The 113083-nt window shown below is 48.4% G+C and overlaps 4 protein-coding genes across 6 annotated transcripts in view; 2 read left to right on the forward strand and 2 right to left on the reverse strand.

Moving 5' to 3' along the window:
- The window catches only part of SLC13A2 (solute carrier family 13 member 2), a 44194-nt gene extending 26904 nt beyond the window's left edge, over window positions 1–17290 (forward strand). The window contains exons 6-12 of the mRNA XM_031967678.1: window positions 158–280; window positions 6835–7053; window positions 9630–9718; window positions 10108–10229; window positions 12283–12444; window positions 13307–13444; window positions 16388–17290. Of these exons, the coding sequence (XP_031823538.1) occupies window positions 158–280; window positions 6835–7053; window positions 9630–9718; window positions 10108–10229; window positions 12283–12444; window positions 13307–13444; window positions 16388–16558 (1024 nt within the window). The 3' untranslated portion in view covers window positions 16559–17290. The remainder of the gene's footprint in view (window positions 1–157; window positions 281–6834; window positions 7054–9629; window positions 9719–10107; window positions 10230–12282; window positions 12445–13306; window positions 13445–16387) is intronic.
- Window positions 17291–29962: 12672 nt separating this feature from the next.
- On the forward strand, window positions 29963–78504 carry FOXN1 (forkhead box N1). Of its 2 annotated transcripts, none has more exons than XM_031967679.1 (9): window positions 29963–30219; window positions 55557–55708; window positions 56285–56755; window positions 59469–59573; window positions 62513–62643; window positions 64784–64880; window positions 71373–71580; window positions 72121–72627; window positions 76924–78504. In XM_031967679.1, exons 2-9 carry the CDS (start codon window positions 55586–55588, stop codon window positions 77190–77192), a joined length of 1911 nt encoding a protein of 636 aa, XP_031823539.1. In that variant the 5' UTR covers window positions 29963–30219; window positions 55557–55585; the 3' UTR covers window positions 77193–78504. The 2 variants fall into 2 exon arrangements, with proteins under 2 accessions (XP_031823539.1, XP_031823541.1); XM_031967681.1 differs by having other exon boundaries at window positions 72124–72627.
- A 1916-nt stretch (window positions 78505–80420) lies between these two features.
- Window positions 80421–92440, reverse strand: UNC119 (unc-119 lipid binding chaperone). The gene is made up of 5 exons (XM_031967682.1): window positions 92144–92440; window positions 86497–86610; window positions 85324–85426; window positions 84947–85119; window positions 80421–84624 (listed from the first exon to the last, which is right to left on the reverse strand). Exons 1-5 carry the CDS (start codon window positions 92325–92327, stop codon window positions 84512–84514), a joined length of 687 nt encoding a protein of 228 aa, XP_031823542.1. The 5' UTR covers window positions 92328–92440; the 3' UTR covers window positions 80421–84511.
- Window positions 92441–93589: 1149 nt separating this feature from the next.
- On the reverse strand, window positions 93590–103058 carry PIGS (phosphatidylinositol glycan anchor biosynthesis class S). 2 transcript variants are annotated; one of them, XM_003770045.4, is made up of 12 exons: window positions 102897–103058; window positions 102254–102393; window positions 102065–102176; window positions 99198–99287; window positions 98968–99059; window positions 98616–98823; window positions 98314–98456; window positions 98093–98207; window positions 97421–97566; window positions 96954–97054; window positions 96157–96367; window positions 93590–94205 (listed from the first exon to the last, which is right to left on the reverse strand). In XM_003770045.4, the coding sequence occupies exons 1-12, from the start codon at window positions 103000–103002 to the stop codon at window positions 93930–93932; spliced, it is 1740 nt and encodes a 579-aa protein (XP_003770093.2). In that variant the 5' UTR covers window positions 103003–103058; the 3' UTR covers window positions 93590–93929. The 2 variants fall into 2 exon arrangements, with proteins under 2 accessions (XP_003770093.2, XP_031823543.1); XM_031967683.1 differs by lacking the exon at window positions 102897–103058 and adding an exon at window positions 102495–102646.
- Window positions 103059–113083: the final 10025 nt, after the last annotated feature.

Consider the following 113083-nt stretch of genomic DNA (forward strand, 5'->3'; position numbering starts at 1 on the left):
AAGTGCCTCCTAGGTCTGATAGTTGACATTCTGTAGCCCCTGCTACACTTCCTGTGCCCTTCATGCCCTCTAGGGTCAAAATCTCACTTAAGTGGGCAGGGAAAACAAGAACCTTCTTGCCATAGAAATAATCACGGTCACGTCTCCAACACTACAGGCTCTTCCCAGATAACCCCAACGTGGTGAACTTCGCTTCCTGGTTCGGTTTTGCCTTCCCAACCGTGATCATTCTACTGCTGCTATCCTGGGTATGGCTCCAGATCCTGTTCTTGGGATTTAAGTAAGTTTGGGAACTAGTGCAAAGCTTCCAGAGATACCGTCAAAAGGGCTAAACTTCATGAAACAAGCAGGTCAGGGATCAATCAATCAATAAGCATTTATTTGTGTCAAGCCACTGTGATTGATGACCGGGATACAAAGACCTCCATGAAACTCTTCCAACCCTCAAGGAGCTTCCACCCTCCTGGAAGAGACGAGCAATAACCGTCCCTGACATTTGTAGATAGCATCATTGGATTACTCAAATAGATACAGAGAATTCTGGATCTTCTTATCTCGTGTGGTCTTCACAATTGTTCAGTGAGGTAGGAAGCGCAAGGATCATCCTACCCATTTTACAAGTGAGGAGACTAGCCCAGAGAGCTGATAGTTTGCTAAAGTGTAAACAGATCATTTTTATGGTCAAGCCAGGATTTCAGATGCCCGTGTGGTAATCAGTTTTGGAGTGTGACAGAACCACGGGATTTAGAGCCCAGGAGGGACCATATAGAATTCAGGGGTCCTCAAACTACAGCCCACGGGCCAGATGTGGCAGCTGAGGACGTTTATCCTCCTCCCCGAGGGCTATGAAGTTTCTTTATTTAAAAGCTCACAAAACAAAGTTTTTGTTTTTACTATAGTTCGGCTTCCAACGGTCTGAGGGGCAATGAACTGGTCCCCTATTTAAAAAGTTTAAGGACCCCTGAATTATAGATCACTTGGTCTAATTCCTTTCCCCCTTTAAAAGTGAGAAAATAAGCCCAGGATGGGTTAAAAATGACTTGGTAAATGGCCACGCTGAAATTCAAAACCGAGTTCCTTCATTCTAAATTCCCACTTCTGCCACGCTGCTAAACAATGACCATATCTTACACTAAGTTGGATTAGTCAGTCGGTCAATATGTACTTATTAAGCACCCGCTATGTGCCAGGCAACGCACAAAAAGAGGCAAAGGACAGTCCTTGCTCTAACGCTCATAACTGAATAGGATTCAATAAATTCTATTTATTGACACAGACATACCTCATACCACACGTGCACACGTGCATGTGCATATTTGTGCTACTTTTCTGCCTTCTGCTAGATCCCCATCTTGGTTTAATCCAGGGGAAAAAGGTTCCACATGTAAGTGGTCCCACAAGATTGGATCTTGGTAAAGGATAATTTTTTGCTGTAATCATAGACAAGCTTATATACATAAATGGCCGTCAGAACTTAGGGACTGTGGGGTTTTATACAGTTAAACAAAGAGAGATGGGACCCTTACAGCTAGATCAATCTTGAGTGTAAGTTTAATCATTGGAATCTGGGATCAGGGGCTGTACTTGTGGACACTCTGACCCTCTTAACCGACATATCCTCCATTTCCCACTGGATATCGGGGTCTGATTGAAACAGGTCTCCTGGATTTCTTTTCTTTTCTTTTTTCATTTCATTTAAAAGTGTTCCTTCTATTATGAGAAGTCTATTCCTTGGGGTATACAAAGAGGTAGATCCCATGATCCCTCAAGGGACTTATAATCTAACCAGGGAAATGAGGCACAAATATACAAAAATTAAACATTAATAGAAAAGTGAAAAGAAAAAAGGCCTTATAAGAGATTCCCCAGGCAGCACATGGTTAATTGCCATGAAAACGATGATAAAGCAGTGAGCCTTGGGGCACCCAACACAAGGTTGATGGGTAAGGTCCCACATGAGGGACAGGGAGAACAATCCTCTGCAGAAGGAAGTCTCTTAGTGCCAACATTCTGTGATTCATGGGGTCATGAAGTTAGAGCTGGAAAGGACCTCAGAGATCCCCTAGTCCAACCCTTTCATTTTACAAAGGAGAAACAGACCCAGAGAATTTGTGATTTTTTTTTTTTTACTTCACACAGATAGGATTTGAATCCAGATCCACTGACTCCAGTCATTGTCCTTTCCACTGATGACTGAAAGCGGGTCATTTTCCCTCTCTGGACTTTAGTTTCTTTATCTGTGAAATGAGATATTTTGCCTTAGTGAGTCCTATGGTTCCTTGTAACCCTAATCTCAGATTTGGGGATTCTAGCTGATCTTAAGAATCCTTTCCAGCTCTAAGGCAGAGGGTCCTTCTGTACAAAGGGAATAGTGGAATTCAAGTCTTACAACATTAGGGTTGGGTACAGGCTGAAAAACAAGGCTAGGTCATTCCTTCCTATTTCCATCCCATTATTCCCTGACCTGTAAGGGGGTCTCAGGGAGTGAGAGATTAGCTCATCCAGCCTTTCCCTTTTGGGGGAACCACTGGAAAAGGTCAGATCCAAGGGGATGCAGCTCCCTTTCCACAAGGGGCACAGATGAAGTCTGGGAAGAGTTTCCATATCCGCCGCCTTTCCCAAGCCAAATTGCAATCTGGCTTTGAAAGCTGTGGCTGGGCCTCTGGCCTAGGATGGTGGCCTTTCTTGGAGTCATACAGAAGACTTTTGTCTTTGATGCCTAAAGTTTTCTCACTTAACTCCCCTGCTCATTGAACTCCCAGACACATTTTTATTACCTGAATTTGAAAACCTGCTTTGCTTGATTATAATTACCCATCATTTTCTTCTTCCAATCCTCCCCCACTTTTTTGAGACTGGGTCTTCTGTCTCACCTAGGCCACTTATGAGCCTAGGCCCCAATGCTGATCAGCAGGGAAGCTTTAGCCCATTTTTTCTCTGTTCTGGACCAACCCATATCTCTTCAGGCAATCCGGAGGCTCCAGAACTCCCTGGGACTCACCATATTAGTGCCAAATTACATGTGGTCAGAACCCCTAAACTCAAAAAGTCCATCAGCTTCCACCTTCCTCCATACCAGGGACTTCACAAGCCCGCTCCACATCGACAGGATTTCCCCTATTTCTGGGCAGCCGTCTGCCCCTTGGGTCTTAAGCACTCCTGCATCTTCTTCCCTCTGCCCCCCATACACTACAGACAAAAGTACATCTTCTGTCTTTTCTTTATAAGAGCAAGTAGGAACATATGAAGCCAGAAGGAACACTGGTCTTGGAATTAGAGGGTCTGAGTTCAAATAGTGTCTTTATTACAGTTATCTGTATAATCTTAGGTAAGATACTTAACTACTCTGTGTCTCAGTTCCCTTCTCTAAAAGTTGGGATGAACTAGATGATTTTTAAGGTCATTCCCATTTCTAAATCTAAATAAGGTCTTATTAAAAAAAAAAAAAAAAAAAAAAAACAGCAGCCCATCTTTTGTTATGTTACTATTAATCATAATAGGAATAGTTTTCTGGCAAAGCATTTTGCAATTATTATCCATTTCTCTCCTCACAACAAACCTGGGAGGGAAGTGCTTATTATCCTTATTTTATATATGAGGAAACCAAGGCAAGCAGGTTAAGTGACTTGTTCAGAGTCACATAGCTAATAAGTGTCTGAGACTTCCTAGCTCCATACGTAGCCCTCTCTCCACTATGCCATCCAGCTAACTATAAATACTCTAAGGTAAGATGAATAGAAGAAAATTAAAAATAAAATAATTTGTTTTATGTAAATATGGAATAAATATACAGTAAAAACAATAGTTTCATATAAATAGTTAATATATAACAATCATTTATAAATATATAATATAAAATAAGAATTTTATATAAATATATGATAATAATTTCATATAAATACATACTATAAGATGTTCTTGGAATAGATAATATGACATAAAATAATGCATTTATATGACTATATAATACAAAATAAGAATTTTTTTATAAATGTGCATATGATAATTTTATATAAATGTGACGACCTCACTAGCACCCAGGACACCCCAGAATCAGCCGGAGTCAGGATAAGCAAAAGTCCTTAGTCTTTATTCTTGGTCCTTAGACGCAGGATTGAACAGGATGGAAGCAGAATCTCTGCGACCACCTTCTCCCTCGTCTATGGCCAAAGTATGACTCTGGCTAGTCTTACTCCACCCCCTAGTCCCTCCTACAATCTTCTGTATACATCAGTCATTGAGCCAGCACAGGACAGTGGGAAAGACCATTGTCCAAGCATACGCCCATAGAGTATTGTCCAATCAGAAGTTAGCCTCAAGTGCTCCGCAATCTTGACCTCAGTGCATCGACTCAATAGTTTCAGCCCTCTACATATAAATATGTAATATAATGGGTTTGAATACATATATACTAATTATGTGATATAAAATAATTTTACATGACATACAACATAAAATAAAAATTATATATATATATATATATAAGAGAGTCAGGATAAAAAAGTCTTAATTTCGGTCCTTGAAGGGATTAACAGGATGGGCAGAACTTCCGACCACCTTCTCCCTCGTCTATGGCCAAAGTATGACTCTGGCTAGTCTTACTCCACCCCCTAGTCCCTCCTACAATCTTCTGTATACATCAGTCATTGAGCCAGCACAGGACAGTGGGAAAGACCATTGTCCAAGCATATGCTCATAGAGTATTGTCCAATCAGAAGTTAGCCTCAAGTGCTCCGCAATCTTGACCTCAGTGCATCGACTCAATAGTTTCAGCCCTCTACATATAAATATGTAATATAATGGGTTTGAATACATATATACTAATTATGTGATATAAAATAATTTTACATGACATACAACATAAAATAAAAATTATATATATATATATAAGATTGTCTGAATAAAGATATACTGAATATATGCTATAAAATCATGATTTTATATGAATATACAGCATAAAATAATTTTATATAAAGGTATACTATAAGATATTGTCTGAATAAAGATATACTGAATATGTGATATATATGAATTTATAGCATAAAATAAGAATTTTATATAAAGATATAATGTGAAACAATAGGTTTGAAAAATACATAACAAATATACAATATGAAATAAATGATAAAATAGACTTATTATATTAGATAGTATTGGATTAAATATCATCCTAGAAGAAACTTACCCAATCCCAGGACAGACCATTTGTAACTTCTAAATTTTTTTGTAGCTATGGTTTCCCTTCCCTAGCTTGACCCATTGTAATCCTCCCAGAGCTATAAATTCCAGCTGTCTTATGATTTCAAGTGAAAACAGGCTCTTCCATCCTTAAAAATCGCCAAGTCAGTAGTAGGATGCACCCAACTGGACTATCCATTCTACTTTATGAGTGTAGTAGATCTTCCCATCATATAATAAATATCATTATAATAAAAATATAATAAATAATAAAAATAGGTCTGCATTTGCCCGAAGCAGTATTTGAAACCAGGCTCTTGGAAATGAAGGGGATGGTGTTCAGTCATTTCCAATTCTTCGTGACCCTATTGGGAAGTTTTTTAGCAGAGACATTGGGCTGGTTCGCTATTTTCTTCTCCAGCTCATGTAACAGGTGAAGAAATTGGGGCAAACAGAGTAAAGTGACTTGCCCAGGGTCACACAGCCAGCATCTGAGGCCATATTTGAAATTAGGGCTTCACACCAGGTCCCACACACTGTACTATCATGCCACCTAGTGGCCATTGAGGAGGTTGATGGATGATCTCTGACTATAGTCCTAAAATCTTATGAATTTAAGGAGGGAATAGAAAGAATGATCCTATACAAAGAGTAGGAAGAAAGGAAGAAAAGGGAAGGGAATGAAAAGGGAAAGAAAGTGAAGAAAAGGGAAGGGAAGAGAAAGGAAGGGAAGGGAAGGGAATGAAAGGGAAGCAAAGGGAAGGGAGGAAACAACAGCCAATATTTTATTATATTGAGAAAGGAGGATTGGAAAAAAGAGAGAAAAAAGAAACAAAAACAAACAACAGCCAATATTTTATTATGTGGCATGGGTCTCTCAGAAAGGAGAAAAGAAAAGAAGGAAGGAAAAGGGAGGAAGAGAAGGAGGGAGGCAGGAAAGAAAGAGGGACTTTGAAAATCCCCAAATGTGAGTCCATTCATCAAAAAGCCTTCTTTCTTTCTCCTCCCCTTGCAACCTCCCCAGGAGATTTCAACCTGCCTTGCACTTAGGGACAAGCTCACTTTGGGCAGCGGTACTGGTGAAAAGAGTATTCAATTTGGAGTAAGAGGTCTTGAATTCAAATGCTGACTATACTACTTGCTAGCTGAGTGATGGTGAACAAATCATTTCCCTTGTTCTAGAACTATCCACCTTTGAATCCTATGACATTTCTATTAGATAATAATCTTTCACTAATTTTTTTTTAAAGATAGATCTGTTAATGATTTCCTTTGTGATTCTATTTACTTGTATTATAATTCTAGTAAAACGATGCAATTTGATAACCAATATAATTATCTTCCTTTGTAATCCTATATATTTTATTTCATTCAGTTAAAAACATGGTTTTGAGAAGAAGGCCATGGGCTTCACCAGTCTATCCTAGATGTCCAGGGCACCAAAAAATAATAATAACAATAATTTGACCTCCTTTAAGAAAGATAAAATACTGAGAGACAAGCCAGTGACTTGCTGTGTGATCTTAAGAGAGTCATTTCCCTTCTTCAGCTTCACCAGTCTATAAAATGGGAACATTAACAAGATCAACCCATTCTTGCTCTTGGAGCAGTTCTGGGTAAGGAGGTGTAAGTATGAACATGTCCTTTTGCTTGTAGCTTCCGGAAGAACTTCAACTGTGGAGGGAAGGGTCGGGAACAGGAGCGAGCAGCCTACCTCATCATCCAGAATGAGCACAAGAGCTTGGGCCCCATGAGTTTTGCCGAGGGTGCCGTCACCCTCCTGTTCTTCCTCCTAGTGGCGCTGTGGTTCACCCGAGAGCCGGGCTTCTTCAAAGGCTGGGGCAATGTGGCTTTTCCTAACAAGAGGGGAGAAAGGTGAGACATGGGTGGGTCAGGAAAGGGGGTGACAACAGAGCGCTTCCTGAGGGGCAGTGGGTAGATCCTGCCAGGCTTGAGGAGCATCTAGTGCAGGAAAGGAAGGAGGGACGTCAGACATGGGGAAGAACTGCCCAGAAGTGATCATTATGGAGGCTGAAGAAGGCTTGAAAGAGACGGAACAGGATGAGAAGATTATGGCTTTGTATATCATCCAGTTCCAGGGTTCTTATTCTGGGATTAACTTGGTTTTTGTCTTAATATTTTATTTTTAATACTTTAATATTACTACTGACTGATGTTTTTCTTGATATTTTGATAACTATATTTAAATATAGCAGTCTGTCTTCCTTCCTTTCTTCCTTCCTTCGTTTCTTCCTTCCTTCCTTCCCTTTTCTTTTCATTTCTTTCTTTCTTTCTTTCTTTTTCTTTCTTTCTTTTGTCTTTCCTTCCTTCCTTCCTTCCTTCCTTCCTTCCTTCCTTCCTTCCTTCCTTCCTTCCTTCCTTTCTTTCTTTCTTTCTTTCTTTCTCTTCTTTCTTCTTTCCCTTCCCTTCCTTCTGTCTACATAGGACACCCTTCCTTACAGGTGTTCTCCCCAAAGGAATATAAACTCTGATCTCTGAAATCTCCTAAGATATCTAAGGGTTTACAAGGCCTAGATTTCTTTCTTGAGGACCATGTAGGTTTAGCGATTAAACCTAAATCACTCTGGTCTTCATTGATTGGTCAACAGTAGGTCCCAGAGCAAGCCCTACTTGGTCATATTTGGTTGGTTAGTTGTTCTTCATTCTCAAAGATGAGCAAAATGACATCACTATGTTAAGAGTTGAGTTGTCATGTATCCAACTGATCAGACCAACAGGAGCTCAGAATGCTCTTCCACAGGTTGAACACAAATAGTCCCTATGAACATTAGGGCAGACTCTCTAGCTTTGTGCATCTTGTATTTCTTTATTTCAATTCTTCTTTGCACATAGAGAATAACGCCTTCTCTGATAAGGGCACTCCGTGCTGGGTGGATCTGTGTCAGTGTTTCCAGTGTCATATAATCCATTCTAAAATTCTTAAGAGAGACCTTGAGAATGTTCTTGTATAGCAATTATTTTGGTTTTAGCCAAAAACCCTGAGAGTCTTCCTCTCCCAGATTTGGACTACTTACCCAATCACTGAATGGGTGTTGCCTCAATCTCAGGTCTGTTAAAGATCTTAGCTTAAAAAGAGCCAGCATCTCCTACTGCATCCAGAACCATTTGCAGGCATCAGGCTCTATATCTCGCCATTGGACCAAGATGGTTCTGAAGGAGAAAATGAAGCAAGTGATTTCGTACAGCCCTTTCCTTAAATCCAATTCACTTGTATGTCATCTCTCTGATGTCATGTCTACACCTAATAGATGCTTAATAAATGTTGACTGACACTCAAGATACCAAGGAGTTGCTATAAACTAGTTCAATATACTAAGAAGGGATAATAAAGGAGGAGACAGATCCAGTATCCGTCCATCCCAGGGGGATGATAATATTCAGACCTTGTGGTGGGGCTCAAACTTCCCTGGAGGAAGTGAGGCTGGGACTAAATCCATCAACTTATTGAGTCAATCAGTTAATCAACCTCCCATCCCTATAGAGAACTGGAATCTCACATGTCTGAAGGGATTTAAATTTTACAAGAACTTGTAAAGTGAGCATTTTTTTAAAATAGCTATTTATTTACAAGTTATGTGCATGGGTAATTTTACAGCATTGACAATTGCCAAACCTTTTGTTCCAATTTTTCTCCTCCTTCCCCCCACCCTTCCCCCAGATGGCAGGATGACCAATACATGTTAAATATATTAAAGTATAAATTAAATACAATATATGTATACATGTCCAAACCATTATTTTGCTGTACAAAAAGAATCGGACTCTGAAATCTTGTACAATTCTCCTGTGAAGGAAATCAAAAATGCAGGCGGACAAAAATAGAGAGATTGGGGATTCTGTGTAGTGGTCCTAGTCATCTCCCAGAGTTCTTTCGCTGGGTGTAGCTGGTTCAGTTCATTACTTTTCCATTGGAACTAATTTGGTTCATCTCATTGCTGGAGATGGCCCCCTCCATCAGAATTGATCATCATATAGTATTGTTGTTGAAGTATACAATGATAAAAAGCGAGTAAAGCGAGTGTTGTTGTCCCCTTTTACAGATGAAGAAAACTGAGATAGAGGTTGGCCACACAGCTGGTAAATGTTCAAATTCAAATGTTCCGGCTCGAGATCTAACCTTTGCTACATTACGCTATATCACACCTTCCTCCTAGGCAATAAAAAGGTTGCCCAGGTCCCAGGTGTGCTTCCTGCCTTCCATAAGTTTACAGTCTAGCTGTGGAGATGAGGAGGTACATGGTTACTGTACACAATAAGCACTGGGGAAATCTCATGTAGAGGAAGGCCAGGGAAGGGTTGAAAATAGCATGTTTTCAGGAAGGATGGGTTGGAAGGAGAGAAAAAGGGGGAAAGGCTAGAGCTGGGAAAGAAGCCCCTCTGCCATGTCTTTGCCCTCATTGTCTACCCCTTTCTCCCACCGCCTTTTGCAGCATGGTCTCAGACGGTACCGTGGCCTTCTTCATCGGCATCATCCTGTTTATTGTACCCTCAGAGTATCCTAGCCTCTTCCTGCAAACAAGTAAGCATTGATGGTGGAGGATTGAGGAAGAAAGGAGGATGGTGGGGAAGGGGAGGTGGGGCCGAAATCAGCAAACTCTAGAGAAGAGAGAAACCTCAGCTATCTGATCTTCATCCTCTATCCTTCCTCCCAGTTTTAGGTACCATTTTATAGAAGTGGTAAGAAAAGGCCTAAGTGTCACATAGTTGATTTTAGGTGGGAGGGCCCAGAACTCAGGTTCTAGGTCTTCTAGGTCCCCATTCTATGTTCCTTTTCCTTACAATGGAGAGAATTAAGCTCTGCTGCTCTTCCCAAGCCCTGAACAGACTGAGCAGTACAGGGTCGAGGGAGAAGGGAACATGTCATCCAGGGTTCTCTCAATGACCCAGCTTCTCTCCTTGGCGTTCCAGATGCCCAGGGGAAGCTCAAGGCCCCACCCGCCCTCCTCGACTGGAATACCGTGAATAAGAAAATGCCCTGGAATATTGTCTTCCTGCTGGGCGGAGGCTTTGCCCTGGCCAAGGGCAGTGAGGTACGTACCCCTCACCTCTGCCCCTCATCGGCTCTGTCCCGTTTCCAGGCAGAACCTGGGGGAATGAGAAATTACCTGGGTGGGGAAGCCCACCTGGTACAGGGGAAGAACTAACTTCCATTCAGAGGTTAGAATCTGCCGGAGAAGATGACAAGAAGATAATGTCCAACCTTGTGATTTCATCAGTGAGGGAACTTCTAGTTAGGAAATCCCCTTTATGTTACGGCAGCTAGGGGGTGAAGTGGAGTTAGAAAGACTCATCATCATCAAATCTGATACTTATTAGCTGTGTGTCGCTGGGCATGTCATTTAACCTGCTTGCCTCAGTTTCCTCATCTGTACAATGAGCTGGAGAAAGAAATGGTAAAACCATTCCAGTATCTTTGCCAAGAAAACCCCAAATGGGGTCGTGACCAATCAGATATGACTAAATAACAACAGTAACAATGACCTTATACCTCAAATACATTCCTTTTTTCATCTGTTCTTCATAAAATCCAGCCTCAGACATTTGCTAGCTATGTTTCCCTGGATAAATCACTTCACTCTTTTTGCCTCAGTTTCCTGATCCATAAAATGAGCTAGAAAGGAAAATCACAGACCCCTCCAAGTATCTTGGCCAAGAAAAGCCCACAGCGGGTCACAAAGAGTTGAACAACAAGCATTTACATAGTTCTCAGAGGTTTCCAAAGCACTTTTATACTGCTCATTTGGTCCTCAGGAAGTAGGTGCTATTTTTATTCCCATTTTACAGATGAGGAAACTGAGGCACATAAAGATAAAGAAAGTCACTTGCCCAGAATCACCTGAATAGGGTCTGAGACAGAATTTGAATTCAGTTCTTCCTGACTCCGCATTTTGGGCTCTATCCATTGCACCACCCGGTTGCCTCCAGGAAAAGAAAGCATGAGCTTGTTAGTTGGTCAGAAGGTCAGGTTCAGGTACCTCTTGCTCAGCTTAATCCACCCCAAAAAGACTGCTATCTGGTCCAGTTGGAGCTTCCCCGTTGCCTGTTATAGTCACGAGAGGGCGACAAAATCACACTCAGCCCAGCTTCTGGGGCGTCCCAGCTGCACCAGTCCTATATGGCCCCGGGGATCACCCGTCCCCTACATTTCTTTAAGGGACCGCCGGAACTGGCTCCCCCTAAACCCAGAGCTCCTTGTCGTTCCCACCATGCACTGGGGCAAAGGAGACACATGCCTAGGAATTTCGTGCTGGAAGAACCTTAGACAGCTCCCCCCACTTAAATATATTTGGGGAACCTGTGTGTTTGATGGGAGAAGGGAGATATTTCCTAGTCACCGACCTCAAGGAGTGGACCTAATTTTCAGTGGTCCCAACCATTCCTTTTTCTCCGAGTTCTAGGTGGCAGGGAGATGGCTGGGATGGGTTATAGGGCTGGGGAGCTGAGAAAATGGCAAGAATAGATCGAGAAGAGCTCCTTAACCTGAAGGATGGGGTCCTACCCCTTCCTGCTTAAGGGACCAATTTATTCTTCCCTTCTCCTCCAGCTCAGCCCCTCAGGCTCCATGGGCAATGCTCTGTGTGTCCAAAGACAAAGGGGAGCTGGGAAGAAAAGTCACTACTGGCTCAGGGATAAAAGCAGGGAGTAGGGGCAGAGACAAACTCACGATCCCCCTTTTAAAGAATTCTCTTTTCCCCATCTCTTCCGCCCTCACCACCACATCTTGTTCTGCACTAGAATGTTTCCCATTGGCTCAAGAAGTCTTTCCAGCACCAGAAAATAGGGAGCCAATCTGCCCTCCAATAATGTTTTGATCTCCCCGTCCCAATTTCTCCTCAAGATCAAGGAAGGGGCAATGAGGAAGGGGGACCTGGAATCCAGATGTGTTCTCTCTTCTTACTCAAGTCACTGGGCCTTGCACTCACCTGCCAAAATCCAATCAAGTTCCCATTGTCCATTTTCCTTGGGGAGAAACAGAAAAGGGAAATGAGGCTTTATTATGCCAAAGTTTAGAGGGTTCCCCAGAGCTTCAGGATGAATTAATGATGTTCCCATTTCTCTTTTCCCATTCCTCGCTCCCCATAGAAATCAGGTCTATCCAAATGGTTGGGAGATAAGTTGACACCTCTAAGCAGCATCCCTTCTCCGGCCGTCGCCTTCATCCTCAGTCTCCTTGTGGCCACCTTCACCGAATGCACCAGCAATGTGGCCACCACCACCCTTTTTCTGCCCATCCTTGCTTCCATGGTAAGACCCCGTCCTCCCCATGTCTTCCTTTCCTGCCTTTTAGAAGCCCCACTTCCCTCACATCCCCTCACCCCAAGCTGGCCTGGATCTCTGAGTGTTTGAACTGAGGGGTAGGACCCTCCCACATCTGCAATTTGGGGAAGAGAGCGGGGAATTCCCAGGCTCCTTGAGCTGCCAGCCCTCGGTGACCTCTGTCCGCCCGGCTCTTTGGCCCCTGACTCACCTCCACCCCCTACCCTCCCACCCCATTCCCTGTTCTGGCTGACATCACCAGATGAGAATCCAGTTGGTCGTTCTGTCATTTCCCCCCAACCCCTCCCAATATGGTCACCCCCAAAGTGACCAGGCGAGATTTCTCATCAGGGGCGTCCCTGGGCCCCAGCCCTTTCAGGGAGCGTTCCCACAACCCTTTGATGGAATCCCTGTGGTCCCTTTGAGTTCAGTTTTATGGGCCCCTCCCCTCTCCACACCTGAAGGGCAGGTCAGCATAGTCATCCTCTTGAGGAGATCTAAGGCCCAGAGAGGTGAAGGGCCCCTCTTGGGCCACAAAGCACCTTCTTAAGTGGGGAACAATCCCTAGAACCCTCTTGAGAGCTTCACTCCTGACTAGAGGGGCTCTGCTCCCCACAGGCAGAGAACATGGGGTCCACCCCCATCTTGCTGTCACTTTCTAGGATTCCCCATCAGTCTCCTGTTCCCTGTGAAATAATGGGATGGCAACAGGTGGGTCTCGATGGCCCCCTTTCCCCTTTCTTCCTCCTCCCCACCTTTTCTTCATGATTCCAAGGCTGGGACTCTTTTATTTCCCTCTTACCATTCCCTGGATGTTCTGACCTCTCCTTCCCTTTGTTTTCCTTGCCAGGCCCAGGCCATCTGCCTCAACCCACTCTATGTTATGCTCCCCTGTACCATGGCAGCCTCTCTGGCCTTTATGCTTCCTGTGGCTACACCGCCTAATGCCATTGTCTTCTCCTTCGGGAAACTCAAAGTGTGTGATATGGTGAGTAGGGAAGGAAAAACCAAAGTGGAGAAAGTGCCCCTCCACCTCCTCCCCATCCCACAAACATACACCCACACTACCTCTTCTATCCTCCTCCAAGGAACAGCCTAGAGGTGGAAACAAAGGGTCCTAGGAGTAGCTGGCTACAAGATTTAGCTCATATGCTCTCCTCTGTCTTTCATCTACTTCTTGTCTATACCAATTCATGTGCATATTATCTCCTCCATTAGCAAGAAAACTACTTGGTGGGGAGGAGGGGGGGATTTGCTATTTTTGCCTTTATTTGTCTCCACAACTTTTAACAGGATGTCTGATACACATACTTAAGAAATTCTCATTGTCTGATTGACAGACGAATGAAAAGACCCATTCTCAGGGTCCATACTAAGATGCAAGAGAAAGGGAGGAGGGGAGACAAAGAGCACCTCAGTTATCAGGGCAGAGGAAGGGAGGCCGTTTTCCTCTCATTTCCCAAAAACGTGGCATGAAAAAGTCCCAAGAGTGCTGATCTGGCTCTCCCAGCTCTGATATTTACTGTCCACGTGACCTTGGTGGTCAACAGATTTCACCTCCCTCAGCCTTAGTTCGCTCATCTGTAAAAGGAGAGGACTGGTCTTTAAGGTTTCTGGGGACTCTTCTGGCTTTAGAGGGATTTTGATGAAATAATTGCATGTGGGTCTGTTCTCTCCCTTCCCTTGTTCTGTGGATTACAAATTCTTTGAGGGGAGACAGCTTTGAAACCCCTAGACCTATCACAGTGCCTTGTTTATAATAAACACTAAGACATTTACTAAATCTCTGTGAGATGGGATGAGAAGAGATGAGAAAGGATGGGATGGGATGGGATGGAAATAGAAGAAAAGAGATAAGTTGGGATGGATAGGATGGGATGGGAAGATGAGAAAAGATGGGATAGGAATAGAAAAGAAGAGATGGGATGGGATGGGATAAGATGGGATGGGATGGGAAGATGAGAAAAAATGGAATGGGATGGAAATAGAAGAGAAGAGATAGGAGGGGATGAGATAGAAATAATAGAGGGGAGATAGGATGGGATGGGTGGGAAGAGGAGAAAAGATGGAATGGGATGGGAATAGAAGAGAAGAGATGGGATAAGATGGGATGGGAAGATGAGAAAAGATGGAATGGGATGGGGAAAGAAGAGAAGAGATAGGATAGAATAGGTTGGGATGAAAAGAGAAGAGATGAGATAGGACAGAATAGAATAGAATGGGATGGGATAGGATGGGATGAGAAGGGAAGTAATAAAATATAATAGAAATGGAATGAGAAGAGAAAAAAATGGATTGGGATGGGGTGGGATCCTATAGGAAAGCATTCTGTAAAGTACAAACTTTCTATCCTGAGCCTATTCCCAGGCAAGAGAGTTTTCTCCCCAGATCATGATTAAAGACCCCTACTTCGCATCTGTCTTGACTATCTTGACTGAGAGGGATCCAGGGTATTTGGAAAGAGTTCAGAGGAAACATATATAAATATATATGGGGTATAGACTACCATTCCCCATGAAAACATCATATTTCTGGAATTACTTATCCCAAAGAAGAGAAGGCTGAGGGAAGACTGGATAGTCTTTCCAAGTAGGCAGACGCTGGCTCTTAGACTCTCTAGCTAGTGCTGGATGTGGAATCAGGAAATCAGAGGCTGCCTCAGATCCTTATTGTCTGTGTGGTCCTGAGCATGTCATTTCACTTTTCTTAGCCTCTGTTTTCTCATCTGTAAAATGAGTATAATAATAGCACCTACTTCATCCTACTGTGTTGTTGTGAGGCTCAAGGGAGATAACATGTAGAATGCTTTGGAAATCATAAAGTGCTACCCAAAGGTTAGTTGTTAGCTATTTGGTTGTGGAGTTTGCCCTGGGACAGACGGAACTGAAAGGACAGTTTTCCAACATGACCTCTCTCAGGGAGGCAGATGCATGTCCTTTTGCCTCCAGAGTCAATGCAACAGATTCTAAGCAACTTCTCTCCCAGAGGTACATGTCCAGGTATCTCAGGGAAGAATATGCTCCCCTTTCCACATGGGGGACCAGCAGCACCCTCCTTTCCTGTGGCCCAGTTGCCATTTTATTCCTCTCCTGAACTTGAAGTGAGGGGAACCTGGATTCAAATTTTGCCTCAGACACCTATTGGTTTTCAAACCCCAGACAGATCATTTAACATCTCTATGACTCAGTTTCTGCATCTACAAAATGGAATAGGGGGTGGCCTCTAAGGAAGGAAGGAAACAAGCATTTATGGAGTGCCTGCTGTGTACCAGACATTATATAAATATTATTTGATACTGTATAAATATAGCACCAGGTACTATATAAATATTATTTCATTTGATCTTCACAACAACCTTGGTAAGTAGGGATCATTTTTATTCCCATTTTACAGTTCAGGAAACTAAGGCAAACAGATATTAAGCAATGTGCTAATTAATAAGCAAGTGAGTAATTGGGGCTGAACTTGAACTCAGGTCTTCCAGACTGTCAGGCTAGGGTTCTCTCTGTTGTTTTTCAATTGTGTCTAACTCTTCCTGACCCCATTTCTTGGCAGAGATACTAGAGTGGCTTGTCATTTTCTTCTCCAGCTCATTTTACAGATGAAGAAACTGAGGCAAATCAAATGGTGACATAACTTGGTCAGGGTCACATAGCTAGTAAGTTTCTGAGGCCAGATTTAAACTCACATTTTCCTGACCCCTGGCCCAGCTCTCTATCCACCGCAACTAGCTGCCCCTGGGCTCCACATATTGCAGTTCTAAGATCCTTTCCAATTCTAAATCTATGATTCTATGACCACTGTTTTGTTGGGTCCATCTCTGTTCAATCAGTGAATCAATGTTACAAGTTAAGGATACCAAGAAAAGATTCTCATTGGAGTGGGAATCCCACTGAGCCTTCTTGACCGCCATCTTTCTCCCCTCTTCCAGGCTAAAGCAGGATTCCTTCTCAATATCATTGGCGTGCTGACTATCTCACTGGCCATCAATACATGGGCCTACCCCATCTTCAAACTGGACCAATTCCCGAGCTGGGCCCACCTCAACACTACCATTTGCCACGTCAATGGCCAGTTCAACTCAAGCGTTTTCTTCCCTTAATCCCCCCGGGGAGGGAATCAGCTCTGAGAAAGAGCGGGGATCTTGGCTGTACACAGACTCCTGGTCCTTTCACCTTAGGTGCCTGGGCAGGCCTGGAGATGGCAAAGAAGTCGTCCCAGTATTAGTGTGTAGTGTACATATGAGTGTGTGTGTGTGTGATAGCCAAATGAGGGTATTTGTGCCAGTCTCAAAAGACATGGCCACGGCCCCTTTGGACTATATTTATTGACTCTGGGGAGGGTCTGATGGGAAGTTCCCAGGCTTGAATTTCAGCCCCTCTGGAAGGAGTTAAGCAATTCCAGCACCTGGCTGGACAGCTCCTCCCTTGAAGAGTCTGGGGGTGGGGTGGGGTGGGAGAGAGGACTCGCCACATTAAAGACTTTTCTGTGTTGTAGATTGTTTGTGCTGGAGTAGGAGACTACCTCAGCATCTCTCTCCGACCAGAGTTCAGCCCCACAGTTCTGGGAGCTTGGACGGCTGGGGAGGAAGGGAGAGGGAGTACTTTGTCCTGCGGCTGGAGACATCCTTAGTCTAGTCAGGAGACTTTTAGGAGACCACAGAGATCACTGGGAAGATTCTGGCTCTCCTCAAAGGATCTGGATTCATATCTTGCCTTTGCCATTTAACCCCTGGGGCAATTGAAGCAAACCACCACCTCTTTGGGTGTCATTTTATCTCCTAGATGGCCCTCGAGGTCCCTTAATTTCTTTTACTTTACCTTTTTTTTAATCTCAGGAAATTGAACTTAATGAGATTTTTTAAAACATTATTTTATTTTTTCCAAATATATGTAAATATATAGTTCTCAACATTCATTTTTTTGTAAAACTTTATGTTCCAAATTTTTCTTCTTCCCTCCCTTCTCCCTTCCTCCCCAAAACTGCAGTGATCTGATATAGGTTAAATCTGTGTATAATCCTTTTGAGCATATTTCCATGGTTGTCATGTTGTGCAAGAAAAATCAGATTAAAATGGTGGAAAAAAACAAGATAAACAACAATAAAAAAGGTGAAAATAGTATGTTTCGATCCACATTCAGTCTCCATAATTGTCTCTCTGGATATAAATGGTGTTTTCCTTCCCAAGGCTAATGGAATTGCCTTGAATCACTGCATTGTTGAAAAGAGCCATGGACTTGATGCGTTCTAAGGTTCCTTCTAGATCTAAAAATCTATTCTAGAACTTGAGGCAAGAGGGGAAAGATAAGAGCTGGAGGGAAGGAAGAAAGCTTGGAGGAGAAGGTGATGTTCTAAGTGCTTGTTCTCAATCACAGGCTCATAGGCTTAAGGAATGAAAGGTCCTTAGAAGTCACCTGGCCCACACGCACCCTCATTTTACAGATGAAGTTCAGAGAGAAATAGTTTGCCCAACATCACGCAGCTAGTAAATGGCAGGATTCAAAAGCAGGTTCTCTGCCTCCAAAGCTAGAACTTTTCTCAATTATATCAAGATTCCAAAAATCAGTTCAGCTTTCCAAGGAACCCACCATCCCAGCAGCTGCCCCAGAGAAAAATGGCTCAAGGGAAGCCAAGGGAGATGGGGAGGATTCACTCGCCTTAACCAACTTGCCTTGTTGGGAATGGGGAGCTTGGAGTAGCAGATCTGAACCCTTGGACACCAGTGGGCCAACTCTGTGGGGGTGTGCAGCCTCTCCCCCTGCCCCCATGCCAGCCTTTCCCCCTGGCATCCATAGCACAGAGAGAAGGTAAGCCCTGGCACTGTTGCCGGGGCCGACCAGAGTAGGTGCAGCCACCCAAGAAAAGCAGGGCTGACATCACCACAGCCAGGCTAATTGGGAGCTGCCGGTCCCTGCCTGTCTTTGGGAAAACCAGCCTACCCCTTCCCAGAGCACTCCCTCACCATTTACATAAAACCCGCCATCCCTGCCAGCTCCAGCGAGCGCCGTCATCCAGACCCTTTCTCAGGCTGGTAAAACCGGTCCTGGGCAGGGAGGGGAGGTTGTGCCACCCAAAAGAAAGGGGCATGATGGTTTGCAAGGCAGCCCCTTTCCTGCTTCTCTGCACAGGAACAGAAAAAGGAAGGGTAAGGTTAGAGTAAACATTTAATCAGACCCTTTGAAGGTTTAATAAGGACTTCCCTAGCAGCGAGCCTGTCAAGTAGCCTGGGGTCTGAATTATGTCCATTTTACAGAAGAGAAAACTGAGGCTCAATCTAAATTCAGAGATTTTTTTTTTTACAGTGTTTTATTATTAAAGCTTTTTATTTTCAAAACACATGCATGGATAATTTTTCAACATTGACCCTTGCAAAACTTGGTGTTCCAATTTTTTCCTTCCCTTCCCCCATCCCATCCCCTAGATGGCAAGTAATCCAATCTATGTTAAACATGTGCAATTCTTCTGTACATATTCCCCAAAATATCATGTTGTACAAGAAAAATCAGATCAAAAAAAATGAGAAAAAAGAAAGTGCCAGCAAACAACAAAAAGAGTGAAAATGCTATATTGTGAGCCACACACTCAATTCCCACAGTCCTCTCTCCGGGTGCAGATTAAACTCAAGAGATTTTAAAACAAGGAAAATCTTAAGAGTCTCCCTGGTCTGTATACCCCTTCCCATTTTGACAGATGAGGAAACTGAGCTACAGAAGGATTTGAAGCTGGGGTGCTTCAGTCCAGACTTGATGCATCCCAATGGAAAGAACACTGACTCTGGACTCCAGATCCCATCTTTGTGACCCTCAAATGTTACTTCGCCTCCCTAAGCCTCAGTTTCCTGCTGTATAAAATTAGAGGGTTGGACTGTGGCCTCTGAAGTCCCTTCCACCCCTAGATCCACGAGTCTATAAAACCATCTGGGAACAAAGCCTGGCAGCCATATCACATAATCCCTTCTTCCCTGCTTGGCCTCCCAGATTACTTCCCTTTTATCCTCTGTCACTCTTATTATCTCTTATCCTCTGGAAGTCCCTTCTTCTACTTCATTTATCACCTCCTGTATTTTGCTGCTCAATGTCATTTGAAGCACGTTTCCCTTTTCAGGAGCCTCCAAGGCCTCCCATCTTATTGTCTTTCCTGCTGTTCCCTGGGTGTGATGGGGCGAGGAAGGGAAACGGGGATGAATAGGAAAGCAGAGGAGCCCCCAGATCACTGCAGTCTGAGAGATCCAGCCTGCTCTGCTTTCCACAGCTTCAATTACCTCCAGCAGAAGGGGGGACTGGACGGAGGAGGAGACATGGGGGGGGGGGCTGGAGGAGACAGAAGCGGTGAGAAGGGAGGGGGCTGCTGTCCCCTGAGGGTGGAGAGGGGTATATCCTGACAGCACTTGCCACAAGATTCCCAGAGAAGTGAGATCTCTGGAGCCAGCTGTCCTTGGTCCCTGGGGGCTGGCATTCCTCACCCATGAAGTACAGGGATATAAATCACGCCCCCCACCGCCTCCTCAGAGACACAGCCACACCTGGGAACCCTACCCCTTAGGGGGGCAGCCCCAGTGCTAGGGATATGGGATCCCCACCCTTGCCATGCTCAGATTTGGGCTCTCCATTTTCACACAATCCCCCTGCCTTGTTACCCCCATTATTCCCAAGAGGAAAACACCCATAAGCTCAATATGCAGTGGGCTAACCCCACTCCGGGGTCTCCTTAGGAGCAGCCCCAAACTCTAAGTCTAGCATATCCCTATGTTTGAAAAAGTCATGCTCTTCCATCCCAAATGAGGCTAAAATCAGTTCCCCTCGCATTGGACCAATAAGAGGGGTTCTATTTTAAATGTGGGTCCTTCCAATTCCTGCCCATTGTCCCCAGTGCCTCTGGGATCTGGTCTCAAAAGCACTAATTGTTCTTCTCTGCAGGAGTCCATCTGCTTTTTCCATGGAGTTCCAGTGTCTCTCCCTTTCCCTTCTCCCAAGACAAAATGCGATGGGATTGGGTGGGGAGGGAGAACACAAGTTGATCCTCAGGGAAGAGAGGCTTGTTCCTGGCAAGCAGGAAGGTGGACGCCAGCCTGGGACCTCCGGCTCTTCCCTTCCTCCCTTGGTTGGGAGATCTGTGGATGTGGCAGCAGCAGTCCGGGCCCGCTGAGATCAGGGTGACTGGCCCTGCGGTTCTCCTGGGCTCGGGCTGCTGGGGCCTTGTGCTCTCCTGGGCTCGGACTGCTGGGGCTCACCCAGCCATTCAGAAAACAGCCTCCTCAGCAGCAGCAGCAGCACCTGCTGTGCTAATCACCATCATTAGTCCGGCAATAAAGCGGGCACCAGGACCAGAAATCCTTTGAAGGACCTGTCTGCCTCCAGTTAGACTTGTACTGACATCCCCCTCCCATCTAGGATCGTGACAGGTGGATAGAACCTAGGAAGGCAGTCAGTGAACAGGAGAAGACCCTTCTCCTGTTTCCTACTGAGATTTCCAAGGGACTTGAGCAAAAATCCGTTCAGTGCTGAAGGAATTTATTTATCCAGAGTAGGCTCTTAGTAACTGTTTATTGACTGACTGGCTGATCGACTTAGAGCTAACAACTGAACTAGCTGCCAAGAGTGGGGAGAAGTAGTGAGCTCTCCATCCCCGGGAGTATTCAAACAAAGTGGATGACAATAAAAGGGGGATTTTTGCTTTAGATAGAGGTTGCATTAGCCCATCTTTGAGGTCCCTTTATCTGGTGCACTGGGGGAACCCAGGAAAGCACCCTGCACCCTCTGGTCCCTACCGCCCTAGACTGTAGGATCTCTGGGGCTCACTTGTTCCCGAGACTATCTCCCAGAGCTTACATTTTCCTGGCAAGATGCACCAAGGGAAACTCCACAGCTCCTTCCAACCCATCTGCAAGTCCATTCTTGGACCTTCCTCAGCCTCAGGGGTAGGGAATGGGGTGGGGGCATGGGAGAAAAGTGCCAAGTGGTGCCTAAGCCAAGTGCCTTGCTTGGGCCTAGTCGTGGAGAAGGAGAAATCTCCAACAGGGAAGGGGAGGGTCCAAGGGCCCCAGGTTAAGGAGAGAGGGAGGGCAGCTGTTCACTTGCCTCTCTTTCCCATGATTCACCCCCTTAAGCAAATGCCTGAGTTTCTAGGTCCCTCTGGTCTTACTTTCTGGCAGAGATGGAGCCTCAAGCAAGATTTCTTTTTTTTTTTTTTTAATTGAAGTTTTTATTTTCAAAACGTATGCAAGGATCATTTTTTGCCAATGACCCTGGTAAAACCTTGTGTTCCAAATTTCCTCCCCTTCCCCCACTCTCTCCCCTAGACGGCAAATAACCCAATATATGTTAAACGTGGTAAAAAAAAATGTTAAATACATAGATTTAATAGATGCATACGTATTTATACAGTTACCAAGCTGCACAAGAAAAATCAGATCAAAAAGGAAAAAAAAAATGAGAAAAAAATAAAATGCCAGCAAACAACAACAAAAAGAATGAAAACACTCTGTTGCGGTCCCCACTCAGTCCCCACAGTCTCTCTCCAGGTACAGAGGGCTTTTTTCCATCACAAGGCCATTGGAACAAGACAAATGGGAACGAGGCATAACAGGAATTCTCCCTCAAGCCAACTAGCACCCCAAGAAGAGTGGAAATTAGACTTGGGGGGAAGGGAATAAGCATTTATATAGTACCAACTATGTACCAGATAATGGGCTAAACACTTTTTACAAATATCATCTCATTTGATCCTCACAACAATGTAGATGCTGTTCTTATCCCTATTTTATAGGTAAGAAAAATGAGGCAAAGTTTAAAGGACTCACTCAGGGTCACCCACATAGTGTCAGAGGCTGGATTTGAACTCAGGCTCCCCTTCTTTTATCATTGCATGGCCTGACTATCTCCTCAGGGAGGAACTTTCCAAACTAATCAGGGACAAGCATCACGTGATCCATCCCCAAAATTAAAACCATGTGACCCATCTGACACTCAGGCTCATCCTATTTCTTCCTTTCATTATTCTCACTGTCTTTGAGTATTCTTTATCATCGAGAAACTTGATGTGGTAAAAGTGATGTCCCAGAGGTCATATTGAAGAGCTGGGATTCAAGCCTCCATCCTGTGACTTTAAACTCATCACTTTGACAAATAAGGAAACCGAGGCAGACTGGGTGAAGTGACTTATCTCTAGTAAGTGTCAGAGGCCAGATTTGAAGTCAGGAAGATGAGTTTATTCCACTCTCTAAACACTCCATATTGCCATCCAACCATCCAAGCTTGAGCAATATGGCTTCCAAAGTCTCTTCCAGTTCTAAATCAATGATCCAGGGATATATTTCAACTCCCTTATTTAATCAAAAAATTTTTATTCTAAACTTAATCACCAAAAATCATGAGAACTTCCATATCTAAGAAAATTGTGCATAAAACTGCAGATCTCTGTTATGGATAGTTTCTTTTCCCTTTAAATAGATAGTAAAGTCAGCATGGAACTTTCAAAGCTGTCCAGCTCATCTGTGTTTCCTTCTGATCTTCTTTCTCTTCTCCTTCATGCATCTATGACCCCTTCTCTCTTCTTTTCTTTTTCTTTTTTTTTTTTTTTGTGCAATCATAGACCAATCCCTCTCTTTCCAACTTACCTCCCAAATAAAGAAAAGAAATATGAAGTTCTTCTATTAGATATATACCAGTTTCTTTTTTCTTTTTCTTTTTTTTTCCTGAAGCACTTAGGGTTAAATGACTTGCCCAGGCTCATACAGCTAGGAAATGTAAAGTGCCTGAGACCAGATTTGAACTCAGATCCGTCTGACTTCAGGGCTAGTGCTCTATCCACTGCACCACCTAGATGCCCCAGTTTCTTCCATTTTTACAGATGAAAAGATTAAAGCTCAGAATGGAAGTAACTTTTCCAAGACCATATAGAGAATAAGATTTATTCTGGAATCTGCCGCCCAGGTCTATAGTGTTTAGCTCTAGAGTTCTTTGTATTGCAGTTTCCCTGAGGCAAGCGGAGCCAGGAGGTGAAGGAAAAAATCAGAAAACTAAATTTAGTTGAGAGGTCACTTCGAAGTAATCTGAAAAGAAGAAAAGGGGGATGGGAGACCATCCTCTTTAATAAAACTTCTTTATATAAGAACAGGAGAAATGGATCCCCTTGGCTAGAGAGGAGAATCCTGTTGGAGTGAAGACACTGAGCATGAAGGACTCCCCCTCCTACTTCCCACCCATCTTAAGCCCACAGTTCCTCCTCTTCCCAATTTTCTCTCAACTTGCTCTCCCTCAGCCGTCCAGGAAACCATCTGAGCTCCTCACAAACCCGGAACCCTTTCCTCTAGTGCTTAGGGCCCCAAGCCTCCTGTGTCAAGGTGGGTGTGTCCCCCCCCAATTCCCAAGGATTGTCCCTCATCCCTATCCCCTATTAATAGGCTGGTCCAGGCTGGAGGTATCTATTAATCCCTTCAGCATGATTATTAGCAGTAATAGAGGCCCTGGCTGTTTCCTCCAGGCTCAGAGGTGGATCATTAGAACCCCCACTCTGTTCCATAGGAGAGTCATGGAGACGTCCTTGAAGGTGGCGCAAGGACTGGAGAGGTTAGAAATCTTTAGATACTGAGGCTCCCACCGAGGCCAACGGGAAATCAGAAGAGGAAAGGACTGGCACCTCCTTCTGGACCTCTAGTGCATGGGAAAGAGAATGGGAAGCTGGGGAATAGAGAGGATGACATCTCTTAGGATGGAAAGAATACGGTTGGCCTCTGGCCCAGTTCTGTGGAAGGGCTGAGAATCCATAGTTTGCCCTGATCTTGCTCTCCTTGCCTGACTTAGAACAGCTCTTTCTGCCTCATATATGTCACCTCCTCCCCCAGTTGAGGCCTTTGCAGCCAGGAGGGTTGAGGTCAGACTTCAGGAACCCCCTCCAGCCTCCCAACCTCGCCCCTCCCTGCCAGACCCCCTCTAGCTAACAACTCGGAAACTCCCTGGATTTCCCCAGGCAGGCCCTGGGGTCACCCAACCAGAACCGGCTCAGGCCTCCAGGCCCAACTCTCCCTCATGCTCTGACTGGTCTCACCTCTCCCCCAGCCCCACCCCACTCTGCTTCACTACTCACCTGCCAGACAAGAACCACGGTTTGGTCACCCAGAGAAATGTCTCCCCAGTATCTGGACCCACTAGTCTGGGCTGACCAGGGACCAAGTCCATCAGCTTAGAAGTAACTGAGAGAGCTGATCCATTCCTCCCAGCTTTTCCACGAGATCCTCAACCTTATTCTCTGCTCCTTTGAAGAAACCCTCTGTAGGAACCCCTGCCTTTCCTCCTTTTCAGCTTGGCTCAGGACTGACTCATTCACTGCCTCCAGGAAGTCTGCCTGTCTTAACCTCAGCTCCACTCTGATCCGGTCCCTTCTGTGTCTAGCTCACCTCTACCTGGCTGTTACTCAGCTTTTGTCTTATCGCTTCTCCTCCCCTCTCTCCACTCTAGTCTCCCTGTTCCTGTGCCTGGAATTCTCTTTCTTTTCACTTCTGTGTCTTAGAATCCTTCATTTCCTTCAGGCTTTAAGCTTACCTTCCACACAAAGGATTTGCTCCCAGTCGCCTCCCATTGGAGGGGAAGGGATTCTTTTCCCCCTCTAATTTCCCCCTCAAACACATTACTTTATATCCATTTCGTATCTCTATTATGTGTATCTTTATGTATATCTCTCCCTTGGCTGAACCGGATGCTCTCTGCAGACAGTTCAAAGTTGTAGAATTGGAAATTGAGGAGATGCCCATGGACTGGGGGATGGCTGAACAAGTTGTGGTCTATGAATGTAATAGAATACTACTGGGCGATGAAAAGGCGAATTTCAGAAAAACCTGGAAAGACTTACATGAACTGATGCTGAGTGAAGTGAGCAGAACCAGGAGAAATTGTATACAATAACAGTAACACTTTCATTTTTGTTTCACTGCTCGACACATAGTTGGTGCTAAGAAAAATTTACCAATTGGCTATTCACAATTGCTGTTCAGCTGTCTTGGGAGATGCTCTCAAGTCCCTCTCAACTCATTAAAAGTTATCTAAGTATCAGTTGCATCCGGCACGCTTTGGGGGCTATAAGGGAAGGATGATAATCACAACTAACATTTATAAAATGCTTGAAGGGGGTTGCAAAGCTCTTTATATATATATTATCTCACAATCCTGTAAGTGCTATTACTATTCCCATTTTGCAGATGAGAATACTGAGGCTCAGAGAGATTAAATTGTCTTGCCCAGGGTCACATAAACCAGTAGGTGTCCAAGGCAGGTCAGGGATGCAAGTCCAACTCTATCCGCTCTACTGTGTAAGCCTCTTGCCTCTCTTTGTGTCTCCAGTGTTCATTTAGCACAGTGCCTGACACAAAGTAGGTGCTTAATAAATGTTTATTGATTAATTGATGATGCTTCTCAATGTAAAGCAGTAAGAATGTACTTTTAAGAATATGCATATCCATGTGCAGAGCTAACTTGTCTATAGGTTTTGGGTTCACAAACCACTTCTCTTACCCAGTTGGTTGAGACAGGCAGCAGGAGCGTCCTCCTAGACATTTTACAGCTAAGGAAACTGAGTCTCAGTTTCCCACCTTGTAGCATGACCAGGTTGGTCAAACGTAGATAGCATCTCAGGCTCCTTCCAGCCCTGACATTCCGTGGCTATAGGAAAGAAAGAAACCTACAGCTGAGGTATACCCTCCTCCCGTTCCATTTAGTAATCAAGTCTTGTCTTTCTCTCTTCACATGTCCCCTACCCTTCTCTCCATAACAGTCACCACTCTAGTCCAGGTCCTCCTCATCATGTCTCACCTGGAGTGAGGCAACACTCTCCCAATTAGTCCGCCTCCATCCCTCTCCTGATCCATCACACTTAACTGCCAAATTGATATTCCTAAACCATCTACCCAATCATGGCACTCTGCTGCTCAAAGTCCTTAGTGGCTCACTATTTCCTTAAAGATAAGCCATGAACTCTCTATTTAAGTACTGAAAACTCTTCCCAAGTTGGCCCTAACCTATCTTTTCAGAAGGATTTCCCTCTGCTCCCCCAAAATCCATTCTGACCTACTTTCTAGTCTCCAATACAGAACATTTCATCTCCTGCATCAGGGGGAATCTTTCCCCCATCAGTCTCCCATGCCTGGAAAACTTAGTTTCAGCTCTACTACAAACTCCTAAGAAAGGCCTAAGTCCCTCATTTGCTAGTGCTTCAAAGCTTTGGAACAGGAAGAGACAACCTTAGATGTCTTCCCATTTTACATCTGAGGAAACTGAGGCCCTAAGGCAGGATTCCAGGCTGGGGTCTTCCTGGGGAAGTTGACCAAGTTGGTGGTCATTGAAAGGCAGAAGCTTTCAATTTGGGTCAGTAGGAAGGTGGGATTGATGACATGGCCCCAGATGACTTCTGAAGGCCTTTTCAGCTTGAATACTGGGATCTCCAATACTCCAAGACAGCAACTCATTCTTGGTGGAGCTTGGGGAGGAAGTCATTCCTTCCAGAAGGATGAAAGCAGAGCGCTCCCATTCCCCTGGCAGAGGCGGAGTCCTAACTTGCGAGAAGTCCATCTGGAACCTTAGATCACACAGACACAGACAGACAAGCAGACAGAACCACTGACACGGGTTTTTTGCAATTATATCCCTGGGGCTCATGCCTTCTGCCCAGGGAACCTCCCTACTTGTCTGTAATATTTCTGTTCACAGAAATAGGGGGGAGGAGTGAAGCTGTTCTTGTTTTTACCTAATGATTACTTTGTAAACACCCCTCTCTTTCCTTATCTGGCATCCTCTTCTGTGCTTCAATTAAAATTTTAGCTCCTTGAAGGCAGGAATTGTGGCACACAGTAGGTACTTAATAACTGCTTGCCAAAGTGAAGTGAATTCAATCAGTTAAGAGTGTTTATTATAGTTATCTTCATAGGCTTCTGAACACCATACCCGATTCCAAGCTCTGTAAGGGCAGGATTACGTCTTATCTAAACTTTGTGGGCAACTGGGCAGCACAGCGGGCAGAGTACCAGCCCTGCGGTTAGGAGAATCCGAGTTCAAATTCAGCCTCAGATACTTATTAACTGTATAACCTTGAGCAAGTCAATTAACCCCAGTTGCCTTCAAGAATAATTTTTTAAAAAATAAACGTTGTATTACCTACTTCCAGAATATGAAGGTGTTCAATAAACAATATATGTTTATCAAATGAATGAATTATCAAACTAACTACCAAATGAATATAAAGATAAAAGAGTTAAATTATGAATGATAATCATCTTAAAGGGGAAACCAGCTTAAAAGGAACCATGAGTTTTCAATTCTGAAGTCGGCTTCAGAGTCTTAGGAACTCAGTTCCACTCAATTCAATTCAGTTACTTCAAGGGGCCATACTCAGCATGGACCTACTCAGATATGACCCTCCATCCCCACAACACACGCACACTCGCACACATGACACACACACTTACCACCACCACCACCACCACTCTCCTGGCTTGAGAGTCTCTTCCTGAACTGCTGAGATTGAAAAATTTGACTTCCTCAATCAGCTTTCTAGATTTAGGTAGTCTGGTCCTCAGGAAATAGACCTGTCACTTGGTAAGTGCTTAAAAGGTCCACATTTGCTCTTCTCAAACATACCAGTAGGGATTCATTTCTTACCCATCACCAATGAGCTTTGCCTAGATAGCAGAGTGTTAACTTAGACCATGGAATCTTTTTCTTGGAACCACAGACGTATCAATGAGTTTCCCCTAATCAGGAAGGAACTCCCACATTGCTGAACAGAATCAGAAAATTCTGGACTCACAATAGTCAGAGTTGGAAGAGATCCATTTAGTTTAACTTCTATGTTTTTTTGTTTGGTTTGTTTTGCTGAGGCAATTGGGATTAAGTGACTTGCTCAGGGTCACACAGCCAGGAAGTGTTAAGTATCTGAGACTAGATTTGAACTCAGGTCCTCCTGACTTCAGGGCTGGTGCTCTATTCACTGCGCCATCTAGCTTCCCCTAACTTCTATGTTTTTTACAAATAGGAAAACAAGGCAGAAAAATAAAGTGATTTATCCGAAGTCACTCCTGCACTTGCCATGAATACTATTTAGTCCAGGGACTCTCCAGCTCTCCATTAACTGAATGGCATTCCTTTCTCTCAGTAACATCTTCCACTCAGGAAATGACTCTGGAAAGACCCTTTACATGAGACAAGGGAAAAGGCCTCTGTGGGCTTTGGACATTCATGGTGTAGTAGCTAGAGACTAAATAAAGAGAAGGAAGGTGTCAGGGAGGAAAGAAATCTACAAGGGAGTTGGGAGTTGGAGGCAGGGAAAGGGAAGGGTAACGAGTCAGCTTGTGGCCGAGTATACAGAACAAACAGGATTAAGACATTAGTCTTGGGGATGGAAAACTCATTCCCAAGATCAATATTCCCCCTCCCCCAGAGCTCCATCTTTTGAATTGGACCTCACGTTCCCCAGTGCTGACCCCCTCACAATTCTAAGCCAACCCCCTCACATAAATCAAGATTTTTCACAAATTGGTTTTTCGAGCAAAATATTAATTAACACCCAAGCTTTGGTTAAAAAACAAAACAAAACAAAACAAACAAAAAACCATAGAAGTTAAACTAAATGGGTCCCTTCCAACTCTGAATATTTTGAGCCCAGGATTTTCTGATTCTGTTCAGCAATGTGGGAGTTCCTTCCTGATTAGGGGAAACTCATTGATACGTCTGTGGTTCCAAGAAAAAGATTCCATGGTCTAAGTTAACACCCTGCTATCTAGGCAAAGCTCATTGGTGATGGGTAAGAAATGAATCCCCACTGGTATGTTTGAGAAGAGCAAATATGGACCTTTTAAGCACTTGCCAAATTACCCGGAGGCTGAGAGACATGCAGACAGCATGGACAAAGTTGGAAAGAAGGCAGCAAACGCATAGGGAAGATAAAGACCAGCAAAAGGTCTGGGTTCCCTGCTCCCTAGCCCAACAGCATTGGTTGTGGCCCAGATTGATTTTCTGTCTTGGGCCCCCACCCCCACCCCAAAGCAGTGGTGCTCATTGGGGTCCCTCGATTCCATCCCTAAGTTAGCCTCCCCCACGAGCCCACAACCCCAGCCCACCCCCTTCCTGTGGGTCCCATGTCAGCGTCCCCATCAGCCCCCCATCCCACTTTCCCTTTCTAAGGGTCTCCTCGAATACACATGTGGCTGGGCCCTGGCTCTCCCAAAATACATGTGCAGGCCCTGGCAGGCCCTCGCCCCGCCCGTGGGACTGGCACCCCGGGGAGAAGAGGCTGGTGGGGTACAGGTGAAGGTGATGAGGGAGGGCTGGGGAATGATGTGGGTGAGGGGAGCCCTCCCTCCTTCTCCGAGCACTGGGCATCGGTGGGGCGGCCGCTGGGTCTGGGCAAGGGGGTACCGCCTGGCACTGGGAGGGGCAGGGGTGGAGTTTGGGGGGATGGGGTGTGTGGAGGGGGGTAGAGGGCGAGGCCAGAGCTGCACGGGAGGCCAGTACCTGTCAAACAAGAGTGAAAGAGCAAACGGGCTGCTGCTTAGTCATTTTTTTCCTTTTCCCATTTTGGCAGGCTGGCCCCCAGGGCGAGGGGAAGCTGATATCATAATTATTGGCTCACCCTGGCAGCTGCCTCCCCTCACCTGATGTCAGCGCAGAACCCCGGCACTCCCCAAGGCCTGCGCACAGCTTCTGCCCCCCCAAAACCCGGCCCCTGCCTCCCAGCCCCCCGAGCCTGGCGCGCCCCACGCCGACCTGCTTCGCTGAGAAGGTAAGAGGAGACCCGGGCTAACTCAGCCGTGGAGGCCAGAGGGGGCTGGGGCCCGAGGGGGTGGGAAGAGGAACAAGCTACTTAACCTCCGCTCCCAGGGAGCCCGACAACCCCCAGAGGTCCGGTGTTCCCCCGAGACTTTCATCTCCACCTCCCCCAGCTGCCAAAGGGGAACAGGGCCACAGGTCGCTGTCCGGGGCAGGTAAGTGCCCAAGAGCTACTGTGAGGGTTCCCAGGGTCCTTCCCACCTCAGCCCTCCTCTTCCCCATTCCCATCCCAGCTTGTCTTACCTAGTCCTGGACGGAGCAACTTGCTGCTCTGGATCTAGGGCTTGGTGGGAGGGGAGGGAGGAAAAGTCGGGATGAACACTTCTGACTCCGCGTCGGGCAGAACGGGGGGGGGGCGGGGGGGGAACCATCAGAGTCTGCTTGGGGTGCTGGAAGATCTAAGCGGGAAGAGTGGGGCCGGAGGTCTTCCCAGCCGGGCTAGCGAGGGGTCCTGCACACCTCAGCCCATTGGGGCAGGGGTGGGTGGGTGGGTGGGGGATGAAGACAGGTGGAAAACACTAATTGCTTCAGACCATGCACCCTCCTTATGGATGCAAGTAGAGCAGAATGGTGTCCTCTCGTTGTGTGGGATTTTTTTTGGAGGGGTCTATGGGAAGTACCCAGGGAGGGAGAATGGCCAACAAGCGGACAGTCCCGGTAGCCTGGGGACAGAGAGCACAAAAGGAAATGGAGGCAGACGGAGAAAGGGGTGAAGGGGGGGGTCTGGGTTGGGCTTTTATCATGGGATTGAGCCTAAAAGTAAAGCATAACCTGAGATTGTGGACTTTGGACTGAGAGGCAGGGGGACTGCTGGACAGAGACAGAGATGATCTTCTACCCATTCCCATCGTCCTTTGCCGTTTCTCAGATAATATCTAAGCATTCTCCAACTCCCCTTCCCCTTTCAAAACAGCTCCAATGCCAGGCCAGTCCCTGAGAAGTCTTGGAGTCTCCTATTGTTGCCAAGGGAAAGAAACTTGAAAGACTCAGGGTCCATTTCCATGGGCTAGGAAATGGGAGAGGGGGAGTTTTCCCCTTTTCATCTTCAGAGAGAGTGAGCTTGGGGAGGGGGGGAGAAGACGGCCTGGCTGAAGGGTATTCTTTCTCTAACTCCTTGCAAAGGGAAGCTCAATTTCTTCTACACTAGCTGCTCCTCATTCCCAGCACAATTGTCCTCTCCCTGGTCCAAACCCATGACAACATGTCCCTCAAAGATAGTACGCTGGGAAAAGTGATAAAATTGTAATCACAGGGTTTCAGTCCTGCCTTTTGCACCCACTAGCTGAGTAAGTCCCTTCATTTTCCTGGGTCTCAGTTTCCTTCTCAGTAAAATTAAGGAGGTTAGGCTTCTGTTGCAAACCCCAGCCCTCTCTTCTGAGCAGAAGGAGCAATCCCAGTCCCTTTGGTATAGACGGCTATTGAGGCCGTCTTGGGGATAGGGAAGTGGTCTAATATCTCTTGAGTGTGTAATCATCATTTCTCTGTAAGCTCGCCTTCCCCCACCTCTGCAGGACCCGTCTCAGGTCATTTCTCTTATCTCCCCAACTTACTCAGCTCTTGGTCTTCCAAGGTCATCAACTCACTGTGTAAGCTAGAGCAAGTCAAGTCATCCTTTCTGGATCTCTGTCTTCCTCTGTCAAGCAAGAGACTTAGACTAGATGGTCTCTAGATTTTATCATATGGAACTCTCATTTGTGAAGCAAGTGAATGATCTGGGTGTGAGGAGGCAGGACCTCCAGTTGTAGCAAGGCCCTCCTTAAAAGCTGGATGGATTCAAAGGATAGCACCATAGCTACAGAGCTACGGGGGGGACTTCTGGCACCTCTGCCTCAGTTTACAGATAAGGCCACGAAAGTCCAGAACGGTGAAGTGATTTGCCCATGTCTGCACAGCTAATAAGCATCAGAGTCTGCGTTGGAAGCCAAGCCCGGTGCCCAACTCCAAATTCTGAGCTCAGTGTGGGAAGGGGCCAGTGGTGGCCCGGGTTACAGGCTGAGGAATTCAGTCCTGCCCTAGGCTTGGGAATCCCAAGGGGTCCTGGAGAGGGGGCTGTCAGAGAAAGGGGGTGTGGCCCCCTCAGAGCTCCCAGCCCCTGCCCTGCCCCACCTGCCCCTCCCCTCCTACTGTCTCTACACAGCTCAGCTCCAGGCTCCTGGGGCCTGCCAGGGCATGCCGACCCCCCTGGCTGTGGTCCCTTGCCAGTTTGGTGAGCCAGGAACCTGTTCTCCTGGGAATGCCAGAGAGTTCTTGAAGGACGTTATTTCCCAGGGGCTCAGGGATCCCCAGAATCCTTTGGGGGTAGTGAATCTGAGGAAGGAGACAGAATCCAGGGTATTTTGAACATACACACATATCTTGGCAATTAGCTCCTAGTTTATAACCTTCAGCCTCCCCCTCCCTAAAAACAATTAATTCAACAAGCATTATTAAACACCAACGAAATGCAAGGCACTTGCTGGAGATGCAAAGATAAGTAATGGTTAGTTTCTGCCTTCAAGGAGCCCATACTCTAATTGGACAAAAATCCTTCCATGTCAATCCCTGGGGTCTAGCTCCATCGACTTCCACTGAAGCCCTCTCCCCGGCATTCCAGCTCTGTTCCTGAAATTCGACCTTCCCCGAGCACACAGCTCCTGTTTAATTCTTCAGAGCTCATGGGCTGAACTACAAAATCTGACATAGTGGAAGTTTCAGAAGAATTCAATCCTTCCCTACCAGAGAATCCACTTTATAAAACCTCCAGAAGTGCTCATTCCCTTGAATGCTAGCAGTGGGAAGCCCGCTCCCTCCCTAATCAGCTCTAACCATTAGGGAATCTTTCCTTTTGTCAAATCCAAATCTGTCTCTCTTTGCCCGCCACCCACAGCTCCTAGAGCTGCCTTCTGGGACAGAGCGGAACAAGCCTAATCCCTCTTCCACGTGGTCCCCACCCCCTAAGTGTTCTCTTCTCTAGGCTAAGCATTTCCAGCTCCTTCAGTCAGTCTGGAATGGCACTGTTCCAAGTCCCCCTCACTGCCCTGCTTCTCTGCCTTCGGATGAGCTCGGTTGTCAGTGCCCTTCCTCATATGGGGCACCTGAGATCCGAATACAGTTTCCCCCCACCCACCTACCCTCCTTCCCTGTTTTGGACTTCATGTTCTCTTAATGAGGTTTGGGGGTTACCATTTGCCTCGTTTGATTCAGTCTGCTTAAGGCCTCAGATTGTTTTTTTCACATATCTCCTTTGTCTTATCGATTTGCAGAACTGATTTTTTGAACCCAAGAAAAGGGTTTTACATTTCTATTACAATTAATCTAATTTGATTCCATCCCAAGTCCTTATCTGCCAAGTTCTCCTTCTGCTATCCAGCATTTTAACAATCTTCATTCATCGTTTTCCATTCCCACCATTCACATCCCAAATCTAGAGTATTCACTCACCCCCCTCCCCATCCTTCAGTCCCCAGAATGCAGACTTCATCCCCATCCCTTAGTCCCCATTCCCATCTTTAATTTCCAGCCCCATCCCTCAATCCTTCCTGTCTTTTAGCCTCCATTCATTCTCCCCAAGTTCTTTCCCCATCCCTTATGCATTCCCATCCCTAAGACCCCCATTCTCAGCACTTAGCTCACTCATGGAAATGAGTGTTGTAATGAATAAAAATCAGAGAGAGAAGGGAAGCATATTGAGTTGGAAGGTCATTTTCAAAACCATCTTATCTATCCCCCTGCCTTTGGGCAGGACACCTCTCTAAAACTGACAATGTTTTGCCTTGAGCAGGTTATGTCATCACTTTTCTCAAGCTTTCCACCCCTGTCAGGGGTGCTTCCTGATGTCTAACTCCCATCCTGCTTGCTTGAGTCAAAGTTTATTTAAGTATTTTCCTCAAGGACTAGCAAGTAAATCACTTTGAAAAAAAAAATTCCTATTCATCCCATTTAATATCTTCCCATAATGTAAGTTGTGGATCTACAGTTATGACCTGGACCTGCAGAGGTAAAGGGGTAGGTCATCCTCCTTATCTCCTCTATCATCTTGTCCCTTTAGGGCTTTTAGGAGTTTTCCCCTACTTCACCTGACCCCCATAAAACAGAAAGCATAGGCAACAGATTAAAGAAAAGACAGACTTTCAAGATTTGTCTTTCCTTTTTTTCTAGAAAAAGAACATTAGGTCTTAACCCATTTCCCCTTCATCACCATCATCCCAGTGAGTCCCAAAGCCACAATTTCATCTCTAGTTCCTCAGCAAATGGAGAAGGAAAGAGCTTGGAGGACAAGGAAGATTAGATTTTGTATCAATAGGAATAAAGGTTGGATTTCAGGAGGGGCTTTTCATCATTTGGAACAGATGGGGTGATGTTACAAGAGAAGGTGGTTTCCAAAATGGAGAGACACCTATTTATCTTGGGTGAGGGTGCCTTGTGCACCCAGAGACATGACCTCTTAGAAGGATTCTCTCTCATCTTCCACTCAAATATCCCTGAGATCCTCCCTTTCCCTCACTTTGGGACCTCAGATCCAGTTTGGGGAAGGGGCCTCCTTCTTATGGAGTGGCTAGTTGTTAACAACTATTATTGGTCCAGGAGCTAAAAGCAGGAGGAGAGTTTCTAAATCTCCCCAGAATTGTGACTCCTTGGCTTCCCAGCTCCTCTGCCCTATTCCTTAATATATATTAAGGCTTCAATTAATATCTGTTATTAATGAATGCTTAATGGGTGAGGTTTCTCAGGTTCTTATCTACTCAGTCCCATTTGCTGTCCCCCATCTCCTTATAGTTGCCTTCTCTTCAGATTCATCTCATTAATCTCCTATGTTCTCAGTCCCACCTCTTATCTCCCTCTTTCTAGAGTTAGCTTCATTTTCTCAACCTCCCATCCCCTGATTTCTCTCTCCATCCCTTCCAGTCTCTCATCTCTTCGGCCTTGTCTATTTTCCTGTGTCAGAGGAATCTATCAGGATATCTTCCTCATCTCTGCCTTTCCATTCCTAGAACTCTCCTCTGAACTTCAGCCCTCAGGTTGAAAACCTCCCATGTCATGGGATCCTTCTGCTTTGAATCAAAAATCTGGATGGATCACTCCTAGAGAAGTCCCAAAGGGCTTGAGGCTGTTGGATCGTGGTTCAATCACAGGAGATTTAGATTGAGGTCAGAACTTTAGAAGAAGAGTTTTTCTGATTCCAAGAAAGCTGGATAAAAAGGATTACAAGAAGGGAATAATTGAAATAATACTGGATTTGGAATTAAAGAACTTGGATTTAAATCCCAGATCAGCCCCTGAGCACATGTATGACTTTGGAACTCAGTTTCTTCTTCTTTAAATGAGCTTTAAAGTCCCTTCCTGCTCTGAATCTATGATCCCATAAGATGGAGGATCCAAAAGGAGAAGCCGGAGCATCTAGGAAGGATTGACCAATGGGATCTACATGTGGTCTAATCCTAAGAGAAGTAGGGAGATGGTCAGAATGACACTGGCCCCCACCCTGCCAAGCCTCCTTCTCCTCCTCCCCCTACCCCCAACCAAAGAGCAGGGGAGAGAAAGAGGTTTGCTGAACCTTTTAAGGATGACTGAGATTCTGAACATCCTTGGGTCTTTTACCCCACCCGAAAGTCCTGCTTAGTCAGCTCAGATTAATGGAGCCGGCGAATGAATTAGCTGAATAGTGCTCTCTTGGAAGAAGTTAACTAGAGAGACAGGCCGTGAGTCACAGAACCTGCTCCCACCAATAGTGCCAACCTGGCGGAAGAGTAGTAGAAAGTGGGAACAGAAGAAACAGAGACACTAGATTTCCAGCCAAAGGACCCGAGTTCGGATTCTGTCATCTGCAGCCAGGTCCCCTGTGGAATCTTGGGCAAAGCATATACTCTCTCTAGCCCTCAGTTTGCTCATCTGAAAAACAGAGGGGACCTAAGATTCTTTCTAGCTTTGATTCCATGATCTAGAATCTTTTGATGGGAGGCTCATCCAGGAATGCTGATAATGTTGGGGGCGGAGGGTGGAGGAAAGAGATGGTACAGGGATTCTGGGAGATGATGGCAGGTTATTTGGAGAAACCCAAAATGCCAAGGAAGAGGGATTTAGGATGGAGTTCTCCATCTCCACCCCCTGCCCCACCCCACTGCCTCCAGGCAGGCTCCCAGCTCCCTTGGGTGCCTTGCCTTCTCGCTCGGTCTTCTGCATCAGAAAGTCCAGGACTGGCCCATTTCCACCACATTAAGGATATGGAGGATTAGTGAAAGATGGGCATGAGGTTAGGACCACCCCACCAGGCTTTCCTGGCTCCCTAGTGAAAAGTCAAAACGGTTGGCAAGAGCTCCCCCCATCCTGGGCACACACACCCAGAAATGGGGTGTGTCCCTGGAACTAGATCACCCTGAGACTGTTGGCCACACCACCTACCCTTGTAAATTCCACAGCCATGTACCAGTCCTTCATCAGCCAAATCACCTTCAGAAGGGATGGGGTGGATACAAAACAGGGAGAGTAGTGACGGGGTGGGGAGGGGGGGACACCATCATCAGCCTCCCAGTTTCCAGAGACATCATTTTCAATGGTATCTTCCAAAAAACCAGAAGCTCGGGTGCTCTCCTTTGTGAAGGTATATTGCCATTTTCATGGAAGTTCTAGGATCCCAGGAGATCAGTGCCAGAAGGGATCTGGAAGGGCATCTATCCAAACCTATCTTTCTAACAAGTTAAAAACCCAGAGCTCAGAGAGAAGGGTTTTGTTCATAAATGGCAGGGTTAGGATTGGGATTCAGGTCTTTTGATGTTCTTTCCTCTTCTTTATGTTTCTTTCTGTCTCCTTTTTTGAGGGGACACGAAACTTAAGTGTTTTTTAGGGACTAAGTTCTCATGTTTGGGATGTGGAGACTGTGTGACCTTCAAGAAGTTATTCAATTTTTCTGTGACTGCTAAACAAACATCTACCCAGATCAGGGCTAAAATGGAGATTGGAGAGACAGAGGTTCGAGATGAAGATGTTAGTCCATGATAATTATAACCACATTTATATAGCACTTACTATATGCTGGGTAATGTGTGAAACACTTTAGAAGTATTAGCTCATTTAATCCTTGCAACAATCTTGGGAGGTAAATTATCCCCATTTTACAGATGAGAAGACTGAGATAAACAGAGATCAAATGACTTGGCCAAAGTCATACTGGTAGCAAATATCTAATTGAGGGTGGGCAGGAAAATTGAGGGTAGAAATATGAAAGGAGAAGCAGGAGAAGAAGCCATAGCCCCCCAGATAATATAAGCTAGATGATGAGCTTATCCATCTATCTGGTCCCCTGATTGGGATAGGGAGAGAAAGAAGAGAGAAAATGCCACAAGAAGAGATCATGAATCTCTAAGTACCATTAACTTCATAGGGTCACAGGCTTCTGAGATGGAAAAACACCTTACACGTTGTAGAGCCCAACCCTTTACTTTATAGGTGAGGAAACTAAGACCCAGAGAGGAGAAAATAATTTTTGTCAGCGGGGATCTTCATCTAAGAACCGGTTTCAGAAACACCTTTGATCACGGCCCCTAAAGTCCTTTCCGGTTCTGAACCTATCATCCTTTGGTCATGAATGACCAGGCTATTAGGTCATTGAGATTGGCTGCATTTCGATGGAAAGATCACATGACAGAGAAGAGGGTCAGTTTCAGAGGATGGAGCAGGGGTGGGGTCAAGGGCATTTGTTATTGTAGTCTTCTATCACTGTTATTGGCAGAACCATTAATACTTTTAATAATAGTATGGTTAATAATGAGTACTCATCCTGATAATCATATGTACCCAGCATCACTTGGGTACTAGACCTCATCCTTGAACAAGAGTAGGGATTCTTAGCTTTGGTTTGGTACGACCGACCCCTTGGCAGCCCGATAAAGCCCGTGGACTCTTCTCAAAATAGTGTTTAAATAATTAAAAGCAAAGCTAAATTTCAGTTGAAGGTGAGTAAAAATAAAGATGTCATTTTTTCCCAAGTTTACAGACCCCCTGTAATTTAACCATGGACTTCTTGGGGTGGGCGGACCTGAGGTTAAGAAATCTTTTCCAAAAAGAAAAAAGAAATCCAATAATAATAATAATGAAATTTAAAAAGAAATCCTATCCTATCCAAAATAATAATAATAATAAATTTTAAAAAGAAATCCTATCAACATTCTAGCCTTCTCTAAGGGGTGTGTGGAGAAGGATGGGGAAGCAGAGCAAAATTGGAGCTAGAATTGTTAGCTCCTTGAGGTCAGAGACTAGGTTTTTTCTTTTTTTTTCCCCCTTCCATTTCTTTGTATCTCTAAATACTTAGCACAGTGCCTGGCATAAAGTAAGGATGTAATAAATGCTTTTTGATTGATTGGTTTGGTGCTGTCAGATACAAATCATTTAAAGAACTCTGGGCAATCTCTCCTGCTTCTTTCTACTCTAGCTCAGATGGGCAGCTTGGGAGGAAAGAGGTATGGCAAGTCTAACAGAGAGAATGGCTTCCTGAAAAGAACAGGGGCTGGGAAGGTCCTTAAGGGAGAGGAGATATTCCCTGTTTTTTGTACCTAAGTAGGCACTTGGTTATTATTGCCTGGGGACTGTCTTGGGGGAGGAGAATAGACATGACATGAAAAATATGAGCTTAGTTTGGGGGGGGGGATACCTTGTAACTGTTAGCATAACACTGGCAGTTGTAAGCTAGATGGAGAGGAGAGTTACTATTATCCTGATTTTAGAGAGAAACTGAGGTCCAGAGAGTCCAACAGAGCATAACTAGTAACTGGAAGAGCCCAGGTTTCTCTGACCACCACCATCACCCACCCCAGACACGTCCCATGCTTTTTTTCCCCCATGACAACCAATACATTACTGATTTTTTGTGGAGTGCAAGCCTGGGCTGGACAGGCGTGGGGCTTGGGAGAAGGGGATTGGCAAGTGATACATGAGGCTGGGAGAAGGAAAGAGAATCTCTCAAATCCTCCATGACAGGGTGGGGGCAGGGCCAAATGAAAGCTTCAGGAAGAAGTCGAGGGTCTCGTGGGAGAGGATGAGATCATCCACAATGGAAGTAAAGGGAGTCAGAACATGACCTTGGCCCCACTTGAAGCTTGGGGAAGGGGGGGCTATCTGGTGGGGAGGGAGAAGGCAGAGCTACCTGGTACTTCTTTTAGGATATAAAACTCAAAGAAGGGGCAGGGCCTCAAGCTGGGGAAATCCAAAGACCTGGAGCACAATCTGTCTCCCAGAGGGCCCCCCCTCCCCCTGAAATATTCTCCCTAGCCCTGCCCTCAATACATTTAGCAAAAAATGAAACATGATAAGCATGATAATTCATGAGACAACCTCTTTTCTCCTCTAGCCTCTTCATCTGGCTCCAGAACTATCAACTCACCATATTTCATCCCTCCCCAAATGCATACACCCAACCCAATATTTGCAGAAAAGGTGGTAGAATTAGCCTAATTCACAGTTGAGTAGACCAGTCCTGAGAGGCAACTCATCCTTCAGGAGCTCTGAAGGATGTCCATAGGAAGGGCCTGCTCACAAGAAGGTAAATGTTGGTTTCTAGGGGTCCAGGGCCCTATTGTCCCCAGACAAACTTATCCCTTCAAAATGATAAAAGTCTTAAGTAGAAAATGGCAGTAAAAGGTCATCGCATCAATTTTCCTGATTTTAAGGGGACCTCCCCATTGTGGTGAAGAGAATCCTGAATTTGGAGCCAGAGGACACATGTTAGAGCTTGGAGTAGGCCAGTTGCTACTCAAGTAATCCCTTCCCATCCCTCCTGAGGGAGTTGGATGAGGGGGCCAACGGGGATCTCTGCCAGCTCTAGCTCTGTGATTTTGTGATGTTCATAGTCATCTCTTCATGCCTTGGCTTCCTCACTTGAAAATGAGGGGATTGGAGTTGATCACTTCTAAAATGATTCCATTTATCAGTCTTTGATCCTATGGTCCCTCATAACTCTAGTCCTAAAGACTCTTGGTATGGGACTTCTCATTAGTGGCCATGCTATTGCCCGGGCATTCATCTCCACCAGTGAGGAGAATCCTATGCCAACGGTCTTTGAGATGGGATTATATATACGATATATAAATCAGAGAAGAAGGTATTCCCGAGCTGTCCATTGTCTCTCCCTTTCAAATGATGTCAGGAAGGATTTCTGCCAGGATGGTTACCACCTCTCCTTACCTTCCTGAGGAGAATGGCTTGGAGATCACCTCATCATTTTAAAGGAGGGATGCATAAGCTCATGATAGGAAAGAGGGAATGGGGCAGACAATGAGATCCAAGTACCTCCACGAGCTAGAGGTACATGATCAGGGATCAAGAAGTGGAATCCTAGACTGAGAGAATCCCTAGTGGGCCAAGAAATACGATTAGTGCATGAGAAATCCCAAAGGAGTGGATTTTAATTAAACACACACACTATCCCCAGAGTAGGAAGTAGATCCCAAATGAATGTGATGAGATCAGGAGAGCAACAGAGGGGAGCTCATAGGACCAGATGGATTAATATCTTTTGATCCTTTAAGACTCAACCCTTTCTCCCCATCTCTCAGTTGAGTGTTCCGAGGGAGACCTGTCCATCTGCCCATGGAAGGAAGCTCGATGCCCCCCCCCCCCCAGGTGGCCTCCTGGAGGGCCAGGTTAAAAAGCCAGCCCGGGTGCTAGAAAGAAACTGTGGTTGCCCATGGCATTTATGGGGCATGTGACCCACCCGGCCTGGGGGAACCAGTCCAGAGCTCCTCCCCTCATGGAGGGGGCTGGTCTATAACATGTGGGAGTATTTATATGGCAATGGAGGCTGCAGGGAAGGCTGCTGGGCAGCATTGACACCACGAAGCCCAAGACGGATGGTCATGGCCTGGAGCCCGCAGTAGGTGCTTAGCGATATCTCCTCTGGGGACTCTATGGGCATGGGCAAGGGTTGCTTTGGCTGGTTGGGTAGCGAGTGAAGCTTCTCTGGGGGGACTCTTCTAGTCCCGGCAGAGATGGGGGCAGAAAAGGGAACGGTTTTCGGAAAAGTAAAGGAAATGGGGAGAGGAGTTGGGGACAAAGAAAAGGATGAAATGTTTTTGCGAATCACCATTTTGAGGTTGGTTGGGATCCCACAAATGGAGAAAGGAAGGTCTAAGAGAAGTTTCCCGAGCCCTTGCTATTCTCTAGAGGATTAGGGGATGAGTGTCAGGGAGTGGCCAACCTTTGTTTCCTAGGACTGGGCAAGAAGGATGAAACTGCAGCAGGAAGGATTGAGAATAGAAGTCAGGAAAAACTTCCTAACTGTCAAAGGGCGGGAGCTTTGGGGAGCTGGCCGATTTGCTTTCTTGGGTGTCTGGAATGCTTTAAGGTCATCTTGTCTTGAAAGACAGAACAATTAAATCTCTTTCCAGGGAACTTGGGAAGGAGCTGGGGAAGGGGCGGGGGGAGAAATTGGCAACTAAAATTTGGAGAAATTGTCAACAATCAGTCCTGGTCGTCCGATATTTTGTACCTGTTGCCTCCGTGGCCCCGGAGGAACGGGAGGGGCGAAGAGCCAGAGGTCGGGGTCTGTCAGGGGGCAGAATGAGATTTAGGAAGGGAGGACGTGACTTGTTTTCTCTCGTTCCTTCCTCTTTCTCTCTCACCCATCCTCCCCTCTCGGTTCACCTGCCCCTTCAAGCATTTAAGCATTCGGGACAAATCAAGGTACTTAAGACAACAGGTGATAGGATGGGGAAAATGAGACAAGGAACCATAGTTGGAAGCGGCTGAGCTCTGGTCAGGAAATGGCGAGTGGAGAGTTTTCCCACCTCCCCAGCACCCTCTCCCCTCTCCCCTTTCTTCTCTCTCCGCTCCTCCCCCCTTCCCATCCCGGTCCTTGATGACCATCTCCTAAACTCCTCCCCTCCACCTCCTCCCCTACTCAGGTAATTACAGAGCTCCCTAAGGGGACCCCTCCCAGCTGCAGGGCGGGTGCGGCCCCAGGGTGGGGCCACAGGGAGAACTGGGCAGCCGGAGCCCCACCCCTCGTAAAACATGCTCCCGCAGCCGGCAACAGAAACCATTAAGGTGGAACAGGGTCTCCACCTCCCTCATAAAGAAAAGGAGCCGGTCTGGGATCCTAGCGTGAACTCAGCAGCTCCCCGAGGATCACCCTCCGTGTGACTCATCCTCCCGGGAGATGGGGGAGAGAAACAGGGATGGAGAGCCCGGGGACTCAGCCGCCTTCCTAGCTTCAACCCCTCAAGTAGTAGGGTATACTCTAGGCTACTTCTGGGTGGGTCCGAGGCAGAGCCGGAGCCCCGGGATACTGCTTGGCAATCTAAACTCCTGAGGACCTGCCCTCCCTAATGACTGCAAAGTGGCTCCCTCAGTCAGCTTCCTCCAGCTGAAGCTGGAGACTGGCGTTGGAGTCCCCCTCCCCCGCAAAGGGGATCTGGCCAATAACTGCCTCTAATTCTCCTTACAAAGGGGGTTTTGGGGTAGAGTAAGGGAGATTCCCCTGAAGAAGGACCAGTTCTCCTCCCCCCCAACGTCCTGATTTAGGCAACATCGAGTCGCTCTCCCTGGTTCTTCTAAATCATCACGGAAAGAGACTCGCCCCTGAATGGTCTTGCGTGCTCCGTGGCTGGAGGGCAAGAATAGACAATTTCCCCTAAAACCCAGCTTCATTTTCCCCTGCTGCAGACACAGTTATTGCAGAAGTCCTGGGCCAGTTAGGGGATGGGGGGGTCACTACAACACCAGTCACAGGTCTGGTCTTTGTAACCCAGCGTCCTGAAAGCTCTACTCTTACTCTGATTGGGGTTGAGGAGGAGGCAAGAAGAGAGGCTCCCATACTCCAGTGCTCTAGCTAGGGTTTATTAGCCGAGTGGTCTTGGAGACACAGCACAGTCCCTCCTTTGGTTCCCCTACCAGAATATGTGGGAGTCTGACAATGCCGTCCTGTCCCACTCAGACCAAAATCCACTGAGATTTTCTATCAGTCTTCCAACCATTTCCAATTCTCCTTTTCCAGTACTGAGAGAATCTCTGTAGAATCAGGGATCCCAGTGAAGAAATGAATCAAACTGGCTGGATAACACAAACTGGGACACATATAGCAAAACAGCCGCTCATCTGCTTATTATCATCATCAATAATAACAATAATAATATAAATGTATCTTTAGCTCACAAATGCCTTCTTTACCACAACCTTGTAAAGTAGGAAGCACAAGAATTATTATTCCCATTTTATAGGTGAGGTAAGAAACTGAGACTCGGAGAGATTACATGAGATGAGGTGTTTATTAAGTGCCTACTGTGTGCCAGGCACTCTGAGATTCCACCTACTGTTTTTTATATTCCTGAGTGGCCTTGGTCATGGAAAACTCTCTGGGAATGATGCTTCATCTCTCCACAAAGAATCAGAGGATCAGGACTCTGGGAAGGTCTCAGATTCTCAGAAAAGCTTTCCAGGAAGGACACAGAGGCCATAGGCATTGTCCAAGGTCATACCAAAGACAAAGGTGATCAGAATGCATTAAAGTGGCAAGAATATTGGATAGTGTCAGATAACCCGAGTTCTAATTCCTACTCTGGCACTTATTGAGTGAAGTTAGGAAAGATACTTTGCTACAGTTTCCTCAGCTGTGAAATGAGAAGTTTAAACTAGATGGCCTCTCAGCTTCAAGCTCTGGAGCTAGGAGCCTTTGATTTCCTCCTGCCTATAGAGTCCTCAGTTTCTTCATCTGTAAAATGGGAGTCTTGAGTTCAGATTTGGGTCTATGGTCCAATTAGCCTGGAGACAGGCTAGACAGGAGTGGTCAGTTATCCATCAAAGGGATCCTTCCCCATGGTGCATGCGATTTGAATATGATTTGCATTCAGGATCTTAGTTAAGAGTAGGGTTGGCAGAAGGCTTCAGCCACAGCAGTGCTCAAATGTCAGAAGAAACTAGGAAATTCCTCCTCATCTTTTGTTTCAATCAAGAGTTGCAACCAATGACTGTGCTGGGAAACTAAAAGGGAGAAAAAAATAAATGGAAAGGAAAAGGAAAAAATAATAGATGTCTGCGTTAGGAATGAGGTTAGGGATGGAAAAGGGTTTGGGATTAGGGATCAGAAAGCCGAGGCTTGAACTAAAGAGACTTGGGTTTAAGTCTCAGTTCTGGCACTTGGCGGTTGTGTGACTTTGGGTAAGTCAGGAGCTACCTGAGGCTCAGCCTCCTCGTTTCTTTAAAAAAAAAAAAGTGTTAGGATTAGTTAATTGGGTATTGGTGTTGGAGGAACGGGGTTCAAATGCTGTTCCTCTGCTAATTACCTTTAAGACCCAAGAGAAGTCAATTCCTTTTACTTCTTTAATTTTCTATGCCCTGAAAGTGTATGGGGGAGGACAAAGTTAAAGATACAAGCCCTAGTCACTTGCAGGATTGTACCAAGAATTAAAATGATACGATGGAGATGAAAGTACTGAATAATTATTATAATAGACTTATTTTAAATTTCATTTATTCACTTTTAAAATTTTTTGAATCCCAAATTCTCTCCCTCCAGCCCTTCCCTCACCCACTGAGAAGGCAAGAAAAAAAAAACGATACCCATTTTTACCTGAAGCATTTAATAATCTTAAAGATAGCCTGCAATTGTATTTGACTCTGACCTGATTTCAGTGGTCCAGATAATTAACTAGTACAGTGAGGAAACTGCCCTCACTAATGCAGAACAATTGGGAGTCTTGGAGTTGTCTGGGGTGCTCAGGAGGGAAGTGACTTGACTTGCTCAGGGTCACACAATAAGAAAATCGGCAGCTGAACTAGAACTCTAGTGCTCCTGTCCCTGGGGGTAGTGACAGCCTGCATCTCTCAGCAGGGCAAGGATCTTCAATTTCATCTAAATCCCTCCACCAGAGCATCATGAAGGCTTATTGGTTGAGGTTCAGGAAATTGAAATGTCTTGCAAAGAATACCAAAGCTCAAAGTCAGTTCTTCCTCACTCCAAATGCAGTACTCTATCCACTAGGGCATTCTATCCTTCCTCCTCCTCCTTCTCCTTCTTTTCCTTTTCCTTCTCCTTTTTCTTTTCCTCCTTCTCATTCTTTTTTCTCTTCATTTTCCTCCTTCTTCCTCCTTTTTCTCCTCCTCTTCCTCTTTCCTTTCCTCCTCCTCCTCCTTTTCCTCCTCTTCCTTCTCCATCTACTCATTTTCCTTCTCTTCCTCCTCCCTTTCTTTCTCTTCTTTCTCCTCCTTCTTCACCTCTTCCTCTTCTTTTTCCTCCTCCTTCTCTTCCTCCTTTTTCTTCTCTTTCTCCTCCTCCTCTTTCTACTCTTTTCTCTCCTCCTCATCCTCCCTCTCCTCCTTATAATTATTATTTCTTCTCTCCAGAATCCAAACTCCCTAAAACTCCAGTGCCAATTTCCCCCAGGGGAAGTAGGAATCTTCAGAGAAAGAAAAAGTGGGTCAAGAGTTATGGACTAAGAGAGAGGAAAAAAAAAAAAAGAGGATTGGAATTCATTTTAACCTGAGCTCTGCTACTCAATCCTTTTGGGAACTAGAGTCAATCTCTGAGCTTCAGTTTCCTTAAGTATAAAAGGAGGGAATTAGGTAGATAACTTCAGAGGTCCCAAGCTGTGTGACCAGGGGCAAATCACTTAATCTCCCTGAGCTCTGGCTTCCTCATCTGTAAAATGGAGAAGATAATTGCCCAACCTCCTTCATGGGACAGTGGTGAAGATCAAAGGAGATAATGGCAGTGGAAGCTCTTAGCAAACCGTAAAGAATGACATCAATGTCAGCTATTATTTTGGGAGGCAGCATAGGACAGTGGAGAGAGCGCAACATTTAAGAGTTGGTCGGGGAACTTAAGTTCCAGTCTCAGCTCTACCCCTAAACCAAATCTGGGCAAATCATGAATACTTTCAGTCTCGGTTTCCTCAACTGTAAAAATGAGGCAGTTGGAATAAATAATTGGTTTAACAAAAGAGGCATTGGCTTTGGAGAACCTAAATCTAAATCCTAGTACTGGCTGTTCGATCTTGGGCAAGTCACTTCATTTCTATAAACTACGGTGTCTTTACCTGTAAAATGACATTTTAAAAAATTTACTTCTTTGCGTATAAACTGCTTTGCCCCAGTAGAAAGCAGTCATCGAGGGCAAGGACCCTTTGTGTCAACAGTGCCAAATACATAATACCCACTTAAATGCTTATTGAATAAATAAATGAAGGAATGAGGGAGTTAGGCAAGAAGATGGTTAAGGTCTCACCTCACCAGCTTGTTCTGAAGAAAGACATATAAATACAAGTGGCAGTGTTTCAATGTAGAGATAGGGCTGGAAGTTAGGAAGCCCTGAGTTCAAGTGTGACTATATACAATTCTGGGCAAGTGACTTAGCCTCTCAATGCCTTAGGCAAAGTTTCAAGTCTGGAGGCCACAGATCTGAGTTGCACATCTGTACCCTTGAAGTTTTCCACCTCAGGAGTTCCCTCGGTGATGAGGTTGGAAGGATCTTCCTTCTCCCAAAAAAGTGAGGTCATGAGAGTGGAGGTGGGGTTCAGGTGGGAATGGTGGCCACAGGAAGGGAAGACCTCCAGGCTTAAAAAGACGTTTCCTGCCTCTTAAAACTGTACCTCTCACTATCCCCTCCCCTCCAGCCACCTTCCACCCTTCCATCCTTCCAGAAATGATAGATTGGTCAGACTTCTAATCAATCAACAAAAATTTATAACCACCTATGTTCTAGGAACTGTCCTAGGTATTAGGGAGAAAACAAAAGTAAAGCAATACTTGCCCTCAAGAAGCTTACATTCAATCAGGGGAGACACTGTGTGTGTGTGTGTGTGTGTATGTTTATATACATGTATATGTAGATATATATTTATATATATACATATATATGCAAAGTAAAAAGATAACTTCTGGAATTGAAAGACACCAGCCTTAGGAATGGAAGGAAGTTAAATAATTGTATCAGACTTCCTTGGGGTAGCTAAAGGAACAGTGGGAGCCATCTCTACCCCTGAGATTAGTCTGTGAGGGCATGGGTCTTGCTGCAGGGGGATGGACAAAATGATGGACAAAAGGAAGCTCTGTAATAGTAAAAACTAGCTTGTATCAAGTATCAAGACTTCCTTCCTCACTCAACTTCCCCAAGAAAGCATCTATCTTGCCAGGACTCGGGGGTTTGGAAAGAGAGTGAGCTGAATAGAGAAATGGTGAGGATGGAGTGATAATAAAGGGAGTTCCCTCTGGCAGGGGAGGAAAAAGCTTAAACCTCCTCTTCCCCCCTCACTGGGAAGATGGAAAGCCTTAAGCTACTAATTAGCTCCTTTGGATCTCTCTGGGTTTAGCCAGAAAATACTACTAATCCTTTTCCCTCTAAGGGAGTCAAATAGCAGGTTTGACAGCTCCCCCCTCTCTCCCCTCCACCCTTGCAATTTTTCACAATGCCCCATTTTTGAGTCTCTCTGTTGAGTACCCCAAAGTACCCTAAGAAGTAAATAACTTTGTAAACCTTCAAGTGCTGTAGAAATTCAAATATTTAGCATTCAGTTCAAAGTTATTTAGCATCTATATGGTTAGTGTACTAATAACAGTGATTATGACAGTAAACATAAGACTGCATTATAGGTCAAGAGTAAGCATTGATATGTTTGCCAAACACACAGCAAAAAACCTACACCTTATTTAAGGAATTGGGGAGAAACCAGCCTCAGAGCAAATATTTCCTTTCCCTTGGGTGACCCATAAACCAGTTATTCCGGGTAAAAATTTTTAAAAGGGATTCGGTTTTTGAAATTTTGGCCCTTTCCCCGGAAAATTTTTAAGAATTTTTAAAGGCTTTTTTTCCTTTTAATCCTCCTTGGTAAGTTAGGAAAATTTTGGTTTAAAGGAAAAAGAAAGAAAAAAAAAAGGGTCAATAAGAGCAGAGAGAAATGAAAACAAGAAAGAGAAAAAGAAGTGAAGAAAAAGAATGAGGAAGAAGCAGATAAAGACAAGAAAGAGAAAGGAAAAAAAAAGAAAAAAAGAGGGGAAGTGAGGAAAAAAGAAGAGGGGAAGGAAGGGGGAAGGAAAAGGAAAAGGGAGAAAAGAAAGAAAAAAGGGGAGAGAGAAGAAAAGAAGAGGGAAAAGGGGTGAGGGAAAAAAAAAAGAAGAAGAGAAAAAAGGAGAAGAGGAGAGAAAGAAAAAGAAAGAGAGAGTAAAGGGAAGCCCTTTCCCCAATCTCCCAAGCACTAGGGAACGGAAGTACTGAGAGAGATGACCTCAGAGCAAATATGAGAAAGCCCTTAAGTTGATATACTTCCAAGGTGGAAAGAGAAGGCAAATCTGAGAGGATAGGTGGAAACTCAAAAAGGCTTCACTGGGAATTCAGACTCCATAGCAGGGACATGGAAACAGGGAAAAGAAGAGAGCTAAAAGGTGGGGAAGAGGATAGTGTGTGTGTGTGTATGTGTGTGTGTGTGTGTGTGTGTGTGTGTGTACACACAAGGAGAATCGCTCTGAGAAAACATGTTCCCAGGCTGGCAAAGAGACTGGTTAAATCCAATCCTAAGAGGTTCTCTCTTGCTTTTTTCACATCACAGGATTATTTCATACAAAAGTGTTCATCATTCTCTTGGGGAGTGGGGACAATCACTTCCTTTCTAAATCTCAATTTCCTCATCTAAAAATGGGTCAGAGGGCCAGACCAAGTGATCCCTTAAGACTTTTGATATTTCATGGTATATGAGTTATTTTTGGGAATTTTTTTCTAGAATGAGTTCTCCCCTCCTTTCCCTTTCTCTCTCTTTTCTTTTTTCTTCCTCCTCTCTTTCTGTTCTGTCTCTTGTGTCTGTTGTTGATCTCTCTCCCCCCTCTCTCCTTCTCTCTCCTCTCTCTCTTTCTCCTCTTCTCCCTCTCTCCTTTCCCTTCTCCCCTCTCCCCACTACATTTACCTATGAAGAAGTTAAGGGCCAATTTATGAAAGTCATAGAAATTGGGGGAGGAAGGGTTTTTCCTGAGTCAAGGTCCAACTTGACATTGGAGTTATACTTCTGAGCCCGTTTCCCATCGAAAAATGAGGATGATAATACACCCCCTACAACTTATATAGTAGAGTATAGGGTTGTTGTGAGACAACACTGGACTGAGAAGGAGATTTGGAGACAGCAGAGAAGAATGTGAATCGTGGCTCAGCCACTTTCTGTCTGGGTAACCTTAGACAAATCACTTCTCTTTTCTGGGTCTCACTTTGCTCATCTGTAAAATGGGAAGGTCAGACAAGATAACTTTCAGATTTTAATCTATGACCTTATATACAAGTGAGCTAACATTATTATTACAGAGAAGGAAACTGAGGCTTATGACCTTGGGCAAGTAAATACTTCCTTCTATAAAATAATGGGGCTTGATTAAATCATCTTAAAGTTCTTGGATTCAACCTGGGACAGCCCTCAGCAACTTTCCTTCTCCCTCTGTTCTGACTTCTTCCTTCTATTTCCCTCCAACTGGTAAAATCTAGGTCCCTGCCAGGGTGGGAAGCCCAAGATTATTCAGGGAGTTAGCGCACAGAGGGTCCCAGCTCCCTTTCCATGATGTGTAGGATCACTTAGAGACTTTAGAGGTCATTGACTCCCACCCCCTCATTTTACAGATGAGGAAACTGAGGTCCAGAGAGATGAAGTGATTTGCCCCAAAGAGTCAAGATTGAAATCTGGATTTTCTAATTCCAAATCCAAGGTTGTGGCAGGGACTTGAGCGATTTTGTCTCAACCCAAAGTTTCCAAAATAATAGAATTTGGTTAATTATCTTGGCATTCATCCAGGGACTTTGAAAACCTTTTGTGACTCGGTTTCCTCATCAAATGATCTAATGACGGCCTGAAGGGTTGTAATTGTAAGAAGGAAAGGGCTGGGGGGGGAAGGGAAGGTGGGGCCTCCCAGCTGCCGGGCCTGTGGCTGCCTTGCCGTGAGCATGAAGGAGCTGGCCCGGCCTCTCAGCTTTAATGAATACTTGGGGAATGGGGTGGGGAGGGGAGAAGGAGCCAAGGATGCTGTCATTTCTCCCCGGGGATGAATTATCCCTTGGGGAGCAGCCAAGGTCCCTCGTCGGGAAAGCTGATCCCTGCCTCAGGTCGGGGGGAAGGGGGCAAGCCCCCGCCCCCTCCCCGGGCAGAGCCCGGACTCTGGGCCGGGCCTGGGGAGCGGGGGCCGTGGTAGTCATGCGGAGCCGATAGGATTCCGCGGCAGCCCCGGGGCCAAGTGCTCCCGGAGCGGCGGCGCTCGCTTCCAGCCCGTCTCACCCCGACGGATGCAGGCCGCGGCTTCCCCTCCGTGGTCACGCCCCATTTAGTGCCGGCTGGGCTCGGGAGCGGGGCCCCGGGGGCCTCTGGGAGGGCCCAGAGGGGGGGCCTCGCCTTGGCCGCTTCCAGGCTGGAGCCCGGCGACCCCGGCTCCCGCAGGCGGGACTGACCGAGGGTTCTCCGGGCCGCTTGGAGCTAGAATTAGAAGGGAAACTGAAGGCACCCAGTCCGAGCCCCCCCTCTATAGATGAGGAAGCAAAGACCAGAGGGATGGGGTGATTTCTCTGAAGCACTGAGTGCCATCAGTGAGATTCGATGCCCTTTCTGCCTGCTCTGTGCCTCAGTTTTCCCCTCAAAAACGAGAGAGGTTGGGGCAGCCTCAGACACTTTCTAGCTGTGTGACCCTGAGCAAGTCATTTAACTCCAATTGCCTGGGGGTGGGGGGGAAGGTTGGAGTAAATGATCTGGGAAGCTCCTTGCTTCTCTAGTTCAAGGATTCTCCTTATCACAACCTGTGATATTCCTCAGGATCCTTCATCTCACCCCAACACTAAGCCCTTCCTTTCATGTTCCTCAGGCTGGTACTTAGTCATTAGATCAAGTCCCTTCCTGACCTTCCATGGAGCTCAAGTCTCTAAAGTTCCTTAAATGTCTTGTTAGGTCTGCTTCTTATCCCATCTTCTCCCCCAAAAATCTGCCTCCCCAAACAACAGAAGCTTCATAAATATTTTTTGAATGAATTGGATAAATCCTCCTTGGCCTCTGGACAAAAGCCAGCCAGGCAAGGTCCTCCTCCGCTTCCCAGGGATGGACGTATCCCATTGGCTTCTGGGTAAATTGAGAAAAAATTTCTGCTTTTTCCTGTGCTCCCACTAACCAAGTTAGGGGCCCCCCCATGGCCTCTATGAGAGCTTTCTCTCTGGTTTGCTAGAAAGCCAGAAGCCTCTTGAGGAAGGGTTTCCTCTCCTGCTGCCCCTTGGGTGCCTGGTCAACAAGATAGACACAAGTGACCTTTAGGGTTGAACTTTGAGTGACTTTGGGGACTCTAGAAGTCTTGGCTGCTGGGATCCCATGTTCCATCACTTGTAAAAGGACCACAATGCGATCTAGAGAGCCTTCCTGCTCCCCACAACCCTGCTCAGGACCTGCCAAGGTCCTGATACACACCAAAATGGCATACTTGCCTCAGGTTGCAGATCAGACAGGGATACAGTAAGGTGATCTCAAAGTGACCAGGGTCCCAGGGAATTCATACTAGGCAGTCCTCCTTTGACTTCTTTCCCTTCCATGATGTGCCTGGGTCAGATCATGGTAAGAGCAGAAACCACAGGTTATCCCCAACCTTTTCCAGGATGAGAACACCTGCTCCAGCATCTCTACCCACACCACCTAGACGGGCACCAGCCATCAGGGGTCATACCACCCTACAAGCACAAAGGCGTCGGGGTTATGGCATGGTCTCTCAGGGCACTGCCCACAGAGTGCACAGAAGTGTTATGCTTTTCAAATATTTTTTAAACACTCTTAGAAAGCATGGTAGAATTTGTACTATAATTCTTAAATATATATAAAATTTCATGAAGGAAATCAATCAATTTATAAACATTTGTTAAGCATTTATTAGATGTCAAACATTAAGCTAAAAATTGTGATTAAAAGGACAAAAACTTTTGGTTCCTGTCCTCAGGGAGCTTATATTTCATCAGAGCAGACAATGTGCACCTAATTCAATATTATGTAAATTGTATAAATATAATAAAAATGTGGGGGGTTCCATAGCACCGTGGAACATAGGAAGCATTTTAAAATGTTTCTCTCCCCCTCTCTTTTTCTCTCTTTCTCTTTCTCTGTCCCTCCATCTTTGTCTCTTTCCTTCTCTCCCCCTCTATTTTCTCCCAGATTTTAAGTTTAATTTTCATTATTAACATTGTCTCCATCACTTTCTTAAGTCTAGACAATCAACAATAACAACAAAAATGAAACCTTAATTAGTAGCCTGCTGATCCCAAAGGCATAAATACTCCCACTGATAATTTAACAATTGGCTCTCAGAGAGCTGGTTCGAGCTGGCTCTAGCACACTCTGTTAGGAGGATCATAAAAGTTAAAAGTTTTGAGTTTGGATTTTTAAATATTTGCTATTTTATTATTTTTATTTATTATTAATAATATTGTAATTTAGCAATATTATTGTTATTATTTTATTTTTAGTTATTTATTTTATTACTCATCGCAGAATCTGCATATATCTGACAGTAAAAAGAGACTGACTTAAGGAATAGAAGCAAGTCTTAAGGGTTCAAATCCTGTCACGGACATGTGACCTGAGGCAAAGCTTTAAATCTGTCAGTGCCATCAATCAGCTTTCTTTTTCTTTTTTCTTTCTTTTTTTCCTCTCAGGCAATTGGGATTAAGTGACTTGTAGCTAGTAAGTATTTAAGGCCAGATTTGAACTTCGATCCTCCTGACTCCAGGTCTGGTGTTCTAGCCACTCAGCCACCCCTTCCAATCAGCTTTCTAAGACTGTTGGTTATGCATCAAGTGCTTATTTGTATTAATAGGAGTTTCCACCCTGAGAGCTTCCTATGCCAATAGAATTACAATAGGAAAAAAAGCCATATTGACATGTGAGACATTAGTCAGTCTACAAAAGCAGCTAATTTATTAAGGGACCATGGCCCCATGGGCCAGTAGGATGGATACAAGCGACTTTGTCCAGGCATTTTTGGATTGCACCTTTGGTGTAGTCCAGTGCCATAACTAAGAGGGGGCGATCGGGGCTTTAGCCCAAAGTGCCAGTATTGGGTGAGTAACACGTCCTCTGCCAGACCGTGCCTCCCCAGGACTTTGTGGTTGTGATACTCATTTCTTGAACTCTCCCCTCTTGCCCCAATCCCCACAACTCTGGAGGAAAAGACACAATCTCTCTGTCCAAACAACTGTATCCCCCACAGTCCTGCTACCTCTTCAACCTTTCTGTCCTCCTCAGCCTCAGCTATTTTCCCCCCAAGTGACAAAACTTTTTATTTTGGCTCAAATAACTAGATTTGGAAAATCTACAGAAAAGTGTAAATAAATTATTACCCAGAGCTCATGGAGATCTTGGCCAGGACATGTCGCAACTCTCTGGGCGTGGGATTCAGAATCTGGGATAGAATTGAGTGATCTCGAAAAATCTCTGTTCTCTGCCTTAAAGGTGCTCTTAAAAGAGAGCAAAGGGCATGGAAGGGCAGCCTGGAGAGATAGCGAGGACATGGAAACCAGGGCAGGCAGTCCTACTGCATTCACTGATATGATCTGAGGGCTGATCTCCTGTATCAGAGCCTTCGAGCCTTATGTTTTTGGGAGTCCCTTTCCATATTCCCCAGTGTGGGGAGCTCAGGGGGCACCCTAATTTTCTGTTCTCAAATAGGATTGATGTGCATTAAGGACAGTGCTTTATCCCACCCCCATATACTAACATATACACACACTTGCACACATACACACACTCGCACACTACACACTTGCACACTCACACATACACACACTCGCACATACACACATATACGCACACTCACGTATACACACCCAGTCGCACACTCACACATACACAGACTCACACACTTACACATGCACATACACACTCTCACACTCACACACACATACTGACACACACATACAGACTCACACACTCTCACACACACATGCACACGCACACTCACACATACACACGCACATACACACTCATACACACACCCGCACACTCACACATACACACACCCACACACTCTCACACACTTACACATGCACTCACACACACACATACACACACTTGAACACACATACATACACTTGAACACACTTACACATGCACATGCACACGCACACTAGTCCAGCCTGGATTCTTGACCTCATACTGGTAAGGAAGCTAGTGACCTAGGTTGGATTCACCCAACCATGATCTTCAAACTAGAAGGGATCTTAGAGATTCTTTTACCCAACCCTATCAGTTTACACAGGAGGAAATTGAGGCACGGGGAAGGAACTTGCCCAAGATTAAATAGCAGATGAGCAGCAAAGCTAGTATGAGAACCCAGATGTCCCGACATGTGGGTCAGTAGTCTTTCTGTAGCCCCACAATGTCTCTTGAATAAATCAAGCCTTTCCCTTTTTTCTCTCCTCCTCCCTCTCAGTCTCTTCCCATTTCTTTCATCCAGTGATTTGTTCTCCAAGCCTGGGGTTTATATGAGGGTTTAGAGGATCATAAGCTCAAAAGATTTAAAAAATGAAAAGAATTTTTAAAATCATGTAATCCCTACAGCTTCCATTGCACAGATAGGAAGACTGAGGATGTTTACATGTTGCAATTTGACAGGTTTTTCTTAGGCATCTTGTTGAAAAGGTCCCTATGTTCCAGGTGTTAATTGGAGATTAAAAAGGAGGACTGGACACTGGGCTTTGAGGGCTTTCAGTCAGTAAGGAGTACGGAACAGGTCCATCCATCGTTCTGCCATTGACCATTGTTTTACTCTGGGCCAGGCATGGTGTCTAGGCACTAGGGGAAGAGGTGGGGGGAGAGGAGCAAAGAACAGTGAATATTCCCCATTTCGAGGAGTTTAAGTCTACCCTTCTCTATCTCATTCACTCCATGCTCCAATTGTAGGAGGGAAAGGTTTTAGCCAAGGATTATCAGAGCAATAATAAAGCACATTACGACCGACTCATCAACCAGCATTTTTCCTACTATAGCAGAAAGTATAACAAGTGATTTTCCCCAACACTGCACCAGGTATTGGACCAAGACTGAGGGGAAAAACACAAATGAACCCGTCCCTTCCTCAGAGAGTGGATGAACGTTCTTTCAGAGCAGACACATACAAGAATATGCCAAATAAATACACAGATATGCGATCATTTGGAAGAGATTGGGGGGGGGGGCACTCATAAGAAGGGAAGGCTGAGCTGTGCTTTAAATCTGGGCCATCGGGAGGGTCCAGCAAAGAGCTCCAGAACATGCCTTCTGAGGGGACCGGGATCGGGTGTAACAATGAAAGTTCCCAGACTACCCATAGTTACCGGCGGGGATGGGGCACTGGGTCTCATTGCAGCCGACTTTCTCCGAAGCCAGGATTGGGTGATGGTCTCTCTGCTGCAGCAACCATCTGAAATCCCACTGACTCCCCCGGAGAGCCTTGAGGGAGAGCATCGGGAAGGCCTCATGCAGACCCGAAGGGCCACAGGCTCCCCACCCCCACAAAGTGTAAGTACCCGGTGACCACGGGGCCCCATTTTTTGAGTGACAGTGAGAAGACTCCAGATGAGTTTATGTTCTGGCTCTCCTTACCTGGGTGACCTTAACCGAGCCCTTTCCTCCCAAGAGGGCTCAGAGACTTCCTGAGTAAAACAGAGGCCCGAGGGGTCCCTTCTGTGATGACGACCAATTATTTTGTGAGGATGCAAGGTGACATCAGGGCAACACTTAGCAAAGCAAAAAGCCTTATTCAAATGTCAGCGATCATTGTCACATAATTACAGACCCCAGAATGTCAGACCTGAAAGGGCCTTTGGCTGTCATCTGCTCCAAACCCCCTCGGAGGTCCAGAGAGTCGGCAGCAGGTTCAGGACCAGAGTGTCTCCTGAATCCCAATCTCCTGTGCACGCATGTGCCACCGTCTCTTAGACCAAAGGCTTCAAAGAACAGACATAGAGTGTCCACCCTCCCTGCCAGAGCATCCACCTTTCCCTTCTTCCATATGCTCCAAGGCTGGTACAACCTCCTCCAGCTGGCCTCCAGAGCCTGCAGACGTCTTCCTTAACCTTCTCCTTCCTTTTCCAGGAGAACCCTGGCTTCAGCTGCCCACCCTACCCAGGCGATGTCCAGCCGGAGCCGGAGCCCTCCATCTCCTCCCACAGCCCCAGCCCTTCCTCCCCGTGCCCCGAGCAGCTCCAGAGTCACTTCCCCGCCGGCCCGGGCCAGACGGCCTTCCGGCTCTCCCCGACCGAGAAGTACCAGGGTTTCGTTTACGAGGATGGGCCGGCGGTAGGGAGCCCGGGACGCTTCCTCAAAGGCAGCCGGGTCCCCTTCCACCCGTACAAGCGGCAGTTCAATGAGGACGTTTTTCTCGAGGCTCACCCGGCCCTCGGCTTGGATGGACACTCCTTCAAGAGCCCGGGATGTATGGAGACTTTTGAGGATGTGGCCAGCGCTGGGGACACCGAACCGTTCGCCCCCAGCTTCTCGGCAGAGGCCGCTGCCTGGTGCAACGGCCCCCACTATCCCAGCCAGGAGCACAGCTCACAAATGATGGTGAGTGATAGCCCGAGCGGGCCAGATTTCTTTCCTTTGTCCTCTGCCTCATCCCCTAGCAGCAGCCCATCCCAAAGCTCTGGACTCCCTCACTAACCCCACCCCCCCATGCTTCACCCCCAGACCACCAGGGCAAGAGCAAGCTTCAGACTTCAGTTAGGGCTATATTTGTATAATATATATGTATATATAAGCTTTAGACTTTAGTTGGAGCTATATTTATATGATATATATTATATATGTATCTATATATAACTTTAGACTTCAATTGAGGCTATATTTATATAATATATATTATATATATAAGCTTTAGACTTCAGTTGGGACTATGTTATATATATATATATGTGTATATATATATATATATATATATACACATATATATAAGCTTTAGACTTCAGTTGGGGCTATATTTATATAACATATACATGTGTGTATTTATACGTATGGGGCTATAAAGTCGGCAGCTCCCTCCGAGCACTGAGGAGGGAAGGAAGGGAAGCAGGTACGGGAAGGTGGGGGCTGGCAGGGGAGGGAAGCTGGGCAGCTTCCCAGCTCCTCCTGAGTCAGGTCTCTCTGGTGTGGTTTCATTATTTTTTTGTTTGAAGTGTCATGAATCTCCAGCATATCTGACACACCCATATGCAAATGCCAGCTCAGAAACACATTCCACAGGCACAGAAGAAGTCATTTTTAGATGATCCCCATTTATTTGTTTTTGTCATTTGATGGGTCCCAATCAGCGCTGATGGAGGATGCAACCACTTTAAGGGGATCCCCAGTCCGTGGAGATATTAATGAGGTTCTAACAAGAGAAGGGTTTTAGGGACCATATAACCTAAGAATCTGAGAAGTGGACTGATGGACCCTCAGGAGTAAGCAGAGTTGGGATTCAAACTCAGCTCCTCTGGATGCCTTCATTTCCTTCTCTGGCAAATGGAGCAGTTGTCTAGATGTTCCTTCTAGACCTCTGAGATCCAGAATCCTTCCAGCTTCCAAGCCATCATGCCAGAGAGCATTACAATTGGGAACTGACTTGATCCCTGTTCCCAGAATGACCCCGTATTTACAGAGCTCCCTGGAAAGAAAATGTGGGAGGTCAATTTGTCCATCCCCCTATCTCCTAGGCAGAGAAATCTTCCTGGCTTCCAACCCTTACCCCTCCTATCTATCAAAGCCAGGAGGACCAAAAGCAAACTGGGTTCTTAGGCATTCGCTCTCTCTCACCCACCCTTACCGAGTGCCCTTGTCCCAGGTCTCCCAGGCAAGATCATAGAATCATAGCTCTAGGGATGCAAGGGACCGTAAAGGGCACCTAATTCAACTTCCTCATTTTTACAGTGAAGAAAACTGAGGCACAGGGGCATAAAGGGGCTTGCTCAAGGTCACACAGAAACCCAGCTTCTCTGACACTTTCCACTGGACCACGAGCTCACTTCCACGTCCGATGGCTGGTGATTCAGCCTCTTACACAGGCAGCTCAGAGACCATCTGATCTAAAGCCCTCGTATTGAGATGAGGAACCCAAGGCTCGGGGAGTTCGAATTTGATTAAACTAGGCGGTGGCACAGTGGGCTGGCACAGAGGGTCTGCAGTTAGGAAATCCTGAGTTCAAATGGTGTCCTCAGTCACTTACTGTGTGACTCTGGGCAAGACATTTAACTGTTTGCCTCAGTTTCCCCATCTATAATATGGAGTAACAATAGCACTTACCTCCCAGAGTTTCAGTGAGGGTTAAATGAGATAAAATTTGCAAAGTGCTTTGCACAGTGCCTGTTACTAAGCAAAAGTTAGCTCTTATTAAGTTGCTTGCCCAAGGACACTTAGATAATATGCATCAAGGGCAGGATTTGAACCCATGACTCCTGACTCCAGCATTCTTTCCATCATCCTATCCTGCCTTTATTTCATTACCCGTGTACATTTATTGACCCACTATGGTCCTGAACACTGTAGGGTCAGCAAAGACAGACAGGATGTGGGTTCTGCCCTCAAGGAGCTAATAGACAATAGTAATAAAGGCAGCAGGGGCTAAGGGCTGGAGGAGTGGTGCAGGGCTCTACGAGGTGTTAGAGGGAGAAGCACTGAGCACAGAGGAGGGCTTCATGGTGGAGGCAGCGCTTCCATGGAGGGTGAATCCATTTCCCCTTTCCTGAGGTCGTTCAGGTGGTGGGGAAGTTAATGGGGGATGAAAGAAAGGGAAGAGGAGCTGACACTGGATCAACCCTTCCTCCCATTGAGTGAGCACACTTTCCTATAATACCAGTTATGTCACACACGGGCTTGTGCACTGACATTCTCAGGCTCCGGGATTCCCAAAGACTACCTTGGGTCCATCCTCATCTTCCCTCATTTCCCTGCCAACCAACAGAAAGGGAAGAGAAGAGCGATGGTGGGGAAAGGACTGACTGAGTTTGGTTTGGGGTAAAGCGCCGGTCCTTGGACATGGGACCTTCCTTAGGCGTTCTTAGAGTGGACCCATTATGCAAGTTCACAGATGCTGAGTTAGAAGATGCTAGGAGTCATTGAGTTCGACCTCCATGTTTTACAGATGAGGAAGTAAATTCCCGGAGACATTAAGGACCTGTGCAGAATCACCCAAATAAGAAAGATCTGAGGCAGGATTTGAACCCAGGTTCTTCTCACTCCAAGCTTGGTGCCCTATCCACTAATTCATGCTCCTCTCAAATATCTGTTTTATTTCTGCTTCCAGCATGGGTCGGAGGTCAAACTCAAGCCACCCCCTATGGAGGGCCCACCTGGATTGTACTGTTACCAGCCCCAGCACATGTACTGCCCCTCCCAGCCCTTTCACCAGGTAGGTATAAAGGGCAGGGGAGAACAGAGGGATCTCACTGGGGGCTAGGAGGTAATAAAGACGCTAAAACTCCATGTTTGCCCTCCTGAAATGCTCCAGGGAAGATAGGAGTGTTTTACAGGGAGCAATGGAGCACGTGGGCCTGGGAGACTACAGGAAGAAGCTGCATCTCTTGGCCCTTTCTCAGGGTGACAAAGGAAGCGGCTATAGACCCAACTCTCAGATGCTCCACCTCATGTGTAGGCCCCCCAGAAACATGTCGACATTGGCCACTGGAGGGAGGGAATTTTAACCCCAGGAAGGGGGATTTTCTGCTCCAGTTACGAAATCCCAGGGAGGGGCTGATGGTCTCCGCCTCAAGAGAAAGCAAGCCCACAAAACTAGAAATAGGGGAAGGAATTTCAGAAGGGGAAAAGCTGGAAATGGAGTAATCCATGGGAAAAGTTGAGGAAAAAGAGGAAAAAACAGGATCCAAAAACAATTAAATATAGTAACTTAGAGTTCAGTAAATGCAAAGGAATCAGTTGCATTCCCTTTTTAACAAAAAAAGTACAGGGAAAATGGGGAAGCATTCAAGCAGAAATTTAAATGTAGACCAACATCTCACACCACATCCAAAATGAGCTACAAATGTATACTTGATCTTAAGATGAAAGGTCAACGCCAATCTGATGAAAGGGAAGGAGATGCTTTTCACAAATACAGGTAGAAGACCAAATCGGGAATAGAGATGAGTATAAAAAGTACCCAAAATTAAGAAGTTTTTCACAAATACAGACAAAAGACTAAATCAGGAATAGAGAAGACTGTAAAAGGTCACCAAATCAGGGATAGAGATGATTATAAAAAGATACCTAAAATTAAGGGTTGAAAGACAGTGAGATGAGGAGGAAATAAGATGAGGTAAAATAAGGGAAGCGACACAATGTGATAAAAAGAACACTATACAATACTTATGTTCTTATCCTAAATATGCCCCTTACAGTGTGACTGTGAGCAAGTCACTTTTCTCTGGGTTGGCTGAGATGATCCCAAGTGTTCTATCCTGAGGAAGGGCCCTCTGATCATTTCCTCTTGTTTAACATGGGACTTTCTAATTCATCTCCTTGCTTCTTGGGTTCCTGGTCTTCATGCTGAAGAGATTAGACAGCCTCTGTGACCCCTTCCTGCTCCACATCCATGAAATCTAAAGGTCTTTTCCTTCATTGCTCCAGTCCCTTCCACTCCATCCTCCTTTCCCAGATTTTCCCTGGGCCCATCCTCCCATCCCCCTCGCTTCAAGCTCCACCCCTGGTGCCCAGGATGCCAAGTGATTACCCCACACTGGCATGGGCTGAATGTAGAGAAAGTTTTTAAAAATCCCCACATCGGAGCAGCTCAAACGCTTCCCGGGAGTAGCCGGGCAAGACAGAGCAAGTGGTGTACCCTGCACCCATCTCCATCCACCTGCAGACTGGCACAAGGACAAGACTTGCCTGTAGAGCAGGTTTCCTTCCCCAGTTCTCCGGCAGCATTTACCCCGTTTGCAGTGAAAGCAGCAGTGCCAGGTAGAGACAAGTCAAACCATCCCAACCATGAGAGAAAGGACTGAGAGAAATCTCAGACCACGGAATGCTAGAGCTGAAAAGAGCTTGGACGGCATCCGGTCTGGAGGGAGAAGGGAGGGCAGAGGAGACAGACAGAGCTGCTGAGCAGCTTTTCTGGGGGGAGGGGGAGATTGGGGTGTAAGCAAGCTTCATGTGCCTGGGACTGGAGTCCCCAAGTCCCTAGCAAGGGTTCCGCAACAGCCAGGAAGCATCCTAATTGCACTTCTCTCAGATGCCTCAGAAAGTCCAGGACCGGCTTTGATTCCAACTCCCGGACCAGATGGCCCCTCCCCTGACTTTATAGGGCCTGGGGTAGAGAGTGACTCAGCCTTGAGTTCCTTCTAGGTGACCTGAAAAGCTCGAGAGACAGGGAGCACCTTGGGGAGGGGAAGTCTCCCACCCCCCCATAAAAGGCCCGTCCCTGACACTTCACAGCCCTCACACGCCGCATAAAACCAGCCCCCTCCATCCCCACCCCGTCCCTGCCACCACCTCCTGCCCTTCCAAGGAGCCACTGAAACTCATAAAAGGCTAAGAAACTGATGAATCGTCAGGCCCGCCATTGCTGATGGCCATGGCCACATGTCAGGGGCTACGGCTGCCCCCAAGGCCAGAGAGGTTTGGGCAAGGGCCCGAACACTTGAAGGGCAGGGAAGGGACTTGGGTGACTTCCCCCATTGTCACCTACTGGTCCAAGTGTGGACCATGTCCTAGCTGTGTGGTTGTAGTCACACGGCAGGGACAAAGGGACCTAAGGGATCTGGGCACCCAGAATTGAACCTTTCCTCATTTCTGGAATGAGAAGGTTGAGGTGGAAGAGTTCTAAGGTCCTTTGTAGCTCTGACACTATGATTCCATCCACTCCCTGCAAAACTTAGCATCAAATCAGTGAAGCAAATAAAGTATGGAGAGGAATGAATCAACTCACAAGAATATGAGGGACTCCCAAATATATGCTGTCCCCCATTCTTGATCATAAATTTAAAACTGAAAAGTCCCTCAGAGATGTAACCTCCTAATTTTATCAATGGGGAAACTGAGGCACAAATGGAGAAATTGAGGTTAAATGACTTGGCCAGAGTCCTGTCACAGAGATAATGTGTCTGGGTGGAATTCCAACACAGTTCTTCCTGTCTTCAAGTTCAGTACTCTAGTCGCTATACCCTCCTGCATTTCTGGTGTTTTCCCTCTCTAAATTTCACTTCCTGCCTGAATCTTTATTAGGCATCAGGCTAAGGGCTTCTGAGGATGCACCTCCATATTAGAGAACAATCAAGGGAAAGGCAACTATCCTGATGCAGAGGCTCCGGCTTACCACAAACCCCGCCGTGCTGACTTCCTTTCTCTCCACAGTACCCCCCTGGGAATGGCAATTATCCAATGACCTACCTCCCTTCCCCACACTATGCCTACCAGAGGATCGCCCCTCAAGCCAGTGTGGAGTCTCAGCAGCCACTGTTCCCCAAGCCCATCTATTCATACAGGTAACTGCACCCTTATTCCCCCCTGCCCTAGGCAAACCACCTTTCCTCTCATCCCCCTCTTCCCCCAGTTATTACCTCTCTTCCCATTTGCCCATCCTTCTCAACCTCATCCCCCCCGCCCCCACCCAACCTCTCTGAGCTTAGGATGCTGTTGGGATGCAGTCAGGTGGATTCAGGAATGGGTCGGAAGGTGAGGATCTGGTTTTGACATTTAAACAACTTGTGTGACCTTCAGCGATGCAGTTCAACACTCCCAGCCTCATCTTACCCTTTTAGTTAATCTGGGGGCTGGATGGGACTCCAAGATCCCTGGATCCCAGGATTCTGCCGCAGCCAGACAAGTCACTTTCCCTCAATGGCTTCCAGTTTCCCACTCTGGAAAATCAGGAGCTGAATACTGTGGAATAGTGGAAAGGGTGGAATTAAGAAGCAGAGGAGCTAGACTCTTAGACAAGTTATTTAACCTATCCAGGTCATGGGTCCGCATCTGTGAAATGTGGGGGTTGGCCTGGATGACCCTTGGGCTAAATCTATGATTTTGACTTCCCTTTCAGGTCTAGCATCATATTAGAACCTATAATAGGTATCCTACCCCTGCCCCTTTCTGCTACAACCTCTCACCTTCAGCCCTGGCCCCAGTACTCAAATTATATACAACTGACTACAATTTTGGAGAGGATTAGGGTCAGAGTTCACTAAATCTCAGAGTTAGAAAGGACCTCAGAACCCCAAAGTCTAATCCAACCAGCAACTGACCAAAAGTCCCATCTACAACTGGACCCTGGAGGCATTAGTCCCCATCTTGTGGCTACAGGTTCTGGCTTTGGTGGCTGATGGGTAGGGGCAATAAAGGAAGAGTAGATTGGCTCTCTTGACACCCATTACATTTCTGACTCTTTCTTCTCTCTGTCAGTCAATCTGAGCTCAGCCCTACCTTACTATGGTGGGGAGGTGGTAATAATGGAAAGAGGCCACAAAGACTTAGGATCTAATTCCAGTTTTCCCACTTAACCTTGACTTTGGGCAATTGACTCCCCCTCTGTGATCTTCTCTGCCAAGTGCAGATGATGATAATAATATTACTTGCCCTACTTATCTCACAGGATAGTAAATGGTAAAGCGTTATATAAATGCAAGCTACTATTACTGCTTTTACTAATAACAGCCTAAGCCAGATGCCCAAAGATCGTGGAATGCTCTCTAAAATAATTGTTTTGGCGTTATTTGGTGCTTGAGGTGATCCATCTATATCCTCCTGGCACTCACTCTCCCACTGGTACAGATGATCAAAAACTGGTTGATCATCACCTAACAATTTCAAGGATCCCTCAGATTTTCAACTTTCCAAAAAGACTCAGAGCAGTATCATTTCTCCTTCATTTTTTAAATTGAGTTTTTATTGATATCTTGCATTTTAATATTGCCCAAATTTCCTCCATCTCCTTTTCTCCTCCCTCTCAGAGAGCCATCTGCTTTAATAAATCATTGTCTCCTTGCATTTTATTCTCACGAGAGAGCAAATGTCAGGGGACATTTTCCCCTGTTTTCCAGATGAGCTATAGAAAGCCCAAAGGGGTTGTGACTTGGCCATTGAAACCACAGAAGTGTGATAGGTTGTCAAGTCCCCAAACTCCAGTAAATTCATGCGATCCTAACATACTGAATCAGGTTTCCAGCTATTGGATCAAGATTCAATTCAATTCCATTCTATTCAATTTCAATTGAATCGCGTTTCGATTCAATTCTCTTCATTAGATGAACATTGTGAGCACCCTAGCTCCCTCCATTGTTGTGCCTTTCCTCTGAGATGACCTCCCATCTACCCTGTACGGGTCATGTATGTTCATAGTTATTTGCATGTTGTAATTCCAATTAGAATGTAAGCTCCATAAGGACAGGGACCATTTTTTGGTCAGTATTTCTATCCCCAGCATTTAGCACAGTGCCTAACATACAGTAAGTGCTTAATAAATGTTTGTTGACTAACTTATGGAAACAAGTACAGGATTTAGAGAGGTGAACATGAAACAGCCCCTGCCCTCAAGTAGTTTATATTCTATGGGAATGCTTGTCACTAAGTAGAGTTGGAGAGAAAGACAATGTAAAAGTAGGAATTTACAGAGATTTCTCTCTTTTTCAGCATCCTCATCTTCATGGCCCTCAAGAACAGCAAAACAGGAAGTCTTCCAGTCAGTGAGATCTACAATTTTATGACCGAACACTTCCCTTATTTCAAGGTAAGCCCAACCATGCACTTCCTTGCCTTGAACATTCCCCAAGCCCAGACTTCCCTGCATTCATTCTCTAAGAGCTTCAGAAGGTAGAAACCCAGTGCCCTGCCTCAGTTATCCAACCTTGCTAGAGCGAGGAAACTGAGCTAATAAGGAAGCGTATTTTCTTCCATTGCCCCCCTCTTTCCCTCATCCTTTGGATGATGATCAAATTCCTGATGTCATCAAAGTAGCCTCTAGGTCTTGTTCCAAAAAGAGCTAGGATAGTTTCTGTTCTCAGAGAACAGAGCGTAAGACACTCAGACCGATCTTTTAAGTTAGAACTCTTTCTTCTTCAGGGATAGGGAAGAGAAGTCCCAAGAAAGGAAAGGTTTTTCCCAAAGTTCTCTGCACTTGATGATTTTTTTTTTAAGGGAGTTGCCTGAAGTACTGAGATATATTAAGTGATTTATTTGCCCAGGGTCACACAACAGCAGTTTGACTCAAAATTGAGTCTCCCTGTCTTTGAATCCAGCTGTCTTATCTACCGTACCACTAAGCTATACAGTGGGGAGTGCACCTTCCCACATAGGACCCTGGCAACCTTGGTAGGGAAAATTATTAAGAGTTTAAGATTGGGAGACAGTTGTGAAAGATGCCATGGGATGCCAGGTCAGTAACATCAATCTGCAAAGAGATAAAGATCATTTGTGGGTGGCAGGGGTGCAGTCCTGCTGGAGGCAAAGCCATGGACTTAATGTCTGTAGAAACCCTTCCAAGCCCAGGAATCATTCCTACCCTACCAGTCACCCGGAGAACTGAGCTTCCAATGTTAGTAGAGGGGCTTTGGGGAAAAGGAAAAAAAAACCAGGTTTTGTTCTGGTGGGATGGGCAAGATTCTCACTAGATGGGAAAGCAGAATAGATATGAAAAATCACTTGCCCAGAGTCACACTGAAAGTTAGGAAATTAAACTATATTAAAATTTAGGGTCATGGCCAACCCCGTGAATTGTTTTGTTGGGGAGGCACTAGCCTGAATCCACAGTACCTTCTGATCTTCTAGCCATATGAATTACTCTCATCCCCATCCTCTATCCACACTAAAGCAGAATGGTGGGGGCTCAGACTTTTGCTGTTCTCTATCCCCATCCTGGGAGGTCAACAGGTTAAGTTTCTCTCTCCAGGGTTCCCCGTCTCTCTCTCTTCTCCTCTTCTCTCTCTCTCTCTTTATTCTCTCTCTCTCTCTATCTCTGTCTCTGTCTCTGTCTCTCTCTCTCTCTCTCTCTCACACACACACACACACACACACACACACACATTCCCCCATAACTCGAGAGACCTGCCCCTCAGTAAGAATCTAGGGAGCTGTCCAAGAAGTGCCCTTCCCACCTCCCAGACAATATGTTCTTGACTCACAGAGTTCCTGTCTTTGGGACAAAGCCCCCATTCCTTACACTCTACTTTTTCCTGTTCCCCCAGGGAGAAATTTTTTTAAAGCAATCACACAGGAATCCTTATTTAGGCCTCAGCTCTCATAGGTACAGATTGCTCTTGATTCTTTCCTTGTAGTGTAGCACAGGTAATCCAAAATTCTAGATAACAACAACAACAATAATAATGGTACTTTTCCATCTGCCACTACCAAAAATTCACTTTCCCCATATTTCCCAATATTCACGTTGTCGCTGTTATTCATTCCAACTTTTGGTGACCCCATTTGGGGTTTTCCTGGCCAAGACTCTGGAAGGGCTTGCCGGTTCCTTCTCCCGCTCATTCAGTTAAGCACCTGTTTGTTGGCTTGGAGTGGGAGGTAGGGGGAAAGAGAGCCTGAAAATTAAAAACAAAAACAACCAAGAACCATAGGGATTCCTAGAGTGTTTTTAAAAACAAACCAAAAAAATCTGTAGATCAGGGCAGCTGGGGGGCAAAGTGGATGGAGACACTTGATACTCATTAGCTATATTACCCTGAGCAACCCCGTTTGCCTTGACAACACACACACACACACACACACACACACACACACACACACACACACACACACACCATCTGTAGGGCCCAGTAAGACCCTTTGGGAGAGTCCTACCCAAGATAATACCAGAGAGTTCCCAGGGTCCTTCAGGAGTTCCCCAAGACAAAAGGGAGTCTATATCCCCTCCCTCCTTGAAAAATTAAGAAGCTCCCTCCCCTGCCCCTATTGTATAGCTTAGTGATATGGTAGATAAGACAGGTGGCTTCAAAGCCAGGGAGACTCAATTTTGAGTCAGACTGCTGTTGTGTGACCCTGGGCAAATAAATCACTTAATATATCTCAGTACTTCAGGCAACTCCCTTAAAAAAAAAAATCAGCAAGTGCAGAAAAGGTGCTGATTCTATTGGTGAAGGGACTTTCCCCACTTGGAAGTTCCCTATACTAAAGAAACCACAAGCCTCATCTCTTTTTTCTCTCAAAACCTCTTCAAAAGGCAGGATTGAAGCAGCAAGCTGGCATTTGCCTGCTCCCCAACACCTCTGCATCCTTCTCAGTCTTTCCAAGGGAACCTACTGATTACTAGCAATCTCAAATTTAAGTCCTCAAAAAGACAGGACTTTTACTGGGCCCCCCATGTGTTCATCAGCCTCCCCACCCTGACAGCCATCCTCCTCTTCCTCCTCCTTTTCCTCCTCCTCCCCTCCTTCCCCAGCCCTCCCCTCCCAGCCCATCTTCCTGGCTTAATTATTTTTACTAGGAGACATGTAATCCCTTTTTATAGGGTTGGAAATAGAAGAGGTTAGACTGCTTTTTTTTTTTTTAATTCCAGTTGTTGTTCTTAGCCAGTTACATCACTCTCTGCTACGTTTACCTTTGACTTAAGGGAGAAAACATCTTTCAGGTTGGGGATGGGGAAATCAGAGGATCTGGCTCCAGAACTGGAAGAGAAACTTAGAGCAGGCTAGTCGAAACCCCTCATTTTATGAAGGGAAAAACTGAGGCCCAGGAGGAGAAAATCTTAGGATCTTAGTCCTACTGCTGGCAGGGAACTCAGGACTGGCTGGCCAACTTTCTCATTGTACAGAGGGAGAAACTGAGGCCCATTCAGAGGCCATCTAGACACATGTTCTTTTACAATGAGATAAACGCAGTTCAGGGAACTTGTCCAAAGTCACACAGGTAGTAAGCCTCAGAGGTCAGGTTAAAGCCAGTTCCTCCCCACTTCCACACAACTGTCCCACACTGTCTTCCTAATCCAGATGGGCAAAGACAGATCAAGATGGCGGCAGGTAAAGACAGACCAAGGATGCTCAGGGTAACCTGGTGGAGGAAGACGTGTTGGCAACGTCTCATCAGGCCCAAGAAGTCCAGCATTCCCCCCAGCACTAGTCTGGTTGCTAGCTTCCGTGCTGGGTGGGGTATAGGGCATAACCTGGCATAAGTTCTCCAAGGGACATTCCTTCTGAAGGACTAAAGACGGGGCCAAAAGTGGGCGGGGAATGGCTGGTCAAGGGAAGAAAGGCCAAAGTGGAATGAGACAACATGGTGCCATGAAGCGAGAGTTAGGAGGTATGGACAGAGAGGGAACCCCAAAGGACCTGGGCTCGAAGGCTCTCTCTGCTAATTCCTGAACTTGGATGACTAAGTCACTTCCCCCTCTATTTTACTCAGTTTTCCTAGCTATAAAATGAACAAATGACCTCAAAGATTCCTTACAGCTCTGAACTTAAGATCCCACGACTCAGTGATATATAACATGACAAGGGTGGTCTGATTCATGGATTCTTGACTTTTTTATATTTCATGGACTCCTTGGGCAATCTGATGAAGCCTATGGAACCCCCTTTCCAGAATATTTTAAAATCATAATTAAATACAAACTTTCACTTGGAGTTTAGGGAAAACAAAAAGGTCATCTCTTTTTTTTTCTTTTTTGTCATCCAAGTTCATGGTACCTCCGGAAATCTTTTCTTGGACCTCTCGTGTGTCCAAGTGACCAGGTTTGAAACTTCAGCTCTAAAAAGCTTCTTTTACACTCTTCCAGCCTCCCCAAGGCAGAGAAAGGGCTCCAGATGAAGTCAACCCCAAAGTTACCTGGTACCCTTCTGTTAACCCCCATTCCATCCTTACCCTCAATATTTTTTGTGGATTGTGGTTCCCTACAACTGGGAGCTTTGGGGATGTAATGGGATAGGCTAGGGGGATGGGGGAAAGGGGTAAGGGAGTATGGTGAGCAGTGAGATAACAGAAAGAGACAGAGAGACAGAGAGAGACACACACACACAACACAGAGACACACAGAGAGAGACAGAGACAGAGAGAGAGACAGAGAGACACACAGAGAGACAGAGACAGAGAGAGAGACAGAGACAGAGAGAGACAGAGACAGAGAGACAGACAGAGGGAGAGAGAGACGAGACAGAGAGACAGACAGAGGGAGAGACAGAGACAGAGACAGAGAGAGAGAGACAGAGAGAGAGAGAGAGACAGACACAGAGAGAGAGACAGAGACAGACAGAGAGAGACAGAGAAATAGAGAGAAAGAGAGAGAGAGAGAGAGAGAGAGAGAGAGAGAGAGAGAAAGAGAGAGAGAGAGAGCTGTTAGATTGGGGAGGGGATGCAAAGTTGGGGAGGAGAACAGGCAGAGAGAAGCACTTTATCCCAGGTTGTTTTCCAGATGTTCTTCCTGGCCCTGAAGGGAGGGGAGGGGTAACAAGGGGAGAAAGTGAATCCGGGATGCCCAGAACCTGAGATGACAGGGGACATGTCTGTCTCCATGACAGGAACTCAGCAAGGTCACTCCATATAATTGTTGGATTCAACCATTCCTTCTCCAAACAGGAAGAACCAGGGCCCCCAGCAAAAGGACCGGGGGTGGAGAGCTTCCCGGGCATCCCCCTAGTCACCAGTTTATGGGGTTGTAAAAGGGCACAGTGCCCATTAACACACTAACCCTCTTCCGGATGGCTAATTGATGATTCTGCAAAGGGGCAGTCATATTGGGGACTGAGAATCATACTTAGCAGGTGAATCAGCTTGCCAACAGCTCGGCCCCAATCCTGATGGGCTTCCGAATACCATCTCAGCCAGCCCCCTGCTCCAGGGGCACTGTCACTGATCAGTTCTCAGCCCCTTTCCTCGACCTCTCTTCCCACCAAGAGAGAGACAGAGACAGAAACTTGAAAGGGAGAAAGAGAAAGAGGGAGGGAAAAAGGAGAGAGGGAGATGGGCAGAGAGGAAGGGAGGAAAGAAGGGAGAGAGACAGAGAGAGAGAGAGAGAAGAGAGAGAGACAGAGAGAAGAGAGACAGAGAAAGACAGAGACAGAGAGACAGACAGAGACAGAGAGAGAGACAGACAGAGACAGAGGTGGGGAGGGAGAGAGGAGAGAGACAGAGACAGAGACAGACTGCTCAGGGCCTCTGGGGCTTTCTGGGGACGGTCTGTCAGTGCTCCTAGGACTCGGTCGGGGCTCCCACCCTGCCCCGCAGCCTGCTGAGGAGCACAGCAAGGCCAAGCCCCCCGCAGCACCCCCGCCCAGCGGCCCAGGAAAGCTGTCTCTGCCAACGTGCCCCGCGCGGCCCGGGAGCTGCTGGCTGGTTCACTCATGCTTTGATTGGGAATGATTAAGCCCTCATGTTCTCCCCCGGAGCCAGGAGGGAGTGGCGATTCCTCATTAAGCAGAAACTGCTGCTTAAAAGCCACCGGGGTGAGGGCCAAGTGGGGGTGGCCGGGGCTGGAGGAGGCTGGGGGCCAGAAGGCCACCCCAACCAGGGGCAAGGCGCCCAGGCTTCCTCTGAGGGGTTGCCCCTTCCTCTGAGAGCCCAAGCAAAGGCAGGAAAGCAGAGGGCGGGAGCCCGGCCCCCCAGCACCCCCACCCACTCTCCTTTCCCCACACTGAGTCAGCCTAATGGTTTTTACAGGCCCCCATGTGCCCAATTATGATGCTGGTGACATGACAAGACATAATGGGTGTTTATTCTGCTGGCAGCGGCGCCCCTAGCCTGCTTGTTTGCCTCAGTTTGGGGGAGGGGACTCTCTCTCTCTCTCTCTCTCTCTCTCTCTCTCTCTCTTTCTCTCTCACACACACACACACACACACACACACACACACACACACTGGCTCACAGACACGCTAGGGGGAAGGTACAAAGTCACATTCACATACATTCTCACAGGGTGTGCTTCATAGGAAAGAAAAACCCGTGCTTGGGTTCTGCTGTTCTAGGTTCTAAGGCCGGTTCTGTCACTATGTGACTCTGACCAAGTCCCTTAACTTTGTGGGCCTCAGTTTCCTGATCTGTAACATCAGGAGGCTGGACAAAATGACCTCTGAGGTCCCTCCAGCTCCAGGCTCCCAGACCATAGCTATGTCCCCTAGTCTCTTGTAGTCTCCCAGGAAGTTCAGCGTGAGGCTGGGGAGGGCCATCCCACCTCCCATGTTGGGGTCCCTCAGGGTCCCTGATGGAGTGAACCTGAGAAGTCTGGGCTTTGAGATGGGAGAGAGCACCGAGATGTCTTTCCCATCCTTCCCATTAATCCCAACAGACGGCCCCAGACGGATGGAAGAATTCTGTCCGCCACAACCTGTCCCTCAACAAATGCTTTGAGAAGGTAGAGAACAAGTCAGGGAGTTCGTCCCGCAAGGGCTGCCTGTGGGCCCTCAATCCGGCCAAGATCGACAAGATGCAGGAAGAGCTGCAAAAATGGAAAAGGAAAGACCCCATTGCTGTGCGCAAGAGCATGGCCAAGCCTGGTGAGTTGGGGGGGGGGGGGGGGGGGGGGGGGGGGGGGGGGGGGGGGAGTAGGGGCTGAGAGGTGAGGATGGAGGCTGAGAGGTTAGGATGGAGGCTGAGTGGGGGGGGAATGGAAACTAAGGGATAAAGATGAGGGATAATTGATGGGAGCAGGGTTGAGTGATGGGAGTGAAGGTTGAATGACAGAAATAATGGGGATAGAGGAGAAGGGATATTAATGGAAGAAAAGTAATGGGTACGGGGGTCTCATGATGGGAATAAGGGCCAAGCAATAGTTGTGGGGGCTGTGGAATGAGAGCTGGAAGACTGAAAGAAATGGAGACTCAGGAATGAGGATGAGAAACACTGAGTGAAGGAAATAATAGGAGAGAAGGGACGGAGGCTGAGGCTGTGAGACAGGAGCCGAGAGCTACGTTCTGGGAACAAGAGTTCAAGACTGGCCAAAGGGGCCAGTCAAAGGGGGCTGGATGCCAAATAGGGGCTTAGGGATTTCTTGGTCAGGCCCTAATGGCTTTCTCTCTTTGTGTCGACCCTTCCAGAAGAACTGGACACTCTCATCGGAGACAAGAGTGAAAAACTCCGATCCCCTCTCATGCCCTGCCCACCCCAGGGGCTGACCAGCTCAGGTCCTGCCAGACCCATGGCGCTGTGTGACCCGGCCAACCCCACGGCTGTCCCCCAGCCCCTCCACTCACTGCACCCAGCCCCAGGCCCCATCCACGCCAAGAACCCCATGACAAGCCTACTTGGGGGGCACCCGCCCTCCTGCTACCCGCAGAGCTACCCCCACCTCTCGCCGGCCTTGGCCCAGCCGGGGGTCCCACAAACCCTCTTCCCGCCTTCCGATGGGCATGGTGAGCTCCGGGCCCAGCCAGGCACCCCTCAGGACTCTCCCTTGCCCGCCCACACTCCACCCAGCCACGGCATGAAGATGTTGCCGGAGCCCTCCCCAGCCAGGACAATGCAGGACCCCCTCATGCCAGAGGGAGACCTCAGCACCGACATCGACACCATCAACCCCTCCCTCACTGACTTTGACTTCCAGGGTAAGCATGGCCCCCGCCCCCAAGAAACCGCAGCTGGGGAGCCCCTGGGCCAGGAGAGGAGGCTTGGGGACCTCTGGGAATACAGATATGCAAATCACACCCATTTAACCAACTTTTACAAGATACTTACCCTGTAACAGGATGTGCCAGAATTGGAGGAGATATAAAAAGACACATAAACTCTAGTTTAGTAGGGGGGACAGGGGACAGCTAGGGGATACCATAGTGCACAGGCCTGGAGTCAGGAAAACTCATCTTCATGAGTTCAAATCCAGCCCTAGACACTTTTTAGCTGTGTGATCCTGGGCAAGTCATTAACCCTTTTTGCCTCAGTTTCCTTCTCTGTAAAATAAGCCGGAGAAAGAAATAGCCAACCACGCCAGTATCTCTGCCAAGAAAACCCCAAATGAAGTCACAGAGAACAAGAGGAAACATGCACACAAATAACCAAAATTATGGTGGTCCCTAAAAGAAAAGTTCCAAGACAAACACTAATCAAAAGATTCTTTTATTTGCAATGCAAGTGAAATATCCAGAGAGTCACATCCTCGAGGACAAATAAGCTCAAGGAGTTTTCCCCCACAGAACGTCTTTCTTATAGAAAAGCAAAAAATGGAAGGATATATTTCATCCATTCTGATTTGCTACTATTGTGTCACAACAAGATACAGTTTTACTAACAGGATACAGAAGAGTGAGTGGGAATCAACACATTCTAATTGTTAAAAAAAAAAAAAAGCAAAAACATCACAAATACATGGGAGTAAAAATAGTCTCATCATTGAGAAACATTTTAATTCATAAGATACATTGTTGTTCAGTTGTGTGTCTCTTTGTGACGTCCATTGGGGTTTTCTTGGCAAAGATATTGAAATGATTTGCCATTTTCTTCTCTGGCTCATTTTACAGATGAGGAAACTGAGGCAAACAGGGTTAAATGACTTTTTCAGGGTCACACAGCTAATCACTGTCTTTGGGGGCAATTGGGGTTAAATGACTCGCCCAGCTACTAAGTACCTGAGGCTGGATTTGAATTCAGGTCCTCCTGACTTCAGGGTCAGGGTTCTATCTATTGCATTGCTTATCTCTGCCTCCTGAGTCCAGATTTGAATTCACATCCTCCTGACTTCCGGCCTGGCCAGTCTATCCAAAGTGTCACCCAACTGTCCTTCAGAAGTTATAAATCATGATCCTTATATATCTATATCTACACACATGTACATATATCCTTAGATAAAGATATATCAGTTTATCTTTGCATATATATATACATCTATATGATCCAGATAATTAAAGCAGGATTAGTTGATATATAATATAAGCAATTAATTATATATAGTTAAAAACCAAAACAGATACAGCATCCAGGGAATTGTCCCACAGATAATCATTGTTGTCTATTTTGCTTTCCCAGCAATCCTGTGGTGCTTTAATAGCCAGATGGCATCACCCAGGTTCACTGAAACTTTCAATGTAAAAGAGAACATGATAAGAGAGTTTCCAAGAAAGTATCAAGTTCCAAGGAGCAAAGATCGATTGCTTTTGCTGGAAATCTCAGAGAAGGTTTCCCTGGAGGAGGGTCATTTGAACTGATTCTTGAAGAATTAGCACAAATTGAACAGGAGTTCACAGGGGAAAGGGATCTGTGGGACTTGCACATCCACTGTGTCTGACAATGTGTATGATATCCTCACTTTTGTGGGGGGAAAAGGAAGGGACAGCTACAGTTTTTAAAAGATTTCTTACTGTGTTTCAGAAATCCCCCCCCACCAATTTTTCAGTATTGTGGGAGACAGTTTGCCTAGAGCTGGTGACCGAAATTAATTAGGGGAGGCTAAAAAAAACCATCTCTTCATTTATCTTGGTTTTTAAAAGTCCCATGAACCATTTTTGTTCCATTTTTCTCAGTCTGCTGAGCCTTCTCTTTTATAGGAAAAAAATGGAAGTGAGTTATGATTTTTTCCATGAAATTTTATCATCATCGTCAATCGTCATCCCATCCAGCCCAAGAAGGATTGAAACAGGATATAGTGGATCAAGGCACTGGACTCAGTATCAGGAACATTCAGGGTCAAATCCCAATTCAGACTCTTAATAGCTGTGTGACCTTCAGCAAGTGACTTAACTCTTCCGGGGCTCCATATCCTTATTTGAAAAATTAGAGGGTTCAATGGCGTCTAAGGTTCCTTCCAGCCCCGGATCTATAATCCTGTTTTTCCACCAGTGGATCCGCAGGCATTTATTAAATGCCTATTATGTGCTAAAGATGCAGATCCAATTATAGGTTTAAAAACCACATTCTGAGAAGGGGTCTGTCTCTAGGTTTCACCAGATTGCCATAAGATAAAAAAGGTTTAGAATCCCTCCTCTGAAAGTACAGCTTGGAGCAGTGGTCAGTAGAAGAAAAAGAGGATGTGGTCACTCAGGGCTGACGAGGGAGACAATCCCTCCCTGCCTTTTAGAATCCCTCTGTCTAGGAGGCCCAGTTCTTGCCATCCATCAGTCAGTCAACAAGCATTTATCACATAGCAGGCACTAGCCAAAGTATTGGGGATGCACAGAACAACCAAAAATGGTCCCTGCTCTTATGGAAGTGATAGTCACAGGGGGCCAACAAGCAAATCCCTATGTAGGAACAAAATATTCACAGGGTGAGAGGGAGATAACCCCACAGGGAGGGCAACAGCAGTGTTCAGGAGCCCCAGAGGCTTCTTGTGGAAGGTGTGACTTGAACACAGTCCTGAAGCTTCAAAAAAACCCTCCCTCTCAAGAGAACACAGTCCCTGCTCTTGGGGACTCCCTGTATGATGAAGAGGTTCTTTCTCCCAATCTTCAGGAAGTCTAAAATGGAATCAAGATTCCTGCACTCTTAGAAACTGGATTTGAAACCTAAGAGCTCTGAGTTCACTTCCCAGCTTTGCCTCTCACCCCCTGTGTGACTCTGGACAAATTGCTCTCGGCTTCAGTTTCCCCCACCCCCTTGCCCAGGATTTAGGGTTTTTTTATCTGTAAAATGGAATTCCCTTCCTGCTACGACACTTGATGATCCTATGATCTTCCCATTATAATAAGAATTAATAGGAATGGGCAACGTTATCCTTAGCTTCCCAAATCATGGAGGTTCCAGAACGAATAGGCAGGATTCTCCCAGAAGCTCCCACACAGGACGCGAGGCTAAAATGAGGAACAATAGCTAAACAGAGTTCAGCTTTCTTAGTTTTCTCTGCAGTGTAAATTATCTCACGTCCAGTAAGTTCTGTCCTCTTGGGGAGTTAATTCCCACACTGATTAAAGTCATAGGGCATTTCAACAGGTCTCCCAAAACTCCCAGGATTTTGGGAGAATGTCAAAAATGGCGTAGGAGCTAAGGGGAAAACGAGGTGGGATTTGTCAGTCGTTCTGATTACTTTACAAAGAGAGAGAGCTTGGCTTAGCCCAGGAGGTCAAACCCAAGTAGGAAAGAAGGCCGCTGAACTTTACATAAAATAAGGTTGTAGCTTAGAAAACCACCTAATATCATCTCTGTTTTACTCTATTTTTATTTTGATAAAATTACATTTGAATCTAATTCTTGAAGTACTCAGGGGTCCAAAATGCAGCCAAGAGGGGCTTGATACCTGTGATGTGATGGAGAGAAGGCTGGAGTCAGAAGAATAGCTGGGATTGAATTCTCCCCTGATACCTAGTGTGTGGCCTTGGCCATAATTTTGTTGAGGCATTTTCATACATTGGAGAAAGGTCCTTTTGTGGCTCCAGGAAGACTCGTATCTGAGTCTTGCTTCTGAGTGACCCTGATCAAGTCACTTACTGTATGCCTCAATTGCAAATGCCTACAATTTGCCTCATTGGAGGGAGATTTCACACCTGGAGTTCCCGAATCCTGGAAATCACAACTCTGAATCCTTCTTCCAAAAAAAGTACAGACAAAAGAAGTGACCCACAAGAAAATCTAAACCCTCTGGAGGAGAAATGCCCTGAGAGCCCTTAGTTAACATTTCTATGGGGCCCTCTACCCTACGTCAAGCACTGTACACACAGGCTTACATGTGATACTCAGGATCATTCTAGGAAGCCCATTTTCCAGATAAGCAAGTGGTCACATGGCTATTGAAGGTTGGAGTTAGAGAGTACATTTGGACATAAGGGCATTGGGGAGGGGAGCACGTCAAGGCAAGAGCCTAATGAGGTTTCTTTCTCCTCGTTTTTTGGGCTTGATTTCATGGGCATTGGGTACCCAGAGTGAGAAATTTCCATTAACCTGCTCTGCAATTCATAGCTTCATTGTTTCTATCCTAGGAAACCTCTGGGAGGAACTGAAGGACGACAGCCTGGCCCTAGACCCGCTGGTGCTGGTCACATCGTCCCCAGTGCCATCGCACTGTTTGCCATCCCACTGCCTGGCAGGCTCCGGAGGAAGTCCCGGCGAGCTGGGCCTGCAGGGCAGTAACGGCCCCAGCGGACTCAGCGACTTGCATCTCACTACTTTCTACTCGGCCTTAATGGACCTGGACCCGGTGGCCCCGGCCTACCTGAACTCCAGCTCCAAGCCCATGGGACTAGTGTGAGCCATGGCACGGCTGCGGCATGCCCCAGGGGCTGGGGTGCACCGGATCCATCACCTTCCCCCTATGAAGGAAGGACAGAAGGCTCCTCCCTCCCCTCAAAAAAAGAAAAAAAGGGAAAAAACCCTTAAAAAAAAAAACGCAACGTGACTTTGCCAAGTTGTTTTTCAGGCAAAAGGCCTGGAAACTGCCTTTGCTCTGGTCTTGCTCTGCCCCCTGCCCCTCCCCCTTGAATGGGTCTGCAGCCTTTGACTTAGGGCCCTGAGAACACCCCGTTCTTTTCATTAATTCACCTCTCAGGGTCCCCAAGAACTCTTTAAGATTCTCAAGTGGCAAATTAGCCTGCAGGGAGGGGACAGGGGGTTGTATCTTCACTGAGTCCCCTGCACAATAGCTTAGGTCTGCTCAAAAGCACATACACAACTCTCCTACACGTGTGAACACATATACATGGGAATGCACACACATGTGTGTATGTCTCGACTCCAAAGGCATCCACGATCTCAATCTGGCAGGTCCTCTGGCCACCCGGGAAGATTTCATAAAAACACGCCTCTTTGTGTAGCTGATACATGAGCCGTGTACGTGTCCAATTGTGTCTGTGACATACACGTGCACCCACCGTACACATGCCTTGCAGACATCATGTGTACCTCCTATGGAATACTCGTGCCCTGCAATTACGTTTGCATGTGTATGTACACACATAGGACTACTATGACCTTCAATGGACCTGCAATTTCATTTTAGCGGCTTCAGTGGTCCGCCAGGGAAGGTTAAGACAAAGCCTTTTGTCTGTCTTAGAGATGAGGCGGTGACACACATAAATCATGTGTTGCAACATGTACACACGTGTTCTGTGTTGTGACAGATAGTGTGTGATTGTGTACATGTATTCCATATAAAGGTATAAATCAACAAACATTAGGTGCCTTCTGATTGCCACGATAGTCACAGGGCATGTGTATAATACACACACATACGAGTGTGTATATATGTATATATAGTGGCGGGCTTTGACTTAGTATGTGAGCCACATGTACACATGTAGCTATAACATGTGTGTATGTTGTGGAAAGGAGAAAGATCAGATACTAAGGCAAAGCTACCAATAGGAATCTGCCTTTGATCCCCATGTTCGGTGACAGGGGCTTCCCCTACATGCCCCCTTCCCCCCCCCCCCCATCCCTTCTCTCCTGGAAACATTATTTATTCCCCAGGGTTCCCCCCCACAGGCCGGGGAAGAAGCAGGAGTGCCTTTTGCACAGTCCTGGATAGGAGGAGACCCTTCCAAGTCATCACAGTGTTGGGGTCCTGACCCTCCCGAGGGAAGGGATAGGGCAGCCACTGTCTGCTCTGGCAAAAAAGAAAGAGCAGCCCCAGCCAGATTCCTCAGGGAGGGAATTAAAAGGCAGGCAAGCTCCGAAACGCCGACGCCGCTGGAAACTTGAAAATGTCCTTAGTGATCTGGAGATTCATGGAGGAGGAAACCAGTCTTCCGCGTCTCTTTTCTTTTCTTTAACGGAAGCTACATAGCTTAGAAATTCACCTACTTTCTTCCCACTCTTAGAGTGGGCTTAACTTCTGGGGCGGAGGCCGGCCCCTCTGGTCTTAATTGCCGCGAGGAGGGAGCCCCCGACTCCGAAGTTGCCCCATGGGTCTAGGATTGCTGCAGACCAGCTGGGCCCGGAGAGGGGCCCTGGAGGAAGCCCAGTTCGGTCTGATTCCCGGCACCCGCGTCCCCCAGGACCAAATCTCCAGAGACTTCTGTGCTCCCTGGCGCCCTCTGCCTCCGAGGCCGCTGGGGACCCACGCGAGGGAGCCTGGGCCCGGGTCCGTGGGGAGCGGGCCGGGACCCAGCTTCAGGCCGGGACTGCCCGGATCCCCTCGGCTCCTGCCGGCCTGTACCGCGCACTGTCGAAATAAAGCAAACTTCTGTCCTCCGGGCTCCGCTCCCTTCATTCTGGTCCCTCTCCCCGGGCAGGCGCGCCAGGGTCCGGCTGACGGAGGAAGCCCGGCCGTCTCCGGACGTCGGGTCCCCAAGGGTTAGCTCCCAGAACTGAGGGAGAGCTGGCGGAGACTCCCGGGGCTCCTGTCAGGCAGCTCACAAGCATCGAGCCCTCATGAAGCGCCGGGCCGTGTCCGGCCTCTAACCCCCAAGTTACCGTGCAAACAACCGCGCGCTGGAGGAGGACCATCCCGGGGCTTGGCGGGAGAACAGCGGGAAACAGCTTCCAGGGGCCGCTCCCAGCGGGGGGCTACTCCGGGGGTGGGACGGGGACCCCTCGTCCCGGGCAGGGAGGGGAGGGCGGGGGTCAGAGCAGGAGGAGCCGCCCTCCCAGGTTCCAGGGGCCGCTCCCACTCCCGTGCCTGATATTTCCCTCCTATCCACGCTTCCTAACCCCATTCGGGTTCTCTTGTGTGGGCGGCCATTTGCTTCTGCAGCTCATTTTACAGATGAGGAAACTGAGGCAGGCTCAGGCCCGCTCGGCTGCGCCTGACGGAGCACGTGTATAAATGCGTGATTGGGCACCCCAATGTGCAGTTATCGGCACGGTTCCTATAGGAATATGCACAGAAACCCATGTGCGCGTGTTGCAAACGCGCTAATAGTTTCCCCAGACTCGGAAACTTGAGAAAACTCCCGAACGGCTCAGACGTTCCCTCCGCAGCATCTTCCGAACAAGCCGCGCTGGTGTGCGTGCCTGTGCTGCCCCCTTCCGGCCGTTCCCTCCCACACAATGACCTCCCGGGAAGAAGTGCGGGCTGTCCTGTGATCGGTGATTGATAAAGTGATCACGATGGCGCCTGTCCCGGACCCGATCATGGAAAGGCCTTTTCCTAGGATCAGAATATTCCAGGGACTCCTCCATCGAATAGCCCCCCCCCCGCTCCCCGGCCCCCCCCAAAGTCTGTCTCCCCTCGGGGAGGGAAGGGTCCGGGCCGCTGCTCCCCCTCGGGCCGCTCCCCGTGGGACTCTCCCTGCCGTCTCCGTGCGCGCTCAGCCCGAGCCTGGCGCATAACCCGCGCCCGATAAGCGCCCGCCCCTTAAGTGACCGACCCTGCGCCAGAAGCCGATTGCTGGGATCTGGAGCCCGCCCTGCCGGGGGGACAATTCCCCCCCCCCCCCCCCCCCCCCCCCCCCCCCCCCCCCCCCCCCCGGGAAGGCCTGTTTCCGAAACCAGAACCGCAAAGCCCCGGCGCAGAACAGAGCGCGCGCCCCAAGCCAGGTACCTGAGAAACAGAAAGGAAATTTAATGGAGCTGGAAGTTAAAAGGTCTCGGTTTCAGAAACTGGAACATGACCGAATTCTGATTATGGCAAAGCAACGGTCCAATTCATGAAGCTTCCCCTGGAGCGCGGGCGAGCGGCTCGGGGACCCGGGGGGCGCTCCCGGACAGGGAAGGGTCTGTCCCGACACACGGCCGGGGGTTGGAATGGTGCCCCCGGAAAGGGGACACGAAATGGGGAGTCCCGAGAAGGGGCCGGGGCCACCAGGGAGAGGTCTGCTCCCTCCCCAGCCCCTTGGGGACCGACTCAACGCCCCGACTAAGCTCCAGCCCAGCCCCGGCTGCCGGACAACAGACTGTGTTGGAGCGGGAAGGGACCTTGGAAACCGGTCCACCCCCTACTTTCCAGAGGACCCCGAGAGCCAGAAGTAAAGGGACATACCCAAGGTCACAGCTAACTAGCAGCAGAGCTGGCGCATGATTCCTACCACGTCCCCAGCTACTCTCTACCCCGGCCTGAGGGCAGGCCCTCCAAACTGAAAACGAGACCCTTACACACTACAAGCACCCTCCCTCTGGTCCCCAGCCATTGGGGTGCCGCCCCATCCTGGACCCTGCCTTCGCACCAAATCTCCCCTCTCTAAATAATAGACATAAAGTGCTTTGGAAACCTTAAAGCATCGTGTTACCAGTCATTGTTACAAGAGAGTTTCCTCTGAAATATATACCCACATACCCCCTGGAGAAGTGAACTGTGTACTGTTCTGTGGGTTTGCTGTGGCTCCCCGTGGAATGGAAGCCCCCCAAGGCAGGGGGGACCAGATAGATCGCTTCTGCCTTGATGTCACAGGGTGGCTGCTTAATAAAGATTTCTCGAATTGAATTAGAAAATACACCCTCCCCTTCTTAAGTCTCTTGCGCCATTCCAGGGGAAAGAGAGCAGTGTTCCTTCCGGTCCTGGGGCTTAACTCAGAACGAACCTCCCGATTCCATCGCAAAGCCTGGACCCTCCGAGACAGCCATTTCCACTGGGTGCCCCTCGCAGACACACACACACACACACACACACACACACACAGACATGGTTGACCACCACCACAGACACACAGACATGGTTGGCTCTCCACCGCTCGTACTTGAGCTGGGTGGGGAATTAGGGTTTTGCTTTTGTGCTCAGAAAGATAATAGATCCAGAGCTGGAAGGGCCATCAAGTCCAACCTCATTTTACAACTGAGGAAACTGAGACCCAAGGAGGCCACACAGGTAACAGCAAAGGTCGGGTTTGAACGCAGTTTGACTCCAGAGCCAGTCCACTAATTCTTACCATAGTGCCTTTGTCTGCCATGACCCAAAGGGCAGATGAACACCCTCCCTTCTCCCCATGCACTGAGTGCTGCAAGCGTGCGCGCACGCGCACACACACACACACACACACACACACCCCTTTTCCCCAGTTCCCCGTGTAACAACTTTGTTATTGTCTGGTTCTCTCCTGTAACCCTGGAAGTCAGCCCTGCATTCAGGCCGATCCAGAGACTTGGCATACATGCCAAGGAACTGCCCTGAATACAGATGCCTCCTGTACCCTGAAGCTGCCCCTTCCCCCTCCTCAACATTTCCACATGGGGAAATCCCTCCTGGTCTCTCCCCTCAACTTTCCCGCTGCCCTTAGCCCACTGCTGTTCCGCATACAGCTGAACCTCCCTCGGTTCTGCTGGTTGTCAGAACCTTGGACCGCCGATCCCAGACATACAAGAAACCTTGTTTTTCATTACAGGGATCGTTTTCCCTTCCTTCCTACTCTTTCCAGTTCTTCTGAGTTCAGGATTAATTCTCCAGATAGCCCTGCTCGCTGCCGCCCACCTTACTGGTACAAGAGGTGGAAGAGATGGACAAACGCCCTCGTTGCCTAAACTCTCTCTACCTGGGAATACCCCTCTTACCCTGCTTCTCTCTGCATCTATGAGTGTCGAAGAGATGCCCCTGGGAACCCAAGAATCTCTTCATTCCTTCATCGGATTTTTTCCCTAGGACGTATCCAGACTCCCATTTCCTCTGACTCGATCCAGTCCAATTCCCCCTCTGTAGCCATCCCTGCCCTCCTTCTGTAACCCCTTTTTGAAAGTCAGCTCCAGAGGGCAGAGATTACCCAGCCTGCCTCTACCTGCATCCCCAGCACTTTACCCAGTGCTTGATAATTCACAGGCAAGGACAAAGGGAGTCTGGGAAGAGAGTTAAGAAGGCAAAGACAAGACAAATGGTCCTCTTCAGCCAGTCCTGCAAGGAGAGAATCCCAGAGCAGGCAAAAGGGCTAACGAGGGCGATGCTGTTCTCTTTTGATGGTAAAAAGAGTGATGGGGAACACCTGAAGGAAGGAGAGTCTGAGCAGTGGACAGCTGCAATGGGTATATTCTGGTCCCAGATCTAATGGAGAACCACTGCCTCTCTCCTGGTCTGTTCCTTAGATGTAAAATAAAGGGGGTCTGTCTCTAAGGGTCATCCTTCTTCTCTGGGCCCCAAAATAAAGGGGGTCCGCCTCTAAGGATCATCCTTCTTCCCTAGGCCCCAAAATAAAAGGGGGTCTGCTTCTAAGGGTCATCCTTCTTCCCTAGGCCCCAAAATAAAGGGAGGTCTGCCTCTAAGGGTTATCCTTCTTTAGGCCCCAAAATAAAGGGGGTCTGCCTCTAAGGGTCTTCTCTAGGCCCCAAAATAAAAGGGGTCTGCCTCTAAGGGTCATCCTTCTTCCCTAGGCCCCAAAATAAAGGGAGGTCTGCCTCTAAGGGTCATCCCTCTTCTCTAGGCCTCATGGTGCAAATCAGAGGCCCACATGTGGCAGCAGGTCAGGCCAGCTCAGCACTGGGGCAGTCTACACCTTCCCGAGGAGCCCACCTCATCCTGCTGTGCTCTACATGCCCTATAGGCTCTGCTTCCAGCCTGACCCTTCCTGAACAGCTGGTACAGAAGACGGCCGAGGTTCTTAATTTGTAAAGTGAGAATACCGGACTCATGGGTCGCTGAGCTCGGGAACAAGACTCCTGGGATCCCAGACCTCACAGCAGCTGGAAGGTGGAAGGAGTCCTCATTTTCTCTGTTTGGGAGGGAAAATCTCAAAATCCCAGGGAGTCACTGAGCTGGGGCAGTTTAATATCCAAGGGGTGTCCACCCTGACACTGTCCCCTGGACAAGAGCGACCTCTGCTGCTCCTAATTTTTGCCCCCCTTGTACTTGGCTACAGTGACCATCCAAGAGGAAACAGCCCCGGGCTTTGGGCCCAAAGACCTGACTCTATGTCCCTTCTGAGATAAGGTGTCTCCCACAAGGCCAGGCTCTGTTCCCCTCTTAGATGGGACACTTTCCAACCTGGGGCCTCCAGGGGTGAAACACCAGCCCAGAAGGCCCAGAAATGGCAGGAGAAGGAAGAGATGTTGAGGCAGGATGAGGAAGCACAGGGATGCTTCTGGGATGGTGGGGCTGAGGGGAGCAGAGGGAGGCCGCCCGGGGAGTGGCTTGGCCCGGAGGTGCCGCCCCCAGAGCAGCCAGACAATGAGAGAGACGAGTTTTAACACAAAAAGGTCCCTTCCCTGGGAAGTCATTGGGCAAGAAGAACGAGAAAGGTACAAAGAGAATCACTAATGGAGGGGACTGGCTGCTACTGTTTCCAACTCTCCCCCTACTGGGTTGGACTGGAAGTGGAATCCTTATCCCCCATTGCGCTATCCTACGTCGAGAGGATTCTGCCAAACTTCTCCAGTGCCTGGGACCCCCAAACTCCCAAATCCTGGCCCAACGGCCTCCCCTCAGCCTCCCCTTCTCCCCAGGGCCTCCCTGGGGACATGTCTTCCCCTAACTCAGAGACCCCGCAATGCATCCGTCGAGCATCTGGGAGGAGGCCAGCAGGGGAGAGATGGAAGGGGCCCATTTCTCACTCCAGGACCAGGGGCCTCCAAGACTTTCAACAGAAGGGGTTTGTGACAAGGGAGGACCCAGCCCCACTCTCCTGGGGCAGGAAAGGGCAAGCACACCATCTGCTCGATGGAGGGAAGGGCCAGGAACCGGGGTGGAGGGAGAGTTGGAGGCTCGGTCCGGGGGAGTCACGGCCCCCCACTGTACGAGTAATCCGCCTTGTTGTGCATCACCAGCTTGTTGTCTACAAAGTAAAAGCTGTCGGACTGCGTCTCGTAGGGGTGCCGGATCATCTCACTGACTGCAAGAGACAAGAACCACAGGTTAGAGGCCATTCAGAGCAAGAAAGGACCAAGACCTCAGGGCAGTGGCTTCCGGGACATGGAAAAAGGCCCTCTCTCTGTCACCGGGAGCCCTGGTTTGGAGGCTGGGGAGCCTCTCGTGCAAAAACCGAGTAAGGGACCGAGTGGGAAACGCAGGGGCTCCGAGAGGCGAGAGCCGTGTCAGCTTTGCCACCGTAGGGGAAATCACTGACCTTTAAGCCTCAGTGTTTCACCCCGCCACCCCTCACCCCATGTAGCAGTGGGGAGGACGGGGCTGCCCACAGAACGCCCCCAACGCACTTAGCTCCTCCGACAGCGGGGGAAACTCGTAGATGTGTTCACAGGTGTTCTTGCTCCTGGGGATGCAGAAGCCAAACTCGAAGTCAAAGCTCTTGAGAAGTTGGTTCCGAAAGTAGTGCCTCTCAATCATCCGGAAATTATTGATGGGCTTGTCTCCTACTGTGAACTCCACACTGTGAAAGAGCGGGGAGACGGGGGGGGGGGCAGCATTGGGGGCAGGCTCTTTCCCTGGGCGATAGTCCCGGGGCTCCCGGCCTGGCTTTCTGGAGCCCCTTAAAGCATGAATAATGTCCAGATGCCCTCAGAGGCAGCGGGCACAGCTCGGGGGCCTTCCCAACCACAGCCCTCTCCCACACCCAGATTTCCCAGCAACTCACGTGGCTCCAACCTGCCGCAGACGGAGGAAGGCTGGGGTGAACTGGTAGCGGACAAAGCGGCCAGCGTTGGGATCCATATCTCGCCTGTCACTAAGGTCCCTTTCTGCAATGGTGAACCCCCACCCCCGGTACCCTGGGGTCAATGGCTAGTAAACCATCCCCTGCAAATACAGCCCCCAACTTCCCTCTACCCCCTCATCCTTCCCTGCCCCACCCTGAGAAGATGGAGCCCCACTTTAGCTTTCAGCGTCGCACCGGCTGTGGGAGGTTCGGGCTGCCCCCGACCCCTGCTTCAGAACACACTCACACACTCTCACACACACAATATGTGCTCTTACCCACAAACTCTCCCAAACACACACACACAAACTTCCACAAACACAACCCCCTTACACACACACACTCACACCTCATGGCACACACACTAACATACAAACTCTCCCCTTCTCCCCTCTCTGTGTGTGTGTCTCTCTCTCTCTCTCTCTCACACATACACACACTCCTTACATTCTTCCTCTTACCTAAAAGCACTGACTGATCTCTCCCTAGCCTCCAAAATCATCCCATTTTTAGTGTCTCCTGACTTCCCTGCCCAGAGCACCATCCCACCTCATTCCTCAGCCTCAAGGATTTGGGGACAAAAGGAAAAGAAAAGGGCCGCAGGCCCAGTCTCTGGCTCACAGGCTCATGGGAACATCATTGTTCAAACAAGCACGTATGCCTCCCCCCTGGCCAGCGCTGTGCTAGGTTAGAAAGGATTATATATAGAATTTGGCCGAGGAAAGGCCCGTCTCACAGATGAGAAGCCTGGGCCCAGAGAGAAGTGACAGTGTCAGAACTATGAGTACAGAGCCCTCATTGGATGAGCTTTTCTATCAGAGGCAGGGGACTGGACGAGATGATTTCCCAACATCTCCCCGGCCTGTATCTGACCCTCACTCCTCCGGGTGGTCGGTTCTGCACAACGGGGCACGTGGGGAGAGTTTGAGAATGCTTGTTAACTGATCACAGTCAGTGAGGACTCGGGGAGGGCCCAGGGGCTGGAGGCAGCCGTGAGACCTCGGGCAGGTGAATGCACCACTCTGGGCCCCAGTTTCCCCCATGAAGATTCCCAGCAGGCGAGTCTGTGCCACCGCTGCTACCCCTCCTCCAGTGCAGCCCACTCATCCTCACCGGAAGCAGGGGGCTTGCTGATCTCAAAAAGGACAGTGCCCGACTCCATGTCCCGAATCTTGAATCTGGTGAAATCAATCTTGTAGATGTTCTCCTCTGGAGAGCAGAGGTAATCTGTGTAGGAAAGGGGGTGAGGGGAGGAAGAAGATGGCCGGTGAGATCAGAGGGCTTGGTGCAAAGTTCCTTGTCTGTCTGTCTGTCTGTCTGTCTCTCTCTCTCTCTTTTTCCTTTTTTTTTTTTGCTAAGGCAATTGGGATTAAGTGATTTGCCCAGGGTCACATAGTTAGGAAGTGTTAAGTGTCTGACCAGATTTGAACTCAGGTCCTCCTGACTTCAAGGCTGGTGCTCTACCCACTGTGCCACTGTGCTATCCCCAAAAGTTCCTTGTCTCATGCAGAAATCACCTCCCTTTCTAGAGAGTGGGAAACTAAGGTCATGAGCCATAACCCAAAGGAGGATACGCACAGCACCAGTCCTCTCATTTTAACAGAGGAGGGAATGGGACAAGAGAGGTCCCAGCTCTGCAGCTGGAAGAGCCTGAGACCACCCAGTCCAACCCCCTCATTTTACAGGGGAGACACACTCTATGTTCCAAGACCCTCCCGGCTCTAACGACGAATTCCAACATTCTATGTACAAAGCTCCCTTCCGGCATCGCAGTTCTGTTTCAAAATTCCTAAAAGTCTGGCTTCTAAGTGTGGGCAGAAAAGGGGTTCAGCCCATTTCCCGAGACCCCTGGGTCTGATGAGTGGAAGTTCTGGCATCTGAGGGAGGAGATACACAGCCCCCTGCCCTTGGGGAGTTCCCAGTCTTAGGGGAGAGAGAGGATGGAGAAATGGGCCAGGTTTTATGGACTCCCAGGATTTGCAGACGAGTGTCAGTGGCTCTATCCAGCTGCCGAGCTCTGGGGGAGGAGGGAGGGATGTAGGGGTGGCTAGAAGCAAAGGGAAGGGAATAGACTCCGACTGATAAGTCACCACAGACACCTGGCACTGAGCTAAATATTCGATAAATAGCTCATTTGAAGGAAGAGGCTAAAATTGAGGAAGCTTTAGAGGAAGAGAGGGCTCCCTCTGCGTGAAGCCCAGGAGATATCTGGGAGCTACGTCATTAAGAGGACATGATTTTGTGGGACCTACAAAAGGTCTGAAACCCCCCCAGCCACTCCTTTTAAAGCTAAGCCTTTATTTTAAATGTATGAATTATATATAGAGAAATAGCCACTTCTGAGTAGGGTTTTCTGACTTAGCCCAGGCAGCTGCCCATCCTCCCATCCTGGCCCCCTTTCTCCCTGCATCCCAACAGGAAGAGATTGCAGCCTCCCCCCATCTTTTTTGCCCCCCCCCCCCATTCACACACACAGAGAGACACATACAAAGCACAAAATCTCTCCTGGCCCTGAGTCACCAGTCCCAGTCGTCCCTTTATAAGAGGCTTAGCCATCCCTTGGGCCAACCTAAGCAGATTACCGGAAGCTATCAGCTGACTGAATGGAACTAGAACCGAGCAATGTAGTGGGGGGCAGGGTAGCCTTGGACCCCTCCACCTTCCTCTCACCCAGCTCCAAATCCCTTCACTGCTGGAGGAGCCAAGGGGCCTTCTGGAGTTGGGGAAATATTCCCCCTCCCAGCCTGGCCCTGTGCCCACAGGCAGGAAGGGACCCCCGGCTTCCTTGCAGATCAGCTCCTAACTCTTTGTGCTCAGATCTGGTCTGGATTTAATCTCCCTGCTTCGATTCTAGGGTGACCAAGTTCTGGTGTGACCCCTCAAGCCCAACCTCCCTGGGCCCGGAGGAGGACACTTTAACCAAACATCTCCTCCAGGCTATCTGCTTCTCTCCTTCCTCCAGAGAAGGAGGGGAGAGGACACGGTGGGGCTGAGAGGTCCATGGGGACCCTCGAAGGAAAGAGCCCAAGTGCAAACGTCAGTGACAAACAGGAAGCTGGAGTCGCTGGGGAGCCGCTTAGGACGATAAGGAAGTGCCTCAAGTCGAGAGGCAGCTTAGGACCACAGCTCTGCTCCGGAAGGGTGGAAAGAAATATTAGCCAGCCCTGAGAATAACCTCCCTCAGATGGGAGGGCGGGCCTGATGCAGAAGCCACAAAAACCAAAACTGAGCCTCCCTTGGCCTCGTCCCCCAGCCTCAGAGCCCTTAGAAAGGGCAGTTCTCGTGGGAACCATCGACCCCCACTTCCAGATCAGCCCCAACCCCATCCTGGCTCTTCTGAACTGCTCTCCCTGCCGGGGATGGGACCTTGCAGGGAGTCCCGGAGTCCCCGGCCCCCAGCCTGGTCTTCTCTCTCTGATAAAGGGTTTGGGTTGTCCCCAACTGGTCAAGGCTGGCCCCTCTCCCAAAGAGCAGGCAGGGTAGCAGCTGGGAGACTCTACGCTATCCTGCTGCAGGAGTTACTTCCCATTTCTGGCCCTTCTTCTCATTCTTAGTCAAATGAGGGGGTTGGGACCAAAAGCTCGGGTCTGAGCTTCTCTGTGATAATCTCTCTCTAATCTGGGTCCCATAAAAATGACAAAATCTTAGCCTTGGAAGGGACCTCGAAGACTTACTTCTGCTCACCCTCCCCTAGGTCTGATCCTTTTTAGGCGGAACCCAAGAAGCCCTCAAACGCTGTGGGCCCAGAAAGCCAGGAATTCGGCCCTCCTTCCGGCCTCCCTCCAATCTCCGCTCTCTGGGGTGGGGGGAAAAGTCCAATTGTAACAATGGTATCAAAAGAATGGGCAAAGACCGAGGGTGGAGGTGCTTGGGAGCTGCCAAAAAATGGCAGAAGATTAGCGTACGGGGAATGGGGTGCTCTGGGGGGAGGGGTCTCCACATTGTCCCCTAGTCCAGGGTGCTTAGGTCACAACTGCTTCCCCCTCCTTTCACCCCTCCCCCCAACTCCCCAGCCAAGAGCTCAAGGCTCAGGACAATCTTGGAACAGCTGCTATCAGCAGCCAAGCCCAAGAGGGGGGAGGATCTCATGAATCCCTGGAAGACTAGAGGGAGGGGGAGGCCTGGAGGCAACAAGGGAGAAAGCTAAAGGACAGAGGCAACGCTGGCTGGCTAGATGGATTAGGGGGAGTGGGGGTGAGGCGTCCCAGAACTGAAGGGAGGAGGAACAGATGGATGGGCTAACTGAAAAGAGAACAGAAGCAGGTCCCACTGGCTGCCTTGGATTGGGTTTGAGGGGGTTGGGTTTTTAGATAAGACTGAGGTGGGGATGGAGACTGAGGCTCAGAGAGAAGAGATGAATCTAAGTGACTGACAAGAAAAGGGGTCTTCTCGAAAGAGAGAAGGGCTCTTTCATTGTTCTTCCACTTAAAACTTGTGACTTTGAACGGGTCCCTTCATTTCTCGGAACCCCAAGAGCCTCATCTGTAAAATGATGGAGTTGGAACACTCCATTCCCAATGTTTCTTACCGCTCTAAATGCTGTGATTCTATGAACTCGACTTCAGCTAGCTGAAGAGAACAGAAAATGGCTGCGAGTGAGTCAGAAGGGACTGCAGTCAGACCCGAGAAGGGCTTTCTGTAGCCCCTCTGGTCACCGTGGCCCCTGGAACGTAGGAGGCATTTAGTTCTGGGGGAATGAATGAAAGGCAAGACTTTGGAAGAGGGCAGTTGAGAAGGCCATAAATTAAAGTCAATTGGGAATGGGGGAGGCGCTCAGTCCTTGGGGTGATGAGGTTCGCCAGACGACAGCAAAGAGGAAGGGAAGAAAGGGGAGGAAGGCAAGACAAGAAGGGGAACCTCTAAGTTCTGCAAACCCCTCCTCAAGGTGGATCAGAGCCTTCTCCAGGGAAGTCCCTTCTCAGAACCCGTATGCTGCCCATAGCAACTGAAGCTTCTCTCCAGTGGCCACAGAGGTTCCTTTGCATTGGACTGCAAGCTCCTTGAGGGCCGGGGCTGGCTTTTCTTTCTTTTCCCCTGTGCCTGGCACACGAAGGTGATTAATGAATACCCACCCGTGACTGGGTGACCCTTCTCCCTGGTCCAGCGTGATACCCAGATTTTCCTGTTTCTTTCCAGTCTGGGTCCGAATACCCAGTGTCCCAAGGGAAGGGCCTGGCCCACGCAGGCCCTCCTCCTGTGCTCGGGCCCAAACCCCAGGAAGGTGGGGGAGGAAGGGGTCTACTCCCAGCCTCCAGAAAGAAAAGGCCTTTTTGCTTAGTGAAGGAAAGAGAACCCTTGGGGAAGGTTTTGCACCCTCCCGTGCACCCCGACACGGTGTGAGCCAAGCAATGTCACCCGCTGGAAGCTACCCAACTTACCCTCTAAGCCCTGGACTAGGAAGTAGAGTGGGGTCTGTGTGACAACATTCACATCCAGAGCCCCAAAGGGGCCCAGGGCCAAAGCATTGCTCCTACCCATAGTGCTCAGCTTCCCTGCCACAATGACAGACCTGTCCATCCGGGATGGTCAGGCAAGGTGTGGGAGAACAGAGGGGTCCCAACCCTCAGCGTCAGTTCCCGGTTCCCCTTCCCACAAGGCTCTCTCCCTCAGACCTCATCTGGGCCCTCATTTGGGCCCTTAGCGGAGACCGCCCAGTGACACAGCCTCTACCAACCGTTATGTAACTTAATGGGTGTGAGCTGGGAGCTCCCTGAGAGATGAAATTGCCTCTGTTTTGATTATGGGCAGACTCCCTGTCTCAATCCTTTTTCCAGATAGCAGGGTCTTGGGGAGGAGGAGCTGAAGTCCCAAGATCATCCCTTCACCGGCATCCTGTCCCCAGGACCCAGAATTCTTTTTTGGCCAAATCAACAGATGCCGGGGGCAGCAAGCAAGGGGCTGTACCTAGAGACCCCCAGCTTTGAGTCTCCAGAGACAGCATCATCAAAGTCGGGTGGAAGCCCCCCAAATGCCTCTCTGGGGACTGGGAGCTGACAGGGAAGGCTTGAGCACAGTACCCTTTCTTCCCACAAAAAGGCTCCATATCATCGGGAGATGTTCTCTCAGGCCGGGGGCACCGGGCCAGTGGCTTAAGGCAGAGAGATTAGTGTTCAGGGTCACGTCATTGACCTCAATCCATAACAAGCAGATCAGAGGCTGCTCCTGGGGCTGGGAGGAGGGGGATGGTGCCGGAGGGGCGACCCCAGCCCAGCCGCTGGCTGCCTCTGGCCGAGCTCCTGGCAGCTCGAACTGGTCCTAAAGCCCACCTGACCCCGAAGTCCTCCCCTCCACACCCGCGCTAACGCCCAGAAACAGGGAGACTCCATTCGGCGGGTACTGGGTTCTCCTGGAAAGCCTAGGTCTGAACCTGGCAGGAGAACGCAGCTAATCCAGCCCCTCAAAGCGAGGGCGCGGAGGGAGGGGAAAGCCCATCCTCACTGCGTGCCCCGGTTGGTCTAAGGGAAACAGGGGTGGGAGCACACCGGGGGGCTCTGGGCAATTTAAGAGCTGTTTTCATAGCGTTCGGAAGGGGGAGAGGGGAAGGGAGGGGGGAGGACGGGGTCTCCAAGTGGAGAAGATGGGTGGGGCGCAGGGTGGGGAGCCCACGAGCGCATGGAGGGGCGAGGCTACGCTCACCGATGGGGGAGAAGCTGGGGCGAGGGGAGGGGCGCGCAGGGGTCTCCCAGGGGCCGCATCCCTCCTCCCCGGCCCCAGCCTCGGCCCCGACCCCACTCCCCGGAGCCCCCCAGCCCTCCCTCACCGCACGTGATGCGCTGTAGCCCCAGCACATCCTCGGGCCCGATCAGCGCCTTCCGCCGCAGCGCCAGGGGCTCCGGCTCCGATTCCGACTCGTCGTCCTTGCAGCCCGTGGCCCCCGGCCCAGGGTCCGACCCGGCCGCGGCTCCGGCCCCGCCGCCGCCGCCGCTGCCCTTCTTCACCTTCATGGCCCTGCTCCTGGCCCCCAGCTGCCCCTTGCACCGCCGCGGCAGTCCGGCGCCCGCCCAGCGGGGAAGGGGAGGCAGCGCGAGCAGCCGGGCTCTGGCCGGCCCAGCCCGGCCTTTCTCCCCCCACCCCCCCCTCCCCGCGGCTCCGGGCCGCCCCCTGCGCCTGGCCCCGCCCCCACCCAGGTACCTGCTCTCCGCCCCGCCCCCAGGCCCGCCTCGCTGCGCCCCTGGACCTACATCCCCGGCGCCGCCTCCTCGTGCCCTGCGCTCGTCCCTCTCCCCACCCCAGACCTCTCCCCGAATCCCCCTCCCCCATCTCTCGCCTCCCCCCGAACACGCAGGGAACACCCTCTGCCCAGTGCCAGCCTCCGTGGGAGGGGAAAGGACGGTCCGTGTGGTTAAGCAGATGGCTCAAAATAACGTTCGGAGCTGGCGCGGGGGCTGGGCGTGTGGGGGAGGCGGGCCGGGACCATCCTGGGCAGGGTCCCTCCCGACCGGGGAACAAAGAGATCCGGGAAATCCTGTGCCAACCGGCCTAGGCCCCCGAGGGGCGCCTTCGTCCGATGAGCGGGCTCCGACGGCTCCAGGAAGTCGGGTTCTAGTTCCCAGAACCCCGGCTGCCCGCTCCTGCCCCAGAGAAAGGGCCTGGGGAGAGAGGGAGGAGGCGGGGATGGGGGGGGAGATAGGTGCATCTAGATCTGAGGGCCCAGGTCAACCAAGTGAAAGGGAAGGCGGAGGGGACAGGGCACCCAAAGGCCCGCTGGCATTTCACTTGGGCACTGCCAGCTCTGGGAGCAATGAAAGGGAAACAGCGAAGGCCAGAGCTGTGGAGGCCAGTTTCCCTTCTAAGTGAGGAGCCTGAGGCTCAAACCCAGCAGCCACACTGGGCAGCAGCTGCCAAGCTGCTGCAAACTCCCCTCCGAGGGACTCCGGAACTTCCCCCCTCCCCAGAGGAAAGCCAGCCGGCACCCCCTCCCCAAGGCCTGGGATTCCAGGCTCCCCCACCACTGCTGCCTCAGCCATCCTGGAGAGCTCAGCTGTGGCTCCGGGCGCCAGCAGCACGTTGGTCCTTTCCTGCCTGCACCCTTCCAAGGAGGCAGGGCCAGAGGGTCTCCCGTTCTGTGGCTTCTTTCTCTGCCCACGTTGGCCACACACATGAAGAAACCCCCCCCCAACGGCGGCGTGCCACCGTTTTGTAGCCCAAGTCTTACCTTAAAGATCACTTTAAACCAGAGTGAATAAAGTAAGCAAATAATGGCAGATGAGTTGACCCTAAGACTTTTATTTCCTTTTCAGTTTTCTCCCTTTCTTACCCTCCCAACCCACCAACTGGCCTGTCCCTTCTGAGGGAACTAAATGAGAGCGAACCCAGGGCAGAGGATTTCTTGGAGGGCCTTCCCTTCACCCAACCCCCCACCCCCCACCCCCGAAGGCCTGGCCTCTACCCAAAAGGACCCACAGGGTGAAGGGACAAAGGACAGGAGGACAAGGGCTCTCCTGGTGGGACAGGGCTACTCCTGGGAGCAGCAATTAATCTGCTCTCCAAGCCGTCACTCCCACAAAGCAGGGAACCCTTTGCCCCGTTCTCCCTGCCTGGCACACTCAGTCCACCTTTTCAATATCCTTCCTGGCTTTTTGGTTCTCCACAATAATCTTGATCATGGAGAGAAAAATGGGCACTGCCATGGGCAGGAAGAGGGGAATATAGATGGCAAACTTCTGGTCATCAGGAAAGTAGAGGAGGTGAAGAAGGGAAGGGTCAAAGAAGGCCTTCTCTGAGGATGTCACCGCCTCCCGGCTGTAACGGAAAGCAAGCTCCAGGTTCCCAGCAGACAGCTCCACCACTGCCTCCTGGATGGCATCCACTGCTCGGTATACCTGGGCAGAAGGACACCAGTCAGCGGGGGGCCAAGGTAGGCCTGAGGACAGGGAAGGGGCTCTGGTGCCCGCATACCAGGGCTGAGTCCCTTAGGACAACCTCAGTCACAAAGGGGAAGGGCAAAAGGGCGGGCTGCTCCAGGGGTCGCCAGGACCCATTGGGGGGCTACCAACACCCTCCACAGCAATGTGCAGAGGCCAGGCAGTCACCCGAGGAGGCGGAGGCTACAATTCAGACACTCCTTGCCCATCCTCAAGCTGGCAGACTTCCATCTGGTCTCCCCGACCCCTTGAGTCAGAGGCCACGCTACGGCTTTCCTCTCACTTCAACCATGTGCTCCCTCCCTCCTGCCACCAAGAAAACCTGAGCCCATCTACTGTCACGGGAGACACCCCCCTCCCCCGGCACGGGCGCTGACAGGACCACTGCTCCCTATCTCTCTCTCAGAGCCTCCCTGCCTCCACCACCACCATCCTCCTTTGGGGTTTCACTGGATCCTCCTAAAGCTTACTGCCGGGCCCGTCTCCAAGCTGCGCCCCCCTCGAGAGATCCAGCCCTGGCCAGGTCACGTCCCCACCCCAAGCCTGCATGTACACTGGGGGGTCTACACGGGGACATTCCTCAGGGATTCGGGACCCCCCAGAGACGGGAGGGTCAAGGACAAAGCCTTGAGATCCCACAACCAAGTGCTGGAAGCCCAAGGAACCCTCTGGGCCCCTCCAGACGGGGCCATCTCCATTCCGCTCCTCAACGGGGGGCCCACACTTTATATGGCACCCAGCCCTTAATGGAGCCAATTGCAATCCCAATCCCTGATCCCCATAGCGGCTCCTCCCTCCACTGCAGTGCTCCTCCCTCTCTCCATCTTAATTTTGATCTTCAATCCCTTCCTCAACCCTGTCCTCCAACCTCATCCCCTCCTCCCTCTGTCACGCCCCCCTAGAGATGCCAGTTTGGATGGGACTCTCCCCGGCCCAGGAGCCTGGCCGACCGATGACCACACCCACACCCCTGCCTTGCCCCGCCCACATAGGAGAGAGGACGCCCCCAGCTCCCTGCCCCTTCTGGTGATCTGCCCCCCCAAAGCTGTTCCAAACCTTCCCTCTCCCCTCTGGCCGCTAGGTGGCACCCTGATGCGCCTCAGGCCCAGGGGACCCTGTTTCCAGGGGGGTGGAAGGTCAGGGCCTCACTAGGAGGAAGGGTGGGAGGAGGGGCAGCAGAGGCTGTGCCAGGGATATCTCTGCCGATGCTCTGACCAGATGCCCGCCTCACTGCCATGTTACAGATGAGGAAACCGAGGCTGACTGGCTCAGTGCCTGCCCGGGCCCCAGCACTGCCCGACGGGCCGTGTCTCACCCACGCCCCCCTCTGCCGGTGGCCTGGGAGCTCAAAGAAGGGGCTGATACCAGCCTCTCTGGAGAGGGGAGGGAAGGGAAGGGGAGGGGCCCGGCCCGGCCTGCCCAGCGCCGAGGGCACACAGTCCATGGCCGTTGGCTTTGTTTGTCACCAGGGAGGTTCATTAGGACGGAATTGTGGAGCAGGGCAATGCGTACTACTGGGATGTCCAGCAGAGAGCACTAGCTGTGGGTCAGAAATCCTGGGTTCAAGTCCTGCCTCCCAACATTTACCTCGGGCACAATCTCAGGTAGGTCTTGGCCCCCTGCCTGGGGCTCAGTTTCCCTCTCTGCCAGACATGGGAGCAGCCTCAGGTCAGGTCTCCCCCTCTCCCCCACTAGATCTAGGACCCTCCCCTGCCCCAAGTTACCTGCCCGGTGCCAGGCTGGCACCTGCACGAACCATGCCCGGCCCGGCCCATGCTCCCTCCTCCTCGGGGCCTTGGAGAACATTCCGCCCTCGCTCTGGGCCAGCCGTGGGAGGCTGCAAGGTTCAGGAGGACAGACCCCACCCGAGCCCAGGCTGGGCCAGCGCATCCCCACCCCCAGCACGCACCTCTGAAGCCACATTGTCCTTGATGACGATGTTGCCGATCTTGTCCAGCAGCTCAGCCAGGGAGGTCAGCGTGGTGACGACCGTGGCCACGTTCTCCACGGTGCGGGCCCACACCAGCCGGTCCACCTCCCAGGAGCGCAGCCCTTCGCGGGGAGGGTCTCCCAGAAGGAAGTTTTCCGGCATTTGGGGGGGTGGGATCCCAAAGAGCAGCCTGAGGCACAGGGAGGAGAGGCAGAGCTAGGGCTGGGCGGCGGGCAGGACACACCGGCCAAAAGCTGGGCCCGTGAGGGGATGGCCTGGGAGGAGCCCCCGAGGACAGGCCCGTGTCCGAGACCTCCCCCGACCCCCCGCTCCCTGCAGGGTCAGCCCAGGAATGCGTGCTGGGCTGATGTCCGCCAAACCCGACACCCGGGCTGAGCCTCCTGAAGCCGAAAGGAAGCTGGGGTCCTAGAAGAGGCGGCATCTGGGGACTTGGATGGTGACCGAGAGCTGGAGGAAATGCCCCCGCCCTGAGTCCATCAGTGCTGCCCTTGGCGGCTGAACCCCAGAGACAGCTGAGACCGCCCCTGCTCTCAGGGGCGGTGCTGCTCCCCAAAGGAAAGGAAACCCCCCATACACACACTTCAGGCCCCTTCTGCTGCAACCTGGGGCCAGGGTCCCAGAAGTCGCATTCTGACGTGAACCTTCCCTCACCTCTTGCTCTCCGGACCCAGGGAGGGACACTCCCCCAGGGGGCCAAGCAGAGGCCCCAGAACCAGGCCCCCCCGCCCCATCCCTTCTCCCCCCAGGGCCCTCACCGCATCTGGGACAGGAACACCTCCATCACGGGGACCATGTCCACATCCACTTTCACGGGGTACTTTGTGGTGTTGTAGGCACTGGGGTCAACGTTGTATACCTGGAGAGAGAAGACTGTCACCGGAAACGAGGAAGGAAACAATGACCCATCTCGGGCCCAGAAGACCCTTGGCTGGGGCCCAACGGGGAAGAGGGGGTGGGGAGGCAGCGACGGCAGGGCAGACCCTGGGCTGCACCCCGGATGTGCTCCAAGGACCCTCTGCTCCCCAGGGAAGGGGCAGGAAGTGACGGAGATGGCACCAAACAGAGACGCATCAGACTGGCAGGAGTCGCGGACCACCCTTGGGGAGCCCCCACACCCCCAGACGCTCCCAAGGACAGCCCGGGACAGAAGTCGGGGCCAGAGGAGCCACAGAAGGAGCTCTGGGTGAGCCGGGCGGAGGGCAGAGGAGGGCAGGCCCATTACCATGATGCCGCCCCAGCGCGGGCTATGGAAGGCATTGGTGGCCACCCGGGCGCCGTCCTTGTCCTGGATATACAGCGGGGAGTGGGCCCGCTCGGGTACGTACAGGAGGAAGTTGATGACGGGGTAGAGGGAGGTGGCCCTGGATCCTGGGGGAGGAGGACATGGAAGGCCAGCTCCCAGGCTGCCCTAAAGTCCGCCAGCCCCCATGCAGGCCCCCGACCACAGCATCTCTCCCCTCCCACAAACTCTTTGGGGATGATGTCGAAGCTGCCCTGGCCCGTGCTGGGGCAAAGGGGGGGCCCTCAGTCAGAACAAGGGGCAGCCCCGGGCCCAGCACCTCTTAAGCATCAACAACTGCATGGCCCCGGTCTGTGAAATCCCCAATGTCATCAATCAAGATTCATTTCTTTTCCATAACCCCCCTCTCTCCCATGTGCCTGGAGAGTGAGAAACAAAGTTCTCAGAGACTTTCCTGCTGAGGGAAAGGACGACAGAAGCCTCGTGGGGACCCAGGGACAAAGCGGGAGGATCCTGCCCAAGCTGCTTCATGGCTGCTGCCCCCAGCTTCCTCTCTGGCCAAGCTCCCACCACCACCCCTGACCCAAACCCCTGCTAGGGTCTGGAAGGTGCCATCAGTGCCCCCCCCCCCCAGGGGCCCCTCCAGGGGCTCACCCAAGCGAGCCTCCACAGGATTGATGACGTGGGGGAGGCTGTAAGCCGCCAAGGTGTAGCTGGACGAGGCCGCGTCAAAGCGAGGAGTCACCCCGAGCATGGCGTAATACAGGATCTGGGGGAGGCGGAGAGGAGCTGGCCGGTGACTGAGGCCCTCCGAGGTCCCCTGAAGGCCGCCTGGGCCAGGCAGCCCTTTCTCTGGCACCCCTTGCACCCCTCACCTGAGAGTCCATGGAGAAGTTGCCCACCACGCTGAGCAGGGACAGGAAGGGCTGCACGTAATTCTCCACGGCCCCCTCTATGTCCCAGTGGACTTCGTGGGACTTGGGATCAGGGTTCAGTAAGCTGAAGGTGATCTCGTAGCCTGCAGAGGAAGAGGAGTGGGGAGGTCCTGCAAGGCTGGGCCTGGATTTCTGACCGTTCCAAAGGGAGCACCCGGGGCCTTAGTTGGGCCTGGCCCGCCTCACTCCCAGGCAGCCGGGAGGAGGACAAGCCCACCGTGTGCTCACGCTCACTCGCCTACCCAGGCTAGACTTGAGGGGCCGCCTCTTGTCCAAGCTCACTTTGTCCTCGGGGAGGCGGTCGCCCAGGGCGGCGGCCAGGACCTCATCAGTCAGTGACATGGACTGAGCCACCTGCAGTATCCTCTGTCCCATCACCGTCAGGGCCTGCCGCACCTGGGTCCCCCGAACGAAGGCGGTCCTCTTGGGTCCGATGTAGCTCATCTTGTCCTGGGGGAGGAGAGGCGGCAGGTGGGGGGGGCACCTTGGGAAGAAGGCATCCCCCCCCACCCCTCCACATGAGATGGCGGTACATGGAAGTGACCCCTGCGAAACCCTCCAGGATCAGACGGCGACGCTTCCAGGGCTCTTTACCTTGGGGAGCAGCGAGGATTTCTCAGGGATCACAAATATGTTGAGTGAGCCCAATGTATCCTCCTTTGGCAAAGGTAGCGCAGCTTCAGCCTCTGAGGAAAAAAGCAGCCAATGGGACAGAGCCCCGCTGCCCCCCCCCCCAGAAGACACGGACACCCCCCACCAGCCGAGGTGCTCCCCAGAAAAGCAAAGGGAAACCAGGCCCAGGCCCCTGCGGGCACCCCCCGAACCTTCAATAGTGTCCTTCTTGAAGGCCTTCTCCTCATGGGAGCCCGCCATGCGGTAGGCCAGCTGGAAGCGGCACTTGAGCTTCATTTTGCCTGAGGGGCAAGGAAGCAGGGGCTGAGGGCTGACCCTCAGGACAGGTCCCTGACATGGGCCCATTCGCCTGCACTTTCCTGCTCCGGCTGTTACCCCTCCCCCCCCAATAACTCAGGGAAGACCGGGCTCAGGAGGATGATTTGACAGCTCAGATCCCACGTCCTCCTGTGCTCCTTCAGAGGAGGACCGGGCCTCAGTGGGCCCGGGGAGACGCAGGCTTTAGGAAAGGCCTCCCCCTCTAAGGTCTGCACCCAAACCAGTGCAGTCCGGTGTTCCCCTAACCCTCCTGGGAGACACTGAAAAGGCAGAGGGCATATTTATGCCCACCTGCATTTTTGATTTCCTTCACAAGCTAATTGTACAATATTTCAGAGTCTGATTCTTTTTGTACAGCAAAATAACGTTTTGGTCATGTATACTTATTGTGTATCTAATTTATATTTTAATGTATTTAACATCTACTGGTCATCCTGTCATCTGGGGGAGAAGGTGGGGGGGTAAGAGGTGAAAAAATTGGAACAAGAGGTTTGGCAATTGTTAATGCTGTAAAGTTACCCATGCATACAACCTGTAAATAAAAGGCTATTAAATAAAAAAATAAAAAAAAAAAAAAAAAAAGGCAGAGGGCTCCCAACTAAGGAAGGGCTGAAGGAGTCCAATGCCTTCCCAGGGAGGAAAGGGGGTGTGGAAGCCGGAGGTCGCTCCCTGACATGTCTGGGTTTGCCATGAACTGGGCCCAGCAGCTGACCTGGGGCAACCACCCGCTCCCCCCGCCCAGAGGATTAAATCCAGAGTCTGGGCCGATTCCTGGGGCTGACATCACCCCGTGGGCAGGCCCCCTCCTCACACAGCTTCCCGAGGAGTGTTCTAGGACAAATTCACCCCTGCACCAGGCTAAGCCTGGCAGACTAAGAAAGGGGCAATGGCTAGGAAACCCTACTCAACTCAGCATTTATTAAAATGTACAGAAAAACAGGAGGGAGCAGGGGAGGAATCGGGGGACTGGCCAAGTTTAGACAAAATACAAGCAGTCCTCACCGAACTTTTGGTCTAGCTTTCAAGAAAAAAGACCCGCAAGTGTGTGGCCTGGGCACGTCCCACAAACATATGTATCTGACTCAGCTGAGAGGTGGAAAAGTGGGTACAGAGGCAGAGGGCCTCAGGCCCATGGCCTCCTCTCTCGGGGCCTCAGTTCCCATTTCTACCCTGGCCTGGACAATCTGGCTCTCAGCCATCTACTAAGCGTCCATCTGGAAACATCTGGACGCTATTCCTTCTATCAGGGAAATGACATTTCCCACCATGAGGAGGGTGACTTCTCTGCCTCCATCTCTGTGAACATCAAGAGGGACGAATGGTGCGAAGCCTCAGTTCTCACCAAGACCATGACACGTGATGGAAAGAAGAGAAAATATCCAGACCAGTCCTGTTCTCAAGGTCCTGATCCTTGGTCAAGATCCTCGAACCCAGCACTCTGTTCCCTCTGCCCCCTGACAGATCTCTGAACTGTGAGCATGCAAACCAGCAGTGGACCCTGCTGCTTCTGGAAACTGCCTTTGGGGCTGGGGTCTCAGCAGCAGGTTCTGGTCTCCCGGGAGCCCTCGGCTGGGGCTCCAATTCAATTTCACAATCACTGATCAAAGAGCTTCTAGACACAAGGCATCCCATCCCTCTGGATGCTGGGAAGCCACAAGCACTTACGGCTACTAAGGGAAGAGGGAACTCCCCAGAGGTGGAGACAACATCCAGGGGGCAGCAGATCTGCCCAGATACCAGTCGGGGGAGGTGCTGGCAGCCAGGAAGGGGCTCTGTGCCACACAGGGCATAGAATAAATGCTGCTAATTCTGCAGGAGGCAGAGGCTGAGGGGGCCCGAGAGGAAAGAGGCCGGAGGGCAGGGCCTGAGGAGGCAGGACAAGCAGGCCTGGGAGCGGGCCAGGTGGATGCCTGCTATGAGCGCGGCAGAGCAGTCAGCTGGGCTGAAACGTGAGAAGGGAGAAAGGAGCGCCGTGAAATAAGACTGGGGAGACGGGGGGAGCCAGGCTGCTTTACAGGCCAGGGCAAGGACCTTGTTCCTGGAGAAGGTGCCTGATCCAGAGGCACGAGGGAGCCAGGGAAGACGTGGGAGCAGAGGAGGGACACAATCAGAGCCACAGGAAGAGAATCAGAGATCGGCGTGGAGGGGGCCCATCTTCAAGAGCTACTGCACTGAGTAATGCGGAGAAAAAGCAGAGGGCAGAGAGGGCGGAGGGCGAGACGTGAGGTCAGGAGGAAGAGAGGAGCTCAGATCCCAGCCCCAGTACTTACAACTGTGTGACCCTGGACAAGTCACTTCCTCACTGAGCCTCAGTTTCCTTAAATGTAAAATAGGAACAACAAGACTTGTAGTAGCCACCTCACAGCTTCTTGGGGAATCAAAGGAGATCACAGACTTCCTGGGAAAGGTCAGCCCTATCGGGACTGCTCAGGGAAACGCCCTCTCCCCCAGGGATGTTGAGGAAAATCTGTCTCTAGGCTTTTGAGGACTTATTTTCTAAACTACAAATGTAACATCCAAACAAATACACAAAAGGGGGGGAGGAGTTAGAAATGAGACCATGAATCATACTGTGGTGCTTTTAAAAGCACCTACTAACTTTCCCACGGCGGGAACAAGGCCCCCTGAACCAGCTTGACAGGACCCCGCTGCAGGACAGGAGCGGGAGCCCCAAAAGGCTGCCGGGGGTCCCCAGTCCGTCCCTGGGGGGCCGAGGGAAGCAGGGACCAGGGAGACTCACACTTCAAGGGGACATCCCGCTCATTGACAACTGTGAAGGGCAGCTTCTGCTGATCCACGATGGGCAGAGACCCCTGGATGAACACCACGGAGACGGGAACTCTGAGCCGGAGCTGAAAGGAGGGAGGAGATCAGCAGCCGCCTCGGGCCTGGCTTCGGCCGTCCCGGGCGCGCAGCCCCCGCGCCTCACCAGCATGGAGTCCAGGTGGCCGATCTGGGAGTAGGGCAGGGCAGCGCGGTAGGTCTCCGTGGTCTTCCACCACAGCGGCAGCCCCAGCATCACGGCCATGGTGGCAAAGCAGAGCGCCGCGTGTTTGCCCCGGATCTTCTCTGCGGAACGGGAGAGGCGGGGAGCGGGGCTCAGCCCGAGAGCCCGCGGGGAAGGAGGGGGAGGGAGCCCCCAGCCCGGGAGCGCTTCTGCGGCTCCTAACCTGTTTTCCTTCTCGCTAGCCTGGGAGCCGGTTGCAAGCTGCCTGGTTTCCACGGCAACCCCGATTTGCGCATTTAAGAGCCTGCTGCTGCGCAGGGGTCTCTCACACACGCACTGACACGCGCCTTCCGAGGGGGGCGCTTAAGCCGGGCCCCCGCAGCCCCCTAACACTCTGTGCGTGTGCCTCCCCCCCCCACCCCCGCATGCACACGCATGCGCATTAGCTAGGGCACAGACACCCGCATGAATGCCCAGAAACACCCGCGCGCCCCCCCCACGCGCCATGACACACCCCCTCACCCAACACCCCCCCCCCCGGGGGGGAGGGCAAGGAGGCAGCCTCTCCCCTCCCCCTCTCCGGGCCTCAGTTTCTCCCTCGCCTCCGAGGCCGGTCCCTCCACACCTGGGTCCAAGGTTAGCGCTGCCAGCGCCTGGTTCCGCTCCCGGTCCCCTCGGTCCCCCCGAGGCCGTTCCAGGCGAGCTCGCTCCGGCATCCTCCCTTCCGCCATCCTGCCTTGCCGCAGAGTACGGGCCGGCGGGGCGGGGCTGCGCCGGCGCCTTCCAATCAGAGCTCGGCGTACCTCTCCCACGGACCGGGCGGGGCCGAAGCTCGATCGCGACCAATCACGGGGCGGTATCCCCTAGCAACTCGCTCGGGCCCGCCCCTGCGCGCAGGGGGCCCTTCGCTACGGGCCGCGGCGAGGGACAGAAAAGCCGAGGGGCGCGTGAGCCAAGGCGATGCGACGTGGGGGTGGGGGTGAATGCACCTGCTCTAGCGGCTCCGGGTCTGGACCGAGGCGGGCGACGCCCGGGAAGGGGGCGATGGCGCGCGCGTGATCCGGACAGGGTCGTGCAGAAGCTCCGGGTTACGGGCCTGAGGCCACCTGCAGCCCAGAGCCCGCCCTCAAGCGCTGATTAACGGCTGCGCGCCCCCGGGGACCCGAGAGCCACCCCCACCCCCCATCTTCCCCCCTCCCCCCAGCGGGCGGAAGTTCTCCCCGGCTCCAGGCCTCAGTCGGCCTCTGGTGGCCTTCCCCATCCCTCGCTTCCGGCCTTAAGGGCGCAGGTCCAGAGATGCTGGGAACCTCGGGGTCGTCCCGCCCCGCCCACCCATTTCACAGATTAACAAACTGAGACCCGAGGGAGTAGCGCCACCCTCTCCCATTGTACAGATGAGAAAACTGAGGTTCAGAGGCCAGCAGGAGTAAACCATACGGGCCTGTGTCCCTCGTGGGGCTTGGCTGGGCGCCAGCCAGTGCGCTTCCCAGCCCCTAACGGGACGCCTCCCTTCTGCCTTCCCGGTGATTCCAGAAACACTCTCCCTTCAGATGCTCAAAGACAGATATCACTGTCTTCCCTGACAGTGAAAGACAAACTCCCCCAGTTTTCCAGCTAATCCGGCGGGACCTTACCCTTCCCCTTGCCCTTCCCCTTCCCCTTGCCCTTCCCCTTCCCCTTGCCCTTCCCTTCCCCTTCCCCTTCCCCTTCCCCTTCCCCTTCCCCTTCCCCTTCCCCTTCCCCTTCCGGCTGACTACAAGTCAGCCCCATCCTCGGGAAACTCTGGGCAGACGTGTGGCGGCCCTCTGTGGCCCACAGCCCCCCCTGTCTTAGAGGAGGTCTCACACCTCCGGGTGCTTTGTCTACGACCGGGACCTCACACCTAACGGTGCTAAGGGGATGGATAACAAAGCCTGGCTCAAACTTAGAAAGAGCCGAGTTCGAATCCCAGTGATTCAAGAACCTGAAATACGTATTACAGAATCGCACAGGTTTAACCTATATCGGATCACTTGCCGTCTAGGGGAGGAGGTGGCGGGGAAGGGAAGGAAAAAAATAGAACACAAAGTTTTGTAAAGGTGAATATGGAAAATTATCCATGTATAGATATTGAAAATAAAAAGCTTTAATTTAAAAAAAAGAAAGAAAGAAAGAATCCAGGTGGGAGATTAAAGTGGTTTAAAGTAGAGCGTTGTCCAGGTCAATGATTACCAATTATTCCTTCAAACAATGAGAAAACAATAACGATCAGAAACAATAAGAAATGTCGTACAATAAGAAAATCTAGGAGGGCAGAAAAGAAAAGAAAATCATGCAAAATGACTGCAAAGTGTATAGAAGCATCTGGAAATCAATCTACCAAGACCCTCTGGAGATTTTATATAACTACAATTACAAAGTAATCTTTAAAAAATGAAAAGAATGATTTTGTCTGAAGTACATGTATTGCTCATGGGGCAATAATTTATAGATTGAGGGCTAATGTCAATCAAAGAATCAAAGTGAAGGGGGTAGCAGAAACATTTATTAAGCACCTACTATGTACTAGGCACTGTGCTAACTGCTCTGCAAATATTGTTTTACTTGATTCTCACAATAAGGATGGCGGGTAAATGCTATGATTTCCCCCATTTTACAGATGAAGAAAGCAGACAGAGGTGCCCAGGATCACACAGCTAGCAATCTCTGAAGCTGAATTTGACCTTAGGACTTCTTGATCTATCCACTCCTCTTCCTAGTTATCTACTTATAAAGCTAGCAAAATATTAGAAATTTATTCAGTGGAACAAAAAGTCTAGAACCTTAAAGGATTTTATATTTTTTTTATTAAATTCTCCATTTAACAGCAAAAATTTTCATATTCAAAATAGAACAGAAAAAGACGTGAAATTGTGAATTTTATACTTTATACATCGCCTTTAATTTTTTTCTCTGCTTATTTACTTTTATAATTAAATTACATTTCTCCTAGAACCTGCTTTCTTTCCTCCCTCTTCTTCCCTAGCTGAAAAACAAAGAAAAACAAAATCCTTGCAACAAATACATTGTTATTGTTCAGTGTGCCTGACTCTTCCTGACCACATTTGGGGTTTTCTTGGCAAAGATCCCGGAGTGGTTTGCCATTTCTTCCTTGAGCTCCTTTTACATGAGGAAACTGAGGCAAACTGGGTTAACTGACTTGACCAGTATGCGCTGGTAAGTGTCTGAGGCTTAAGTTGAACTCAGGTCTCCCTGACTCCAGGTCCAGCAATTTATCCTTCACCGTCACGTTGCCGCCTCACACAAATCCAGAGGCAAACAAAAATTCCTATAGTAATTGCAGCCAAGATAAGTCAGTTCATACAAAATTTCCCAGATTTCTCTGAAACTTATCTTTTCACTTCTTATTCAGAAATAATGCCTTACTACATTTTTATCTTGCTGTATATCCATTCCTCAATTGATAGATAACCCTTCTGTCCTAGTTCTTTGTAAAAAGTGCTTCTACCAGGGAAGCAATAAACTGGGAAAACATTTTTACAGTCAAAGGTTCTGATAAAGGCCTCATTTCCAAAATATATAGAGAATTGACTCTAATTTATAAAAAACAGACAATTCTCAGATGAAGAAATTGAAACTATTTCTAGTCATATGAAAAGATGCTCCAAGTCATTATTAATCAGAGAAATGCAAATTAAGACAACTCTAAGATACCACTACACACCTGTCAGATTGGCTAAGATGACAGGAAAAAATAATGATGATTGTTGGAGGGGATGCGGGAAAACTGGGACATTGATGCATTGTTGGTGGAGTTGTGAACGAATCCAACCATTTTGGAGAACGATCTGGAATTATGCCCAAAAAGTTATCAAACTGTGCATACCCTTTGATCCAGCAGTGTTACTACTGGGCTTATATCCCAAAGAGATTATAAAGAAGGGAAAGGGACCTGTATGTGCACGAATGTTTGTGGCAGCCCTTTTTGTAGTGGCTAAAAACTGGAAACTGAATGGATGTCCATCAGTTGGAGAATGGCTGAATAAATTGTGGTATATGAAAATTATGGAATATTACTGTTCTGTAAGAAATGACCAACAGGATGATTTCAGAAAGGCCTGGAGAGACTTACACGAACTGATGCTGAGTGAAATGAGCAGGACCAGGAGATCATTATATACTTCAACAACAATACTATATGATGACCAGTTCTGATGGACCAGGCCATCCTCAGCAACGAGATCAACCAAATCATTTCCAATGGAGCAGTAATGAACTGAACCAGCTATGCCCAGAAAAAGAACTCTGGGAGATGACTAAAAACCATTACATTGAATTCCCAATCCCTATATTTATGCACACCTGCATTTTTGATTTCCTTCACAAGCTAATTGTACAATATTTCAGAGTCTGATTCTTTTTGTACAGCAAAATAACGTTTTGGTCATGTATACTTATTGTGTATCTAATTTATATTTTAATATATTTAACATCTACTGGTCATCCTGCCATCTAGGGGAGGGGGTGGGGGGGGGTAAGAGGTGAAAAATTGGAACAAGAGGTTTGGCAATTGTTAATGCTGTAAAGTTACCCATGCATATATCCTGTAAATAAAAGGCTATTAAATTTAAAAAAAAAAAAGTGCTTCTACCAATATTTTATTATTATGTTTGGGTCTTTTTTCTACTCCTTTGATTCCTTTAGGTCTAATAATGTATCATTAGGTCAAAGTGAGGAAGATGTAGCAATAACCTTAAGGTCCCCAGGCCTTGGGAGTGCTATAATTCTACATTGTTACCTGTCAGGTAACAATCTATTAGTCAATGATAACAAAGTTTCTGAGACAATGATGACATGCACACCAGACCACTCTTCAAATCCATCTATGAGCCACAAAATTAGCATATCAGTGACATGAAGCATCTGGTCTTTCTTTTTCCTATAAATTTATCTTCTTGCTCCCGGTTCTTTGCTAAATTCTTTTGGAACTTAGCCCACTGCAATTGGCGTTACAATTATAATAAACTTTGCCTCTTGACTTGAGTCTTTTGAGAAACCAGTCTAGACCCTCAACTTTTGGGGGTCTCTTTGAACCCCAACAAAAGGATATGCTGAGTCAAATGTAGTTGGGGTCAAAGGATATACCAATTTTCAGAGTGACTTTTGCGATATCCTTCCAAATTACTTTCCATGATAAGATTGGGAGTTCGACAGCAAATGATGAGATTGAAGAAAGTAACTGGGGCAAAGGTTGAGATTGGTGTAGGTACATTGAATGTTGGGGTTCATTCATGTGATCAATTCACAATGGCCTTTCTCTCTGCCAGAAGGTACATTGATTTATGAAAAGAGATTGCGGTTAATCTTTTGTTCTCCAAGAGGACCCTGACTACAGGGAGGTGATATCATGGCATGCAAGTGAATTGGATTGAAATGACAGAGGGCTGGGCCAAGGTCACCTGTGTAAGGAATTAACTGAGTGAAGACACTCTCAGGGAAAGATAGTCTAAAATAAAAAATAGAACTATAGATAAAAGTTGCAGGTGTGATCCCCGCCTATGTTCCTATCACCTCTTAATTAACATTTAAGTACTTCTTTTTTTTTTTTTTTTTTATTTAATAGCCTTTTATTTACAGGATATATACATGGGTAACTTTACAGCATTAACAATTGTCAAACCTCTTGTTCCAATTTTTCACCTCTTACCCCCCACCCCCTCCCCAAGATGGCAGGATGACCAGTAGATGTTAAATATATTAAAATATAACTTAGATACACAATAAGTATTAAGTACTTCTTTTAAAGGTGATGATGGCTTTGAATGATATCTGCTGGTATCAGGGGTCCTCAAATTTTTTAAACAGGGGGCCAGTTCACTGTCCCTCAGACTGTTGGAGGGCTGGACTATAGTAAAAACAAAACCTCTGTTTTGTGGGCCTTTAAATAAAGAAACTTCATAGCCCTGGGTGAGGGGGATAAACGTCCTCAGCTGCTGCATCTGGCCTGCGGGCCGTAGTTTGAAGACCCCTGAAGAATTGTAGAGCAGTTCTCTAGAGAAACTTAAATTAAGAGTTTATTATTATTGACATGTATTCTTTTGTTTCTGAATTCGTTTTCTGCCATTAGATTATACGCCTGGACTCCCCCAAACAATGGGAGAAAAGGCCAGCTTGGGGGTATGGGGACTTCAGGGGGTTCTGTGTTCAGGGACCTATTTAATCTTGTGTTTTGCAGTTTATGCTTTGTACTTTTTTGCTGACAGACACCTTGACAGATGAAAGATACCCTTTCTCATGAAATGGTAATAAACCCTTTTTTGCTTTTTCTGAGTCTGAGAGTCTGTTTTTGTGAATGATACTGTCCCACACACTTGCCTTACTTTCCCTTCCAGAGCCTTCTGGATCCAGTAGCCAGATATAGATCAAAATGATTGGAGATAAACCTAAATGAAATGGGAGATTTTGGTTTTTTAAAAATAAGGCCTTCTTTAAGTTAAGATTTGTTTAACTGAGGCTGGACCCATTCAGTGATTAAGGCGAGGTAGCAATTGAGGCAAAGGATCTTTTTCACCTAGTCCAAAAAAAAAAAAATCTAAATAAATAAATTAATGAATGGAATGATTCTGAGAGGGGAAGACTCTTCAGGTTTCTGGCTAAAGCAGAAATGATTGTTATTTACATTCAAAATGAGTAAATCAGGACCCAAATAATGATCAAATGGAGCTTGGTCTAGGACCTATTGGCAGCCAATTAGAATCAGATTGGTTTTGGTTTGAGATCTGGTCCTTAAGAAAGAAATCTAGTTAGTAAACCCCAACATACCTTGGGAGGGTTCAGAGGTGCAAAAGAGAGAAGGAAAGTGTTTTTAAGAGTATCTGTGGGTAAGGGCAGGTACCCTATTTGGACCAATGTGCCTATCTTATTAAAATTCTCCAGGAAAATTGGGGAGGAGGGGAGGGAAAGAGAAGGAATAAAGAATAGTGACTTCCTGGTATCAAATTCCATTATAAAGCAATAATCCTCAAAACTATTTGGTATTCTATGTCAAATTGAAGAGGGGCCCCAAAACTCTAAAAATCCTTGAAGGAGAAAAGGAGAAAATCTCCTTCAACTCTGCCTCAGTGAGGGACCCCTCACTTTTTTTGAGGGACAAACAGTTTCATTCTTGTTATCTAGGTGGGATCTGTTCAGTCCTAAAACTCATTGAATTACATTCAAACTCAGCTCAAGCTGAATCCCAGATTGTAGAACTTCACTCAGGAGTTGCCTTCAGTTTGTAGCTAAAAATCCTCTATTATAAAAGAGCCAAACTAAAATCCTCTTTTTGCAGAGGTTCCAAACATGCCAGCTCTGCCATGTTTGCTACACCAAGGGCCTCTGTCCATTGGAATATTCTTTTCCAGTGCCATCTTCTCTTTACCCTCACCTATTTCCCTAACCAGACTCCATGACTCTCTGACATTTCTAACCTTCCCCATAATAAACCTCTTTTATCAATCTAAGTTTTCGGATCTGTAAATTCCTTTCCAGAGAACCTCTGCACCACCAGAAGAGGGTTCCCCAAAACTCCCTACCCTTGTGCCGAATCCCAAGGGGGTGCAGGAGAGCCAAACCTCTCCATTTGGTTCCCTGAATCCCAAACCTGCCACTAGACCTTATCACTTAATTCCCTGACCCCCAGAAACTCTAATCTCATTTGGGTTCCCTAGAGCTAGACCTTATCAAAATTGCTTAGAAAGAGAACAGGGTGAAAAATTTGGAACTCAAAATTTTATAAGAAATGGATGTTGTCTTTACAGTTAAAGGTTCTGATAAAGGCTTAATTTCCAAAATATATAGAGAACTGACTCTAATTTATAAGAAACCAAGCCATTCTCCAATTGATAAATGGTCAAAGGATATGAACAGACAATTTTCAGATGATGAAATTGAAATTATTACCACTCATATGAAAGAGTGTTCCAAATCATTATTAATCAGAGAAATGCAAATTAAGACAACTCTGAGATACCAACACACACCTGTCAGATTGGCTAAGATGACAGGAAAAAATAATGATGATTGTTGGAGGGGATGCAGGAAAACTGGGACACTGATGCATTGTTGGTGGAGTTGTGAACTAATCCAACCATTCTGGAGAGCAATCTGGAATTATGCCCAAAAAGTTATCAAACTGTGCATACCTTTTGATCCAGCAGTGTTTCTACTGGGCTTATATCCCAAAGAGATCATAAAGAAGGGAAAGGGACCTGTATGTGCCAAAATGTTTGTGGCAGCCCTGTTTGTAGTGGCTAGAAGCTGGAAACTGAGTGGATGCCCATCAATTGGAGAATGGTTGGGTATATTGTGGTATATGAATGTTATGGAATATTATTGTTCTGTAAGAAATGACCAGCAGGATGAGTACAGAGAGGCTTGGCGAGACTTACATGAACTGATGCTAAGTGAAATGAGTAGAACCAGGAGATCATTATATACGTCAACAACGATACTGTATGAAGATGTAATCTGATGGAAGTGGATTTCTTTGACAAAGAGACCTAATTCAGTTTCAATTGATCAATGATGGACAGAAGAAGCTACACCCAAAGCAAAAAACACTGGGAAATAAATGTAAGCTGTTTGCATTTTTGTTTTTCTTCCCAGGTTATTTTTACCTTCTGAATCCAATTCTCCCTGTGCAACAAGAGAACTGTTTGGATCTGCACATATACATTGTATCTAGGATATACTAGGACATATTCAACATATATAGGACTGCTTGCCATCTCGGGGAGGGGGTGGAGGGTGGGAGGGAAAAATCGGAACAGAAGTGAGTGCAAGGGATAATGTTGTAAAAAATTACCCTGGCATGGATTCCATCAATAAAAAGTTACTATAATTAAAAAAAAATGAAATGGATGTTGAAAACTATCTTTTATGTCATTGGAAAAAATAAAATACTATTTACATATTCACACACACAAACCATTTGATACTGATTAAAAAAAGAAATGCAAATCAGGGGAAGAAGAAGAATCAGAAACATATAAAACAATAACACAGTGCTTAGTAATTCTTAGAACACAAATTATTTGGGAAAGTTTGGGGAAAATGGGTTTAGGTCAACATGTTATACCACGTAACATAATGAGTGGATGTGTGATCAGAACCCAGTTAACATTTGTTAAGCTTTTATTATGTGCCAGATCTTGTGTTAGATATAGGGGATGCAAAGAAAGGCAAAAGGCAGTTTTGCTCCTAAGGAGCTCAGTTTCAAAAGATGGAGGCAACATGTAAACAACTATACACACACAAAAAAGGGAAATTAATACAGGAGGGAAGGAACCAGCATTGGGAGGGACCAAGAAAGGTTTCTAGCCTAAGATAGGATTTGACCAGAATACCAAATGAAGGTAGGAAGCCAAGAAGAGGGAGAACAGGTCAGTATAAGGGACAGCCAGTGAAAAGGCAAATTGTAATATATATATACACACACACACATATGTATGTATATGAATATATACATACACACGATAATGAATGAGACCTTTCAGAACTATTTCTAGGACAAGAATATTTAATCTAACAAGGGATAGAGATGTTTGTAAAATAGACCTGAATTTTAAACACTTGGCACAACAAAACCAATTCAGTTAGGATAAAAAGGAAAACTCAATGGAAGGGAGAGGGGATCTTTGTCCTAAATATTTTTACTAACAAAGGATAATGATTATTTTTAAATGTTTACATTTTTTTAAAAGGATAACAATTATTATTTTTAAATTTTTATTATAACTTTTTATTGACAGAACCCATGCCTGGGTAATTTTTTTACAACATTATCCCTTGTACTCACTTCTGTTTTGACTTTTCCCCTCCCTCTCTTCACCCCCTCCCCCAGATGGCAAGCAGTCCTATACATGTTAAATATGTCACAGTATAAGGATAACAATTATTTAAAGAATAATGCTCCACATAACTAATAATAAGAAAAAGGCAAATTGAAAGAGTTCTTAGATTTCCCCTTAATCCCTAAAAATTAACGAAAAAAAATAAGCAAAGATAGAAATAATCACTTTTGAGGCCACAGGAAGACAAGAACACTAATAAATTGTTGAAAGGGCTGTGAATTGTTTCATTGACGGTCAGTAGTTTCAGTGGTGACAGACTCTGACCCCATTTGGAACTTTCTTGGCAAAGATTGCTGGAGTAGTTTGCCTTTTTTTTTCTCAAACTCATTTTACAGATGAGGAAACTGAGGCAAACAGGAGTAAGTGACTTGGCCAGTCACATATTTAGTAAATGCCTAAGGTCATGTTTGAACTCATGAAGATGAGCCTTACGGATTGGAAGCCCAAGGCTCTATCCACTATACCACTAAATTACCTTCTGGAATTGTTTTAGCCTTTCTGAGAAACAATTTAGAATAATGCTTAAAACTTTGGGCAGGAAATGCCATCTGCATCCAAAAAAAAAAGAACTACTCTCCAAAATGGTTGGATTCGTTCACAACTCCATCAACAATGCATCAATGTCCCAGTTTCCCACATCCCCTCCAACAATCATCATTATTTTTTCCTGTCATCTTAGCCAATCTGACAGGTGGGTAGTGGTATCTTAGAGTTGTCTTAATTTGCATTTCTCTGATTAATAATAACTTGGAGCATCTTTTCATATAACTAGAAATAGTTTCAATTTCTTCATCTGAGAATTGTCTGTTCATATCCTTTGATCATTTTTCAATTGGAGAATGGCTTGTTTTTTTTACAAAATAGAGCTAATTCTCTATATATTTTGGAAATGAGGCCTTTATCAGAACCTTTGACTGTAAACATATTTTCCCAGTTTATT

Source organism: Sarcophilus harrisii, chromosome 4, assembly GCF_902635505.1.
Source record: "Sarcophilus harrisii chromosome 4, mSarHar1.11, whole genome shotgun sequence".
NCBI classification, from domain to species: Eukaryota; Metazoa; Chordata; class Mammalia; order Dasyuromorphia; family Dasyuridae; genus Sarcophilus; species Sarcophilus harrisii.

Bases quoted from the DNA above. Each gene is read 5' to 3' on its own strand.
- FOXN1 (XM_031967679.1), top strand. From the start codon at position 55,586: ATGGTCTCTCTGCTGCAGCAACCATCTGAAATCCCACTGACTCCCCCG. The intron at 59,574-62,512 runs GTAGGTATAAAG...TTCTCTCCACAG, and splicing joins CCTCCCAGCCCTTTCACCAG to TACCCCCCTGGGAATGGCAA. The intron at 71,581-72,120 runs GTGAGTTGGGGG...CGACCCTTCCAG, and splicing joins CAAGAGCATGGCCAAGCCTG to AAGAACTGGACACTCTCATC.
- UNC119 (XM_031967682.1), bottom strand. From the start codon at position 92,327: ATGAAGGTGAAGAAGGGCAGCGGCGGCGGCGGCGGGGCCGGAGCCGCG. The intron at 86,611-92,143 runs GTGAGGGAGGGC...TTTCCTACACAG, and splicing joins GCTACAGCGCATCACGTGCG to ATTACCTCTGCTCTCCAGAG. The intron at 85,427-86,496 runs GTGAGGATGAGT...TCACCATTGCAG, and splicing joins CAGCAAGCCCCCTGCTTCCG to AAAGGGACCTTAGTGACAGG.
- PIGS (XM_003770045.4), bottom strand. From the start codon at position 103,002: ATGGCGGAAGGGAGGATGCCGGAGCGAGCTCGCCTGGAACGGCCTCGG. The intron at 102,177-102,253 runs GTGAGGCGCGGG...CCCTCCTTTCAG, and splicing joins GCCACCTGGACTCCATGCTG to CTCCGGCTCAGAGTTCCCGT. The intron at 94,206-96,156 runs GTGCGTGCTGGG...CCTTCTGCCCAG, and splicing joins AGGACAATGTGGCTTCAGAG to GTATACCGAGCAGTGGATGC.